General features: G+C 50.2%; 7 protein-coding genes across 11 annotated transcripts in view; 4 read left to right on the top strand and 3 right to left on the bottom strand.

Moving 5' to 3' along the window:
• Nucleotides 1-17,633, top strand: part of PBX4 (PBX homeobox 4) — a 28,759-nt gene extending 11,126 nt beyond the window's left edge. For both annotated transcript variants that reach the window (XM_044995071.1, XM_044995070.1), the window contains exons 3-9: nt 7,028-7,269; nt 7,636-7,826; nt 8,155-8,290; nt 8,593-8,749; nt 12,491-12,597; nt 14,557-14,643; nt 16,810-17,633. In XM_044995071.1, coding sequence (XP_044851006.1) covers nt 7,028-7,269; nt 7,636-7,826; nt 8,155-8,290; nt 8,593-8,749; nt 12,491-12,597; nt 14,557-14,643; nt 16,810-16,902 — 1,013 coding nt within the window. In that variant the 3' untranslated portion in view covers nt 16,903-17,633. The remainder of the gene's footprint in view (nt 1-7,027; nt 7,270-7,635; nt 7,827-8,154; nt 8,291-8,592; nt 8,750-12,490; nt 12,598-14,556; nt 14,644-16,809) is intronic.
• Nucleotides 17,634-20,482: 2,849 nt separating this feature from the next.
• On the top strand, nt 20,483-31,787 carry DSN1 (DSN1 component of MIS12 kinetochore complex). The gene is made up of 12 exons (XM_044994377.1): nt 20,483-20,619; nt 22,643-22,679; nt 23,264-23,324; nt 23,841-24,203; nt 25,456-25,529; nt 26,464-26,536; nt 27,024-27,111; nt 27,729-27,788; nt 28,432-28,503; nt 29,133-29,280; nt 29,736-29,823; nt 31,622-31,787. Exons 1-12 carry the CDS (start codon nt 20,585-20,587, stop codon nt 31,726-31,728), a joined length of 1,206 nt encoding a protein of 401 aa, XP_044850312.1. The 5' UTR covers nt 20,483-20,584; the 3' UTR covers nt 31,729-31,787.
• Nucleotides 31,788-32,054: 267 nt separating this feature from the next.
• Nucleotides 32,055-38,218, top strand: MVB12A (multivesicular body subunit 12A). The gene is made up of 9 exons (XM_044994639.1): nt 32,055-32,448; nt 33,266-33,364; nt 33,675-33,771; nt 34,331-34,457; nt 34,556-34,687; nt 36,187-36,293; nt 36,795-36,859; nt 37,102-37,158; nt 37,322-38,218. The coding sequence occupies exons 1-9, from the start codon at nt 32,365-32,367 to the stop codon at nt 37,382-37,384; spliced, it is 831 nt and encodes a 276-aa protein (XP_044850574.1). The 5' UTR covers nt 32,055-32,364; the 3' UTR covers nt 37,385-38,218.
• A 225-nt stretch (nt 38,219-38,443) lies between these two features.
• Nucleotides 38,444-63,504, bottom strand: ATP13A1 (ATPase 13A1). Of its 2 annotated transcripts, none has more exons than XM_044994637.1 (26): nt 63,195-63,504; nt 59,738-59,827; nt 59,184-59,374; nt 58,712-58,784; nt 55,549-55,704; nt 54,649-54,718; nt 53,851-53,957; nt 53,059-53,188; nt 52,714-52,769; nt 52,009-52,135; nt 51,617-51,754; nt 50,864-50,984; nt 49,080-49,237; nt 48,171-48,346; nt 47,578-47,688; nt 46,796-46,921; nt 46,240-46,348; nt 45,395-45,591; nt 44,800-44,896; nt 43,459-43,652; nt 42,698-42,812; nt 42,064-42,260; nt 41,411-41,553; nt 40,487-40,598; nt 39,898-40,041; nt 38,444-38,879 (listed from the first exon to the last, which is right to left on the bottom strand). In XM_044994637.1, exons 1-26 carry the CDS (start codon nt 63,474-63,476, stop codon nt 38,769-38,771), a joined length of 3,531 nt encoding a protein of 1,176 aa, XP_044850572.1. In that variant the 5' UTR covers nt 63,477-63,504; the 3' UTR covers nt 38,444-38,768. The 2 variants fall into 2 exon arrangements, with proteins under 2 accessions (XP_044850572.1, XP_044850573.1); XM_044994638.1 differs by having other exon boundaries at nt 43,471-43,652; nt 63,195-63,503.
• Nucleotides 63,505-63,579: 75 nt separating this feature from the next.
• CHCHD5 (coiled-coil-helix-coiled-coil-helix domain containing 5) lies at nt 63,580-65,477 on the top strand. The gene is made up of 3 exons (XM_044995254.1): nt 63,580-63,586; nt 63,709-63,928; nt 64,832-65,477. The coding sequence occupies exons 1-3, from the start codon at nt 63,580-63,582 to the stop codon at nt 64,989-64,991; spliced, it is 387 nt and encodes a 128-aa protein (XP_044851189.1). The 3' UTR covers nt 64,992-65,477.
• Nucleotides 65,478-71,817: 6,340 nt separating this feature from the next.
• Nucleotides 71,818-132,326, bottom strand: LOC123353831 (LIM homeobox transcription factor 1-alpha-like). 3 transcript variants are annotated; one of them, XM_044995245.1, is made up of 9 exons: nt 132,220-132,326; nt 130,266-130,346; nt 120,850-121,036; nt 82,530-82,762; nt 81,781-81,938; nt 80,752-80,829; nt 79,950-80,079; nt 78,615-78,773; nt 71,818-74,484 (listed from the first exon to the last, which is right to left on the bottom strand). In XM_044995245.1, exons 2-9 carry the CDS (start codon nt 130,321-130,323, stop codon nt 74,330-74,332), a joined length of 1,158 nt encoding a protein of 385 aa, XP_044851180.1. In that variant the 5' UTR covers nt 130,324-130,346; nt 132,220-132,326; the 3' UTR covers nt 71,818-74,329. The 3 variants fall into 3 exon arrangements, with proteins under 3 accessions (XP_044851180.1, XP_044851179.1, XP_044851181.1); XM_044995244.1 differs by lacking the exon at nt 132,220-132,326 and adding an exon at nt 131,441-131,839; XM_044995246.1 differs by lacking the exon at nt 132,220-132,326 and adding an exon at nt 131,170-131,199.
• Nucleotides 132,327-138,624: 6,298 nt separating this feature from the next.
• The window catches only part of LOC123353417 (hepatic lectin-like), an 11,275-nt gene continuing 9,760 nt past the window's right edge, over nt 138,625-140,139 (bottom strand). The window contains exon 7 of the mRNA XM_044994455.1: nt 138,625-140,139. This exon is cut by the window's right edge and continues 711 nt beyond it. The gene's annotated coding sequence lies outside the window, so the exon portion shown is untranslated.

The following is a 140,139-nucleotide window of genomic DNA, read 5'->3' as shown; positions in this document are numbered from 1 at the left end:
TTCTGCTCTGTTGCCACGTGGAAGAAAATCTGGAGAGGAAAACAAGCCTAAACAAATTGCATATCATTTTTATTTTGGCATCAGTGATCTCATACAGTTCATTACAGAACTGCAGATCTTTAATTAATGATATGTAAATATATTGTAATGATTTCATTTGCATATTGAGTGAGGTTTCAGTACCTTAGGTTGTGATGTATTTTAATTAAGGATTAATTAGAAATGATGGGAATTTCATTTGGCTTAGTATAATTATTTTACATTTTGATGAATATCTAGTGGGTGTTGTGCTGGGGAATGTATAATACTGTGTTAGTGTATATGACAGCACCAGTTTAAAAGGCTTTATGATCCTGAAGGGTGTTTGTTAAAAGCATTCATAAATATGATGAATGGATAGAGATAGATTTGGGCATAATACTAAGCCTGGACAAGTCTGAGTCATGCTTAAAACATTGAATATGTGATAGGTAACTACATAAGCAGAATGGCAGAACATTTACTTAGAATTGTCTATCTACTGGACAGATAAAAAAACAAAATGAATAAATGTCTTAATTTATGTTTGGTCCCAAGTTTGTACCAAAAACTAAAGTAGGAACCCATGAATTATATATTTTCTTTTTCTTCACTCATCCTCTGGTACTGTACATGGTAATTACTTTTGAAAGTACAGTGCAACTGCTAGAAAAAACCCAACTGCTCCCACTTTTGTTCAATAAAGTCTTGACACACAACCCCATAATATTAATGTTGTTTATTGTACATCTTAGTGTTTTAAAATGCAGTACACACTAGTGTAGCTGCAACTTAAAAATGTTGATCTTTTTGTCCAGTTTGATATGTTGATCACTTATTAAGGTATTGATACAGTGATGGACAAATTGATCTAATTAGCATTGTGGTCCACTGGGCTACCAAAAGGCTAAACATTGCTAGCCCACCTCTAAACTTAAGTGACCGAACCAATCCACACAGTAACATATGGGGGAAATGATGTGGGATACCCATGTTAGTTTAGAAGTTTGTGATCACATTAGTGATTTTTCTTTCTTTCTTTCTAATATTTGTGAGAGACTACCATGTTCTCTTTACTAGCTTTGGGAGATTGATCAGATTGGGGCAGCTCAAGCTAAACTTTTCGCTTTTGATTTGTCTATATCAGAGAAAATAGTGCATCATCAATTGTCATTGCTTTTAATTAATCATTGTTTAATGCCAATGAAAAAAGCTTTTTTTTAGGGGGCTTTAAAGGTTCATTTGTGCTACAAATGTCCCTGATTTTTTTGGGGGAGGGAGCAGAGGAAGGAGCATATTGACTGGTGGTTTTTGTTTTGTTTGTTTGTTTTTTAATGCTTCCACTTTACTTCTGTCAAGTCCTGAAGCTGGTGGTGTCTTGAGGAGACAAAGATTGTGTTGCGGGCAGACAGATGGGTGTGGCAAATGATGGTTGGTAGGGATGAGATTGGCCTGAATTTGAAAAAAATCAAAAGTATGAGGAGATTCACCTGTTTCTTAACAGACTCTAAAATCCTGGCATTGTTCTTGTGTCTCTGTCATAGGCTTGAATTTGTTTAAAGAATCCATAGCTTCTCACTTTTCTACTGCTCCAAACACTTTCTTTTTTTGGTAGAAGGCAAACCAGTACTAAATCCAGATGGTGTCAACTGAAATGACTTACAGGCAGCTTGTGGTATCTAAATACCCTTCCACAAGCTGGTTTTAATACCACCCTGTACAGTGGATGTCCTGGTTATGGTTTTGTTCATCCAATCATCCTCTTCCATGATTACTGGCTCTAGAGGTTTGTTACATAAATGAATACAGCTTTTGTTCTCACTGATTTGAACAGGCTGCTACGTGCTGCAAATTCTTGGTTATGAATTCTTCAAATAGATCGCTTTGAATGAATCAGACATTTTTTATTAATACCAAAAGTAACTCAAATGTTAAACTAGTTGAAGAGGGATGTTGAAAGTATTAGGCCTAAAAATTGACCACCTATGACAGCTGCCCCAGTGAAGGCCTGACTTTGAGGAGTTTAATTTTAATGGCTTTATTTAACTATTAAAATATCTGATCTTTGGGGCAATTATATGTATAATTTAAGTGAATTTCAGATAAACCAGGAGGAGTTTAAAATAAATATTGTGTAGTAGGTTTTTAAAAAGAGAGAGCTCAGTTGTAATGCTTAGGTTTAATCATCTTGACAGAGTTCCATTAAATAAACATTTGACTTACCAGGATAGAAGTGTAGCCTACAAAATGTTAATTTTATCTAACTCCTCTCTAGTTACTTGTGACTTACTCGAGTCAGCCAACTAAATTCTTCCCTTGAGACTTTACAAGCATTTCATACATGCATTTCAACAGTTGACTTGAGATGAGCCTATGTGTAATTGATAACTAATGTCTAATTACCATAATTAGACAAGTGACAGAAAATTAAGCTGCAGCTGGGAGCTTGACTCTAGCACTGAGGCAGATTCTGATATGCGGTATAGTACATATGGAAAAGGGTTTGGCAGAATTGTTTTCAAATAGCAAGCGAGACCCAAATATATCTGCTCCTCTTAATTGTATTTGTATGTACCAATCAAAATACTTTAATGTGAATTTTAGCCAAGATTAGTTAGCAAATGAACTCTGGCTCACTTGCCCCTGTGGTTGCAGTCCCAATGGCCAACCCATGGTTCAGAACTATTTGAAAATAGAGAACTGGCAGTTAAAAGAACAATGATTTTTTCCCTCTTGTTTCCACGTTACAAAAATATCTAGTAATGGTGCTGTTAGAGGAACGCTTTTGTGTATAGTCTGCAGTAAAAAAATATGCTTTCCTTTGTTTTACTTTCTGGTAAGAATTTGAATGGCTGCTGATTAAAACATATGCAACAGTTTCCCTTCCTTATCCTCCTTTAGCAGAATCTCCCACTCATGTTTTAATGGAGAGCATCTTTTCAGTTTGCTTTTCATTTTCTTCTTTCTGTGGACCTGGTTTTGTTCCATTTTCCGTGCCTGAATCTTGGAACGAGAGGCCATTTACACCAAGGACGGTGAATTATAGAAGTCGGAGGAACAGACTTACTAGGTTGAAAGTGAGAGAGTAAAACAAAGTTGAGGACCATGGAACTGCTAGCTATGGGTGGCAAGGCAGTGTTTGCTACATAAATGGTTTTTCACTATGCACATACGCATTTTAAACCCATTTAAAAGTGGAAAAAACTCTTTGCCCATTCTCTAGAGTTAATGCAGTCTGTGTTGCCCAAGATTGTGTGTCTGAAACCCTTCAATAAATACGGTACACTGTTTTAAGACTGAATATGTAGTAGGGGAAGTATTGTATCTAGAGGAAATGGTGTAATCCATATCAGTCTGTTACACACACTCTTGCTTAAGGGGGGAGGGATAGCTCAGTGGTTTGAGCATTGGCCTGCTAAACCCAGGGTTGTGAGTTCAATCCTTGAGGGGGCCATTTAGGGATCTGGGGCAAGAATTGGTCCTGCTAGTGAAGGCAGGGGGCTGGACTCGATGACCTTTCAAGGTCCCTTCCAGTTCTAGGAGATTGGTATATCTCCAATTATTACCTTTCTTGCAAAGAATATGCAAAAATTAAGAACTGTTTTCTGTAGGTGATCTGAAAGGAATTCAGGACTACTTCCTGCTGTTGGAAGATGGTTGATTTTTTTTCTTTTTCTTTTCATAGAATCAGAGAAGATTAGGGTTGGAAGAGACCTCAGGAGGTTATCTAGTCCAACCCCCTGCTCAAAGCAGGACCAACCCCAAGTAAATCATCTCAGCCAAGGCTTTGTCAAGCCAGACCTTAAAAACCTCTAAGGATGGAGATTCAACCACCTCCCTAGGAAAACCATTCCAGTGCTTCACCACTCTTCTAGTGGAATAGTTTTTCCTAATATCCAACCCAGACCTCCCACACTACAGTTTGAGACCATTACTCCTTGTTCTGTCTTCTGCCACCACTGAGAACAGCCTAGCTCCATCCTCTTTAGACCCGCCCTTCAGGTAGTTGAAGCCTGCTATCAAATCCCCCCTCACTTTTCTCTTCTGCAGACGAAAATAAGTCCAGTTCCCTCAGCCTATTCTCATGAGTCATGATAATAGTTATAATAATAATTTTTGTTGCCCTCTGCTGGACTCTCTCCAATTTGTCCACATCCTTTCTGTAGTAGGGGGCCCAAAACAGGATACAGTACTCCAGACGTGGCCTCACCAGTGCCGAATAGAGGAGAATAATCACTTCCCTCAATCTGCTGGCAATGCTCCTACTAATGCAGCCCAATATGCCATTAGCCTTCTTGGCAGCATGGGCACACTGTTGATTCATATCCAGCTTCTCGTCCATTGTAATCCCCAGGTCCTTTTCTGCAGAACTGCCACCTAACCAATCGGTCCCTCCCCAGCCTGTAGCGGTGCATGGGATTCTTCCGTCCTAAGTGCAGGACTCTGCACTTCTCCTTCTTGAACCTCATTAGATTTCTTTTGGCCCAATCCTCCAATTTGTCTAAGTCACTCTGGACCTTATCCCTACCCTCCAGCATATCTACCTCGTCCCCCCCCATCTTAGTGTCATCTGCGAACTTGCTGAGAGTGCAATCCATCCCATCATCCAGATCATTAATGAAGATGTTGAACAAAACCGACCCCAGTACCGACCCTTGGGGCACTCCGCTTGTTACCGGCTGCCAACTAGATATTGAGCTGTTGATCACTACCCATTGAGCCAACGATCTAGCCAGCTTTCTGTCCACCTTATAGTCCATTCATCCAATCCATACTTCTTTAACTTGCTGGCAAGAATACTGTGGGAGAATGTATCAAAAGCTTTACTAAAGTCAAGGTATATCATATGCACCGCTTTCCCCATATCCACAGCGCCAGTTATCTCATCATAGAAGGCAATCAGGTGATCAGGCATGACTTACCCTTGGTGAATTCATGTTGACTGTTCCTGATCACCTTCCTCAACCCAAGTGCTTCAAAATGGATTCCTTGAGGACCTGCTCCATGATTTTTCTAGGGACTGAGGTGAGGTTAACCGGTCTGTAGTTCCCCGAATTCTCCTTCTTCCCTTTTTAAAAGATGGGCACTATATTTGCCTATTTCCAATCGTCTGGTACCTCCCCTGAGCGCCACGAGTTTTCTAAGCTAATCGCCAATGGCTCTGCAATGATCAGCCAACTCCCACAGCACTCTCAGATGCATTGCATCTGGCCCCTTGGTCTTGTGCATGTTCAGCTTTTCTAAATAGTCCTTAACCTGTTCTTTCACCACTGAGGGCTGCTCACCTCCTCCCCATACTATGCTGCCCAGTGCAGCAGTCTGGGAACTGACCTTGTCTGTGAAGATCAAGGCAAAAAAAGCATTGAGTACTTCAGCTTTTTCCAACTTTTGCTGGAGTTGTGTAACTTTTTTAATGTTAAGCAACTGAGGTTTAGTTGACATCAGAGAACTATTTTTGATTAAAGCCAATGCTGTTATGTGGAGCAAGGCTTATGGAGCAAGGTTTTATGTTGACACCCTGGTCCTGTGTGCATGCCCTTGCTCTACTTTTTTTTTGCTGGCAAAGGTAGAAAGAATGGGTTCAGGGAGGTGCACTTTGGAGAAGAGTTTGACTACATTGGCAGTTTATAGTAAGATTGTATATTGTCTGTCTTTTCACTGTCTGCATGGCTTATAGTTTCTATATGGTTTGTAAAATATTGTGAGACTCAACAAAAGTTAAAGGTTAATTTTTATTGTAATATGTGCGTTTTCAGAATTGTGAATGTTTGCTTTTGAATTTCTAATTGTAAGGTAACCTTGATTTTTATTTATATTGTATTTTGTAATCTGTGTATATTAAGTGTCCGTGTACTTGTTAATCTAGATCCTGGCCTTGCCTACAGTGAAAGATGGTCCCTTTACCCAGTTGCTTCATAATTATGGCATCTCCTTCATCTTGAATCTTTGTATAAAAAAAGTGTCCTTGGTGTGTGAATATTATAGGATATCAAATCTGTGCAACCTTCAGTCACTTAACAAAAATTGTCTAGCACCTACTGTTCTCTTGAGACTAAAAATTGTAATTAACAAGCAAAGAATAGAATTTGAATTAGAAAGAATTGAAAAGTGTTTGCATATGTATATTGCTCAATTGAATTAGCTGTCCCGCAAGCGCTTATTTAGAATTGAGATTGCCCCCAATCAGCTGTTGAGACAAAACATAGTTGGGAGAAGAAAATCATTAGTAGCTTTTTTTTAAATAAACATGTTTAAACAATCTACATATGTAGAAGCATGTAAGTTCATAATCAGCTCTAAAACTTGGCTCTCTTGCAGTTAGTAGAGACTTATGAACAATTCAGACATAAGTATAGGACTGTTTTTGGTGGTTTTAGATTATTCACAAAGTAATACCTCTAGGTCTGATTTCTAATAGAAATTCAGAGGTGTCAGACTTGGTGACATAAAACAGACTAGGCAAAAATCATCCCTATTGTACAGACTTTCGTAGAAGTTTGTACTTTTGTGTCATTCTTTTCAGTTACATGTCTAGGAATAAAGCAATTGCCATGGTGGATCAGACCCAATCCAGTATCCTGTCTCCAACAGTAGCCAGCACCATATGCTTCTGAGGATGGTGAAACCCTGCAGGGGCAAATGGGGGGGTTATCTGTTCCATGAAGTTCTCAACCTAACCTCTAATGGTTAGAGATTAGCCTAAGACCTGAAGCATGAGGTTTTAAGTCCCTTCCAACATTGTTTTAATGTTAATTACTATAACTCTGTATATTCTTGTTATACATATAAATGTATAATCTTTCTTTGAATTTTGGTAAATTCTTGGTCTTAGCAGCATCTTGTGAATTTAGAATTTGTCATCTTTCAGCTTCATTAACTGTCCCCTTTTTCCTTGTACATGAAGACATGACTGTTAAAATCTGTGAAGAGAATATAAATCACCGGAGTTAAAGCTGACTTTTTTCCTACTTCAGAAATAACTTGTTGATCCCTGTTTATATTTATCTAGTGTTAAGTATTCGCGGTATTCAGGAGGAAGATCCCCCCGATGCTCAACTAATGAGACTAGATAACATGTTGCTGGCAGAGGGTGTCTCCGGGCCCGAGAAAAGAGGAAGAGGAGGACCTACGACTGTAGCAGCAACATCAGGTGGCTGTCCAAATGACAATAGCATTGAACACTCTGACTACAGGGCCAAGCTGTCACAGATCCGACAGATATACCACTCTGAGCTAGAGAAATATGAACAGGTGATCTTTCTGCATGGAAGAGTTTTTATCCTCTCAATTAAAAAAAATAACCATTTTTCCTTTGCTGTTGGTTGTAAGTGCAGAACAGGGAGTATAATCTATTCATATGAATGCAAGGATGGCAAATTCAATTAAAAATCTTTCAGCTCACTATGTTAGACTAAAATGAAAGGACTTTTGACATTCATTAATTTACCTAGTCTGATCTCTAAGCTAACTGAAAGATTATACTTGTTGCAATAATTTTAAGAGCAAATGGAGGAGTAAAACTAAACGTGAATTAAAATATTCTGGATTTATTCACTTGGGGAAATTAAACTGAACTTTAGGGGTACTTTATTGTGTTTTTGTTTAATTTATTTTCAGGCATGCAGTGAGTTCACCACCCATGTTATGAATCTTCTCAGAGAACAGAGTAGAACAAGGCCAATTTCGCCAAAAGAAATTGAGCGCATGGTGAACATAATCCATGGCAAATTCAGCACTATCCAGATGCAGCTGAAACAGAGCACATGTGAGGCAGTGATGATCTTGCGCTCACGATTTCTTGATGCAAGGTAATAAACAAGCACAGCCCAATGGCATCAGCTATTGGCTCTGACCACATTTTCTGATGTGTTTGTTGCTTGATGCCAGTAATTATAAGAGTTACAATGCTTGCATTTACAACCTTGATCTAGTATAAATATCTTTAAATACACACCACATGTCGTGGGTTATGAAGTATGCTTAGTTATCATTAATATTACAATCTTTAATAGCTATTAAGTCTGTCTTGCATATTTGCTGAAACAATATAGAGTAGATTTCAGAGGAGTTGAGACAAATCCCTGTGATATGTTCTTTAACTTTTTTTTTAAGCAAGAATAACTTATGTATTTTTAGGCGTAAACGGCGTAACTTCAGCAAACAGGCAACAGAAGTACTGAATGAATATTTTTATTCCCACCTGAGTAATCCTTACCCCAGTGAAGAAGCCAAAGAAGAGCTAGCGAAGAAGGGTGGCATCACAGTCTCGCAGGTAAACAGTGCTTTATTTGAAATTGCTCTCATTGTGAAGATGCATTTTTATTTTAATAATGTGTGTTTTTTGTAAAATATCAATACTTGTCTGTCACTAGGAGACTTGCAATTAAACTCTCATGGCTCATTGTTACCATCTATTATGGTGAAAGATGCTTTTATGCATCCTAGATTTTGTTAGAAGCTGTATGGCAAATTTTTCCCTCTAACCTTAGTTTAAAGTTACCTTTGGTGGTAGACTCAGTAACTACTAGGAGATAATGATAGTTTGGTCAAGTACTGACAAGGATGTTTTTCTAGGTCTCCAACTGGTTTGGTAACAAGAGAATCCGGTACAAAAAAAATATGGGGAAGTTCCAGGAAGAGGCTAACATTTATGCAGCAAAAACAGCAGTGGATGCAACAAATGTGGTGGCCCAGGGTAACCAGGCAAACTCTCCATCAACACCAAATTCTGGTAAGAAAGAACCCCAGTAGGGAAAAGCTGCCTCTAAAAAAGGTATTTCTTGTGTTCTTGCTTTGAGAAGCCTCTCTAGTCCAGAGCCAGAGGCTTCTCATTCTTGTTGCAAATGGCCCTCCTAGTCTCTCTAGCACAGTGTCAGAGCACCACAGAGGATGAGAGACTGTGTGTGTACTGATACTTCTGACTAATCATATGGACATTAAAAGATACAATTGAAATTTGTTAATTCTCACTTTCCTAATCTGTCCCACATAATTTGTGCATCCCTGACCACATCTATCTGTCTCAGAAAAAATTAATAGCGAGTTCTATAGGGAAGCCTCATATTATACTCCTGAGGGCATTATGCACCAAAAAATTAAATTCTGCACACTATTTTAAAATTCTGCAAATTTTATTTGTTAAATAAATGTGGAAGCTATAGCATGCCACTGGCTGCACAGAGATGGGAGAGCACTGTACACCACACCCCACCCCACCCCAGGGACACAGACTCAGCAGTGAGGTTGCACCCAGCCCTGACACAGAGCAAGGACTGGGCCTGCCCCAGAAACACCCCAGGGCCCTGCCCCTCCATGCCATGTGCATCAGGTGTGGGAAGGCAGGATCCAGGTGTGGGTTGAGAGGGGGTCTGTGTGGGACACTGGGTGCAAGCAGCTCAATGGGGGATCTGGGTGTTGGGGGGGGGGGGATCTGGATGCACAGGAGCTTGTTGCGGGGGAGTTCTGGGTGAAATGATGATGGGACTTTGCAGAGGGGTTCAGGTGAAGGTGGTTGGGGCTCAGTGGGGGGGATCCACGTGTGTGTGGGGGGACAGAGTTCAGCAGGGGAGGTCTGAGTGTGGAGAGCTTAGTGGGGGGGTCCAGATGCTGGGGGAGTGGGGCTCAGTGGGGTGGGGATCCAGGTGCAGCTGGTTGGGGCTTGGAAGGGTGGGGATCTGGGTGCGGGTGGCTCATTTGGGGTGGTCCACAGGCAGGGGGAGTGGGGCTCGGCGGGAGGGTCTGGATATGAGGGGCTCTGGATGCACAGGGGTTGGGCGGATGTGGGAGCAGCTCCCTGTACAGTAATCCCTCTGTCTCGCAGTCCCTGGGTGATGCTCTGGAACTGCTCCCTACAAAGCCAGTCAGGACTCTGGTGAAGTCTCCTCTCTGTGAGCAGACTGTCTCCAGGGCAAGAAGCTCACATGGCTTCACCTTCCTGGGTCTGAGCTTGGAGCATTCAGCATCCTCTGCCCCTCCATGCACTTCCCACAGTGAGTCCGCCCTGGCGGGGTCCTGGGGAAGCCAGAGGGTCCTGCACCCCTATTTCGCAGTCAGACAGGACTCTTAGCCAGCCAGTAAAACAGAGGTTTATTAGATGACAGGAACACGCTCTAAAACAGAGCTTGTAGGTACAGAGAACAGGACCCCTCGGCCGGGTCCATTCTGGGAGGCAGTGAGCCAGACACCCACGTCTGCCCTCACTCCTTGTCCCCAGTTAGCTCCAAACTGACCCCCCCTCCAGCCCCATCTCCTCTGGGCTTTGTCCTTTTCCGGGCCAGGAAGTCACCTGATTCCTTTGTTCTCCAACACCTTCAGCTATCACCTTGCAGGGGGGAAGGGCCCCGGCCATTAGTTGCCAGGAGACAGAGTGTCGGCCATTTATGCACACTGGCCTTTATCCCACCACCTAGAGACTTAAGAAATGCGTAGGGGAAACTGAGGCACCCCTACAATATTTAGAGGAAACATTAAGAACAGTCCCACTTCGTCACACCCTCCCCCTGCAGCTGGGTGCAGGAAGTGTGGTGGTGGGGGAGAGTTTGCAGAGCTTCCTACAGCTGAGGGAGAAATCTAGGGGTGGGTCTGATATGGCCCTGAATGCCGTGCAGGGGGAGGACTTCCTCTTCTCAGCCCAGCCGGGACTGGCAGCTGAGCCCAGCACAGAGTAGGAGCCACCAGCCGAGTCTTACCCAGTCCCACCCCTTGCCCAACAGTGAATTACCTCTCTGCCGGCTGCCCTGGGCACCTGAAACATACTGCTGGGAAGGGTCGCATGACCACTCTTGTGGCTTCCCTTTGCTTCCCCATCAGAAAGCATTTTTCTGTGGGGGACATTAATTCTGCGCATATGCAGTGGTGCAGAATCCCCCAGGAGTAATATTACCAACAGATATTAACCAAGAACTAAGTATTTATTACTTTAAAAGTTATACTTCAGAAGGCTTACTAAGATATTACAGTACAAAATATTTCATAAATCAAATCTAAGTTAAATGTGTGAGATGGTGATCCGTTATCCTTGGATATTCTGTTTGCTTACTTGGGTAATTTCAGTAGACCCGTGAGACTTCCCATCAGCAGTGCACATTAGTTTGGCTTTACTGAAGATTGTCAAAGGAAAAACCAGAAGAAGTGTTTTACATCAGGGAGTTACCACCACCTTTTAGACAGTGACTAGAGGAGTGGAAAAACTAGATCCATTTTGTAATGTTAGAGGTTTAATTTGGTGGTTTAAAAATAAAAAGACATTACCGCTTTCCTCTTTACATGGAAATATGCCCTTTGTAGGGCTGTCACACTATCATGTGACTTGAGAGGTTTGTTTTATGGAGGGTTATATGCAGAGCCTAATTTGTAGTGAAAGAGGTGCCAGGGCTCAAGTAAAAATTATTATTATTATTTTTTACATTCATAACTGATGCGGCAAGGCCATAAGTGCTAGAGCTATGAACTGCCAAGCCTTAAGATGCTGGGGCTCAGCCCTGGCACAAATTAAACACTGATTATATCTCATCGACCCAGGTGTGTGTATCATTCTTCCCATCCATGTGTTATATCTTTGGGACCAGATCCTTGGCGCGCTCTTCCCCCCCCCCCCCATTGGAAGCTGCCCATAGGGAATTCCCAGGGGGCATGAAGCCATGGGGGAGGGGACATGGTGGCTTGCATGCCAGCAATCCCTAGCTAGCAGAATGATTCTTAGGGGAATGCTGCTGTTGGCATGGCTGCTCTGCACTGGGGATGAGTGCAGAAAGCATTTGAGGCTCAGTCTCAGAAACATGCATAAAACCATCTTTCTACCTCTTACCTCCACGCTTGGGTCTTGTATGCTGCTTAGCCAGACCCAAGGATTGGCCTTTTAATCTCTGTTCATGTTAATTGGAGTTTTGTTTTGAATACCTATTAACTTAATTACTTAATTTGAGTTCTAGGTTGTAGACGGGGCCAGATTGTGAAAGGTATTTAGGTAACTAAAGATGCAGATAAGTGGCCTATTGGGATTTTCACAAGCATCCTGATGCTGAACTCCCATTGATTTCAGTGGCAAGTTTGGTACCTGGATGCGTCTGAAAATCCTACCAGGCACCTGTCTACATCTTTAGATGCCTAAATACCTCTGAAAATCTCAAATGCAGCCCATGTTTTAGTAATCGCTGTATCATGCCTTCTTTATAATGGTGTATCCTTACACACTCTCCTGTTTGGTAAGTATTATCATGGACCCAGATGGCTTGTCTTTTGCCAATAAAGACAGTACTTGTATCAGTTTGTTTCTCTTATTTAACCTTTAGTCACTTTCTGAAGGGTATACTTGCCCTGGGTATCTTTTGGCAGTGTTTGAAAGTTGCCTTTTTTGTATGTATCTATTTTTTGTAGTTTTTCTTCAAACTTGAGAACATAATATTTCTGCTTTTGAAGAAAGAGCCACACAGTTTCTCTGCATTTGGCTAAATTTTATTCTTGCTTTTTTCAGGTTCCTCTGGCTCTTTTAAGATGACAAATTCTGGAGATTCATTTATAAACTTGCAGTCACTGACTTCTTATCAGAGCTCCCCAGTGGGAGCCAATGTGCAGTCACAGGTAGGCGTGTGGGAGAATTGGCACATAGCTTCGTCAACAAGGCAAATGTCTTATTTGGTACTGTTCTTCCCTGGACCCAATGGATGCAAATAGATTCAAATTTGTAAAATTAAATAACTGGTTTTGCACATTCAGTATTCATACTTTAATGAGGATAGAGTAGTGATTCCCACCCCCCACTTTCTAGCTCTCCTGTATTAGAACAGTGCTCTATTGGTTAGATTTCAAGGAATGATTAAAGCTGAACAAAGTTGGGTTTTTCAATGTGGAATTTGGAGGTTGGGGGGAACCCTTCAAGGACCTATTTTTCTTGAACTTTGGCTTTATAAACTCTAAACTTGGGGCCTAAATTGTTTGAACAGTGATCCCATATATCATAGAATCACATATTAGAGTTGGAAGAGACCTCAGGAGGTCATCTAGTCCAACCCCCTGCTCAAAGCAGGACCAATACCAACTAAATCATCCCAAGCTGGACCTTAAAAATGTCTAAGGATGGAGATTCACCACCTCCCTAGGTAACCCATTCCAGTGCTTCATCACTCTTCTAGTGAAATAGTTTTTCCTAATATCCAACCTTGACCTCCCACACTGCAATTTGAGACCATTACTCCTTGTTTTGTCATCTGCCACCACTGAGAACAGCCTAGCTCCATCTTCTTTGGACCCCCCTTCAGGTAGTTGAAGGCTGCTATCAAATCCCCCCTCACTTTTCTGCAGACTAAAATAAGTCCAGTTCCCTCAGCCTCTCCTCGTAAGTCATCTGCCCCAGACCCCTAATTTTTGTTGCCCTCTGCTGGACTCTCTCCGATGTGTCCACATCCTTTCTGTAGTGGGGGGCCCAAAACTGGATGCAGTACTCCAGGCGTGGGCTCACCAGTGCCGAATAGAGGGGAATAATCACTTCCCTCAATCTGCTGGCAATGCTGCTACTAATGCAGCCCAATATGCCATTAGCCTTCTTGGCAACAAGGGCACACTGTTGATTCATATCCAGCTTCTCGTCCACTGTAATCCCAAGGTCCTTTGCTGCAGAACTGCCGCTTAGCCAGTCGGTCCCCAGCCTGTAGTGGTGCATGGGATTCTTCCGTCCTAAGTGCAGGACTCTGCACTTGTCCTTGTTGAACCTCATCAGATTTCTTTTGGCCCAATCATCCAATTTGTCTAGGTCACTCTGGACCTTATCCCTACCCTCCAGCATATCTACATCTCCCCCTATCTTAGTGTCATCTGCGAACTTGCTGAGGGTGCAATCCATCCCATCATCCAGATCATTAATGAAGATGTTGAACTAAACCGACCCCAGTACCGACCCTTGGGGCACTCTGCTTGATACCGGCTGCCAACTAGATATTGAGCTGTTGATCACTACCCGTTGAGCCCGACAATCTAGCCAGCTTTCTATCCACCTTGTAGTCCATTCATCCAATCCATACTTTAACTTGCTGGCAGTAATACTGTGGGGGACCGTATCTCAAGCTTTGCATCTTAATTTACATTGTAAATATCAACATTTTCTCTTTTTATAGTGAATCTTGTGTCATACTTTTAAGGAAAGTTTGACCTGTTAACAATATTTTAAAATTTGTTTTTTAATTTTTTTTTATTTAAATGAGCTACTCAGATAATCCAACTGATAATATGAACAGCAGTCAGGAAGTCTACCTTAAACCCCCATAGGTTTAGACTTTTCATTTAATTTTGTTAAGAAATATTTTTGCCTTTAAAAAAACACAAAAACCTGTTATCCCCACCTTTGTAGAGAGAAGAGAACCATGAAGGCAATTCCCTTCATACAAGAAAACCACTTGAGAGGTGCAAGTTAAAACTATTTGGCCCGCTACATCTTTCCTTGCCACATGCTCTAGGCATCAGAATGCTGTGTTACAACCACACTGCTTCATTTCTTATCAGACCATTTCCCTTGTTAATCCCATCCCATATGTGGTCTTGTTACAGATGGATTCCTTACATCATGTCATACACCAGACAGGAAGATATGACACCATTGTGGGGAATCCTTTGTATACGACGCAGCGCATTGATGTAAGGAGCTTGATTTCACTTTCAGTAGATAAGTGAATTTTTAGCATGAATTAGAGAATGCATTTCTTATGTTACACACAAATCTTGTGTCTTAACGTAGTTGTAAATTACTGTTCGTTTATAAAAAGGTGATTTCCAGAACCTAGTGGTCTTCTGCTATTCCGGCTCTATCCCCAGACACTAAGGGCTTGGCTATATTTGTGAGTTACAGTGCATTTAAAGCAGCCCCGGGCGCACTAGCTCACTACCCATCCACACTGGCAAGGCATGTAGAGCGCTCTAACTCCATGGCTACAGTGCTGCTGGTACTCCACCTTGGCAAGTGGAATAACATTTGCTGCGCCCCCACTGGAGCACCACGGTGCCAGTGTGGATGAGTGTTGCATTACTGCGCTCTGATCAGCCTCCGGAAACGTCCCATAATCCCTTTAAGTCAAGTGGCCACTCTTGCCATTGTTTTGAACTCGCTGTAGGAATGCGGATATGCTGTTTGAAAGCTCCGTTTCTGACAGCTGGCTGCTTATCTGTTCCAAGACAAAACAACCATTAGTGTGGAATGTTGTCTGTGTGAGAGAGAGAGAGAGAAGCGGGGATGGGGGGAGAGAGGGGGAGGTCTGCTGCTGTCTGAATTTACAAGACAGCATGCTGACATGCTCTCAGCGCCCCACAAACCTGCTCTCCCCCCCACATACACACAACACACTCCCTGTCACACTGCACCCCACGCCCCCCATTTGAAAAGCACGTTGCAGTCACTTGCATGCTGGGATAGCTGCCCATAATGCACCGCTCCCAATGCCGCTGCAAACGTGGCCACGCCAGTGCGCAAGCAGCTGTCATTGTGGATGGATTGCAGCACTTTCCCTACTGCGCTCTCCAGAGGCGGGTTTAACTCTCAGCATTCTACATCTACAAGTGTAGCCATGCCCAAAATGATTGCCTGTGTAGCTAGAGGGGCTAGCTAGCCTCTTTGAGTTACTCCAGTGGAAAGGCTATTGTCTCAGAGGTCTGCAAAGTGTGGGGCATGCCCCCCTATGGGAGTGTAGAGGGATGTCTGGGTGGGGTGTGGTAGGGCCCGGGCCAGTCTCCATGGGGGCAGGAAGGGAGTGCCACCCAGCTCCTCCCTGGCCCCAGCTCTGCTCTGGTCCTGTACCCAGCTGCATCCCTGCCCCCCAGTGCTGTGCCTGGCCCTGTCCCCAACCTCAGTGTGGCTCCAATCCTGGGCCTGCACCAGCCTGTGGCTCTGTTCCTGGCCTGGGGATGAGGCTGGGGGCAGAGCTAGGGATGGACCCATACCTGGCCGCAGGCCCAGACACCGGCCTCTGCCTCTACCCCTGTCTCTTCCACCACGCCACTCCCAATCCTGCTCCCAACCCTGGGTGTGGGTGACACTCAAAAGTTTGGGTACCGCTGGTCTATGCTTTAAAAAATACCCAGTGGGCTATAAATAGGCTGACCAGATGTCCCATTTTTAAAGGGACAGTCCTGTTTTGGGGACTTTTTCTTATATAGGCGTCTATTACCCCCCATCCCCTGTCCCGTTTTTTCACAGTTGCTATGTGGTCACTCTAGCTATAAAGGAAATGGCATGCTGATACCCCACTCAGCCTAGCACTAGCATTTTGCTTGGCTTATGAGAAATTCCTGTCTGAAACACACTTCTTTACAAGCACAACAAACTTCATATCAGTTTCAGGCTAGCTAATGACCTGTAAATGTGTTAGATCTTCCTGTTTTTGTTTTAAATTGTGCTTTGAATGTTCTTTAGTGGGGTGAGAGAAGGGGCCTGATGTGGCAAAGAGGTTAATGCACCCATCTTTCGCTTCTGGAGATGCAGTTAAAATCTAGGCATAGGTCACCAGTGAGATTTTGGTGCGTCATGTCCTAGTCTCAGATTCATGCATATTACAATCTGTATCTGGAATAGAAGAGCAGCTGGTGTGATGCGAGTGTACCTCAATCACTTGCACAGAAGAGGTGTATGTAGGAGGAGCTTTCGTAGCACATGTCTGCACTGAGCCCTGTTCTAATTGTTTAATTCCTCACTTTCATAAGCATAAAACTGTTCTATTGAAATGTGGAAATAAGATAACTAAAATGCTTTATCTTTTGGATGCAAATAACATCTTAAGGATTTAATGACAATAGATTTATTCCCCTGTTCAGGCTAATGGCAGCTGGCAGGACGCTACCACCCCTTCATCAATTACTTCACCTGCTGGAGACCCTGGAAGTGTTAATTCGGATGCGTCTAATTAAGTTTTTAGGACCTATTGATGAGAGGAAAGAGGTCATTAGTGTAACTTGTCAATGTTGCTCTCTTGCCAATACTATTGTTTATACAACTTGACACACAGCTAATTACCTCAGAAAAACCCTGGAACCAATAGAAGATTGTGATCACAGTGATACCTCTCTACCTCTCAGCATGACACGGTTGAGTTCTTTTTACTTCTGCCCATTGGGATGTGAAATTGTTTTAAAAGAACTTGCTTCATTTTCCTAGCCAAATTCATTTTTTAAATATCAATTTTATGGTAAGAATCTGAAAGTATCTCTTCTAAGACTTGGCATTTGTCTCAGATTTTCCAGTTAAAGTTGACTTATTTTAATTTCCATAAGATTTTTTTTACTATGAAATTTCTGTTCTAGTTGATAGTTACTAACAATTAAATCCCCTGTATTGTAATTGTACGCGTTCTCTGTATTGTAATTTTGTATAGGAAAACAAGCTTTTCTTTTATTTACTCAAATTCATTCTGAACTAATTAACCAGAACAGAACATTGCTTTACCAAAACTTTCATTGGACTTTGCTATTGAATAGGAACTTCCATCTTTTGTGTCATTTCATGTAGTTCTAATTTAATGTCTAGTGTAAACTCAGACTTCCCTGTGAATAGATTTTGTGCATTTATGAAAATGTTAATACAAAGTCCTCATTTTCAGTTGAAATTTTATCAAAGATAATAAACTTCCAAAGCCTTTTTCCTTCCTGCCTTTTCATGAGCCTCCCCGTATCCTTATGGACTTGCTGGTTAGTAGCAGCTTAGTGCAGCCATTTTGACAATGCAGAAATCTCACTATATATGAATGCAAAAACAACCCATGCACCATTACTCAAAACAGCATTTGCTAAAATGACCTGTTACATCTGCCAGGGTACGATCTGGATCGTAGGACAGTGGTGCCCCCTTAATTCTCCAGTCTGATGTACACTATGCCCTGCTTTGCTGTGTGAGCTGCCACTCTGCCCACTCACCCCAGCCTTTAGCATGCAAGTCACCCCCAGACCTATACCAGAGTGTTATGCCCAGCCACTCTTGAATTATATATGGGCAACACCCGCATATCCCTAGTCACAGCCTTGCACCCCAGAAATGTACTATCTTATACTATTTGGTTACTGAGCAATACAAGCTCAAAGTCTGTCATTTTAACCTGGAAAGAAATTTCCCACTCACTTCAATCAACCACACTGTTTTAGATAAAATATTAAAACAAATTTATTAACTATAAAAAGATAGATTTCAGTGATTATAGGTGATAGAGGCATAGAAAAACAGAATTGATTACAAAAGAAATAAGACAAAATTGCAAGCTAATTCCTATTCGTACACTTTTTCATGCTAAATACGTTTTGAAAGCAAAAGGATTTCTTACCCAAATCTCTCAGCCGTCCATGCTAACTGGACAGTCTTCCAGTCGGGACCATGCCCCTCCCTCACAGTTCACTGAGTCTTTTTGTCTTCCAGACAATCTTGCTTCCTTGAGTACAGAATGGGGAAGGAGAGCCCCTGTGGTGATGTCACTGTCCCTTATTTATACACTCTTTTGCGGTGCAGACAATGAATTCATAGTGTCTGTCAGGTGGATTGCAAATGTATTACCTGTTGTGCACCTGAGGCTTCACATGTATGGCTTTTGTTTACTGTTTTTGTTACTTCTGAGAGGCTAGTCTGTGGGTCTTTCCCAGACTCACAGGTTTCAGTAACAAGCATATGGCAAAATCAGAACTCCATATACAATGATACACACATTTTAACAAGACAGTAATGTTTAACAGGTTATGACTTTTCAAATGATACCTCACATGGCATACTTCATACAAAATATATAATAATCATATAACATTGGTGGATATAGAGGTTAGTGTGTGACACTAACAACATGCTGAGAGGAAGGGTCAGGGTACTGTCTAGCTTTTCTTAGTACCAAAACAATTGGTCCAGTTCTGCCATTACATACACACGAGTAAATGGAAGCCATGTTTGTCTCCCTCTGTTCTTTTGAATTGTATAGAATCCAAGTGATCCTACAACTGGTGCTGAGAGGATTCTTGCCTCTCTTACTGACTTCTAAAAGCTTAAACAGGTTTAACCACTGTGAATTTGGATAGTAGGTGATTGCATGATGTTTCAGAGAGTTGCTTCTGCTAACAAGGGGTGGTTTCTAATGAATATATATCATATAGTACGAATATTTAATTTTCTGTGAGCAATATTGCCCCAGATCTGTGGGCTTAAAAAGTGTGTATAAATAAGGCTGCCAATTTACAGATGGTTATATGAAAAATAGCAAAGAATGTGTAGGGGACTAATGAAGGCTTCTAAAAATCTGTTGGGAAAATCAAATTTCAGTGTTTCTTTTAGGAGATACATACATCTGGATAATGAACATATCTTATTATAGTACCTAGTTTTTTAATTTGGAAACTTATACATGGACAAATTGGATAAATCATGTGACACAGAGCCTGTCCTGTTAAGGAAAAAGCTAATATATTTTTCACTGCCAGTCTGCGCCCTATCTCCAGTTGTATTGGAGCGCTCTGCTGTTTTTGGGTTATATAACTTAAAGGGTTGCCAACTCTACAGGATTGTCCTAGAATCTGCAGGAATTCAAGACTGGCATGTGATGAAACTTCCAGGAATATGTCTAACCAAAATTGGCAACCGTATTTGTGTATACGCGTTAAATACCATTTAAAACATTTGACTTAGCCCTCCCAAAATGACTGCATTAGTGTCTTATATTGTGCTTAAACTTTACAAAATGTAAACTGCCTTTTTAAAGAGAGAGTATCATTATCTCCCTAGAGAGAAACTGAGGCCAAAACATGAAGTGACATCAAACTAAAATAGTAGGGACTTTTAGGATAGGATAATCAGTACAACTTCCCTCTAAATGGGATCTAAAAAGTTATCAAATCCTGCATGCCTGTCTTTGGGCCTACATGGTCATAAACAGTGTGTCTAGTCAGTCCATGTTTGGCTATTTTGTTATACATAGCATGATGAGAGAGCCGTAGGTCCTATGCTCATGTGTGCTGGACTCCAAAATACTGTAGGCACATTTAGAGGACTCTCTTTGCTGGTTAGAAGAGATGGAGGCTTGTACTGTGCAAAGCAAGAATCCCTTGATCTTTAGGAGGGGTGGCTCTGGTAACAGTATGCCTGCAGCCTGCTGAAGGGAGCTCTAGCCTGGCTGGCTCAGGTTCTGATCGACCTCCTCTCACAAGGATTTCTATGTAAATAATCATTACAGATTCGCCTTTGCAACCTCTCCTCTGTACCTCTCGCTGCTATAGCCCCAGAACCTTCCCTCCTCTTGCACGACGCTGCCCGCCCGCGCCCCCCCCCAGCAAAAAAAACCCTTACACTTCCCAGCACCCACCGCGACGCCAGCTCTAGGCCCTGCCTATTGTATCTCCCAGAAGCCCTTGCAGCGGGTGGACGTTGGCGGCGTCCTAGCCCCGCGCATAAATTATTCTATCCAGCGGTTCCGCGGTGCATACAGGAGGGTGCTGCGCATGCGCCTCCCCTTGGCCCGACTCCCGCCCAGAACTACAGGTCCCGACAGGCGCTGCGGTTGGCGGGGCGGTGCGGGGCGCCTGCGCGGTTGGGGCCGGGCTGTTTGAGTGAGCGCAGAAGGCGGCAGGGATGGAGGCGAAGCTGGAGGGATTCGGGCGGGGCCGGTGAGTGGGGTGCGGCGCCCCCCTGCCGTGTAACCCCCTGCGCGCTGGGTCCCCCGGGGGGTGGCGGGCGCGGTGTCCCCGTCTTCCCTTCCGCGGCTCCGGGGGGAGGGTGGCCCCCGCCCCCGCGACGTGCCCGCCCTGGGGTCACCCCCCTCCCCGGGGTGCAGCCCCCCGCCTGTTCCCCCCCCTAGAGCTGGGCGCCCTGGGGTCACCCCCCTCCCCGGGGTGCTGCCCCCCGCCTGTTCCCCCCCTAGAGCTGGGCGCCCTGGGGTCACCCCCCTCCCCGGGGTGCAGCCCCCCGCCTGTTCCCCCCGAGAGCTGGGCGCCCTGGGGTCACCCCCCTCCCCGGGGTGCTGCCCCCCGCCTGTTCCCCCCCCTAGAGCTGGGCGCCCTGGGGTCATCCCCCCTCCCCGGGGTGCTGCCCCCCGCCTGTTCCCCCCCCCGAGAGCTGGGCGCCCTGGGGTCATCCCCCCCTCCCCGGGGTGCTGTCCCCCGCCTGTTCCCCCCCGAGAGCTGGGCGCCCTGGGGTCATCCCCCCTCCCCGGGGTGCTGCCCCCCGCCTGTTCCCCCCGAGAGCTGGGCGCCCTGGGGTCACCCCCCCTCCCCGGGGTGCTGCCCCCCGCCTGTTCCCCCGAGAGCTGGGCGCCCTGGGGTCACCCCCCCTCCCCGGGGTGCTGCCCCCCGCCTGTTCCCCCCCAGAGCTGGGCGCCCTGGGGTGGGTCCTCCCTTCCTCCCGGGGTGCTGCCCCCCGCCCGTTCCCCCGAGAGCTGGGCGCCTGTGTCCATCCCCCCTAGAGCTGGGTGCCCTGGGGTGGGTCCTCCCTTCCTCCCCGGGGTGCTGCCCCCCGCCTGTTCCCCCCGAGAGCTGGGTGCCCTGGGGTGGGTCCTCCCTTCCTCCCCAGGGTGCTGCCCCCGCCCGTTCCCCCCCAGAGCTGGGTGCCTGCCCCTGTCCTGGGGTCACCCCTCCCTCCCTCCTGGGGTGCTGCACCCCGTCCATCCCCCCCAGAGCTGGGCGCCCTGGGGTGGGTCCTCCCTTCCTCCTGGGGTGCTGCCCCCCGTCCATCCCCCCCAGAGCTGGGCGCCTGTCCCTGCCCTGGGGTCACACCCTCCCTCCCGGGGTGCTGCCCCCCGTCCATCCCCCCCAGAGCTGGGTGCCCTGGGGTGGGTCCTCCCTTCCTCCCCGGGGTGCTGCCCCCTGCCTGTTCCCCCCGAGAGCTGGGCGCCTGTCTCTGCCCTGGGGTCACCTCTCCCGGGGTGTTGCCCCCCGCCCGTTCCCCCCCGAGAGCTGGGCGCTTGTCCTTGCCTTGGGGTCACCCTCCCTCCCCGGGGTGCTGCCCCCCGCCTGTTCCCCCCCAGAGCTGGGCGCCTATCCTTGCCCTGGGGTCAATCCTCCCTCTTAGGGTGCTGCCCCCTGTCCATCCCCCCCCAGAGCTGGGTGCCCTGGGGTGGGTCCTCCCTTCCTCCTGGGGTGCTGCCCCCATCCATCCCCCCCAGAGCTGGGCGCCTGTCCCTACCCTGGGGTCACACCCTCCCTCCCAGGGTGCTGCCCCTTGTCCATCCCCCCGAAAGCTGGGCGCCTATCCCTGCCCTGGGATCTCCCCTCCCGGGGGTGCTGCCCCTTGGCCTCGCCCATCCCCCCCGAAAGCTGGTCGCCTATCCCTGCCCTGGGATCACCCCTCCCTCCCCTCCCAGGGGTGCTGCCTCTTGGCCTCGCCCATTCCCCCCGAGAGCTGGCCGCCTTTCCCAGCCCTGGGGTAACTGCTCCCCAGGGTGCTGCCCCTCACCCTCCCTCCCTCCTTGCAGCTGCCCCTTGCCAGCCCGGGTCTAGCTGCGCCCTATAGGCGACAGGCCTCACGTCCCGGAGCTGCCCAGCGGGAGGGGGTGACTGTCCTCGTGCCTGGCCTCCCTGCCCTGTGAACCGTGTCCTGGAGTCAGGGCCCGGTGGGCTCAGAGATGCCTCGTGTGGCCGCAAGAAGTCAGCAGCTTTGGCCAGGTTATTACCCCATGTGTGTTTGGTGTTGCAGGACCCAAGAAGCTTGGCTACAGGAAATGCAGCTGCAGGTGAGGAGTCGGACTGTGCCCCTGCCCCAGCGTTAAAATAGATTTTCGTTATATATTTGTATAGCAGTAGTGCCTAGAAGCCCCTGTCTGGGATTAGGGCCCCTATGTGCTAGGTTCTGCACGGAAACATGTAATAAAAACAGTCCCTGTCCCAAAGAGCTTGCAGTTTAAGCCATGAGCTCTTGGTCTGGAAGTCACGACCCATAAAGGCGTTGCAAACAGGGTATGAAGGAGTCACAGTCTTCCTGTGCTTCATATATTGCTGGGTGGGAACGGTGGAGCATCACTGGTCTAAGCAAATGAGACGAGATGTCAACAGTTGGGGGATGTGGAAAAGGACAAGTTGGCACTGAACTGATCATGTTGCTCATAATAAGCAGCAGTTGCAGCATACCAGCTGCCTAGCCATTGTCAATGGGCTTTGAGATTGATCGTTGGGAAAAGAAAGAATTTGATTATGCGTTTTATTAAGCTTTAGAGGATTAGCCGCGCAGGCATCCTGCCTATTCTTCCCACTCCTTGTGTCCACATGGATTTCTGTTTTGTAGAACTAAAATATATCATGGAAAATGTTTATTTCTCAGAATCCCCCACAACAGAACCTCCCCGGTGTTGAAGATGGAAAGAACAGTGGTGGGACACAAGGTGAGGCATTATTTCAAAGAACTAATTATTAGTTCCCTGGGTAAATTATAGTGATGTAACACATTTTCAGCAGTCGAGTTAGTTTGGTTTCTAGAGCTGCTTCATACACAGGGATAATCACAGCATTCATATTCACTATGAGCAGTGTGTGAGGGGATTTGCAGTATTAGATTGTTTATGGAGCCAGATTGGGAAAGCACAATCTTCCTTCATCTCTACAGCCCTGTTCTTCCTCCCTTCCTAGACTCTGCAGAGGCTGGATCTAAAGATGAATTGAAGGAGCGGGTGGGAACAGGGGGCTCAAATGGTCCACACTTTTACTCTGTGGCAGTTCCATGAAAAAGGTAACACAGCCATCAGATTGTAATATCTTTCAGTCACTGCCACCCTGGGCTGGGTTTGAAACAGTGATGCATAGGTGAAACGCCCTATATTCCCATTCCAAATCCCATGAGAGGTCATTCCCTCCGCTTTAGCGTTTCAGTGGATTTTATCTGATATGTCTATTTCTTCTAGAATGTGACCCCAGTGAGGAGAAAGTGGAGCCTGAACACTTTTCAGAGCCAAACAAAGTTATTAGTCCTGGGCCTGGAAACAAAGCTAACGTGAGAGCAAGTCCCAATGACAAAGTCAGAGCGGCTACCAGGAAAAGGTCTTGTCCTAGTCCTAGCCCCAAGAAAGCTGCCCGAAGTCCCAGTCCCAAGAGGATATCTCCCTGGAGAGGTAGTCCCAGGAAAGGCCTCACTTCAAGTTCATTTAACTTGTCCCCAAGGGCACTTGCCATTAGCCCACAAATCACACGTCGCTCCTGGTCTCGCTCCAGTCTGAAGGGAACCAACCGCCGGAAGTCGCTGCCTCCTTTCCATCAGGACATCACTGGTAGGTGCCATGTACCTCCTTGTGATTAAACTATGCTGAGATCCTTGTGTGAGAATTCTGGACAAGTGGAACTCTGACTTCATGGGTGCAATGTGTAAGGCATCAATGCAGTGATTGGGCCCAGACTTTGCTGCATTTAGGGCTATGTTTGGCAACCTTCTCTGAGTACAGCACTAAATGAGACCTTTCAATTTTGACTTTAAATGGATGTTTAGCCCATGAGTGCCGCAATGGTCCAGTTTAAGCTAAAGGGCTATTTATAGCTCTGTCAGGTGTCCTTGCCCAAAAGAGGACATGAACAGCTCAGAAATGTGTGTGTGTGTGTGCCATACACTGAGTACAAAGGTTCTAAGGGTGAGGAGCAGCGTCTGGCTGAGTGCAAAGCACTACTTCTGCTTAATAAAAATCTGGAGTACCTCATCAGACCTTTCACTGTAGAAGTTGGAAGCTTCTATCCAGGAGCATGTTCCATGCAGGCAGTCCGAAGACTGAGTTATATGTTTGATTCTCCATAACCCTTTTCTTTTTCTTTTATTTTGCAAAGCAATTCCTTCTGTAGTGTGTGAGATTCATCCACTAGAGCAGGGGTCGGCAACCTTTCAGAATTGGTGTGCTGAGTCTTCATTTATTCACTCTAATTTAAGGTTTTGCATGCCGGTAAAACATTTTAACATTTTTAGAAGGTCTCTCTCTCTATAAGTCTATAATATATAACTAAACTATTGTTGTATGTAAAGTAAATAAGGTTTTTAAAATGTTTAAGACGCTTAATTTAAAAGTAAATTAAAATGCAGAGCCCCCCAGACCGGTGGCCAGGACCCGGGCAGTATGAGTGCCACTGAAAATCAGCTTGCGTGCTGCCTTTGGCATGCGTGCCATAGGTTGTCTACCCCTGCAGTAGAGCATGCATAGAAAGGAACCTCCCAGCCCCAGATTGATGGACCCTCCTCCAGTGCAGGAGTAAATGCTGGACTCAGCATTAGGGCTCTCTTAATGGCTGCTTGAATTAAAAAGGAACTTCTATGTTAAAGTTTTCATTACCCTTCTGAGATGCAACATGTAGCATCTGCTTTGTTACCTCCCCCTGTTTAGCACTTGAGATTGGCTCTTCTGGCAATGAAGTTGCTGGATAGACTGTCCCCGCTTTTGTGTGTATTTGCATCAGTATTTACAGTGTCCAGCTCAGGGACATTTCAACTGCTCACCTTTTGAGGCAAACGTCTTTTTAAATGTGTTTGTGTTTAACTTTTAGAGCTGAGCAAATCAATCAGCCTTGATTTGCCTGAGACTGACAGGCTTTCCATGCTCCTGCTGTCTAGTTTCCAGGTGAGGTTCTAGGTCCCTGAAAGAACCATTTTGCTAAAAACAAATTATTTGTGTATTACTCTGCTTCTTATACTTCATTTTTCTTGATGGGTTTTAATCTGTAAATAAGTAATGAAGTGTGGTGAGGTGAGGTGGTCTAGCAAGAGGCAGGACTCTTGAGTTCTAGTCCCAAATGAATCCCTCTGTGGGCAAGGAGAGGTCACGCCACTTCCCTATCCTTTGGGGGAAAATGGGGGAATAAACTCCATAAAAGTGTTGTGAATGTTAACTGACTGCAAACACTTTGAAAATGATACAAAAGCTAAACTTTACAGTTTATAAACTGATGTAACTGTGAAACAAGTGAGAGAGATTAAATAGTTTGTAGAATTTAGGGCTGTGGCGCATTTTACTTTGTCATACCAACTAAGAGGTATTAACTTTGAATTGATTTTTTATACATATTGGAGCCCTATGGAAAATAAAATGTTTCTATCAAAAGACAAATTGCCAGAAAATGTTCAGGTGCAGTAAACTTTGTGATTTTTGGTTTGTAGGATTTTATAATTTCACTCCTAGCAAGATACTGTTTCCTGCTGCATAATACCACAGGCATTTGGCTGACGCAATGCTGAAAGCTTTTCTCTAGTTTTGGCTGCACACTGACGTCAGTGCCCGGTGTTCAGTCTTTAAAACAGAGCGAGTGCAAAAAAGACACTTTTGTTATGCTTTCCGTTGTTAGTAATAAGCTTGAAAGAGAAAACCTGCTGAGATTCTATAATCATCGTCCTGTTGCACTTGGCAAAATTTTGATAACTGCTTTATGGAGTTTATTCCCCCCTTTTCCCCACTGGATGGTCTAATGAAAAGCAGCCCAGTGTCAGATGGGATATTTTGAATAGTCTAAAAAAGGAAAAACAAAACAAATACCTCACTCTCTTCTCTGTTCTCCCAGTTCTCTGCCCAGAAGCTTCAGCACTTCATGAAGCAGACTGATGGCTTCAGCCCTGAGGCTTTTAAAGCAAATGGTGGGTCTCCATGTGATATATTTAATGAAAGGGTAATGCTGTACATTGAGGAGAGTAATAATCTATCTCTAGCTCTCAACTTGCACAGGGGAAGGGTCACTCAATTTCCACTCCAGAGGGAACCAAATGTCTTGGGGAAGAAGGAGCTTGAGCAGACAAAAAAAAAATCCCTTGAAATTGGTGCTTCTAATAGCCTGTGCATCCTCAGTGGTGCCAAGAGAATGCCCAGAGTAAGCTTTCATCACGCATATTCTCTCTCTGCCAAAGCTAGCGTGACTGGTATCTGGAATGTCTTCTGTTAGGGAACTGAACTGGTTATGCTGTAAAAACAGGGTTTGTGGGTTAACGTAACATCTTGGCATGTGAGCCCTGAGTACTACTGTTCCATGTATTTTACTTCAGTGTGAGTTAGTTCTGCAGAGAGCAGGTACTGTCTGCTGTTTAACTACTTCACTTTGTTTTATTGTTGACTTGTCCCCACCTCCAGTGAATTCAGTTTCAGAAGAGCTGATGCGTTGTACAGAGAGACTGAAACTCGATGGAACGCTAAAGAAATGTACAGAAGAGCTGAAAGGGTAATGACTCCCTGTGGTCACACAGTGTTGTTGCAACATGTCATGGAGCTGGAGTTTGCTATTCCTGTCCCAGTGCCTGACTGATTATCTTACATTGCAATTCATGAAACTTGTCAAGATTCATATTGCAGACACTGGAGACAGCAATGACCTATTGCAGGCTCTTAGTGTCTGATATTAGGTACAACTTATAATGAGGGTCGGCAGGCTAAAATGCCACAATTCTTGCTTGCAAAACTTATATTGGAACTTGGCATTTGTGAGTGTTAAGAGTCCACATATTAGACAAATGGGCTATACAGGGCTGTGTCAGCTATAGCTGTGAAAAATTTGGAAAGTGTATTTAATGTCTTTAATGCTAATGACTCTAAAGGAGAATGTTTATCTTAATAGTCATGGCACCAAAGTGTCTACTTTAGTGCTTGGCACATCAGCAGGAGTTTTCATGTTTACATTTATATCCTAGAATAACCAAACATTTGAATGAAGTATAGTACGCTGCATTTACACAGAAGTGCTGCACAAACACTAAACAATCATAACAATCCTGCATGGTATAGATATTGCCCATAAACACCTCCTTAAAATCTCTCTGAACTTGTACTTCTCTGTTGTAGTATTTTATCAGACCCTGCACTAAATGCGTCATTGACCCAGATGAAGGACTATATAAACAGGTAAGAATAACTGAGCCTAGGCCTGGTTTCGTATGGCTGAATAGACAGAGTTGGGCCTTTTCTCATAGTTCTTGGTGTTATCAGCAATGATTCCAGCATCTGAAATGGGGACAGGACACTATGTGAAGAGAAGCCTAACACAGAAGCAACTCAGTTAGGTTCTATTAAACAGAGAAACTCACTCTGAGATTTTTCTGGACATTCTTCCACCCTCAATCTTCCTGGTGCTCTAGGTCACTGAGTTTATTGTTTTAGTTTTTCGAGACATTGGGCAACCTCTAAGCCTTCCTTTGTAAGTCCTAGAATTGGACCACGAGCAGTGCATGAATTACAAGCAACTTCTGCTCTGGAGGTAATCACTAGCATTCACATGAGACAGAAAACTGAGAGACTGGCTGTGCTGTGATGTAAGCAGCCCTAACTCCACTTAAGTCAGCACTGGTTTATTTTATGGCTGAATCTGTCCCCATGTGCATCTGTATATCTGTCTATTGTAAATCAGAAGGCAAAATTCTGGCCCAGAGTAAAAGCTAGGGTTCTGCTGTAATTTCTATAGGCCCCTTACATTAGTGAAGCCCAAGGGAGGTAATTCCTCTCCTACAGTATGTATTAACGATCTTTCATCTGTTCATTCATTCTAAAGGTTTACTACAGAGTCTCAAACTTGGGATCAGCTTTTACTGAGTTTCCAGAAAAGTGCAGAAGAAATGTCCAGGTTAGATTATTATCCTTTTTCTGTCTGTCCTTTTCAGCCAAAAATTAGATTCACTATTGAGAATCTAATAGTGCTAGTCACTGGTTAATGTGATCCTCTGTTGTATTTAATTCCAGTCCTCTAAAACCCAAATTGTTTATGTTAAAAGACTTCAGCATTTTGTGATCAATTGTCAATCAGTGTTTTTTCCTTGCATAGTTTAATTTAAATATCATCAGCCCACAGTTGCATTATGAACCAGCAGCAAAGGTCATACAAGAAATTCTGGTTGTTAATCATGCTGTCAGTCCTGAAGAACACATGGAAGAGAATATGTTAAAGGAATTAAGTCTTGTTTAAAAATACTCAGCAAAGGACTCTGAAATGAAAAGTACACTCAGGTCCTGTTATTGGAGATGTGGTAAATTATGGAAACTTGTTTAATTAGGATGTGTAGCCAGGAACTGATTTTCTGACAGTATTTGTGATAAGTTTTAAAATTTCTTTAAATGGGACACGTTGGAGATCGTGTGGCAGATGACAGAAATGCAAATAATCTGCTTCTAGCCACATCTATGTTGGACGCCGTTGAAAAGTGTATACTCCCCATGTGCAGTGGTTATATGTGTACCATGCTTTTTGTTTTCAAGACAACTGGAGCGGTGCAAGATGAATGACGTGCAAGTGGAGCCTGCTAGTTATCTCGGAGCATCACAGGCCAAAGTTCTCAGTAGCAAGCCTAACTATCAGAAAATACTAGATAGCCAGGGTGAGGTCTTTGACTGCATGGAGCTTGTGGTGAGTTATAGGATCTGAAATGCACTAAAGAGTTTAAAAATCTATAATGGTGCAAACACGGAAGTGTCAGCTGACCTGTTGTGTCTGAATCATTCATCTTTAGAAGATGTCAGACTATGCAAGACCCACTAATTAGCTTGTTTACCTTAGAGAACTCATTCTCTTCTCTACGCCAACGAGGAATTGACACAGTGAGGTCACTGAACATAGTACATTGTTTAATAAATGTTTTCCTGCAATGAACACAAGGAATCTGCTGTCGTATTTCAATATCATTCTACAGTCCAAACCTGCATTACAGGTTATGAAAGGGAAATAAGTGGAAATTTCTAATGAAATCATCACCAAATGCTTTGTTTTGGCATTTGCTATATTCACCCAGTTCACTAAATTTCCAGAGTTTTCTCTCTTATCTTCTGAGTTTCCCTGAAAACTTTTTTTGTTTTATTTTGCAGCTGGATGAACTGCAGCAGGCAGTGAAGTTGTTGCGGGCTTTCATAGAAGACAGTACACAGTACCTCCGGAATCTGTCAGAGCAACTTGGTAAGCAGATGTTCCAGCCATCAGACAGTAAATGCTTCCTATCTGAACCTTTGTTGTTAACCAATAAAACCCAGAAGGCTGTAGAGGGAGATGGATTAATTTTTGTTCTCTTCCTCTCACCCCTAAATTGCTTTGGCAGTACCTTGACAAGCTGTCATTAGAAGAGTTTTTTTGTTTTTGTTTTTTTAAAGTGATACTGTTCGCTTCACACACTACTTGTTAGACCATTTAAAAACCTATTGAGGGAAAAATGACATTGAGTGCAAGTTACCTTAAAAAGGGTTTATTGTTTATTTTATACTTTAAGCTCTTACTTCACCCTCCTTTATTGCTGACATTCTGCTTATGTATACAGTTCATTCTAGTGTATTACACAAGGAAATCCTGGATTCCTATAGCTGTTGAGGACATTTTACTGAATATTGTATTGTGAGAGACCATAGTATATAGTCATGTTAGTGAAAATAAAAAATGCACCTCTCACAATTGCCTATTTAAGGCTGTTCCCATATCAGGTGTCTTATGTACGTACATATATTGCCTCTATAAATCCATGGTACGCCCACATCTTGAATACTGCATGCAGATGTGGTTACCCCATCTCCAAAAAGAGATTTTGGAATCGGAAAAGGTTCAGAAAAGGGCAACAAAAATGATTAGGGGTATGGAACAGCTTCCATATGAGGAGATATTAAAAAAAACTGAGACTGTTCAGCTTGGAAAAGAGACGAGTAAGGGGAGATATGATTGAGGTCTACAAAATCATGACTGGTGTGGTAATAAAGGAGATATACCAATCTCCTAGAACTGGAAGGGACCTTGAAAGGTCATTGAGTCCAGCCCCCTGCCTTCACTAGCAGGACCAATTTTTGCCCCAGATCCCTAAGTGGCCTCCTCAAGGATTGAACTCACAACCCTGGGTTTAACAGGCTAATGCTCAAACCACTGAGCTCTCTCTCCCCCCATGGAGAAAGTAAATAGGGAAGCATTATTTACTCCTTCTCATAACACAAGAACTAGAGCTCACCAAATGAAATTAATAGACAGCAGGTTTAAAACAAACAAAAGGAAGTATTTCTTAACACAGTCAGCCTGTGGAACTCTTTGCCAGGATGTTGTGAAGGCCAAGACGATAACAGGGTTTAATAAATAAATAAATTCATGGAGGATAAGTCCATGAATAGCTATTAGCCAGGAGAGGCAAGGATGGTAGCCCTAGCCTCTTTGCCAGAAGCTGGGAATTGGGCAACAAGGGGTGGATCATTTGATGATTCCCTGTTCTGTTCATTTCCTGTGGGGCACCTGGCATTGGCCACTGTTGGAAGACAAAAAGAACAGGAGTACTTGTGGCACCTTAGAGACCAACAAATTTATTTCAGCATAAGCTTTTGTGGGCTTTTTGGAAGACAGGCTATTGGGCTAGATGGATCTTTGGTCTAACCCAGTAGGGCTGTTATGTTCTTCACCAGTCTGAGGATTCATAAAATCAGCCCTAAATCTGTGGATGCTGAACTCTGCCTTTAGGCGCAAGAGGAAATGTAAATGTTTAGACCTCTTTCCCTACGGTCTGACTCACAGTGATGGGTGTGTGGAGACATGTTTAGGTCACATCCTTAAAAGCAGACTCTACGCTCCAGGGGTGGGGAAACTGAGGCACAGAAAAGCCCGGGGACCTGTTCAAGACCTCGGCCAAGCCAGGGCACAACCAGAATTGGATCCTGGCAGCTGCTGCAGATCAGCCAGAGCCTTTCCCTAGGCAGGGTGGAGATAACGGGGGATTTTGTTTTTTCTCTTCCAGCATCAAGGACTTTTCAGCACCTGGAAAACTCACCGATTCGGAAACTACTCAAAGTTCCCCCAAAGAAGCCACCAGTCACCCAATGCCAGCAGCCCCCGGAGGGCTAAACACGGACTTGCAGGGGCCAGTCGTGGCCTCCTTTGCCTTTGTTCCCGTCCCTGCCTGGTCCGGGGAGGGGGGGGGGGTCCAGGAGGCCGGGGGGGGGAGGGGGCTTAGCCCCCCCCCCCCCCAGTGACTGCACGGGGGGGGAGGGTGGACTCGTGTTCCAGGGCCGGGGCTGGGGGCGCGGACCCCGCCCGCTGGCTGTCACGGGTGCCGGTGCTGAGAATAAAGCTGCGGGGCGTGGCCCCTGCGAGCCTCCGTCTGGGCTCTGCTGCTGCTGCTGCTGGGGGCGGGGCGGGAGCGAACCAACGGGAGGGGGGGAGGGAAGGGGGCGGACCAACAGGGGTGGGGCGGGGGAGCGAAGAGAACAGTGGCGCCTGCGCACTGTGCAAGTGGGTGACGCATGCGTACCAGCCCTACCCGAGTGATTTCCCGCTTCCGCGTTCAAATGACGCGTGCGCCCTGGCCGGAAGGGCGGCTCTGTGTGGTGTGGGAATGTGTCACTCAGCGGAGAGGCCAATCAGAGGAGCGTGTTCGCTGAGACAGCCAATAGGAGGAGACAGGTAGGAGGAGTCCCCGCCTGCCCCCGCGAGGCCAGGAGGGGCCCGGACTCGGGGAGCGAAGCCGCCGGGCGACGAGAGATGGCGGCGCAGCTGGACCAGGCGCCGCTCACCGGGGTGGCCTGGGCCTCCAGCCCCGGCGCGGCGCCCTTCGGCTGGACACCGGTGAGAGCGGGGGCGGGCGGACGGACGGAGATCCCCGCCCCTGGAACCCCCCCCGCCGGGAGCAGGCCCCGCCCCTTGCCGCCCCCCCGCCGCCGGGAGCAGGCCCCGCCCCTGGAACCCCCCCTGCGCCGGGAGCAGGCCCCGCCCCTTGCCACCGCCCCCCCGCCGGGAGCAGGCCCCGCCCCTTGCCACCGCCCCCCGCCGCGAGCAGGCCCCGCCCCTTGCCGCCCCCCCCGCGCCGGGAGCAGGCCCCGCCCTTTGCCGCCCCCCCCGCGCCGCTAACAGGCTTCGGCCCCGGCCCCGGGAAAAGGCAACGCCCTTTGCTCCCCCCCGCGCTGGGAACAGGCCCCATCGCCTGCTCTTTGCACCACTCCCCGGTCCATGACTAGTCCTGCCCCCCCCCCCCGCCCCGGCCTTTGCAACCCCCCTGCTTCCCCCCCAGGCCTTTGCAACCCCCCTGCTCCCCCCCCGGAACAGCCCCCCCCCCGGCCTTTGCAACCCCCCTGCTTCCCCCCCCAAGGAGCAGCCCCCCCCGGCCTTTGCAACCCCCCTGCTCCCCCCAGGAACAGCCCCCCCCAGGCCTTTGCAACCCCCCTGCTCCTCCCCCCCCAGGAACAGCCCACCCAGCCTTTGCAACCCCCCTGCTGCCCCTCCCCCACAGGAACAACCCCCACTTCCCCATCCCCTTTCCTCTGCCCCACTTCCAGCCCACTGCCCAGGAGGTAGCAGTGGCCATGGCCTGCCTCCCACCCCTCCATGCTCCCTTTGCATAGGCCCAGCCTCAAGGTCACAGCCTGTCTGTACTCTCCCCCCCCAGATCACCTCGACCCTGGAAGGAGCAACAGCCAACTTCGGGAAAGGATTTGGGCAGAAATCAGGCTACGTCTTGTGCATCACCTCTACTGCGGCCAGTGAAGTAGGAGGCACCCAGCGCTGCTGCATCTGCATCTTCCCCCAGCCCTGCCCCCACCAGGGCATGGCCCTGCCCCTACCCTGTGATTACCCACCCATGCGGTCATGGCCCTAATCCAGAGGGCCTTGACCCAATGCTACTCACTGATGTGTGTGGGCCAGACCTTCACCCTAACCATGACCCCCTATTTCAGTGCGTAGCACTAACCCTAACCTAGCCACACACCCTCTCCCCCCTGTACTGTAACCTGCACACACACGACCTCCCACTGGCCACCCAATGGGACAGACTGACCTGAGTGTCTTTCTTTCAGACCTCCCCAGGCGACGTGGTAGCCGATGTACAGATCCTGAGCGAGAAAACGCCTCTGCCTTCAGGATACGTTTACATTAGGGAGTTCTTAGAACCGAGTGAGTCCTGGTGCCCCCATGACAAATGCATGTGCGCTCTCCCCTTCCACTCCCCCATGCCCCACCTCAAACCACCCTCTTTAGCTCAGCTATAGCATTTTTCTATGGTATTACAAATGAGGCAACAGCGCACAATGTGCCATTGGCAGTAGAACGCAGGCATTCCTGGTCCTGGTGCCTGTTCCTCTAGCCATGTTCTATGTTCTGGAGTTGTATTCCTGTGTAATAGGGAGATTAGGTCGCAGACATGTCACAGCACCTGTCTTTGTACAGACAGAGCTGAACATGCATAGGCCCCATTTAGGCAACAGTGTTGCACAAGGTTTTCTGTTTCGGTGATGCTGGGCCTTTGTTATCTAAAGCTGGGTGATTAGGATTTTAGCCTAGTCCAGCTCTTCAGAACGTCTTGCCAACCGCAATGTTAACCCTGGCTTTTTCTGAGCCAGCATTCACTGTTCAGTTAAGACAAACAGCAGAGACTGATGTTAACAATAAACCTCATCATCTATAACAACTGCAGGAATTTCTTGTGATGTCATGATCTCTGCTTCCCCATTAGAAACATCCATTTCCAAGAAGAAACGAATTTGTGTGAAGCTTGTCCCATTAGGTGTGGCAGAACTAGTTGTTTTTGACATTATGCTGAGTGGCAAGAGTAAAGTGGTTCCATGCTATATGAAGATAGGGTAAGATTCTGCCATCCTTTCACTCTGGCTGCAGGTCCAGCTTTCTGGGGCTTTAGTTCTCAGTATAATCTGTTTTTCTCCTCCTCCCACTCCCCCAGGGAAATTAGCAGCTTTGCGGTTTGGTGTAAAAAGGGGCACCTTCTCAAACCTAAACCCCTTCCAAAACCGAGGAACATCAGTCCAGCAATGAAGGGGCTTTCACTGGAGACAACGGACCAGGATAACAAAAAGTAAGTAATCAGTCATCACCTTTGGTTTTATTGGTGCCGGTCTTGAATTAGGAGTAAGTCCCAGTTTGTTACTATGACACCATTTGGCTTCTGATGTTTTGTCACATGGCTCTCTCCTTGTGCTACCACCAAGGGTTGTGGAAAATACCTTAGCCCAGTGTTCTGCACTGCATGACCCGTGAGACAGTGGCAGCACCCATAGACCCTAAGTGTGGGTCCCTGTCGATCACACTCTCCGGTGGCAGTGGGGCTGCAGCAAAGGCAGGCTCCCTGCCTTCCCTGGCCCCATGCTGCTCCGCGCTGCAAGCACTGCCCACACAGCTCCCATTGGACAGGAACTGTGGCCAACAGGAGTTGCTGAAGTGATGCCTGCAGAGAGGGGCAGCGTGCAGAGCCACGTGCCCCCACCCCCAGGGGCTGCAGGGGTGCGTTGGCCCCTTCCAGGAGCAGCGTGGGGCTGAGACCACCCAAAGTGCCATCACCTTTAATGGGCAGGTTCTGAATAGGTCTTCCACCACCCAACCTGCAGCCTCCTGGAGCCAGCCTCCCAAACCCCCTCCTGCACCCCAAGCCCCTGTCCCAGGCCATAGTTCCCCCCTCAGCCTCCAATACCTCCTTCTGTATCCGAAGACACAGTACTGAGCCTTCTCCCAGAGCCAGCACTCCATGCTGCCTTCTGCACCCCAAGCCCCTGCTCCAAGAGCCAGCACCCCATAACCCCTCCTGCACCCCCAAGCCCCTGCCCCAGCTCTGAACCCCCTCCCAGAGCCCACACCGCAAGCAATATTACCAATAATGGTGCTATTACCATATCAACCAACAAAGAGCTTGGAGTGGTCAGCTGTCTGTCGGGTTGATGTGGCTCTCACATTGAAGGTTTTTTGCCAAAGTAGCCCCCACTTCAAAAATAGTGAAGAGCACTGCCCCGATCCCCTTTTCACACATAGGAAAGGCATCGTTCCTGGTGGGACTGGGATTGTCTGGAAGGAGGATACTGTGTGCCTCAGGTTTGCGTAGCTTTAAGGGTACAGCTCTGGTGTAAGGTACTCATAAATCTTAGAGTATTTTGCAGTATTGTTGCTCCCAGGGTATTAGAGAGACAAGGGGTGGGGGGAAGAGGGGTGTGTGGACATTTTTGGTGAGTGGGACAAGTTTTGAAGCTGCACAGCGCTCTTCCTGGTTGGGCTCAGCTGTCTGACTCCTGGTGTTGCGACTGGCCCCTTGAGTACAGGGATCACTGTGGCACTCAGGGTTGACCCGTCTGCTCCTCTGTCGTGATGGTGGAGACTAGGTCAGTTCTGAGCTGTTCTGCCACCCTGTGTGCCAGTGTCCTGGCTGGCAATGTCTGAAATGGGGAGCTCAGCCTAACGAGCCCCATGGGCAGGAGCTGCTGCTGCAGGGGGAGGTTTTTCATTTCAGAAAAAAATCTCTTTTTGGTGCTGTTTTTGCAAATGTAAAACTCCAGGGCCTCAATTTGTAAATTGTCTAATCCCTTGCAGGACAGAATTTTCATCAGAAAAGTCTTTGACTAGAATTGGATCAAAACATGTATCCCTCAAACGAGATGATTCCATTTATGATACATCTAACCTCTATGGCATTTCAGGTAAATGAATCCCTCCTTCTAAGTACAATGTCTGATAGCTAGCTTAGGAGAGACACTCCACATTAAGCAACTAATGTAATGTCGTATTGCTCTTTTTCTTCTATCTAGTTAAACAAAAAAAAAATCCAGTCAAAGCTACTATGTAGTCAGAAAGGTTGTGGGTTGGAATTTCTAACCTCTTCCACTTGGACAGGGTTATGCAGACAGTCTGGGTTTTGTATCGCATGTTCCTTCCCAGAGAGCTGGGTATTCTATCACATGTTCCTTCTCATAAGTGGAGTGGCATAACATGATGTTACAAGAACAGGATAAGGTAGTCCAGCTGGGCCATCCTCTCACTCACTCTTCAAGCCCTCTGGCAATTCACAGGTTAGCATTCACCAGTTGAGGGACTGCCCTAGGCACCAGGTTTTCCGTACAGGTCTGCCAGTGCACTGCCACACTATGCTTTCATAGTATTGTTCACCTGCAGCTCTCTGACGAGCATTTCTCTTTTTTCAGCCATGGACGGGGTACCTTTCGCACTACACCCCAAATTTGAAAGCAGCATCACTACTGGGACTAATGTGAGTATCACTATAAGTTACAGGGCCATTATACCAATTCCTTTCAATGAAATTGCTATTTCAGGGGTGAGTAAGAAGGTCATGTAGTCCCACGCGTTGATGATTCTGTATATGTTCATGTGGCAAAAGTCTTCAGTTTCCTGCGTGTTGTAAACAGTTCTACAGGATAAACAACCAGTGGGACAGGAAGCTGCTAGGACATCATGACTATGTTACCTATTGTAGTTACCTCTATTTTGTAGGCCTTTTCCATCTTCACGGACTTGAACATTAAGTCTCTTGCTGACATTGAGAAGGAGGTAAGTAATTCACTGCAGCCTGCCCTCTGTTCTCACTGGTAATACCAAGTTGGAGTACAAAAGGATGGAGGCTTTAGAGTGGCTGAACATGAGTTCTGTCTGTACTAACAGCTATGAGAGTGAAATAGCATTTTCTATCTATAACCCTTGTTTTTTGTTTCAGTATGACTATGCCTTTGTAGTTGAAAGGACTGCAGCTGCCAGGCTCCCACCCAGCATCTGTTAGCATCGAGCAGCATAGAGTGCTACTGAAGCACGAGGCACATGTCCCTTCTAGCAGATAGTTACAGTCTGCCTACTAAATCATTCCATTGAGGCTGTCTGTTGCCACAGGTGCATAAATGGCACAACCAGATGTGATGGACTCAATTCTCTAAAGGACTGAATGAACTCTGCTTCTAATTTTGTAATATTTAAATCTGTAATCCACTTGGTGCTATCAATTTTTGATTGCTTGTGAATATAATCTAAGTCAAATAAGTGCATTTATGCTTGCAGCCAAGGGTTATGTCTACACTGCAATAAAAGACCCAGGCATGGCCACAGCTGGCTTGGGTTGGTGGGCTGGACCCTGGGCTCTGAGACCTTCCACCCCCAAGTCATGAGGTTGCAGAGCCAGGGCTCCAGTCCAAACCCAAACATCAACACTACAATTTTTAAACCTGCAGCCAGTCAGCTGACCCCGGGTCCAAAAGTCGCTGCTGTGTCCAGTATTCTACTGTCACCTGCATTGAGCTCTCCATGGAAGCTAAGATTTATTTTTGGGTGGGGGGAGGAGAGAGACATGCTGATGTTATATGGTGAACATGTCTCTTAACCAATCATCTTGCACAAGTCTTTGGGGGTTTACCATAGGTTTTACTTTTGTGTAGCAGACAGCAAGACACTAATATTTTGTTCAGTCTGTTTAAAGATTTATGAACATTGGGTAGTGACCATTTCTTAACTCTGTTACTAACTCTGTATTCTGGATGTTGTCCCTGGTAAGGTAACTTTGTTTTTATTTTCAAGGACACAACTTTTTATACAGCAGAAATACTAAGCAAACTAAGGGCTTAAAGAGGCTGTTGCTGATAGTGTCATACTAATTAAAACCAGCCTTAGTCATAAATATGCAAGGAGGGCTTGAACAAAGTGAACCTAGCTACTATTCCTGCTGTTTCTTTCATAATTAAGGGACTCTAATTTAAGTGTCTGAACCTCAGAACTCATGTAGGGGGAACAGCTGATAGTTACTCAAAAGTTCAAGTGCTTACACTACTAGCCACCAAAAAGAAATGCCAAATGTGTTTTAAAATACATTGATTCCAATTTAATTACCAAATTCTGTAAACGCTTCCTCAAGCACAGGGCAATACAAACCCCCACTATGTCACAGGTCCTGGAAATGATATTTCAAAGTGTATTGCCCCATGCAGCCTTGATTGTTACACCAAATGGTCTCTAAGCGAGCACGTCAGGCGGCTTTCCCAGGCCTGCTCCAGAGCAGAGTTAAGTCACTGTCAAAAGAATAAAGGTTCTTCTTGCAATCTGGAAGTGTCCCCCCATGGTGTTGTCCTTCACACTCGTATACTCAGCACTGCTGGGATGTTGGAGGCTTGGAATCTGTTTCAGGAAGGCACTTTAAGTTTTGCACTCCCCAGCAGAAACTGAAGAATTCGGTCCACCACCAAGGCGAGGAAGAAGTCAGCCAGCAAGACCTGAGCAATCACAATCTTAAACTGAAAGGGAAGCAGCTCAGATTAGCCAAAAATAACTTAAGAACATTACAACAGGTTTTAACTGCTGGAAGTTTCAATAGAACAAACATTTTTAATGGGAGATTATTAAGGGCCAAGCGGGGCTTCAGCAAAATAAATGAACCAAGATGGTGAATGGTGGCAAGTAAGCACTTATACTGAACTGGACAGTCCAGTCCCTCTCAGCTCTGCACTGCCACAAAGGCAGCAGGGATGCAAAGTGAACTCTTGCCTCATGTGAGCAGACCCAGAAGAGGAACAGCTCAGTGGAGGGTTGCTCTGTGGGGCTAGGAGAGAAGAGCAGGGGTGACATGAAAAGCTCAGTAAGTGCAGTGCTGCACTGCTCAGGAATTGAAACCTGTCTAAAGCGAAGTCAATCTGTACAGAAAGTTGAGAGGCTGCTGCTGTGCCTCAGGGAGGATGCAGATCTTCAGAACCTCAATGTGAGACCCAGCCACAGAGGCAAGTAACCCAGGTGTTCTTAGGTTAAGAGTATTTAGAACAAGTAGCTGTATGAAAACAATTGCTTGTTGTTCTCAAACACTGACCACACAAGCCACATTATGGAAAATTTTCTGGAAGTCCATATGTAAGGAGTATTTTAAATCAAGTTTTATCTTTAAAAAGAAACACCCCTTAGAATCATAGAACCATAGGGTTAGAAGGGACCGCAAGAGTGATCCAGTCTAACCCCTTAGATGCCAGCTGAGTTTGGTTTGAAGACAGGGGAATTCAGAACGCAAACTGATTCCTGTCCAAGAGAATCCCTGAGGGTCTACTTTCCAATGAGCGTTGAGGAGCTGTAAGGGAAGCATGAAGTTGGGAATTTCACAGGTGCCTAAGCTGAGTTAGGTGTCTGACTCCCATTGAAATCAGTGGGCACCTAACTTCTTCAGGCCCCTTTGAAAGTCCTGGCTGTAGCAGTTTCATAAGCACTTTCTATCGTCGTTACTCCAGAAGAGTCTGCCAGTGTGGAACACTCCCTCCTGTCCCTGCTCACCTCCATGGGGATTTCCACCAGCCCAAACTTTTCACTGAACTCTGGTGAGGAGCCTGTCAAAAGGCCCACAATGGCCAGTCCTGAAAGGATAATACTCCACAGTAGAGGTTTGTTCTCCCGCAGACTCTCCATAAACGGGTGGCCCTGAAATGGCAAATGCAGCATTGAGACACCATCAGAGCAGAAGAGCTGCTGCAGCTCATCTTCACAAGGTTCAGTGGGAGGCAGTTTTCAACACCAAGTTCACAAGCTTGTTTGAAAACAGGACAGGAATTCAGAGCATCAGTTCCCTGCCTGGGACACCAGATGTACAATTTGGGTCTTGCCTTGATGCATTCAGAACAGCTCTTTGTATATAAGCACACTTTTTCCAAACTCTCAGCGGATGTCTCTACTGAAGGATTTACGTCTGAGACACTGCAGTTAATAATTTAGAACAAATCTTTGTATCTCTCAGCCACAGCCACAGCGCTAAGCCCACATGGGTTTAAAAAAAAGTTCAGATTTGCAAACAGCTCAGTTCCTACAAGTGCATTTGCTTTGCTGTAACATTACAATTTAAATACAATTTTGTTCCTTTCCATCTTACCTTGTAATTAATGGTGAAGGTGGCCATCTGCATTGCCATTGACATGATGTAAACCGTGCTATTCACCAGGCTGGGCTCAAACTCCTTGTACAAATCCACAAACTCTTCTTTCCTTAAAAAAAACAAAACCCCAGACAAAGCCCTTTCTGATCAATGAAGCCCAGTTCTGGGATTTCAGAATAACTGGGACTAGGGCCAATTCATCAGATGAAATTTTAAAAAGACTTGAAGGGAACCATTGTGATACTCTAGTCCAGTGGTCCCCAAACGTTTTCTGTTGCCTCCCCTCTTACCTGGCTGCGGCTAGGGGTCAGGTGCTGAAGCCGCAACCGGGATTGGAACCGTGGGCCAGAAGCCGAAGGCCAAGACCAGGGCTGCAGCTGGGAGCCAAGATGGGGGGCCGAAGCCACCGCCGGGGCCCAGGCAGGGCCGGAACAGAGCAGGGGGCAGAGGGGGACTGGGTGGCGGTCCTTTCCCACTCCCATGGGGGCTGGCCCAGGCCCCGCTGTGCCCCCCAAACATTCCTCCGTGCCCAACAGTTTGGAGACTCCTGATTTAATCTGACCTGCCTAACGTAGGGCCCTAGACTCACATTTAGTAATTTCTGCACCAAGCCCATAACTTCTGCCTGAGAGATGCTGTACTCAGGTAAATCCCCGGTCTTACTATAAAGAGTTCTGAACTCAACTCTGCTAAGTTGTCTGGGGACCTTCATTTGATTTGCAAATCAAATCCACCTTTTTGCATATTTCCCTCCTTCCTACCAAATTTCAGATTAAGCAGGCAGGGGCTTCTAAGGGAAAATAAGAAGGAAAAACACCATGAAGGCAGCAGATTTTCCCTACGCCTTCCTTCCTTTGGTGCTCAGCCGCAGCCTGAAGATAGGCGCTAACATTCTGTACTTCAGAAACAAGCAGCACTCACTTGGCAGAGCTGCGAGCCTGTGCACCATGGTACAGATACACCAGGCTAAGGAAATGGACGAGGAACTGCAGCAGCACCGTCAGAACAGTGTAGAGATTAAAGATATTGGGTAACGGACGCTCTCTGGAAAGTGTCTTCAGAGGCTGGAAACCAAAGGGGAAAGACACCAGGATTTAACAGATGGAAATATTGTATGAAGACGATGAAGCTGGCGCCACTGGTCAAGCTGCCAGCAAGATCCCACCTGTGTCAACTGTGCCCATGAAATGCCCAACTCTTATAAATTCCACTTCACACAGTGAGACCTTCAGCTGCATACTGCAGGCAACAGTGTATCCCAGGTGATTAATGCCTGCGTCTGACCATGTGCTCTGGCACACTGAACAGAAAGGCACCGTCTGTATGAGCTCATTTTTAGACATTCCCTAAAGTGCTATGTGTTGGCCTCAGAAAGGCCTCCCATAGCCAGGATCTGGGGAAGAACAAAGTGACTCACTGCACATTCGGGGCAGGCAGGGAACTGGCTGGACAGCACTCACTGTAAGAACAGAAGAGCTGCTTTTCCTACCACATTCCTCACAAGAGAACCACAACCCTTCCCATTCCCTCCTTCGGAAGCACTCCCAGGTCCAGCAGGCCACCATGCAACATACCTTTGACCTGGAGATGAAGAGGAAGCAGCCAGCCAATAACAAACCCTGAAGCGTTGCCTGGAAGTCACTGAACTTCACTCCTTCCAGGTAAAGGACGCTCTGGCTGTACGCGAGGATCAGGGCATTCAAAGCCAGGATCTTAAACATTTGGAGCGTGGTCACTAACGTGCAGCGACCTTGCTTGATCACGTGGCAGACTGAAGAGCAAGAGGAAACAGCGGCTTGTCCTCAGGATGCAAGCAAGTTCTGTGGCTCCATCGGCACAGCCCCCTCCACTCACTGGGACCCAGCACAGGGGAGCTGCTATGAGGGCACGCAGCTCACCTTTCCCTTGACCTCCGTGGGCCATGGTCACTCAGTTTCCATCTCCAAGCTGGGAAATCCACAGGGGGAAATGAAAGCTAGGAATATGGGAAGCCCCCTCTTGGCCTCATGTTTTAGGCATTTCCTCCCAGTAAGAGTCGGTGTTTGAATCACCCTTTTCCCCACCTCACCCAAAGCCCCCCTGCCTTTGCCGAGGGCCTGTTCTGATTCATCCTGGAGATGCGCCCACGCTGCTCTCCTCATCTGAGTAGGGTGGGTCACCAGCCGCGAAGCAATGCGACAGCGCAGACCTGCTCCCGTTGCTACTTACTGCACTGAATGGAGGAGAGCTTCGATGTAAAGGGAGCAGCGATGCTGGCGTCACCCAGTTTCACAACGGGCACGTGGTCCTCTTCCAAATCCTTCAGGACCTGGCTGATCCGCTCCTGGTTTGCAGTGAGAGAGGAGGAGACATTTCATTATCACAGACTGGGATAACAGGGAGACTTGCATCATCTCGACCCAGCCCTGATCCTTGCTCTGAGCAGCTCTCCACACTGCCAGGCCCTTAGACAGCCCCTCTGCATACACCCATGAGCCGGCTGCAGACATCTTGTGACTGAACCACCTCCAGGAGGCCTGTCAGCCGACACCCACCAGTGTCATTTTCGGGGCCGGGAGGAGAAAGGCTGGGCGTGTGGACTTCCCTGGGCAGAACTGGAAACGTGAAGGCTGGTTTATGGATCCATGAAAGGACAATATTGTCATGGGCAGCTGCTGCAAGTCTGACTAGAATGAGCCTGCACTGGTGGGGGCTCAGGAACAGGACAACTCCCTCTAGCTTTGACTTCCTTTCTGGCCCGAGAAGCCTTCCAGATGTACCGAATGGAGCGCGTGCAGGGCCTCGCTGCAATCAGAATTACATTCCTGGGGTGTCCTGCCACTTCTGATTCAAGAATTAAAAATAAAAGCCCCAGTGAGCTGGGTGGGGGAGAGGTGTGTGTCTGTCTGTGTGTGTGCGCGTACGCCAGGGATGTGGACAGATTGAGCCACTGAACCTGGAAGTGGGGAGGGGCTGGGATCCAGGCAGACCTGGTTACCAACCCGTTGGATGGCCAGTTGCTCTTCTCTTTGGGACATGACCCTGTGCTTGGCGGCGCGGGAGGTGGGCTTCAGGGCACTGCTCCCCATGGCAGGCAAGGCGGGTTTCCCATCGGCGGGTCCATCGCGGGGTCTCTTTTTCCGCTCAGGGAGTCTCTCGGGAGCATTTGCCAGCAGCGCCACCCCTGTAAGACCAAAATGTCAAGGTGAAAAAACCCCAACTGGCAAAATGACTTTGCCAAGCGGGAACCCTTAGCTCCCAGCGGCAGTCGCCTTTCACAGTCCACCTTAGAGCGGTGCAGAGCAAACGTACGAAGGGGAAGGCAGCACTTGTTACAGCAGGGGACTGGGACGTCTGGGCTCCAGTCCTATCTCTGTGCGACCTTAGACAAGGTGGGTGAGCTGACCTGAAGAACTTTGTGTCAGCACGAGAGCTCGTCCCTCTCTCACCAACAGAAGTTGGTCCAATAAAAGATATCCCCTCCCCCGCCTTGTGTGTCATATCCTGGGACCACCAGGGCTACCGTAACACTGCAGACATTTCCACATCTGTAAATGGGAATGCAGTAATACCCCCGGCCTCAGTAAAGCTCTCGTCACCTCTGAAGGAAGGTTTTCGGTATTATCTAGGAGTCAGTACTGAAGGCACTAAAGCCACAGCCTATATCCAAGGGACCGTAGCTGGCCACTATCCTAGGTAGAAATACACCACATTACTCAGCTCAGCCTTATTTTGCTAAGGGAGACAGAACAGAATAAAAAAAGGTGGAGGGGAGGGAGCAGCAATTGGAGCATTCTCACCAAATGATTTCACAGAAGGCATTTTCTGAACCAACTGAAACAAGAATCTGGAAAGTTTAGATTAATCCGGATTTAGGGATGTCTCCGATTCGGAATGCAGGATTGATACACAGTCTGGTTTCCCAGGGAGGTTCCAGACTGGGGTGCCCTTCAGGCATGTTACCCTCAGGGGCTGAAGCAGCAGCAGCAGCGGAGGGGGGAAGAAGTCGCTCTATAAAGCGCTCCCAGGGTAACTGCTTTGTAGCCAGTTTTTCCCCTCTAGGTTAGGCTCATGCCATGTAGAAGCAGAAGCTGTGTGTGTATTTCGCCAGCCTACTGCTCATTTCACCCCCTGGGGAGAGACGATGCAGCTCCAAACAGAGTCTGCCAGATTAATTACTGACCAATCCCAGCTGAGAAAATCCCCAGTAAATAAGTAAGTCCCTAGAGATGCCTGCGGCTGTGTCCAAATGCTGAATTCTGCACCCAGGGATACAAGCCAAACCCAGGAAGCCACACACACCTTCCTCTTCATTGCATGCTTAGACTCACCCACATCTGCATGCTTCAGGGCTCCAACGTCGTTAGTTCCATCCCCACACATCAGCGTGACAAAGCCGAGCCCCTTTAATGTTGTGATGACAAACTCCTGCAGTGAGACGTGCCCAGTCAGGAACAAACACCTGCCCAAGCTACTGGGACTGTGTGTGCCAGGTACCGAAATGGGCTGGGGCACACGCTGAAAAGCACCTTGTTAAATACCCTTTTTGAGCATCCCCAGTCTTATGCCTCACTGGATTTTTACTACTGGTGCTAAGGACTCAGATCAGAGGGCTCCTTTACAGTGAACAAGACAGGAAATCATGCAGCTGACTTGCCACCTAGAGCTCTCAATATTCACCCCCCTGCATCTGCTGAACTAAGTAATTCAGCAGAGACCAAGGGCTGAGCTCCAGTTAAAATGAATGCGAGTGGCAGGTGCTGAACCCCACAGACTCTTGGACTTCCCCAGTGTGCTGGAGTCATTCTGGATTTGGGAACACAGGTAAGGATTGTGCTGTTACTGTTAGTAGGTTGGACGCACCGAGATAGGGGAGACCCCAGTCCTACAGCACTGAGATTTTTACAAAGGACTGGAGCATCTCACCTTTTGTTTTGGTGCCACTCTGGCAAACACCTGAACATGGGGTATGAGCTTCAACAATTGCTGTCTGCTCGCAGTCTGCAGGTAACAGAGCCCTTCCCCCGTAACACACAGGTTGTGACGTGTCAGCTCTTGCAGGGAATGTGGAAAGATGGGGAGTGTGGTGGTACCGTCGATGGACTGCCACTGCCAGCAGGAGTCTGAAACAGAGTGCCGGCGGGGTTGGGAGTCAGCACGGACACTGCCGGGGGGGGGGGATGCAGATGCAGAGCCAGGTGTCTGCAGCACCTCATCACTATGGACTAGCCACCCTAGTGAAAGCTGGCACATTGCCAGAGAGCAGGGTCAGTCTGCACTGGGGGGCCGCCTGCTTTCCCCCATGCTATCAATGGGACTTATATGGCCCCTCTGTCAGACCGAACCTGAGTGCCTCAGTGTCCTTAGTGACTTTATCCTCACAGTCCCCAGGGAGGCAGGGCAGCGCTACAGACAGGGGAGGAGGTGCAAGAGGCTGACTTGTCCAAGGTCATGCAGGAGTCTGCAGCAGAGCTAGAAACCAAACCAAGTCCCTCACCACCATTGCACCCCAGCCTGCCAGCTGCTGTTACTTAGGTGCTCAGACCCCCTGGTGATGGGCTGGGTAGCCCATACGCACACTGCTCCTGCCAGCTGTTTGTGACCTGCTCTGAGATGTGCGGAGGAAGGCCCTGCAGAGGGGCAGTGGATTATCTGGGACTCTCGGCAGCAAAGTCATTATGCTTTCTGCCACCACAGGTCAGTGCTACACCCCAGTGACCTGTGCAGGGAGCCATCAGAGCAGGCCCATTGTCTGGCCTGGGATCCATCACCTTTGCTGTGGGGGGGCTGCAGGATGAGGGTGTGATCCTTCTGGATGAAATGGAGTTCTTGGGCCACATGGCAGGCAGTGAGCGGATTGTCCCCTGTGATCATCACTACCTGAGAGGAGGGAAACAGGTGGGGTCACACGAGGTTACCGAGGTCACGCACAAGGCACATGGCCCTAGTTACAGAGAACAGAGAGATGTTGCTGGATGCTGACCAGGTCCCATCTGAGACACTAATGATCACAGATGCTTTGTACAGCACCTTGTCCAGAAATCCAACCACCAGGGGCAAGGCAGAGCCCCGACCCATCATAATATTTAAATCAAGACTGGGTGTTTTGCTAAGACGGCTGCTCTGGGAATTACATTGGGGCAGGTCTCTGGCCTGTGCCCTGCAGGGGGTCAGACTAGATGATCACAGAGGTCCCTGCTGGCTTTGGACTCCACGAATGACCCACAGCTCAGGGCAGGGGCTGCCCCTCCCATGCCCCGCAATCCTGGGAGAGGCTTGTACCAGCCCAGTAGCTCAGGCGTCTGCACGGCCCCAGGAGACACTCACATGGTGCGATGCATTCTGGATCTCCTGGATGACGGGCTTGGAATCAGCTTTGAGAGGACAGGAGACCACGATGAAGCCGACAAATCTCAGGTCACATTCCAGAGCCTCGCGCTTGAACTCTCGCACCTTCCACGGAAAAGAACCACCCTGGAGAGTTACACGCCATCTCACGAGCAATGAGACCCCCATCCACTGGAGACCGTCCCGACTGGGAACGCCAGGGGCAGCTGGAGGTGCATGGAATGATTCTGGATTCTCCCTCTGCTGCCTAGAGACAGGTCCCCTTACAGTCACCTCCCCACTTTCTGAGCTTCCCAACTCTCCTCTCACAGGCATGTGATCTCTGTTTTACAAGTGGGGAAACTGAGGCACAGGCAGGCAGAGCAAGTTGCCTGAGGTTACACAAGAAGTCAGTGCCAGAACTGAAAACAGAAACCAGGAGACCTGAGCCATAGTCCCTTGGATCTAACAAGCAAATAAATAAATAAAATAAAATCAACAGGATTCAGGTATAAAAACCCAAAGCAGTTACAGGTTCATCTGTGACTTATGACAATCGTCTCCCCATGAGGTGTCTGTGCCACCCCCTCTCGTGGGCACCTTCCTTTGGTGGGTGCTCTGACTTTAGGGGGCCAGGCACAGAGCCAAGGGAGCTGGAACAATTTTTATAGTGGGGGTGCTGCTGATGGAAACCACGTATTTGGGTTATTACTAACACTTCAAGCCAGGGAGTGCGCGGCAGCACCCGTATTTCCAGCACCACTACATGGAGCCGAGCGTACCTGCTGATGAGTGAGGTGCCCCAGCTCTTTGTAGCCAAGCGCGAGCACCCTTGCCCCCTCACGTGAGATTTCTGTGTGCATGGTGCGGTAGCTGCTCGGGCACTGAGAGAACTGCAGAAAAGGAGGGTGGGGGAAACCAGCGTGTTAAACACTATACGCAGGTTACAATGCTTCATACCAAATACACTGTGAAGCAGAGGCGCCTCCATGCCTGAGCAGGGGTGAGGCAAATGGGGAGCTCAAAGCAGCAGCAAATATCCCCACCAAGGGCAGGAGTGACTTTATTGGATTTTCACCCTTCTGTTGCCATTCGTATTTGCAGGCCTGAGAACAAGCACAGCGTGGCCAGGAACATCACACACTGAGCCACCCTTGATTTAACGGGGATTAATGTTGAGCCTCTGCAGCGGAGACTGTTTTTACATGGGAAGGGGGGGGCGTCTGGGCCCATTTTCAGGACATAATTCAGGTTCTGGATTTGAGGATGGAGTCACACAAACCCAGGCAAGCTGGTGGAGGCCCCATGAACTGATTCCCATCTTAGGACACTCCTCGCTGGCTTAAAGCCCATTCCTTGTGTGTGCTGTGCTCACCATTGCATGCAGGGTCTCTGGGGCCCCTTTCACAGCTGCAATGTAACAGAGATCAGTCGAACCAATCTTCTCATATGAAGCCAAGACGGACATTCTTTTCAGGGCACTGGCAAAATGAAAGCGCTGGTGAATTTTCAGTCCCTGAGTTTTAATACTTCTGGGGAAAACTTTCTCATCTGGAAACAAACAGATCGGGAAATCCTGAAAGGTTTCTCAGCATTGCAAGCAGCATCACTTCCCTCAGCTCCCAGGAGCGAATCATTCACTAAGAACAAACAAGTCTCCCCACCCAAGCCTTGCAGCATGGTGATGATGGAAGTTCTGGCCCCAGTGACTGAGGGATGGAATTGCCGGGACGATTTCTGTGGATCAGAACAGAGAGCTGCTTCTGAGCATGCCACATCTGCAGCACGAGGTGGATTTCTAGATTTAGGCTACACCTACACTAGGAGCTGGGGTGTGATACCCAGCTTGCATACACATGCTGGCTCAGGTCTAGATAGGGGTAGCTGCTATAGCATGGGCAGCGGCAGCACATCTTAGCCATGCCAAGTGCAACCCGCCTGATCCCCACTGGTACATACTCGCTTGCTGCCAGTGCTTCTGCGGCTATCCTATTTCTTACTGAGCTAGTGGAAGTGTACTTTAACAGCCTGCATGCACGTATCGTCCCTGCGGAGATCCTGTACAGCGCTTCCACAGCAGTGCCAAAACACTCACCAGCGCTCATGTAGGGCAAAGCTCACCCCACGCAGAGGACTACAAAGCCCACATAAGCCTACAAAGAGGGGTGAATTTCCTGCACAGGAATGAAATTGGGAGGAGCAGCTTTATTATCACTAATATCCGCACACACACACTACCAGTTTGTGCAACTAGACACACACAGGAATTGGCCATTGTCTCTACCTTTGGTCAGAGTCCAATCCACAGCCATCAGCATTGCTTTCTCTAGTGGATCTCCCACCAACGTCCCGTCATCCAACTGGACCAACGAATGGCAAGTTGCGATCACTCGGTGGGTTTCTACAGGAATGTCAGACACTGGCGTCACTTCCTTCCCATCCCTACAGTGGGGAGAGACCACGTTAATAGGCTTGGACAGGCTGTCAAAGCCATACGTGTTCTACAATTTCTCCAAGCAAATAATTACTGTCCCAGTGTCCTAAACTGTTAGAGCTTCTCACGCCAACAGCAAAGCTGTGCGAAAGCTGGCCCAATGACTCAGCTTCTCGATGCTGCAACTACAGCCACTGCCCCTGAGCAATCCCAATTGAGCAGATTCCTCAAAGAAGAGGCCTTAATTGGAGCACCCAAGAAGTGCTGCTCAAGGCAACTGAATGCACGTGCAACACACAACCCTGTCTAGCTGGGTCCGCTCAGACAGACGTGCAACACACGACCCTGTCTAGCTGGGTCCGCTCAGACAGACGTGCAACACACCGGCCTGTCTAGCTGGGTCCGCTCAGACAGACGTGCAACACACTGGCCTGTCTAGCTGGGTCCGCTCAGACAGACGTGCAACACACTGGCCTGTCTAGCTGGGTCCGCTCAGACAGACGTGCAACACACCGGCCTGTCTAGCTGGGTCTGCACACCACCCTGTCTAGCTGGATCTGCTCACACAGATGTGTTTCGTACTTAGATTACATTCATGTGCAGCCTCCAAAGGGGTTTTTCTAATGCAAGAAGTCATTCTGAACTGCTCTCTCCACACAGCCCCCTGCGTGCGAGGCAACAGGCAGAACAGATGTGGGGAGAGTGAGGGATACACACATGCCAGGCTGGTTATGTCACCTGGGCAATGTCCCACCCTCACTGTAGCCAATTAACAGACTCCCAGGACAAGAGAGGCTTTAAACCATTTCTCAGAAGCCTGAGAACAAGTGGGCACGAAATCACAAGTGTTTGTGGTTTACAACAGCTGCACTGGCTCAACATTCATGGTGACCCTTTGACTAGAGTGCGTGGGTATCACTCAGCCTCACTCACCAGGGTCTTGTTCATTCTATAAGTAACTGCTCCGACCCCTGAAATATTTTGGTTACGGTGATTTTACACATTTATTTTCCATATGTTCCACAGTGTGAGGACTTCTGACTCCTCAGTGCACAAGTCACAACATTCCAATAATCTGAGGGGTAAGATTTAAAATGAAATAAACCAGAGGGGGTTCTCTATGAGGGACTCTGCCATTGAGGCAGGGCTGCATGGCGGGGGCTGCAGGTTGGTGCAGAAAGGCACAGAGGGTTTTAGCAATTAAGAACATATTTATGAAATCCCAGAACCACCACCAAATTCAAGGGCTTTGATGCAGCAAATTGCTGCACAAGTGCCATAGCCAGAGAACCTGCAGGATTCCCCCTTCCCCTAGCCTAGAACCCGCTTCTGGCTCATCTCCTTCACTCCCCCTAATTCATCCTCTCTTCTCCACTGGACTGGCACTTCGCTTCCAGATGAGGGAAGCTCTCACTGCGGCTGGAGCCTAGGCCTCCATTGTTCAAATTCACCACATTTGATTACTTGGCTACACAGGATTTGGTACTTTGGATCACTGGCCCACCCAGTCATGCATCCCTGCTCTGACAGGGCCCACTACCAGACGCTAAAAAGGCAGTGAACCCCCCATCACACTCTGAGACGACTGTACAATATGGTAAACATTACCCATGGGAACCCATCCCATGGCTTACCTGAGCCCAGCCACACCTCTTACCACCAGGTGGTCACTGGTGAGGGTGCCAGTTTTGTCAAAGCAGCAAACCTGAACTTTCCCAGCAAAGGGGATTCGGAAAGGTTCTGTACAGTACACATCTGAAAGAGAGGAGATGGGACCCTGCAATGTATCACAGAGACACAGCAGGGGCACGCTGGGGTCTCCAGCCACCTAGAATCTTTTCCACAACATACAAGCCAAAAACCCTAGTGCTCAGCCACAATTTATCTAACAACCTCAAACCTTCTGCTCTGTAGCTTGTGAAGTTACAGTCAGATTTAACCCCAAAGGGGTGCGGAAGAGCAGTGATAGGTTTGGAGACCGTTTACCCAGGTAGGTTCTTAGGTGGGCACCCATCGCTAAGGGTCGGAACACTTGTTGAAAAAGCAACCAAACCTGGATTTTTGAGTGGGAGCCTGTTTCCCCCATGCACTCTACTTAGGAGCTATTTCCAAGTTTCAAAACAGTGTGACCCACCTCCACCCGACCCTGAGAGTCACCTCCCTACTTTGAATGACACAGGAATCCTGCAGACACTCACACAGCACACACGGCGAACAGGCAGGCATGGGAGCCAACCCAGTTATTGCTATTTGAAGAGAGGAGGCTGCCATGGTGTATAAAAGCCAGCAATGTGTCACACTTTACGTGGCCACGTGCTGCAGTCCCGGGGATACTGGACACCAGAGCGCACAGTGTTTCTATTCCTGCTTTTGGGCTTAGTACTTACAGAGTTTGGCCAGGGCAATAAGGGAGGTGTTGACAGCCAGAGAAAGTTCAATGGGAAGTTCGGGTGGAACTACTGAAGTCAGTATTAAAGTGCATTCCAGAAAGAGTTTGTATCGATTCCTGCTGGGGTCCTTGGTGCCTACAAAATAAAACCAGAGAAATGCTGCCTCTCCACTCCAGACCAGGTGCCACACAACAAATGGACGCGTCAGGGGGCACAAACTGCTCAGGAATATGGGAGAAAAATGGAATGAGCCATGGCTCACGCCCACACATGGAAACAGCCCAGCTTCTTCAGCTACCATCCCCTCCCTTCCCTGCCAATTCACCAATAGCTATTCCTACACTCCTGGCAAAAGCTAGCTCCCAGGACGAGGTGCAAGGAGCGCTCACCTTCAATCCACACATACGCTGCAGCAGCAATGGCAAAGACCAGAAGGAACAGGATGAAAATAAAGGTCTCCAAGTTGTTGGCTGTCACTCTCTTCACCCCAAAGAGGATTGTTCGCAGCAGCTTCCCCTGAAAGGAGAACTGCCTTCAATGCAAGAAGCTAGTTCTGCAGCATGCAGTACAGTTTCTTGTAAAATACATGACAAATGTATAACTCAAGATAGCCTGCATTATGATTCTCTGCTGCACGTGATACATTCCGTTCACTGGGCCGCTGCCAGCGATTGCCAGTACAGCGCCACCCACGGGCAGGATTTTAGCATGCTAATCAGTTGTAGGTCAGTTAAGTGTGTTTCTCACTGCTTTTTATTTAAGCGGCCTTGACTTTCCATCCATCAGATTTGCACTTGTCTGGTGTTTACAGAACACACCTCAACACCCATGGCCAGTAACTGCTATTACACAGCAATTTGTTCAAAGTCCTAGTGACTCAGTGGCACTCAGGATTAAAGCCCTGGAATCCTGACTCGGAGCCCTGTGTTCTATCCTCTAGACCATTCCATCCGCCCACCCACAACAAAGGAATTCCAAGAACCAACCTAACTGTTCCGAACAGGTGAGTAATTGTGTCACCCTGATTTGAATTTCTCTCCAGCAATTATCAGAACTACCTCCCTTAAATGGGCGTTCTCTCATGCACTTCTTACCTGAGATGTGTTGAATCCAGTCCTCAGAACGTATGCCACACACCCGTTATCGACAGCTGGAACAGGATCAGTAACAGCAGCATTAAGCTCAGTAGAGATCTTTTTTATATACACATTATAGCTAGAACAAAATTGGGGCTCCATGTTTCTCTCACCCTCCAGGAGAACACGATGGCCTTCAGCAAAAGATTATTTCATTTTAACACTCAATTTAAGCTGCCATCTAAAAGGACAGGGCAGGGTGACAAACTCAGCACTATCGCCCAGAAGCTACATTGTTTGAAAGGAGTGGGCCAAGCCATGGCGTTCCATCTGACCAAAGCCGCCTGCTTGGCAAGTACATACGTTTCAGTCCCGTGCTGGCTTTCTGGGGTGGAATGTGCTGCACAACCTTTGTTCCCCCAAATATGATGTGCAGTCTGGCGTCTGTCTGCATGTCCAGGACATGCTCTGGATTGAGATCCTCAATAGGCTCCTGAATGAGAAAATTCGGAACTCATAGAGAAGCAGGACTTATTTCCAGTTAGCTGCCAACAACTGGACTCCTAACTTTCCTCTACGGTCCCATCTCCATGAGGCGCACTCAGCTCCACTGTGAGCAGTCTGCAGGAGCTGACTCTGGACTTGAGCAAGATACTTAGCTCCTGCCTTTGTCCTAGCTCAGATGCCTGGTACCCATGAGAATCCTGAGGTCAGAGGATTTACTCACACTCGGATCACCAGCCTCAACAGGGAGGCTATTCACAATGTGATTGTATCGTGTTTAAATCATGCACTGGCATAAAACCAAGGGAGATTCACTGGGTTTGAAGCTCTCTGTGCTCGTCCCTCCCCTGTCTGCCCAGTCAAAGCAGCCCAGACTGGGAATGTGGGGGAGTGGTGGCTGTGCCCACACACTGCAATCCAGCCCCAGAGGCCGCAGCCACAGCCAGACAAAACAGACAGTCTGTTTCTCATTTACTAGATCATCAGTCATGGATAACACTCAACAGACCCGGATTTTCTGGGCCAGAGTTTACACAAAGATTGATCTGCACCTATAAACCCTGCGCTGTTTAGATGCTGCGGTGGCTGGAATTAAACTTGGTGCATAAACAATGAAGACGTAACAAGCATTACTGAGGACCTGTCTCTCACCTTCATCTGAGGCACAGACTCTCCAGTCAGCATGGCTTCATCCACAATGCACTTTCCACGGAGCAAGAGCACATCACATGGCACTAGGTTCTCATGAGGAGATCGGCCTGAAATCAAGAGAGCAAAGCTTAGAAGTGGCCCATTGTGAGAACTGGCCATTGTTAGCCCGTTTGTCTGGCAAGATGCAATTCCCCTTTGCTTTGGCTGAGATGCAGAGGATTTCTAAGGGCAAGTCGCATTTGCAAGTTCCCAAATCTGTCCCATGACCTTCACCAAAACACTAGCTTTGATGTGAACCAGAAGTGTCATAAAACCTGAGATAGCCTGAAACTAGAGGGATTTAAAAGTAAAGGAGCACAGTTCTTACTGCCATTCAAGCTTTAGACTGGTGACAACAGCCCTGGGCAATGCAATCTAAAAAAGAGTCACAGTACAGGGGTGGGGACAGCATCCTGTTCCCCCTCATCCTCCATCCCCATCCTCAGCTTTTGGATGGAACTTTCCACTCTTAGAACCTCTGAACTGAAGCAGGGCAGCTGTGGCTGATTTTAGTCCTAATATTTAGACTCCAATCTTGGAGAATAAAGTTAGAGATCTGTGGGATTGGAACTTGAAGGACTCTCTCTCAGGCCTGTGAGTTTGGGCATTCATGGGCATTTAAAGATTCTTTGTTGGAATTTTTATGGACATTTTGACTGGGCTGAATTGTAAATTTAATTAATCTCAGTCAATAGATTCATGTAGAAGTGATTTGATTTTATAAGGGCTTTTGATTGTGTCAAGCATGCAGGCTGTTACCAATGGAAACAATATCCCCTGGGATGATCTCATCACTGGAAATGGGACGCCACTTCCGGTTTCTGTAAACCTGCAGAACAAAAGCAATGTGAGAAAGGGCACTTAGATACTATGAGGACAGGTACTAGAGAAATGTACGACGGGAGAGAGTGATAGATGACAAAACAACTACAACAAAAGCCCAGCTCTGCACATAAATAGGGAATCTGCATAAACGGTCTCCTCAACCCAGCTATCCACAAACCATCCCTGCGTTTGCAGTTTGGAATTCCCCATTACTACTCCTTGGAAGCGCAGAGTTGAAGTCTTTTTCCCTTCCTTGGGCACAGAGTGTTTTGTTGCTGTAGGTGCTCATTCTATGTGTGTTTCTGTCTGTATATTTATATATAAAATATCATTTTATATGTGTAACACACAAGAATCACATGCATTTTCCAAACAGATACAAGAAAAAGAAAGTACCAAAGGAGGAGGGGACCAAATTTTGGGGCCTCAAGCTGAGCTGGGCTCTTTTGGAATTGTTCCCAATCAATCGTCTTTCCCCCAGCTGAGCACCCACAGATGCATGACATAATCCTGCTGTTTTATAATAAATCTGAACTTAAAAAACAAAAGCTAAAACTATTCAAAGGAAAAGGCCAAAGACTCAGAATAACTAGGCAAGAGTTAAACAAGTGCATGCAAAGGCAACAGATGTCAAAAGGCAAACTGGACATAAGAAAAGAGGAAACACAGGAATGTCTTGTTGTTCCCTCAGCAAGGTGTGTCTATTTAGAGTGTAAACTCTGCTCTTTCTTACAGGCCATGTCTAAAGGGCCTTGCATGCTCTTGGGCTCTATATTAAATTCCCCAGTTTCTCAGTGCCGAATGTCTGATCATCATCCCTCTGCACTCACTTACCTGAATCATGTATGGCTTGTTACCCATTTTTCGAATCTCTGACATATTTCTCATTTGCTGTTGGACCAGAGAAGCTTCAAATGCCACCAACATGGAGAGAGTGAAGACACTGTAGTACCAATATTCATCCAGGCACCAGAGACCCACACAGAACACCTGGAGGAAACAGATGTGGAAGCCATTCCAGCACTCACCCATAAAGAAGCTAACGTGTCCCTGAGAACTCAGGTTCATCAGTAGATCAGCACATCCTGTACTGTTCACATGCTTGGACACTAGAATGTCACTGTAACAACCCAGCAAGAGGAAACAGACAATTTTTTTTTTTTTTTTAGAGCCAGTGAAGAGTGTTGGCTTGCTGGGGATTGAACTCCTTTGTTCTCGGCAGAATAGATACAGTCTATGCAGTGACAAGGCAAACACCACCTCTACGTGCTGCTTTGCTAATGCACTTCTGCCCTGACTTAGAGGGCCAGAAGGGCATTCTCTAGCCTTGGTCTTTGGCCTTTCTGCTGAGGCTACCAAAGGGGACGGTTCATGCCAGCTACAATGGGCTCTGGATCACACACTGGACGGTCAGTTATGACTGACCAAAGATATGTCAGCCCTTCTCCCCAGAATAATAAAGTCTCCCCCCAGTAGACACTGCAGTGTATGAACGGTGCATTTTTGGCTTTTGGAACATAAGAACATAAGAGAGGCCGTACCGGGTCAGACCAAAGGTCCATCTAGCCCAGTATCTGTCTACCGACAGTGGCCAATGCCAGGTGCCCCAGAGGGAGTGAATCTAACAGGCAATGATCAAGTGATCTCTCTCCTGCCATCCATCTCCATCCTCTGACGAACAGAGGCTAGGGACACCATTCTTACCCATCCTAGCTAATAGCCATTTATGGACTTAGCCACCATGAATTTATCCAGTCCCCTTTTAAACATTGTTATAGTCCTGGCCTTCACAACCTCCTCAGGTAAGGAGTTCCACAAGTTGACTGTGCGCTGCGTGAAGAAGAACTTCCTTTTATTTGTTTTAAACCTGCTGCCTATTAATTTCATTTGGTGACCCCTAGTTCTTGTACTATGGGAATAAGTAAATAACTTTTCCTTATCCACTTTCTCAACATCACTCATGATTTTATATACCTCTATCATGTCCCCCCTTAGTCTTCTCTTTTCCAAGCTGAAGAGTCCTAGCCTCTTTAATCTTTCCTCGTATGGGACTCTCTCTAAACCCCTAATCATTTTAGTTGCCCTTTTCTGAACCTTTTCTAGTCCTAGAATATCTTTTTTGAGGTGAGGAGACCACATCTGTACACAGTATTCGAGATGTGGGCGTACCATGGATTTATATAAGGGCAATAATATATTCTCAGTCTTATTCTCTATCCCCTTTTTAATGATTCCTAACATCCTATTTGCTTTTTTGACCACTTCTGCACACTGCGTGGACATCTTCAGAGAACTATCCACGATGACGTCAAGATCTTTTTCCTGACTCGTTGTAGCTAAGTTAGCCCCCATCATGTTGTATGTATAGTTGGGGTTATTTTTTCCAATGTGCATTACTTTACATTTATCCACATTAAATTTCATTTGCCATTTTGTTGCCCAATCACTTAGTTTTGTGAGATCTTTTTGAAGTTCTTCACAATCTGCTTTGGTCTTAACTATCTTGAGAAGTTTAGTATCATCTGCAAACTTGGCCACCTCACTGTTTACCCCTTTCTCCAGATCATTTATGAATAAATTGAATAGGATTGGTCCGAGGACTGACCCTTGGGGAACACCACTAGTTACACCTCTCCATTCTGAGAATTTACCATTAATTCCTACCCTTTGTTCCCTGTCCTTTAACCAGTTCTCAATCCATGAAAGGACCTTCCCTTTTATCCCATGACAGCTTAATTTACGTAAGAGCCTTTGGTGAGGGACCTTGTCAAAGGCTTTCTGGAAATCCAAGTACACTATGTCCACCGGATCCCCCTTGTCCACATGTTTGTTGACCCCTTCAAAGAATTCTAATAGATTAGTAAGACACGATTTCCCTTTACAGAAACCATGTTGACTATTGCTCAAGAGTTTATGTTTATCTATGTGTCTGACAATTTTATTCTTTACTATTGTTTCAACTAATTTGCCCGGTACCGACGTTAGACTTACCGGTCTGTAATTGCCAGGATCACCCCTAGAGCCCTTTTTAAATATTGGCGTTACATTAGCTAACTTCCAGTCATTGGGTACCGAAGCCGATTTAAAGGATAGGTTACAAACCTTAGTTAATAGTTCCGCAACTTCACATTTGAGTTCTTTCAGAACTCTTGGGTGAATGCCATCTGATCCCGGTGACTTGTTAATGTTGAGTTTATCAATTAATTCCAAAACCTCCTCTAGTGACACTTCAATCTGTGACAGTTCCTCAGATTTGTCACCTACAAAAGCCAGCTCAGGTTTGGGAATCTCCCTAACATCCTCAGCCATGAAGACTGAAGCAAAGAATCCATTTAGTTTCTCCGCAATGACTTTATCGTCTTTAAGCGCTCCTTTTGTATTTTGATCGTCAAGGGGCCCCACTGGTTGTTTAGCAGGCTTCCTGCTTCTGATGTACTTAAAAAACATTTTGTTATTACCTTTGGAGTTTTTGGCTAGCCGTTCTTCAAACTCCTCTTTGGCTTTTCTTATTACACTCTTGCATTTAAGTTGGCAGTGTTTGTGCTCCTTTCTATTTGCCTCACTAGGATTTGACTTCCACTTTTTAAAGGAAGTCTTTTTATCTCTCACTGCTTCTTTTACATGGTTGTTAAGCCACGGTGGCTCTTTTTTAGTTCTTTTACTGTTTTTCTTAATTTGGGGTATACATTGAAGTTGGGCCTCTATTATGGTGTCTTTAAAAAGGGCCCATGCAACTTGCAGGGATTTCACTTTAGTCACTGTACCTTTTAACTTTTGTCTAACTAACCCCCTCATTTTTGTATAGTTCCCCCTTTTGAAATTAAATGCCACAGTGTTGGGCAGTTGAGGTGTTCTTCTAACCACAGGGATGTTGAATGCTATTGTATTATGGTCACTATTTCCAAGCCAGCCATTTCAGATTCCTAAACTAAGATTGCAGATTGGAGGGAATTCCCTTCTTTGCACCTTGGGGACAACAGTTACAGCTTTTGTTTACCTGAAAGACGAAGAAAGGGGCCGTGGCTCTCTCTTTAAAGAGTTCCAAGAACTCTGGCACCACCATTTCTGCCCTGGGAAAGGATAAAATCTTGTTAATCTTGGTGTTCAGACCCCATGGCACCATCCCAACCCAAAAGCTATTGCAGCCTCTGGAGTATGAACGGGGGTTTTTGTTCCCCTTTGTATCAGAACATATTCCCCTTCTCTTCATTACTCTTAGCTGTAAGGGATTTGGATCTGTAACCAGGGCTCTTTCAGGGGTAAACCCCAGACTTGATGCTGCTGTAGGAAGTTGCTATCTCCTTCCTCTGGGGGATTTAGCTGCCAAAAACCTGATAATCTGGAGAAAGGACCTTCAAAACCCAGTGCCTGGAACCCCCAGTCCCTGAAATCCTTGTTACTGAACATTACCCAGGGACAGTTTGATGCCTACAGCTTCTGGTAGCCCAGCTACACCCCCACACACTCACTTGTTTGTGCCGTATTTCTTCTCAGCCACTCGGATCTCTCTGTCCTCCTGGTAGCCTCGGGCACTCTGGTAATTGGAGAGGGGGTGCTCCACAGGGAAAGCCACAGGGAGAAACTGTTTCTTGTCATCGACCTCGTAAGAGTACTTAATTTTCTGAAACTCAAAGGAAAGGGCTTCCTGTCCATCTTCCCCCTGCAGGGATTATGCAGAAGGGAAGAGCATTTAGACTTTCGCATCCAAGGACCCTTACAGTAGGGCCACAGCACTTCACATATACTACAGGGAACTGCACTGGCTGGATTAGATGGGACCAACTGGACACTTACAACTTTTGTTCCTAAACAACATTGTCTGTGAGACTACAGGTGTTAGTTACAAATGTTGCACTTTCTAAAACCTTAGTCCCTGCCTGTGAGGGATATCAGCTGGCTTTCAGCCAAGCTCTAAGGTTTTAATTTAAATTAGTGGCTTTGGAAAGGCATATACGTTTGCTAAGAAACAGCAGTTCCCAGGCAGCTGTCAGCTATTATAAAGAGCTGGAGTCTAAGTCTGTACCTGGTCTCGATGGAGTGGCACAAGCTCTGCAGATCCATTATTTGGGGTTGGCACAACTTTAGCTAATGTGGCTTTCCTAGGACTGGGTTCCTGAAAAACACAAAGCAAACATGCACTCTGTAAAGCAGGTCACAAGGTCAGTGGAAGCCAGGAGGGATCCATATACAGTCATTATGAGACACTGTGAGCAACACTCAAACACAGAGAACATTCCTCTATTTTTACTGGCTTACCTGGACTTTTCATTGATATTTTAAAACCATCCAGGAAAGACCAACACTTGCAATGAAAATTACTCTGTATCCTGACCCTCAAGGAAAGACTGAGTTCCTAGAGGGGAGTGGGGAGAGTGAGACAGAGGAATGAGATGAACTTAGTCCTGCCATGTCACATCTCAAACTCATGCTGGTCTAAGGTTACCAGATTAATACCCTGAATGGATGATTGTGACAGCCCACTCACATCACAATGAAACCATCAGAGCACACTCTACTTTTAGTTTCATTCTTGCAGCTCAACCCCAGCTAGCAGATTCTCTGTCAAAAGGGGATTTCCTTAATAAAAGGAATCAAGAGAAGCAACATTTTAACCCTTTTATTCTTCACATTTTCCTCTGGATCCAGCTGCATAGTTTGACCCAGACTTTTGTCTATTTAATCTGACATTATCCCAGCATCTAAAAACAACATCCAAAACAATACAAAAGGGAAAGCACAAAGGGCAGAGAAATCTTCAACCTCATTGAGGGGTACTGCTGCAGCATGGCTGGGTGGAGGACTTTAGTAACTAGTCAAAGGTGTATGCACCTTCGTTGGTCAAATCTTGTCCCTACCCTGGCGGTCACAGCAGGAATGTTCCCGACACTCTGTTCTCCAAGGCTTTGTCAGTTTAAGTTTTCCACACGATGTAACTTCCACCCCAGTCCTGAAGAAACTAATCCACAGTCTAACAGATCTCAGCGCATTTTGCCAAATAATCTGCCTAGTTTTTTCTTTGCTCATTTTCATGCAATTACCTGCATGTAGGACCCCTTCAGCCACCCTGTTTCCTTGCTATTTACATTGTTAATTCCTGTAGCTCACGGTTTGGATTTTTAACATTCGTGATAAAGACAACTATATTTGCAACATATACAGCTACCAAGGCCTTTGAATAACCACTGGGGATGCCAACTTTGGTAGGACAAATTCCTGGAGATTGCATCCCATGACATAATCTTTCATTAAAGATTGATCTTTAATTCCTGGAGACTCCAGGACAATCCTGGAGGGTTGGCAACAAAACCACTGCCTGCAATCCAAAGCAGTAACAAGTTGCCTAATCAGTAACACTACCAGAACACTGGGAAAACTCTAGGATACAGCCCACAGTGTTGGCAGCCAGCTCCAAGGGCTCATTTGCTTTGAGAGCTCCTTGATTGTCTGAATAAATGCCCAAGATACAACTGCAGACCTATGCCAACTACTCTGGAGACTAGCTAATGAAGCTGTACCAGATGTTTTTTGCCAAGATGATTTGCAGTTAGACATGCAACTACTCCTAAGAGGAAGCTATACAGACAGTTACAGGAATTGCCATGAAGTGAGGCCAACCAGCCAGCCCAGTTACCACAGTGCCTCTCACTTCCCAGCAGCAGGTGGAACAACAAATATGGGCAAAGAAAGCTAAGCTGCACCCAGAGCAGTTCAGCTTTATAAAGCAACTTTTTTGTGCTAAAATAGTTATTACACCTGCAAGCAGGGCCAACTCAGCCACACACACATCTCCCCTACACGTCCCAAGTAAAAGCAGACCAGTTTCAATGGAGAGATATTTCTGTACAAGAAAATGTTTAATAACCCCCACCCATAATCACCCTCCCATTCTGTTTCACTTTCTGTCTAAAAGTGCACAGTGTTGCTAGATAGCTATTAAACCACTGCCATGTCACAGCAAATGAGTCATCCCTGTATACTCAACTGCCACCTCCCACCTCAGACGTGGCTGCATTTCCACAGTATGGGAAGCAATCCTGCTGGATAGTTACTGATATCCATGGTGGCCCTTCAGAAGTGATATCACTCATTATTGTTACTTTACACCTCTACAGCCTCTTCCATCCAGAAATACTTCACACACAGCACCTGGAGGTTGGAAGTGGCAGACAGCTCATGGCCAGCAGGGGAAGAATCCAAGCTCAAGACATTAGAGCAGCCTCCCACTATTATGTAGAGAGCCCAATGAACATTCCAATGTCCACACGGGACAGACGAGACCAAGCGGGGCAGGGTCTCACTCAGAGCCCCCCAGACAATGGGCAGATCCATTCCAGAGTAAGAAAACTAAAGGCAAGCGAGGAGGGAGGTAACCCTATGTCAGAACATAAGTAGACATACTGGGTCAGGCCAATGATCCATCTAGCTCAGTATCCTCTTTTCCAACAGATACTTCAGAGGAAATGAACAGAACAGGGCAGTTATCAAGTGATCCATCCGCTGCCATCTAATCCCATCTTCTGGCTGTCAGAGGTTTAGGGACATGGTCAGCATGGGAGTGATCATCTTGGCTAACAGCGATTGATGGACCAACCCTTTCATTAAATTATCTAAGTCTTTTTTGAACTCAGTTATACTTTTGGCCTTCACGGCATCCCCTGGGTTACAGGTTCTCAACTTTTTTCTTTCTGAGGCCCCTGCAACATGCTATAAAAACTCTACAGCCCATCAGTGCCCCAACAACTGTTTTTCCTCTTTTAAAACAGGGACTGGATCACTTGATGATTATCTGTTCTGTTCATTCCCTCTGGGGCACCTGGCATTAGACTACATTAGGGTGACCAGACGTCCCGATAAAATTGGGACTGTAACGATTTTGAGGAGTTTGTCCTGCGCCCCGACCAAAGTATGGTCGGGATGCCATTTGTCCCGATATTTTGTTTCCTTCAGTCGCAGACGGTCCTTGACGGTATTTCGGTGGTGGGTGCTTCTGCCTTTGGCAGCAAGATTTATTACCCACTGCCAAAACAGCGCTGAAGACCATCCGCGACTGAAGAACTCTCCGCCGAATTGCCGCCGAACTCCCGGACGGGTGACTATATATAAAAAAAAAAGCCCCCCCCCGCTGCAGCGGTCCCGATATTTTCCCCTTAACATCTGGTGACCCTGGGCTACATCTGACCCAGTATGGCCATTCGTATGTTCTTAAAAGCCAGGGCCTGCAGTGGAGGGTAGCAAGCGTGGGAACTGCCCAGGGCCCCACGCCACAGCGGGCCCCCCAAAGCTAAGCTGCTCGGGCTTCGGCCCCAGGCGGCAGAGCTCAGAGCCCCGGGCTCCGCCCTGCACTGGCCCTGCTCGCGGCCCCAGGGGTCCCCAGGCCCTTGGCTGAGAACCGCTGCTGCCCTGGGTGCTGCCCCGGGCCTTCACCAATGGAGACCCTCGCCCGTGGCGACCTTTGACCCCTCGCGCCCCCCGTGACTCACCCTGACGCAGGTGAGCGCGCAGTGCGCGTGGACGGACCACAGCCCCGAGAGCGCGGTGAGCAGCTGCGCGACCCCGATGGCGGCGAGCGCCAGCAGCGCGGCCTCCTCCCCCTCCCCCCAGGCGGCCCAGACCCGGGGCCCCCACAGCCACAGCCAGGCCGGGTACAGCCCGGCCACGAACGGCAGGACGGTGCCGTGGAGGAGCCGGGGCCGCCGCCGGTACAGGGTGACCGCAGAGACCAGCTCGTCCGCGGGGCCCGGAGCCGGAGCGGCCACCGCCATCTTCCGGGAGCCCTCCTAGCAACGCGCCGCTTCCGCTTCCGGGGGCACGGCGCCCTGACGTCCAAACCGCGCGTGCGCAGCAACCGCGCCGGCGGGGACGCGCATGCGCGGCGACCGGCCCGAGCCCGATTGCCTCTAGAGTCATGGCCGCGGCTGGGTTTTCGCGCATGCGGACTGGGTCGGGCCGCGGGCGCGGCGTGTTCCGGGTGTGCTCTGCGCGGCAGCATGTGAGTGAGCGCGGGGCCGGGCGGGAGAGGGGGGGCGCGGTCCGGTCCGGTCCGGTCCGCGCTGACTGTCCGGTCTCTCCCCAGGGAGGCCGCCCTGGAGGTGACGGCGCGGCACTGCCGCAGCGAGCTGGACCAGTACGGGCGCTGCGTGGCCGCCAGCCCCGCCACCTGGCAGCAGGACTGTCACCAGCTGAAACTGCGCATGGCCCGCTGCGCCTCCTCCCAGTGAGTGCGGCCCCCCCCCGGCCGGCCCCCTGCTCCCCCCAATCTGAGCATGGCCCGCTGCGCCTCCTCCCAGTGAGTGCGGCCCCCCCCCGGCCCGGCCCCCCCCAACTGCGCATGGCCCGCGGCGCCCCCTCCCAGTGAGTCCGGACCCCCCCGGCCCGGCCCTGCTCTGCTCCCCCCCCCCCCAACAGTGAGTGCGGCATCCCCCGGCCGGCCCCCTACTCCCCCAAACTGCGCATGGCCCGCTGCGCCTCCCCCAGTGAGTGCGGCCCCCCCCCCGGCCCGGTCCGGTCCGCCCCCCCCCAACTGCGCATGGCCCGCTGCGCCTCCTCCCAGTGAGTGGGGCCCCCCCCCCGGCCGGCCCCCTGCTCCCCCCAATCTGAGCATGGCCCGCTGCGCCTCCTCCCAGTGAGTGCGGCCCCCCCCGCCACCCCGCCCAAACTGCGCATGGCCCGCTGCGCCTCCTCCCAGTGAGTGCGGGCCCCCCCAAACTGCGCATGGCCCGCTGCGCCTCCTCCCAGTGAGTGCGGCCGGCCTGGGTCCCCCCTGCCCGGCCCCCTGCTCCCATCCCCGCGGGGTCTGGGCAGCCCCCGGCTCACCCCATTGTACAGCTGCGGGGCAGGGACAGGACGTGACCCGCCCAGGCAGGGTCTTGAACCCCGTTCTCCGGAGGGTGACACCAGTGCTGTCACCGCAAGGCCAGCCGCCTCCACCCGTTGTGCATCTCATCACGGGGGGGTTCACATCCGCTACTGGGCACACTCCTGACTTCCCTACAGCTGCTTTGTCTAGAGAGTTTAAAATGTTATTTCTAGGCTTATTCTAGGGTCCGTTTAGTCCCCTGTGACCGTCAGCAAAGCTCGCCGTGAGGAGCTCAGTGTCTGCGTGTTTGCTTTGTTGCAGCCCGATTGTGCAGAAGATCCGCCACGACTGCGCTGAGCCCTTCACTGCATTTGAACAGTGCTTGAAACAGAACCAGGCCTCTGTGATGAACTGCAACGAACACCTCAACCAGTTCCTGCTGTGCGCTGAGCAGGTGAAGCTAATGACTTCAGGTGAATGAAGGCTCAGCTGGAAACTTGAAATCCCCTATTCATCTCCAGCGCAGGCAGTCTCCCTGTTAGCCTCCCCATCTGCCACCCTACCAAAAGTGCCTCCCCTGCCCTAGAGATTCCTTCCAGGAGTGAGATTGGAGATCAGTGTTCATTCTTCTCTTGGCCTCTCCCCTGAGACTGACAAGAAGTGCCACTTGTAATGGTGGATCTTGTGGTAGTGACACTTGACATGGCGGCAACCAAGATGGCTCAAGGGATTGGCAACAGTGTCAGGGTTTTTCATCACATGGCTGTCAGCTCAAAGTCATTACCTTCTGATAGCTCATTTCACATAGGTCTTCAAATGGGTAACCACAGTATTTCTGCGCCCTAATAAAATAATTCTTAAAGACTAAAGGGCTGGCTCTGGCTTCCTCCAGTTGATATGGGGAGCTGCTGTGAGGGTCTGGCTGACAGCCCTGAAATCCAGGTGATAACTGAAGAGAGAACATCAATCTGTTTAGGTCCCAAATTTGAACAGCCTCAAAACTATCTCTCACTCCCATTGCTGACAAATGTTCCGGAAGGGCTATAGACTAGTACAGGGGTTCTCAAACTGGGGGTCGGGACCCCTTGGGGTCGCAAGGTTATTACATGGGGGGTCGTGAGCTGTCAGCCTCCACCCCAAACCGCGCTTTGCATCCAGCATTTATAATGTTAAATATATAAAAAAGTGTTTTTAATTTATAAGGAGGGGTTCGCATTCAGAGGCTTGCTATTTGGAAAGGGGTCACCAGTACAGAACCACTGGACTAGCATGTCTTATGCTTTGCTTTAGAGCCAGCAGAGGGAGCCTTGTCAGCAGCAGAGCTGTAGGGATATCTAATAACTAGCACTGCACATGTTTGCAATGCTTTACAAAACCTGACCGTTGTAGAAACAAGACAACAAACAAATTCCTAAATGCTGGGGGAACATTGATGTTCACCATATGGAGGAGGGGAAACAGGTGACAGGGAAAGAGAGGTTATTTCAAGATTGCAGACCATCTAGGGGAATTAAAATGACACAAAACACAGTGGATTGTTCTTGTGAGAGGAGTGAATTAAGAACAGGAGATTTGGCCTTGTGACTCCTTTGAGTTCCTCACTCGGCAAAGAGAGGCATCCTGAGCATGCCTAAAGCAGAGGATGGATGTGCAAGAAACACCATGTCTGCTGGTTAGGGCAGAGTACGGGGTGTTAGGACTCCTGGATTCATTTCCCAGCGCTTCTGCTGTTTTGATTTCCGTCCTTGGATGAGTCTCTGGGGTGTTGTGTAATGTGCTGTGAGTGAAACGGGGTTAAGTCCTGCCTCCCACCGGAAGTGTAAAGCTTAATTTGGGCTCTAAAGTTCTTTGAGATACTCAGAGGCCCTAGAGAAGGACAGCACTGTTCCCTCTGATATGCTTATACAGATTCTGCACTCCAGCCATTTGGCTTCCTAACAACAGCTTCGTGGCTGTGAGCACTAGTAACGTGAGAACTTAGCTTGCCAGGCTGCTGGGGCCGGATAAGGGGCCAGGAACCCAGGCAGTGCAGCCCTGCTCAGGGAAGTGATCTCTGTGCCTTGTATAGAAACAAGGATGTCAGATCGCATATTACTTGAGTCCAATATTCTAAATCCCACTGTCATTCTGTAGCATGCTTTAATTTGAGGCAACCACTTTTCACATGGGCTCAGCAAGGACCAAGATAGGTTTATCTCTGACTTGGTTCCCAACTATTTAATTCTCCCTGGCCAGGACACGTTATTCCTTGTCCACCTTTCAGCTGAGGCAGGTGGCCAGGTTCCTGCCTTTGAGCATGTGGTGTTTGATGAACATAATTCGCCATCTTCTAATAGCCGATCTTTGGCAGAGATTCCCTTCTCCAGGGAGGTGGTGGCAGATTGAAGGTTGTCTGTTCCAGGTGGCTGACAATGCTGTTGTGCTGCTTGCTGTAACCCTGTTAGCTGCTGTCCTCTACCCCAGCGGTGGCTGCATTTCAGTAGTGATGTGATTTGTGTGTGTGGGATCATTTATAACTAAGGGTATTTTATAAATAAACTAGGCAGGGAGCATTTTTCTGCTTTCATCCCTTCAACACACTGTGAGCCGCTCAAAGGGAATCCAATTTGCTTAGTGGCAAAGTGGTTGGAAAGTTGGAAGAGGCGGTGAGGGCCACTCAGCTTTGGAGTGAATTTAGAGAGAGGCTGCAACTGCCTGCAGAGAGAGAAAAATCTATTTTTAGCAGCTCCCTTGGGATTATTTATAGCAGCCAGGATCCCTTTAGTCATAAATATCTGTAGTGGGAAGAGCTTTATTAAGGCTGCTGTTATGCAGGAACGAAGGTGCTTTACATGTTGTTGAAATTGTATTGAAATGTCAGGCTGTCAGCAGAAAAGCCATTTTTCATTATGCTTAGGGTGCACTGGGCCCCCTTTTAAGCCCAGCTACGTCTCCTGCTGCTCAGCAGTCTGAGCCACTCCATTATTACTTATTCAGAGTCTATTGCTTTAACCACCACGCTGCCAGGCATTTGTCCATGTCAGCATGCAGCTGATCAGCTGAACCCTGACAACTGGTCACAAAGTCAACCAGTTACTGAGGAACAGGGAGGATAAAATGCAGGGGTTGCTGCCCCTTGCGCCCTGTGTGTTCAGGCTCTGACAATCAAGGAGAACCATGTTTTCTGAGGACATCGTAACAAGGCGGTGGTAGGTTTTGTTCTGAATGCAGAATGTATGTCGTGCACCTTTGCGTAGACTAGGGTCATAAAGCCCTGTGCTGCAGGACTGGGGAAGGAACCTGCCCTCATGGGGCAGAATTGCATAGGAGGCCAGCTTTTAAAAGTGTTACCTTCCCCCAAGTTATCAAGAACTGCTGGAGGCAGATTCCTAACTAAATGAACCAATGGCCTTGTCGCATTTGGCAAATCCTCTGTGGAAAGGCAGGGGCAAATGGTCTTATAAATGAAGATCATCACCCACAGTCCGTCTCCTTTCAAGTTGCACATGCACAGGGACTGGTTGCAGGGAGCATGTGGCATTTTTTCACTCCTTTGCCCTGAAGGATTTTTTAGCTCTGTATAGTATTGCACAGCTGATCCGTTGTAATCTTCGTCATCTGGCTCTGCAGCAGTGGGGTCTCAAATCTTTTCATAGGGTGAAGTATAGTTTTATAGTGGTTTTGTTTTTTTTCATGGCCACCTCCTCTTCCCTTTGCAAACAGGTGGGCCATCTCCTCTTGCCTGTGATGGAATAAGATCATGGTGCCAGCTACAGCAATTGCTGGGATGGGGCTGTAACATTAGGGAAGTACCAGTGGGCATCTGATTTGCTTTAATGCAGTGTAGCAGTTGGAAATAAGAAGGAGCCAGCACCCTGGGACCAGCAAGTGCTCTGAAACATAAGGTATTGGCTCCTGCAAGAGTCAGGGTTCTGGGTTACACAGGCTAGTGGTCTGATCTGGCAATGCAGATTCTATACTCTTACATCCAACTGCTGTTTTGGGCTGTTCAGGTTGTTTAGCAATGCTTGATTCCCTTCCACAATGGTGAAAAGTGAAACTACTGAGAACCAGAAAATACATGCAACAAAACACAAACATTAGAAATCCAGGAAATGCCCATCCTCATTTCCTGTGTCTTAGGACATGGAGAATCTATTGCATAAGGATGCTTACAGCCAAAGACTGGCTGGACTCTGGTACAAACTGCATCCCAAGTCAAGAGAGAACAGACCCATACAAACAAATCCAGGAAGCTGTTAGAAGTTAGAGATGCACCAGCATTGGGCTGAGCAGTAGAAAAGTCGGTGGGCCGTCAATCAACCCCATACATTCTGCTCCATTGCCAAAGGCTGCTGAGAGGTTCAGCGAAATTAATCCCAAAGGGCCCAAGTCAATAAGTGAGTAAGTCTGTGTTTTCCATGGTGGGAGCCTCACAAAAATGGATTTAGAGCCATCTTCTAGTGAACTGGCAATCTTATTGTTCTCAGAAACTTAGAACAGACCAGAAATAAATACTCAAACCCTGCAGAATCCACAGATAGGAGCCTAAAATGCCCCAAGTTCTAAGTTACTTCAGAACCTCTAGAACATTTCTGGCTGTCACAGACATTTGACACATTCTCACTCCGGGGGTTAATTCTATAGGGGTGTGTTCCCTTTAATTCACACACAGCCCATCTGTGCCACTGCAATAACAGGCTGCATTGGAGGCCACACCACAGAGGGCAGAAATGGAAGTGGAAGCTTTATTTCAAATCATTTCACCTTCCAGCATGGACATTCCTTTCCTCTGCCCAATAACGAGCTCTCAGCTACCTTTCTGCACTTTGCTTTGCTCCCCTTTCACTTGTTCCGGATTCTTGTTTCCAGCCAAGAGGCTGTGTTGGCTGATAGGTATAGCAGTGGCCTGGGCATCAGGACTCCTGGGTTCTGTTTCCAGCTCAACCAATGATTTGCTGTGTGACCTTGGGGACTAGCCACTGCACCTTTCTTTGCCTCTGTTTCCTCATCTCTGGAACACGTAACACCTGTTTTGCCAGGGAGTAATGAGGGTTAGCTAATTAATGCATGTAAAGGGCTTTGAGGTCCACAGGAGAGACAAAGCCAAAGATCATTAGTTCAGTTAATTCTTCGCTGTTTTTCCTCTGTTTCCTTTTGATTTAGAACCCTCTGAATATGAAATTAAGTGTGCTGGGAGTCTTGCAGCCTGGTACTTTAACTTCTGTTGAAGTCAAGTTTCCTTTCAAGTGGAACTTTAAAACCAACAAGGTGAATTACACATGAGCCTAGAATGAGGAACTAACAAAAACATCCCTTTAATTTTTCATCCAGAAAATGCTCTAATTTTACACTCGGCTTCTCTTATTTAAAAGAGCCATAAATCAGCATGTTCCTTTGGTGTCGGCAGTCATAGGGGAAGATTAAGTACTGCTGGCAGGTCCAGGGCTGACATGGGCAGTGGCAGAGGGTAGGGAGCTATGCAGAACCACATTCCATTCACACACACGGTTGCTTTACTTGGCTCTCATCCAGCTGACATCAAGTCACTGGAAGGCATGAGAGAGGCTGCATGGGCAGAGGGGAGCACCTTCTGGTCAACCGACATCTTTAAAGTGTAGCTAGACACAGAAAATAAACACGTCTGAGCACAAGACTGGGAGTCGGGAACTCCCAGGTCTTACTCCCAGCAAAGAGATTGGTACGTTGGAGCCTTGGGCAAGGCTGACAGCCTCCCTCCCTGGAAAAAAAACAACATTTCTGTCTTCTGACATCTAGAAGTGAAGGGCCATCAGACTGAATGGTAGTTTCCAGCCTGCATCCCTTACAGAAAAGGGAAAGGGAGGCAGTGCAGGGTAATGGTTACTGCACATGGTGTTAGGATTCTCTGATTTCTCGTCCTAGCTCTGCAGTGGACTGTGCTGTGGCCTGAGGAATGCCTCTTAGCCTCTCTGTGGCCCTGTCTCCCCACATGTACGATGGGGTAACACTTCCCTACTTTCCCATGATTGTTCTGAGCCTTAATTCTTTAATGTCTGTGAAAGGCTTTGAGAAGCAAAGTGTTACTGCTTCATAGAGAAGCAGCATGGCATTGGGCACCTATCAGTGACACTCCATGCCACAAAACTAACCAACATCAACTTACTGGTACTCAGCAATGCCACACATGTGGAGCCACGCTAGCCGCCTGTGTCACAGATACCAGAGCAGACGGACAGGAAGGAACAGCCTAGGAAGATGACAGCAAACAAACCAAGAAAGCAGAGGCCTGGGGCATATCAATAAGAGAACCCAGCAGTTGTGATCCAGTCAGAAACTTTTGGACAACTCAGAAACACGCAGTCCGGAGGGACAGAACTGAAACTCAGCTAGCACTCGATTGTCCATTAGGTGGGAGTCATGCACCAGGAAACGCCACCGTTTACCAATCGGGGTGATTCAGGGCCAGCTCGGAGGGCACAAAGCGATCCGTGACATTGGTCAGCAGAGGGGCCGAGAGCTCACACTCGGGATATCCTGGGATCTTCTCGCATGCAATTACCGGCCCTCCTCCTGCCCCTTCACATTTACAACAGCTGCTTCCCACTGGCACTGATGTCAACTGGCCCTTTGTCTCTGCTCCAAGCCCCTTGTCATTCCTTGGGGGCAAGAGCTGAGAGTTGCTGCTGCAAAACACACTGGGACGAACTGCAGCCGTTGGGAGCTGCAGAAACTACCTGGCAATGCTGATGATACTAAAAGCATCTCTGGCCCTCAGAATGGTGCTGAGATCAGAGAAGCAACAGGACTTTGCTTGGCAAATGTGCTAGTTTTTCAGACTATAAAGACTTCAGCTGTTGGTTTGGTGCCTATGGGCTGACTAGCCACTTCTTGATTCAGCACAAGGCCAGGGTGAAGTCCTGCTAGTTCTCCTATCTGGGGTGGGTCAGTCTGGCCGTGATCTCCTCCTTCAGTTCTTGCAAGTGAATCTGAACATTGGTTCTGAAGCTCAGGTCACTGTCACTCCCTTGCACCAGCACCTAGGATGGTTCTTCACCTCATTTACCAGTGTCTTATTTGTTCATATGGGGAATTCAGTTTCTCTTGCAGCTAATTGTAATTGACTCTAGGTGTTGTATTTGCTGGTTGTTTATCAGAGTAAGAACAGCTGTTAGCACTTGTGCCTCACTTCTTGCTCCAGGATGTCTGACCCCAGGGAAAGATGAGGTTCTGATTTAAATGTCCCCCTAAAGACCACAGGCCAAATCCCCATGGGATTGCACAGCAAGTAGCTAGATGGACAGGCCTACTTAGATCTAATCTAAGCGGAGTGAAGGTACAGACAATTTTTCTGTGCTTAGGCAAACTTTAGACTTCAGCTTTAAGTTTGTTTTTATTTCCAAATGTACATGCAAAAACACTGGCACATTACAGCACTGGATCACAACGGGAGTAAGGGTAGGATTTCAGGGGTGAAGCTGCCTCCGGCACTTGGAGGAAACATATCAATTTGCACATGGTTCACTGAAACATTTTCTTAAAATTTAATCTAAACTGAGACCATTTCTAGTGCAAAAGCCACCGAAAGAAAGAAAGAAACAGCGCTGGGAGTTTTCAGTCTAATTTCTTATGGGCAGACAGACACTAACAGAGGTGGGAACGGACTGAGTGCAGCAACTCAGGCTGGAAGGAGCAGGGAAAATCTGCTTCCACAGAACTTGCCTGTGGGGATGGAGGTAACTCACAAATTGCCAGTTCCCCGGGAGAGGACACTTCCCTTAAACGAAACATCAAAATATCTGTAAACTATTTACACAACTGCCTGGAAGGCAAAAATCATCCAATACTGACGACCGTAGGAGAATCCAGATAAAAAGTATCGTTTTGTAAACAAAGAGGCAAGGGACTGCCCGTGGGTGAATGGCACATTTACACAACTGTATTAATGGGGGAAGCAATGATGCTATGAGCTTTATGAAGATTGTGGTTCAGTTATGCACCACAATCTGAGCTCCCTTGACTAGATGGGGAACTCCTGACAGATGGCAACGCATATTGGGAATGGGTCTCCTGTGCTCCTAAAGCTCATGATTATTAATGTTCACAAATGGCTCCCACAGAAATACAGCAATGATCACTATTAGCCTTTTCTTCCTCTCCATTTGAGAAGGGTTTGCATAACTTTGAAACCAGATTGATGAGGTGGGGGAGCTTAGAACCAAAATTAACACACTGTACAGAAACATCAGTGAGCCAGGTTCTCTGATAGCTGCAACACAAATCTAATTGCTGGATTTGCAACTCTAGGGATCAGCATCCTGCTCATGCCAAGTTATTATTTTCCATTGGAGATGTCCTCTCCTCAGTGAGTGTTTGAATAACTGAGGGAAGGCAAATTATGGAGACTCTTACTCCTTCCACCAGCCTGCGCAAAAGGGGGCTCACAGGGAACCATTTGCCATTTCTGGGGGTGCCAACTGTCCATACAGTATCTGAAACATAAAATACTGGGTGAGTGAGTAAAGAATTTTCTTCTTAAATATCTGATTTAAACTTCCACTCACGCTCTCCTGCTGCTGCCTGTTGCATCTTTTATAAACCTTCTGTGCCATCACCCCAAACCTGCCTGCTAATCTCTAATCCTAAACTGCCCCACACTGAGAGCTTGTAAGAGCTTCATGCTTGGAGAAGAAGTGTTGCTTCTCCCCATCCAAAGAAACAGTGCGGGGGTCTCAGCGGACGCTGGGCATCCTACCTGTTGCCTTCAAAGCCAAGAACAAACTCAGTCTGTTGGAGTGGAAGTGACTTGGCACAGGGCACATTCCAAGATAACACAATTCAACCCTTTCCTCTTCTCATGTATTTGAGGGAAGCAAAATGCTGTGACGGTCCCAGTGAACTGGGTAAATGGTTAGGGGGAGAAATCCCACTCGAGATGGAAACATGTAGGGAGGGGTTTCTGGTAAGAACATTTTAAAATAAGATCTGTTCACACCACTAGTTTTAAAAGAAACAAACAGCAGCCAGTGCAGACAGCATCTGCAGTGTTACAGCTGTGAGAATGAGGTCTTCATTCTACTTTGAATGGATGGAGTGAGCCTCCTTTTAAAGTGAGGGGCGCAGAGGCAGTCGGGAGAGGCTGATACGCCTCTCTAGATGTGTTACTCTTCAGGGACATGTCCCTTGGCTTCCTCGCATCATAACAGAGACCAAATAATCTGTTCCTGAAGGTGAATACTGTCCCCAAGCAAAGCCGTTTCCCTCAGGGCCCAACCTGTCTTACATTTCTCCATGGTGTCAGCCATTAAAAAGCCTAAATCACCCCCCTTGAAGGCAGCCTCCAAAATGGCAGTGGTATCAAAGTGGTATCAGTCAGTGGCCTTCCCCAAGGAAAATTAATGTCCCATGACGCAGGCTCAGGAGGGGGCAGGCTGGTGAAATCCCTCGCAGCGGGGCACAATGGCACTGCAAATGGATCAGCTGCACCAAGGTTTAAATAAATGCAGCCGACAGAGGAGATGCTGCTTCCAAGCCTGACTCTGGGTAACTTGGCCAGTCTCGTTTGAGGAATGTAATGCTTTCAAGCGTAAACACTGGACAAACCGCTACAGTTACAGCTAAACAACATCATGTCACCCATCTACTTGTGGCTAGAGAAAAGGAGGGGAAAGGCAACGCAGTTGAGTCCTCTGGGCTGTGGAAGGTCCTCATGAATTAGTGCTTATGTGCTTGGCAAACCCAGCTGCCTTTTCCATTGTGCAGGGTTCAAAGAGTTTCTCTGAAGGGTTGTTTCTCCTCCTCATTCTGAATTCAGAACGTCTGTCCAAGACACTCACAAAAGGGCCAGGACCCTTTCCACGGTCAGGAGGTGAAGTAGGAGCTCTGCATAGAGTAGAGTCGGTCAATGGGGTTACCCACTCGGGCTTGGAGGAGGTTGGCTTCAGCTGTTGACAGCAGGCAGTCTCCCAAGTGGCTGATGCTGTCGCTGTCCATGTCATGGAAAACGCCTTCAGAGTCTAGGGGAGGAAGAAAAGGAAAGTGAGAGAAAGACAATGGTGCAAGTAAACTGGTACGGTCAGGTACGTTGTACCTTTAAGACAGTTATTGCCGGTACACCGTACCAGAAAGACACATTTTCAAGAATGAATTGTAGAGCCCTGTGCGGATACAATAGCTATCCGCAGATGTGGCTATCCGTGGATAGAAATCGGTATCCGCTGAACCACAGGGGTCTCCTGGGAACCGCAGTGGCGAAAGGAGCAGAATGTGGGGCCGCCGCTGCCAGGAGCCAGTGGCCCATGATGGCAGCTCCTCCAGTGCAGCTGTATGGCCCCAGTCCTGTCCTCCGGCAGGGCTGTGCAGACCCCAGACAGCAGACATGGTTGCGTGGAAGGGCTGAGAGTGGGACTGGGGGTGGTACAGCTGGGCTGGAGGAGCTGCCAGCGTGGGGCGCTGGCTCCTGGGAGCGGCAGCCCCACGTTCTGTTCCTTTCGCCTCTGCAGTTCCCTGGTTCAGCGGATACCAATTTCTATCCACGAATAGCTGCATCCGCAGGTATAAATTTGTATCCACGCAGGGCTCTAGTTACGGAACATTTTTTGTGAAGGGGGGCAGGGGGGGAGGTTGGTACCGTACTGGTAAAAGTTAAAATCTACTTGCACCACTGGAGAAAGACATGAGCACGTCCCACCAGGGGCTCCTGTATCACCTCTGCCTGACTCAGCACAGGAAAAATGGGACGATAGAAACAGGGACATTCTTCACATTGGGTGAAATTTACCCCTGGGCAGAGTCCAACATGAAGTCTAGGCCTCCTGTGACTCCCCACCTCTGGGCAAGGCCTCGCCTGAGCCCCCACTACCCCCGCCCCTCACCCCTGGGCAGGCCCAGCACAGGTCCTAGCCGCCCCCCCCCCGCCCCTCACCCCTGGGCAGGCCCAGCACAATTCCTAGCCCCCCCCCGCAGCCCCTCACCCCTAGGCAGGGCCCAGCACAAGGCCCAGCCTCCCCCCCCGCAGCCCCTCACCCCCGGGCAGGCCCAGCACAGGTCCTAGCCCCCCCCCCGGCCCCTCACCCCCGGGCAGGCCCAGCACAGGTCCTAGCCCCCCCCCCCCCCGGCCAGCCCCTCACCCCGGGCCGGCCCCGCACCGGTCCCCGCCGCCCCCCCCGCCCCTCACCCCTGGGCCGGCCCAGCCCCGGTCCTAGCCGCCCCCCCGCAGCCCCTCACCCCGAGGCAGGGCCCAGCACAATTCCTAGCCCCCCCCCCCCCAGCCCCTCACCCCTGGGCAGGCCCAGCACAGGTCCTAGCCCCCCCCCCCGCAGCCCCTCACCCCTCACCCCTGGGCAGGCCCAGCACAGGTCCTAGCCACCCCCCCCCCGTCCCTCACCCGGGGGCAGGCCCAGCACATTGACTCCCCCCCCCCCCGCAGCCCCTCACCCCTTGGCCGGGCCCAGCACAAGGCCCAGCCCCCCCCCCCGCCCCTCACCCCTAGGCAGGCCCAGCACAGGTCCTAGCCGCCCCCCCCCCGCCCCTCACCCCTTGGCAGGCCCAGCACAAGTCCTAGCCCCTCCCCCGCAGCCCCTCACCCCTGGGCAGGGCCCAGCACAATTCCTAGCCCCCCCCCCCCAGCCCCTCACCCCTGGGCAGGGCCCAGCACAATTCCTAGCCGCCCCCCCCCCCGCAGCCCCTCACCCCTGGGCAGGGCCCAGCACAAGGCCCAGCCTCCCCCCCCCGCCCCTCACCCCTGGGCCGGTCCCAGCTCCGGTCCTCGCCGCCCCCCCCCCCCCGCAGCCCCTCACCCCTAGGCAGGGCCCAGCACAAGGCCCAGCCTCCCCCCCCCCAGCCCCTCACCCCTAGGCAGGGCCCAGCACAAGGCCCAGCCTCCCCCCCGCAGCCCCTCACCCCTGGGCAGGGCCTGGCCCCAGACCGACGGACTCTTTAAGTCCTGCTTAAATCTTCAGATTAGGACGTAAGTGGCACTTGAATGGTGTCTAGGCCTTGTGCTGTGCCCTGCCCACAGGGAGGGGTTGGCGGGCAGCGAGCTAGGACTCGTGCTGGCCCTGAAATTTCACCCTGTGTCCCAGGGTGGCCAAAATTACTGACCCTCCGAGCCACATATGACAGTTTTCAGAAGTTCAAGGGCCGGGGCACTGGGGTGGCCAACTTTCTAATCGCACAAAACCGAACACCTGTGCCCCACGCCTGCCCCACCCCTCCTCCGAAGCCCCGCCCCTTCTCTGAGGCCCCGCCCCCACCGTGACCTGTCCCTTCTCTGAGGCCTCGCCCCCCCGCTCACTCCATCCCCCCTCCCTCTGTCGCTCGCTCTCCCCCCACCCTCACTCACGCGCTCATTTTTACCGGGCTGGGGCAGGGGGCTGGGGTGCAGGAGGGGGTGAGGGTCCTGGCTGGGGTTGTGGGCTCCAGGGTGGGGCCAGAAATGAGGGGTTCAGGGTGAGGGAGGGGGGCTCTGGGTTGTGTGTGGGAGGGTGGGTTCTGGGAGGGAGTTTGGGTGTGGGAAGGGGACTGAGGCCTGGGGCAGGGGGTTGGGGTGTGGGAGGGGGTGCAGGCTCTGGGATGGAGTTTGGGTGTGGTAGGGGGCTCAGGGCTGGGGCAGGGGGTTGGGGTGTGGGAGGGGGTGCAGGCTCTGGGAGGGAGTTTGGGTGTGGGAGGGGGCTCAGGGCTGGGGCAAGGGGTTGGGGTGTGGGAGGAGGTGCGGGCTCTGGGATGGAGTTTGGGTGTGGTGGGGGGCTCAGGGCTGGGGTGCAGAAGGGGGCATGGGGTGCAGACTCCAGGAGGGAGTTTGGGTGTGGTAGGGGGCTCAGGGCTGGGGCAGGGGGTTGGGGTGTGGGAGAGGGTGCGGGCTCTGGGATGGAGTTTGGGTGTGGTAGGGGGCTCAGGGCTGGGGCAGGGGGTTGGGGTGTGGGAGGGGGTGTGGGCTCTGGGAGGGAATTTGGGTGTGGTGGGGGGCTCAGGGCTGGGGTGCAGAAGGGGGCGTGGGATGCAGACTCCAGGAGGGAGTTTGGGTGTGGGAGGGGGCTCAGGGCTGGGGGTTGGGATGCGGGAGAGGGTGTGGGGTGCGGGCAGTGCTTAGCTCAGGTGGCTCCCGGGATGCAGCCAGCATGTCCCTCAGCTCCTAGGCATAGGGGTGGCCAGGCGGCTCTGTGCTGCCTCCGTGTGCAGGCGCCGCCCCCCGCAGCTCCTATTGGAGGTGGTTCCCGGCCAATTGGAGCTGTGGAGCCGGTGCATGGGGCGGGGGCAGTGAGCGGAGCCTCCCTGGCTGGAGCCAAAGGGACATACTGGCTGCTTCCGGGAGCTGTGTGGACCCAGGTATGGAGCCTGCCAGCCCCACCAACTGGATTTTTAACAGCCCAGTCAGTGGTGCTGACCGGAGCCACCAGGGTCCCATTAAAGCTGACACCTGGCAATCCTACGGGGCATGTCTGCCGGGGGTCAGGGCTTCAACCCTGCAGGAGGTGCCGGACTGGGCTCAAGGCTTCCCCTCTGCGGGGATGGAGGGGTCGTGGGGTTTGAGCCCGTGGGAGGCTCCTGACTGGGCTTGCGGTTTCAAGCCCCACTGCTGCTGAAGCCCTGAGCCCTGGCACGTGTGCCCTGCAGGGCTGAAGGCCCAACAGATGCCTCCTGTGAGGCTGAAGCCCTGAGATGCCCCCTCCCCGCTGGGCAGAAGCCAGAGGTGACGCACGAGGGGGACATATGGGATCACTCCTTCCTTCCCCCTCTGATTTTTTCCAGGATTTGCGAAACTTTAAATTGTGCCCCCCTCTCTCCCCCAGCAGGCACCAGCCATCTCTGGCAGAAGGCCCTAGCCCCCCCACCCCGCCGCAGGGCAGAAGCCCTGAGCTCCCCAACATCTGGTAGGTGAAGAATGGAGTTGTGGGGGGTGGTTCCCTCCTTCATGGGCACCTTCTCAGGGTAGCTTTGAACCAAAGAGGCATGAGACACAAATTACCCCTTAAATACTCCGCCATCTGTACAGCTGCCACGTCCTGCCTGGTGTCTCTTTCTGCGCTGGCTATGGTGGGCATGTGTCAGACAGTAATAACAGTGGGACTGGGTCCGACCACTCCAGACTGCGGTTTGAGCTCAGCTCTGGTGCTGAGTCACACCAGCCTCCTCGCCACCCGCTTACCGTAGGGATGCAGATGGTCTCCTGGCAGCTGGGGCGGCGTGAGTCCTTGTCTGTACAAGTCTGTGCTGTAGCTGTTCTGATCCAGCGGCAGCAGCTGCTGCTGGGGAATCCTGGGATATGGGACCATGAGCCCATCTAATCCGTGAACACTTGCTCCATCTAATGTGGAATCAGTGGGACAGGTGGAAGCAGTGGGTACAGAGTATGAACAGAGTAAAATCCATCCTGATAATACGTTATGATGTATTATACTGCAATAGTGCCCACAGGCCTCCATCAGGATCAGGCTCCATTGTAATGGACCCTGCAGATTACATGGGGCTCTGCACAAACATGCAATAAAAGACTGTTACTTTGGGCCAGATTCTGTGTTCAGTTATTTTGGCGTAAATTGAGAGTGACTCCACTGAAATCCATGGATTTATACCTGTGGAACCAAAGCCAAAGATTTTCAGAAGTGACTAGTGAATTCTGGGTGCCCAACTTGAGACACGTGAAAGAGACCCAGAAAGGGCTGAGTTCCTGCTCTCTGGAAATTGGGTCCTTTTTAGGTATCTCAAGTTGAGCATCCAAAATCACAGGTCACTTCTGGAAATCTTGTCCTGACGTCAGACTGTGGCTAAACTGCTTGTGACAAGATTTTTATGACAGGTCCATATTGTCAAGTGACTGAGTCTACCTCTGTTGGATTCTTTTCACTGTCATTAAGGTGCTGTGAAGAGAAGGGGCTGTTAGTATGGGAACATGGAACCCTTAATCCTAGAGTAAAAGGTCAAATGGGCATGAATTAAAAATTGGTTTTGTCATGTAAAAGCTAAACTGAAGAGAATCCCAATTCACCAGTTGGTACAAGAACTGAGCTCCTGTTGCATAGTCAGAAACAACTGACATCAGATGTACTGAAGCATTCAAAAGTCACACTTAATAAAGATAAGTTTCACTCTCCTACAGCTCCTTCCTTACATCCGAGGACTAAAAGAGATTTATAAATTCTTGTGACACCCTATGAAGTAGGTTTATCATAATTGTACAGCTTATGAGGCCGAGAGAGGGGAAGTGACTTGCCCCAGGTCTCAAAGGGACTGAAACTTTGGAATTCCAAATCCCAGTCCTGTGCTTTATGCATTACATCAGTTTTCCCCCCAACAGTCTGCCAGGAGCTCATCTAGACTTTTCCCTTTACTTCCTCTCTCCTCAGCTGTGCCAGCACATCTCAGTCCTGCCTTGCAGTGCCCCTGCTCTTTCAGCACAGCTCTGCCGAGCCCCCTCCATCCCAGATTGCCTCCCCACTGTGCTGTTGCAGGGAGCTGATCCCAAGGCTGTGCCACGCCTCACCTTCACTGTCATCATTACTCTGTCTGCTGCTGCGGCCTGTCCCACGGCCGGTCCCTAAACGCGGGTTGCCCAGCTGCTCCTGCTCCTGCTGTTGCTGCTGCTGCTGCTGCCTGCGAGCAATCTTCTTCATCTGCCAGGAGAAGAAAGCAAGGCCCTAAGTTTGCATTAAGGGTCTGGCTGAGGAAATGTGCTGCAGTTAACGCAGTGCAGATTTAAAATTTTATTAGAAAATGTTTAAAAATAAACAATACAGAGCGTTGAAAATTCAGTTAACAGTCATCGGGGGTACCATACAGAGTATAGGGGGATGTTAGTATTTTGACATTGGATAGCACATAACACATATAGTCTGCAGTATCCCCAATGGGGGGGTTTAAGGTGGATGAATCAAGGTACAGTCAGCAAGCAGTGAGGGTACATCGCTCATACAGGAATTACAGGTAATCTCATAGGTATAAATAAGTGGGCCGAGTAATGAGGATAGGATGCATTACACAGACACTCGTCCTGAAGCAGAGAGAGTCTCACTGGGGTTTCATGTTGCCACAATAGGCCCTGGGAAGCACAGAATATCAGAGCAAAGTGCATACCAGCCATGGCCTCAATCCACCCCTATGTGCTGCAGTCTGGGAGCAGGGTCTTATCACCAGCTCCACACAGGTTGGGGAGGCCCCCTGTGTAGGTGGGATTCGCAGAGAGCTGTTTCTCCCCCATTACACTGCCAGAACGGTGCAAAGGGCCTCAGTGCAATTGAGAATCCAGGCCACCAAGCTTGGATCCGACGAGAGAAGCAATCACTCACCTTGGCTCTTTGATTCTGGAACCAGACCTGCACCACCCGGACCGTCAGGCCTGTCTCAGCTGCGAGGGTCTCTCTCACCTACCCGCAGAGGGGAGAGGAATTGGAAAAGGTGAGTTAGAGCTTTGTTATATTGGAAAATGATCAACCCAGCTGATGTTTAGAACAGTGTCCCTAAGCTTGTGCGCCCGACGGTCCCCTGCCCTTTCCAGAGCCTTCCTAGAAACTCACACTGGCTGCAAATCTACCCTGCTGCCTACAATGAGTCATGCTGACTTGTACATAAAGTGCCTACTCCTAACTTCCGTGTTTTTGTCTGTCCTAGGATTGTAAGTTCCTCCGAGAAACTGTCCCTTCTCAAGAGTTTAGAAAATGACTGGCACAGAAAAGTATCTAAAAGGCGGAATCTCTCACTCCCTGCAGGAAACCGTGCCCCCAAAGGGCAGGGTCTCCTAGCTCCTGTTTACCACTTCTCTCCTGTCATTACTCTGAATTTACACTGTGAACCCCGCAAGGTAGGCAACTTGTCTATGAAATGGCTCAGAGTGGGCCTCATTCACCTCGTGCCATCATTCACACCAGTGGAAAGTGGGTGTGAAATGCTCCCAGATCAGAAGGCACCTACTTCGCACTGGCGTAAATGACAGCACAAGATGCAGGGCAGTGGAACATCTGGCCCAGTGTGTGCATCTCCTCTCTAACCATCTGCACTGAAATGAAACCAAGCTGGCTGCCAAGCTGTGCTGAGACTTAAAGCTGCAGTGCACAGAAAAACAGTCAGCATATAGCCACGGGATGTGCGCCACGCTGCTGCTGGGCCGGACGCACTGTCAGAAGGGAACCTGGTCACTCCCTTCCGGAGTCAGGCTCCGCTGTGGTGTGTTCTGGAAGCGCTTGCTTTGCAGCCCAGCTGGGAGCCTGGAGGCAGGACTCTGGGCTCTGAGGCCATAGGACTACAGGGGGGTTTACGGGCATAAAAGCCGGGTGGGGACTCTGGCCCAGGCAGTGAGGAAGCTCCCTCCTGCACTCTACCTTTCTGCAGGGTTTGGAGGAAACCTCAAAGGAGGCCTTGAAAGCCCGTCGCTGCTGAGTGGTGAGGATGGTGCGTGGGCGCTTGGAGCGCTTGTGGTCCTTGCCTTCCTCGCTGCCTCTGCCGTGGGAGTGGCTGCCATCCTCATCCTCACTTTTCACTGGAAGGGGAACCGTTAGCTGTTACTGCCACTGGCAGGCCTGGGCCTCTCTGGCTCAGCTGCTGTAGCAGCAAAGCCAGGAAATTTCCTCCTCTTTCAGGGCTGTGGTCCCTTACGTCCTCGGCAAGGGCCAGGCCCACAAGGGCTCCTGTCCTGAGATACGGTGCCTAGGACCAGAGAGGCCCATCTAGCCCAGTATTGCTCCCCATTGGCTACCCCAGATCAGACCAATGGGCCTTTCTAGCCCAGTATCCCTCCACCCCGACCCTTCAGATCCGACCACTAGTGTCCCCGCCATTCACTCCCTCCCTGCCGCTCTGGATCAGACCAAGGGGCCATTGGCTCAGACAGTGGTTGGGGGACAGACGCTTCAGAGGACACAGACTGGCCCCCTCCATGGGCATCCCACACCTCCCAATCTCACAGCCCTGTCCCCTGGGGACCAGACAGTATCCCTGCAACACCCTGCGTTAGCCGTGCCATGAACCCCAGGGCTGAGCCCCTCATTCCCAGCCCCATGAGGGGGGTCCATTCGCCCCATCCCCTCCTTCCCCGTTGGCCCCAAGGATGTAGGTCCCCTGTGGGCCTCACCAGACTCAGTGGGCGCGGGGCTGATGGCACTCAGCATCTCCTTCTCCTTCTCATAGTCGCTGCGGCACAGTAGCTGCCCCTCCTTGAGCACAAACTCGTCCCCACGCTGCAGACGCCGCTCGCACTCGCAACAGAAGAAGCAGTGGACGTGGTAGACGTTCTCCAGCACCCGCATGATGAATTCAGACGGGGCGATCGCCTTCAGGCAGCTGCTGCACTTGGTCTGGAAAAGCCTGTGTGGCCAGAGAGGGAACGAAGCAGTCGGACAGGGCCTAGGGGTTAGGGCTAAGGGGGCAGTGGGACTAGGAAGGACTCAGGGGGGACTGGAGCTATGGGGAGTATTGGGTTGATAGGCCTAATATCTAGATACTGCAGTGGTTTAAGGGGGTCCCGGTTATGACTGGGGCTTCACTAGTCAGAGCAACGTCTCAGGGTGAGGGTTGTTCTCCGCTAGATACGGACAGGTGCTGCGACGCCATGGTGTAAATGCCTGCACTGATAACTGGAGCGGGTAGAGCAGGTGTACGAGGGGTCAGGAGTCCCACCCGTCAGGGGCTCCGCAGCAGCTGGGAAAGGCTCCAGTTCTCCCACGCGGTGGGGAGCAGCACCGGGTGCTCTGGGGGCTGACACAGGCCCAAGGCCACTGAGGCAGGGTCGGGCTGGGCCCGCCAGGCGCTCCCAAGCGAGTCCGGCTGTTCTGAACAGGATGACAGAGAGCAAGTGAGTTCGGGTCACCAGCGCAATGACCTGGTGAGGGGAGGGGTGGGGGTGAGGGTGGGGGCGTGGGAAAGGGCGCAGGGAAGCACCACAAAGTGGAATATGGAAACCAGGGGCCAGGTCCTCCGCCGGTATAAAAGGCCGTTGGTGGAGTCAAAGGAGCCACTGACCTTCGCTAAGGATCCGGCCCTACAGGTATCATAAATAACCCCTAGATGGGTACTGGTTTCTCTGGGCTAGGTCCATGCTGCCCCTGACTTCCCCAGCCAGCTCTGCAAGGAACACGGCCTGCCCGGCCTTTCAGCCCCTGTGGAGTCAGCGCCCGTGCTGCCCTCCTGGGCGTGGCTGTCCCAAGTGCCTCTTCTGCTCTTGAATGAACTTTGCTGGAGGCTTATTCAGGGCTGATACATCTCACTGCATTCAGGGCAGTGGAGTCAGTGAATGCAGCCTGAGAAGCCCCCAGGGACCATGCAGCCCGGCTCAGTCTGTTAGTGTGGTCTCAGCAGGTAGGGCTTCCTTCGAGACCCCTAAACTCATTTTAATAACGTAGTCCCCGGGGACTGTACGGATCCGGCACGGGGAGCCCTGGAGGAGGCTGTTTGTGCCCCTTGCGGCATCCTGAGAGAGAAATAAACAATCGCCGAGTGCCCGGCATTCAGAGCAGATGGTTCTGATGAAGTAATTTGGGATCTAAACAAATGTGAGCACGGTGGCTGCCGGCTGACAGCTTCTATTTAGCCACTTGACAAGAGAAAGTAATAAAATGGGGATTAATTAGGCTGTTGTTTAAACACACAGGATCTTCCCCACCAGCAGGGAACTCATAAACTGGGATTGAGAACAAGACTGGGTTAATCCTCCTGGCAAACTCTGCGGAGCGGGATGGAGAGGATTACAGGGGAGAGCTCATCCCTTCCAAATACCACCATGGAGCTGTGCTGCGCGATGGCCTTCGCCTGAAGTGGCTGGGACATTCCAACTGGAGCCACGTGGGATTTCTTGCTCTCTCCTTTATCTGTCTGTCTGTCTGTTCCTCTCCATCTCTCTCTGCATTCCCCCCTCCCCCCTGTCTTTTTGCAATTCATGTTTTACTTAAAAAAATTGAGTTTGAAATAGAAGTAGGGTGACCAGATGTCCCGATTTTATAGGGACAGTCCCGATATTTGGGCCTTTTTTTAATATGGGTTCCTATTACCCCCCACCCCCTGTCCCGATTTTTCACACTTGCTGTCTGGTCATCCTAAATAGAAGTTCAGTATAAAGAAAAAAGCTGCCACTAAGTCACGTACTAAAAACCAAACCCACACCCACACATTGCCTCAAAGGAGCAGGTGGGATGAGTGCTCCATGCACAGTCCCAGAGGTGGCCTGCATACAAATCTGTTCCTCTCTGACACCAGCGGAGGTGAAAAGACAAAGTAAACCCTTCCGTGTTAACTGTGATCTGTGATCAGTTACAAGCATGTGACTTATTACCAAGTAACAAGTTGTTTATGTTCCTAGAATTTAAGCCCAGAAGGGACCTTATTGTTGATGTTGTTGGACGTCCTGCATAGCACGGGCCAGACAATTTCACCCAGGGCGTCCTGCAATGGTCTGTGGTTAGGTTAGAGCACCTCTTGTAGAAAGACACTCAGCCTCCATTTATAGACTCCAAGTGATAGAGACTCCACCACATCCCCTTGGACACTGTTCCAATGGCTAATTACCAGCAAATTACTTATTTCCAGTTTGCGTTTGTCTAGCGGCAGAGCCCAGCCACTGGATCTTGTTATGCCTTTGTCTGCTGAAGAGCGCTCTAGTATTGGTTGTGGTAACTGTAAAAAGGCAGAGCATGCGTCATTGAACGTTCCCGCCCTCTCGTCTGGAATTAGATCTCAGTCCAAACTACCCTAACTACTAAATGCAAAGATTCTCCACTGTCTCCTTGGTTTGCAGAATTTCCCTCCTAGGCATGGGAACAAATCTCCATGACACGAAGATTCTTGGGTCTTTAGAGAGACTGGTCCCAGGGATCATGTTTAGTCTCAGCTAGTTCTTCCCAGGAGCAGCAGGTCCAGTCACACTCCTGTAATATACCCCAACCCTACCATTCTTGTGCATCCAGACAGGCAGGCTTTTAGAAGGTGAGGGGATGAGTCCAGCATGTGGTTAGAGCTACAGACATAACAGTTGAAATATAAGGAATTCAGGAATTATTAGGAATAAAGCCACTCTGCAGGATAACTCTCCCTCCTGACTCCCGTTAGTCCGAAGTGGGATCTTGCCCTGAAAGAGGGTTTAGTTCTTGTACAAATCCTTAAATACTTACCATGACAGCTATGGAAATTTCCATTATCCAGAGAAACATCTAAGCTGTTTTTTAATCCTTATTCCAACCACGCCTTTGACCTCAATGATATGCCATGGCAATGAGTTCTGCAGACTAACCGTTCAGTATTGGTTGGGAGGGGCAGGGAAAGAGAAACTTCCCGACATAAAACTCGCTTTGGGCTTGATCCTGCACAGGACAGGGTATGGTAGAGATACGCACAAGGTCAGGTGAATGTCCTGAGTGTGCAAATGCACGTGTTTGTGTGCATGCACTGGTTTTAAATGTGAAAGCTGTGAGAGATACTAGGTGGAGCAAAGATACTTGGAAACAGATGTCAGAGCTGGGAGAAGAGGCCTGCCCATCCCCAGATTCCCTATAGGTGCAAGATGACTAGCTCCTTTACCCTACTCCTATTAGAACGAGGCAGTTAGCGAGTCTTGTCTAAAGACCCTTCAGGTGCTGGCCATCTCACCTGGATTTCATAGGATGGGCTTCCCAGCTGTGATCAGTTGAGGGATGCACAGCTGCTGTAACATAACTCAATCTCACATAGGCACTATGAGCCCCACACCCTCCCTCTCCCAAGCTAAGCCCTGAAAACAAATCTGCTCTGCTTTGTACTAATTGAAGAAAACATTCAGCAAGCAGCTCATAAACACGGTGTCAGCTCGCATTACACAAAATTAAAATTCTCAGCCCCTCCAACACTAGGAATTCCTAAAGAGGCCAGTTTTAATATCGCCTGAATCCATTTAAGTCAAGGTAATATTGTTTGGGTTGTCATAGGAACAGAATACATCTCCGTTGCAGCCAGTATTCTGAGAGGAGGGAAGGGCGGCTGCGGTGGGAACATGGTTGCATGGTGTCTGAATGCAGCTGCCCCTGGAAGCCACATGGGGGGATGTTGCAGATACTAATTGGGCTTCCAGGTTCATTACTTGAAGTGGATTTAGCGCCAGCAAAGGTGCTGGATTGACAGCCCTGGGTGTGTCCACAGAGAGGGGACAGCCCAGGCAACTGCAGGGAGAGCTTCCCATCCACTATGAACATCTCTCACCTCCTTTGGAAGGACGCACCCAGTGCGAGGAGTGAGTTCAGACCCCGTGGTCCAGTCAGTCCTTGGGCTCTCTGCTGAGGCAGCCAACGAGGAAGCAGTGTGATGCTAATTGTGGTCGTGCCCATTTGTTCAACAACCAAATTGTTTCACATGCCCCAGGGCACAACCCGGCATTCAGATCATAATAGCTTTCATCCACTACTGATCTGCGAGCACATTTGGATTAGTCACCTACAGGCCAAAGGCTCAATGTCCCATTTCCAATCCTCTTAGCCATCCCGTCCCCCACATTTTCTGGCACTCACAAACTGCAGGGACAGGTGCATTACCCATTGAGGCTGTACTACTATCAAACTCCCGGAAAGAAGGCCGATGGGTTAGCTGGGTCCTACCAACCCCTGACAGATACCCGAGAAGTCGGTCTTTTTCTCACACTTTGGCAATGCTCATGCAGCTAGTCATACCAGAAAGTCTCATTGAAGAAGTATAACTGTGATGCCGGGTAGGTAGCTGGTGTGCAGAGATCACTGCCCATCATGCCAACCAATATTACCTCACTGTTTCTTTGTACTCCCTGCCTGTATTCACCTGTTGTTTCTTATCTTATATTGTAAGTTCCTTGGGGCAGGAACTGTCTTTTTGTTCTATGGTTGTACAGCCTCGGGGCACAATGGGGTCCTGTTCTGTGCGACAACAATACAAATAATAAATAACAATAATTAATTGAACTGACAATTGGCATGAGGTTGTGTGTTTGTATGAAACCCCCATGACAGGATCAAGCAGCTACGCAAACCTCACGCTTTGCTGCACTTGTTGAAAACGCAGAAAGGAATTAAACGTTGGATTATGTTTGCACGTTGCTTAGCAGACAAAAGCCTTGTTCCTGCTGCATTTGGTCACTAGCAGGGAACAGAAGTTTTTCAAGTCAAACATTTCACTGCAGCTTAGGTCTCCGCTGGAATCAGAGCCCAATAGTTTGGGAAGAAAAACATGGTGTCTTCAAATTTGTACCCAAACCTCAACTTTCCTCTCTAAACTGCATAATGACCCCTCTCCTTTGAGTGATGGGCCTGTGTGGGAGAGCATGAGACAGGGACAGAGGCAGTCACTGCTAACTGATTAGGTAGTTTGAGCAGGTGTATCCATTCACCAGCTGTCACAGTTCAAAGTGAGCTGTACCTTTGACCCCTCAGTCAGAGTACATCTCCACAGCAGTTATAAGTGCGACTGCAGCATGTTTCAACGTACTTACCTAGCTTTGATCTAGCTAGCTCGGGTATGTCTATACATGCTACAATCACATCTCCTGATTGCAGTGTAGACGTACCCTTCAGTCTCCTCACAGGCACCCTTTCCAGTGACAGGCCCAGTGCCTGCATTTCTCTCAGTGATTCACCCCACTTTTAGGCTGGGTCTCCAGGGCACAACACCCTTGTTTACCAACCATGTTTCCTTGGAAGGTCCCACTGAGTTCGACCCCTTCTATAGACTCCCGTTTGGGAGCTGTGTCCAGGAGGTAAATGCAATGACACCCACAACAAAGCATGATTGATTTTATCCATAGGAATATAGCAACCAGAGAGAAACGGATTAAAACAACAAACGCGCTACGGGCTGCGGTGGGCTCGAATTAGCTCTGATACCCTAGCTCTTCTGGGGACCGGGTTTAATATCTGCATCACCGCAGACCTTGCCTCTGTGCACCAGGGTTGTTGTCTTAACCGTTCCAAGTTCTGCATTTAAGGTTTCCTGCTTGAAGGGCCTGTCTCTTTCCCACCTGGAGAAGAAAGACCTTGACACCTGCCTTGTCCATTAAGCACCAGCAACTAGGCTATCTACAGTGTGCAAAAGCTACCTGGGACTGAATTAACTCTGCAGCCACGTAGCAGACAGAATGGTAGTAATCAAGTAGACAGAGGCACATAACATTTGTAAAGTTAATACAGATATCTATCACCTTTTTCACACCTGCTCAGCCTTCACCAAATTAATTCATTCTACAAATGGTGGAATTTGTGTTTCCTGCTGGAAAAGGAGCCGTGTTAAAGGGGCATGAAGGAGAGACTCGGCTCTGCGGAACAAGTGTCTGCGGATGATGGGCAGGGAAGCCGGCTCACACTTGGGAAAATCTGCTCTGAAGAGCTACATGGAACAAGCATCTGGGGCAGGCAGTGTCTGCTCCAAGTTTAGCAGGAAGAGAGGCAGACCTGGGATAGAAGGCCTGACCCTTCTCAGCCCTTTCTTCACACCTACTCTGCAACACTCTCCGGGGAGCAGCAGCACAGACAGGGGCCAGTGCTGCTGACAGAACAGGAGGCTGGTAAATTGCCTCTTAGAAGGTACACCTGTACCAAGGCATTTGCTCATAGGCAGCAGCTGTACCATCCAGACAAGGATAAAGACAGGTCAGGCCCACGCTGGAAGGCTGCTGTCCGACAGCTTGACCCTCCACTTTGCAGTCTGGGCAGACATCAGCGGCTGAGCGAGCTGTCACTGTGTAGCTGAGAGCTACCACTGAGAGAGCAGCCCCTGGGAAAGCATATGTGGCAGAGTCAGCTATTAACATACTACAATGCAGCACTGAGTCCCACTGCAGGACCATAGGAATTGCTAGATGGGATCAGACCCATCTAGCCCAGAGTCCTGTCTCCAGTAATGGCCGGCACCAGTTGCTTCAGAGGAAGGTGCAGGAAACCCTTCAGGAACTACAGTGTGGGTAATCTGCTCCCCATTAAGGTCTCATCCTGACCACTAATCATTAGAGATTGGCCTAAGATTTCATGCCTGAGGTTTTGTATCCCTATGAAAATACCTGTTAGCATTAATTATTGTAAGTCTGGATATTCTTGTTATCCTTAGAAATGCCCACTGCTCAGTTCTTGGCCTCAACTACATCTTGTGGCAATGAGTTCCGCAGCCTAACTACAAATGATTTCCTTTCATCAGTTGTGGATTGGCCAACCATGGTTCATGCTTCAGTTACCAAAGTGTGCAGTGTATATGATCACTGGGTGGAACTCCAAAGACCTCTTTGGAGGGGCATCATCTTCCCCACATGCAGTTATCTTTCTGCCTTTGTTCCCAAAGTAAAATCCTCCATGGAGCTATGTTGTGTGTCATTTACAAGAAATTAGAAGCCTGAGACCCAGCATCCCCTGCCTGCTGCTGTCACCTACCCTCACACTGGGTGCAGTACACTCCTTTACAGAGGGCCTATGCACTGGACTTAAGTGGCACTTCACTGGTGTACAGAGATGAATTTTGCTCACCATAAGGTGCAGATCTGGCTGCATTCTACATTCACATTTTCCTTCAAACAAACAATCAACATCCTCTTCTGCAGAGCAGAGCTGCTCCTATCCCCACCCTTTACAATTTGCTTTTGAATGACAGGCAAACTGCTCAGTCACTAAAACAGCTGAGAGACTTGGAGTTTAACTAATTTTCCCTAGGAAGTTTAGCAAAAATTTCTAACCATGCCATGGTAGGGGAGAGAGGTGACTGTTGCAAAAAAGCATGGAAGTTGGATGCTAGAGAGAGACCCCTCCCCCCCCACCGATGCAAAATTCAGAGCCAGATTTCACACACCCTAGAGTTCAGGGGTACTTTTGTTTGGGTATTTGGTCCGAGTTCCCTCTATTCATCTCTTTTGAACTGCGTAAGTCCCAGAAAAGTCTGATATCTTGTTTCTATTTCCTTCTACAGCAGGTCATTGATAGGGTTTGCCTCTTCAACAGAATATTTGGGAAGTGTTTACAGAGACCAACTGTTTTCAGATATTTAATAGACTCCATCATCTATCGGATTCAAATGCTAGTAAAATACCGCAACTCCCTAAGCAGCCATTAATCCCTACAGAGCCAGACCTGTCGCTCTTGGGGGTACCGTTCTCCTTGCAGACTGCTTTGTAGAAGGAATCACAGTCAGAGCGAGGGCTCTGCCCCTCAAAGCGACTCCAGATGGGGCTGAGCTGAGCAGCAAGTTATTGAGCAGTTCTCTGACCTGTTGTGTGGCAGCACGGAGGGCCCTGACCCAGGCCTGGGAAGGGTAATTTGGAGCGTATAAGATTGTACTAGTGGGATTAAAAGGTGTTAATGAAGCAAGGGCTAAGGCGGCCTTGAAAGCCACAGGGCCTGTGCTTCATGAAACCGGCTTATTTAGTTAGGGTTTAGTCAAAATGAAGCAGTCCTGGCTTAAGCAAGGTCTGTTTACTTAACGCTGAGCTGCAAAATCCATCGTAGCCGTCTGAAATATTGAAGTGGAACTTGTAAAGCCCCTTTCCAGATTTCACGCCGGGCTAGGAGCAGGGGGGTGGGACACACGGGGTGGAATAAGGCGGCGCTGGAAATACAATACGCTCTTTCATTCTAAGGAGTTTATTTCACTCACACCACAATAGCAGGGTCTTCCCTCAATGATATGGGGCGGTGGGGAGGGGTTAAGGGGCAAAATTCCCCTCTGCTTCATTTCCATGACACGTTAGCAACGCCTAGGCCAGAGTGAAGGAGCAGTTTGGGAGAGACTCTCACTTCCTCACGGATCTTTTCCCCCAGGGCATTTGTCAGCCTCTCTGGAAGGGACATGCAGGGGTTCTCCTCTAGAAAGGGGCCCTTGGGTCCTGTTCACACCCGAGCCACAGTTAATTAAGCCAATTCTCTCACTGGTGAGAATTTCAGCATAGCAGGCCCCATACAGCCCTTCCTCCTGCTGGGATCTGTGCAGCAAACACTCCCCGTTTCAGGGGTAACCCCTGGCAGCACAATCTCAGGAGCAGAGCATGTTCTGCCGTTCTCCATGCACAGTCACCAGCAGGATGGGAGATCTCTACTCTCTGGTGACGGGAAACTTTCTGCTTAAACAGCCAGTCCCTGGAGGCCCAAACCATCTGTCCTTCTCTCTGAAATGGATCGTTCCTTGGGGGGCAACTGAAGCCCAAAGCAGTGGACATCAGTGAGCTTCCAGGACTGCGTTTGGCCTACTTCAAGGAGGGGCCTGTGGGGAGACCACATGGGCTGGATGGGGAGGGAACGGGCTTTCCTGAAGGAGCTGCTCAGGGGCTGGACATGCTGCAGACTCTGCACAGGGGCTGGGGCAAGGGTGGATAAGTGTGATGGGCAGGATGGGGAAGCACAGGGGTCCCTGAGGCTGCTGAACGCCTGCCAGGTTAACCCTATCCCTGAGCATCATGAGGGTGCAAGGACTGGTGGGACTGAGGCGTGTGTGAGCGAGAGAATGCCGAGGTGTCGTTCTGCCTACTAAGTGCTGCTAGTTAAGCACTGACTCTGTGACACGAATCACATACTGGATTGATAGAGCACCATAAACCCACACAGCACTTGGTGACCATCGCCCTGTGCCCCGTCTCGAGCACCTTCCATCCAGGGCTCTCCAAGCACTTAGCAAGCAGCTGCGTTACGACAGAGAATCCTTTACAGCTTTGCTCAGAAAAGAACATCACGCAATATGCTTCCTGGACAGGGCCCCCACCTGGGCCCCTGCCAGCACGTCGTGCTTGTCCTCTGCTCTCTGCATTGGCTTCCCATAGAAAACCGAGTCAAGTTCAAAGGCCTTGGCACTTATCTTCATGGTACCCAATGCTGGGCCCAGGACCAAAAGGCCCTAAAGCTCTGGGATGAAGACTGTGGCTACAACTCTTCTCCTCAGGAGCATGGGACTTTCTACCAAGGCTCGTCTATGCAGGAGACAGAGCCTTGGTCAGAGAACAAACTAGCCCAGGGACTAAGGACGGTCACAAACCTCCCCACCTTCTGCTCCCAGGGCCAGACACACTTCTTCAGTCTTGCTTTCTCTAACATAAACACGAAGCACCATGTACACTAAAAAACAAACAATAAAATCCTCAAAAACAAAACCCTACCAAAACAACACAGACAATTCTCCCCTTGGGGAAGGATGACAGAAAGAACAAACCTCACGTGACAGGTGTTAGTTATGTTGCTTAAGGCACAGTTAAAAGGTGCCCAAGTTATTAAGATGATGATGGTGGTAAAAGAACCTGTATAGACTAGACTAGAGTAGGACCCCCTTAAAATTCTTCCAGCAAGGAACTTACAGTGACACAGAACTCATTCCGTTAGTGGAAAAAAATAACTGCAGGTTGATGATTCTTTTTACGCAATGTAAAAATTTTCATTATTAAAATGAAGGAGACTCCAAATTTGTGTTGAACAGAGGGAACTTTGGGCCTGGAATGGGGGATACTGGAGAGATTTGCAAAGACCCCTAAATTGATCGCTAGCAACATTTACTGTGATTGCCACTTGGTTATTAAAGCACCAAATTCTGAACCTCGCAAGAGCAGGTCTGACTGGCTGGGCCCTGCACTACCCTTGATATCAGTTCTGAAGAGAATAGTTGTTATAACCCTTATAGTTAGTGTCTGGGCTTGAGTCTGTTAATGCCGGGGATGAAAATTGGTCCTTAAATAAAAAAACGAACAACAAACAAAACACCCGACTAGTTCCCAAAGCCGTGGAGATTCATAAATATTAAAGTGACACGAGTGAAGCGCTACTGAAAGATTTAATACAGTGCTTCTGCTCCGTGCCTCAAGGGGTTAAGCCCCCTACTGTGAGGATATTACTGCCAGTTCTGTGGCACTGAGCCATCACCATATAATCTGATGAACTCTTTTATTAAATTTCACAGTCCTGTCTTCTTTATTAAAATCTCCCAGAATTCATAGGGCGCCTGTCATATCGCTGCAGAATGCTAACAAAAAAATTTGTTTTTCTCTAGGTACTGCCAGTGAGAGGCTGCATTTCAGTGAGTGTCTCTGTCAGGTGCAGGGGAGGGAGGGATGCTGCCAGAAAAGGTGCAGTGGGCAAAATGGGAAAGATGCCTTTCCCTGTGGATAAGCATCAACACCTCCTCTTCTCTCCCCATCCCAGAGGCAGGCATTCTGGACACAGACCAGGGATGGAGAAAAGAGGCTCAGAGGGACGAATCTTTCCAATCCCACTGGTGGCCCTGAGAGGTTTCACTGGAATTGTATGGGTAGAAAGAGGCCCACAATGGTAACATGATGGCTGAAGGATGCTGGTGCATGGGATGTGCAGATGTCATTGTGATGCAGATGGTAACAATGCCCTCACAGCATGCTCACGGCATCTTGTCTTCACTGTCACTTGTCTTCACTTGGATCTTCAGCCATAGGCACAGAGGCATTGCCAGGCGGGATCAGACAAGGGTCCCGTCTAGCCCAGTCTCCCATCTCCAAGAGTAGCCAGCACCTGTTGCTCCAAAGAAAACCCTACAGAAGGCAGAAATGGGATAACCAGGCCCCAGGGGAAGTTCCCTCCTGATCCTCATTAATTAGGGGTTAGAGTTCTTGCCCTGAAGCAGGCGGATTTATAGCCTTTTCCAAACGTTCATCTTGGTTGGAGATGAGCAGTCCACTGCTTCTTTCAAGCCAGCATCTCAGACAGCAAGGGGTGCTGGGCTCTACCAAAGGGAACTACTGGAATTTCTTACATATTTATTTTTAACTAGTACGAATTACCAGTGGCTGAAATACAGCCCCTTTCATACAAACTCTCCACTCAGGCAGGACAGAGGCCATCTGCCTGTCTGCTCCTGCCAGTCTTCCTGGTCTCCCCTGTGCTGCTGAATGCAACACCCCCTGATACAAGGAGACATATTTGTGGGTGCAGAGTTTAAACCATCAATATATTATAGGAAAAGCTATACTGGAAAACCAGCTTGTTCCCCTTCTCCCTCCCTGGTGGCCAGGAGACAGTGTTCTTGCTGCAGCTGAGTGGGTTCCATTCCCAGTCAGGGAGAAATCATTCTGATCTATACCGCAAGGTCTTCAGGGCAGGGACTCTCACCCCGTGCAACACGGAGCTAACCTCACTGTTGGTGCAGGAGAAAGAGAGAGGCCAGGGACCCTGCCTCGTGTGCAGTTATCTGATACCCACTTGGCACAGGTGCAAACACTGCCTCCAGCAGCACTTTGCTTCGGGGTGCATGGCTGCATGGCAACAGAACTTCAGGTCCCCATCGAGTGCTCTGAGCAAAGATGTAGGAACAAAGCAGGAACTGTTATGTTCTGGCACCGAGCCGCTCTAGGGCTCTGGGCAAGTCACGGTCCCTCCCTTTGCCTCAATCTCCCCCTCAGTGAATGGGGGATGCTGATAATAACCATTTGCCTCTTTCACATGGAGGTGACGAGACGATTCGATTAAAACTGCTCTGCGATGCTACGGCTGCAGCGCCGCAGAAATACGTAACGTCAGCAGAATGGACAGCTTATGTTCCAAGATGGTAAGCGCTCAGTAGGATTATTTTATTCCCCAAAATCAATGTTTTTGATAGAGAAGTGAAAATTACCCAGGAATCTCCCACTGACGTGTTTTCTTCCACGCTTGAGCTATGACTTTTGCCAAGTATTGTAAAGGCAGAAAATGGAACTATCACACATGCTGTTTACAGAGGACCCAGTGTAAAGACACAAGGGGGGTTTCATTCCATGCTCTGGAGGAGAACGGTCAAGGCGAGTGCTTGCTCTGACCCGTGTGGGCCTTGTAGCCCAAATGGGCATTTAATTCTTTGTTGCTAAGCGAGTCTAAGGCTGGTGAAATGCGCTGCCCTCCCTTCAGAGCAGTGCAGCATGGACAGGTGTCCCATACATCCCCCCCTGCAACACCTAAGAGAGACCCTCTCTGAGGCACAGGGAGGAAGTGAGTCTCCAAAGCTCATTCATCTCTTGGCCTCTTTGCTGAGGCTGCCAATAAGGAGGCCAGATTTTCAAACACGCTCAGCACTCAGAATCCAGTCAATGGCACCGGTGGTTTCATCTGTCCACTGAGAGTGACCAGAGAGGGTGCAAAATGCTGCAGCTCTGATTCAATACCGCTTTATGTCTGCTTTGCACTGGGGCACATGACTGCCCAGGGAGCATGGCGATGGGAGATTCAGGCCCTGCCTCTCTGCTGGCCTGGCCTGGATTCCCACCAGCATGCAGCTCAGTGTAAGTTCTTCGAGGTTTTTTAAAAAACTACTTTCCTGCAGGGGAAACTGTGAGAGGAGCGGAGCTCTGACGTGCCCTAGGACAGGGCAGTTGGGACCACGGCAGCAGCGTCACGGTTGGGACGCATTGTTCTCTCCACTTACAGATCTAGTTGTAGCTTAGGTGCACTTTGTTGGCCCTGCATTTGGTTCTCAAACAGGCCACTGGTGAGTGAGGCCAGCCAATAGAGCTGTAGGACTGAGGAGCAAGAAAGAGCAGAGCTCGCATTGGTCACCAGAGAATTGTGGAGGAGCAGAGATGAGACCTGTCTGTTCACACTAATCTTAGAAAAGCTCTTTGAAAAACGGATTTGTCCTTTTACAGGAAATCTCATCCACTTTGAAATTACTTTACATTCTGAATCAGAACAAAAAGTTGAAATACCGGAAATTTTCAGGAAGCAAAGAAATCCCAAAAAGTTTCTCATTGTAAATGTCAAAATGGAAAATTTCAGTATGTTCAATCTAAACAAAACAATTTAACACGTCAAAATGATATGATTTATAAAGGAAATAAATGTGGTTTCATTTCAAAATTTGGATTTGACGTTATATTTTCCCAATTGGAAAATGTAAACTGTTGTCAAAATAAACATTTTTCACCATGGGAAATGTCTATTTTGAAGAAACCACAATTTCTGTCAGGACATTTTTGCGAACATCTCTAGATCTCAGTTTGTGGGGAAGTTCCCAGGGAGATGGCATTGTCTGTAGAAACAACAGATTTGTGCACCCTGTCACCATGAGTAGAGATCTGGGCACCTTAGCTAGAGATTTTCCGTGACTAGTGATTTAGGGCGCCCAATGGGAGGCATGTTAAAGGGGCCTAGTTTCCAGAGGATGGGAGCTCAGCACTCTCTGAAAATCAAGCCACTTTATGGTATCAAGTTGGGCACCCAAAGTCCCCAGCTACTTTTCAGAATCTTGATGTTTGGGCTTTTTCTTGTTATGGCTCCTATTTACCCCATCCCAGTTCACCTAGAAAACTCCAGATTCTGATTAAAAACTGAGACGAGCACTTCTGATACAAGGAAGCCAATTCTCTCTGGAAAGGGCCTTGGGAGCATTGGTCCCAATCTTACATCCCAGATAGGATGCTCCTGCTGGCGTTCCCCTCTCTCATCCCTTGAGACGAATTCCCTGCCAGCATTCTGCTCTCCCTCCGCCCACCTGCTCACTTTCCAGTCCGCAAAGCACAAGCCAGCCAAGCCGCTTGCTCCAGGTATTTGAATTTCGAGCTGGAGTTATCAATTCATATTGATTTTGTGGTGCCTCGTTGGCCGCCTCTGTGGGTTAGATTAGTATTCTCAGTGTGGGGAAGCGTTCCTTCCCTCCCACAGTAGCTAGGGGTGATATTACCGATCCAGATAGTATCCAAACTCAATATCCTGTTTCTCCCTTTCTCATTTCCTGTTTGCAGGTCTGAATGCCAGCCCTGTCAGAGTGTGGGGGGAGCGCGAGCGCGTGAGCAGGACGGCGTATGTCAGAGCGGAGGGGAGACAGAAAGGGGGGACGCGAAGGGGGGTGGATACGAGGGGGAGAGAGGCAGAGGGGCTGCAGACTCTTTTTTATTACAGATTTAATAATGACAAAAGAACATCATTAAACATTCATTAGAATTATTTAATTAAATTTTACTTTGGAGAAAAAAGAGATTAGATATGATGCAAAAAGCAATATTGATTGAGAAAAGAACAAGCTTGGGAGACGTGATTTAAATTAAACTCTGGGCTCTCTCTCTCTTTCTCTTAAAGCAGTGAGGCGCTGGGAAGTGGGTAGAGCAGCCGCAAAGGAAGAGTCAGTAGTGACCAGTGATAGCAGGCACCGTCCCTTCCCACGTCTGACCGTCAGCTTGCCGGGGCTGGAGCCTTTTCCAGTCGCCTGTGAAACCATTTGGCTACATTTCATCCTAACATGATGACTGTAACTAGGGTGACCAGACAGCAAGTGTGAAAAATCAGGATGGGGGTCGGGGGTAATAGGAGCCTATATAAGAAAAAGACCCAAAAATTGGGACTGTCCCTATAAAATTGGGACATCTGGTCACCCTACCTCTAACCAATGAACCATCTTTCCTGGGGAAATGCCATAACAAGTTCTTGATGGTTTAAGGGCCGATACCTGGTACCCAGGATAAGCTAAGGGGATAAGCTAGAGAGGAAGGAAGGTGCAGTGGTTAGGGCTGCTAGCCTGGGACTTGGGAGACCTGATTCAATTCCCAGGTCTACCACAGACTCCCTGTGTGGTCTCGGCTTACCTCAAAGGGGTATCTAGACTCCTAACCCCCAGTGATTTCAGCCTAAATACCTTTGAGGATCTGGCCTTAGCCTCTCTGTGTCTCAGTTTCCATCGGCACAAGAGGAGTCATCGCACTGCTCTGCCTCACAGGCAGGCTGCCATCTGTCCAAGTTTTCCCAGGATTGTCTCATTTTTGAGGTAACTGCCCCAGGAAATCAGTAAGGGCGCTTGGTACACACTGCCAGCTGTCTCGTTTTGTCGGCCCAGGGCCACCCTTGATGTCTCCCCCTTTTTTGTTTTTACCTCAGAGGTGGTGATCCTACTTATGGGCGCGTGCAAGGCTGAATACATTGCAGCTTGTGAGTTGCGCAGACAGTATGGTAACTAGTGGCAGCCATATTAGCTAGATGAGGTTTTTAACTTAAAGCTGCTGTAAGGATGGGTCTACGCCAGAACTCATCTTGATTTAAACTCAAACAGTTTCTAAATCCCAGGTCTAAACTGAATTAAGAGTGTCCACACAGGAGTTTTCACTGGTTACATTAAATTAATTTTAAATCACACCAAATGGGTGCAGCTTTGTGTGTGGACCAGGCCCCTGTTTATTTGTACCTCCCTTCTCACGAGGCCAGAAGAGACCATTAGCATGACCTAGTCTGACCTCCTGTATAACGTAGGCCACAAAATTCCAGAGCAGACCTTTGAGCAAAACACCTCCTCTTGATTTACACATTTCCAGTGACGAAGAATCTATCACAACCCTTAGTCAATTGTTCCCATGGTTAAATGGCCGCACTGCTCAAAATTTGTGCCTTATTTCCAGGCTGAATTTCTCTGACTTCAACTTCTCTCTATTATCAAATTCACTCTATTATCAAAATTCTGTTCCCTGTGTAGGTAATTCTATAGTGTGCCCAAGTCACCCCTTAACCTTCTCTTTGATAAGCTAAACAGATCGAGCTCCTTAACTCTTTCACTATAAGGCATGTTTTCCAATCCTTTAATCGTTCTCGTGGCTCTTCTCTGAACCTTCTCCAATTATCAACATCCTTCTTGAATTGTGGACAACAGAACTGCACACAGGATTCCAGTAGTGGTTGCGCCAGTGCCAAATACAGAGGTAATACAACCTCTCACTCCTACTTGATATTCCCCCGTTTGTACACCCAAGGATCACATTAGCCCTTTGGCCACAGTGTTGCAGTGGGAGCTCATTTAACCAATTTTTAATCTATTTCATGTGTGTCGTGTTGATTCTGTATCATTCTACTTTCTTAATCAAGTTTCCATGCAATACCAAATAAAATGCCTCACAGAAGTTTAAGTGTATCAACACTGTTTCCTTTATAAACCAAACTTGTAACTGCATCAGAAGTGATATCAAGTTAGTTTGACAAGACCCTATTTTCCATAAACCCATGTTGATTGTCATTATGTTACCTTCCTTTATTAAACGTGTCCTGTATCAGCTGTTCCATTATTTTGCCCACACATGATCCTTACATTTTGTAAAGGTCCCAATGAAAACACCTGCCTGAAGTGACTTTCGAGACATTAACTCTATTCATTACACATAGGCATGGGTGGAAATTCACAGTAAGGCCAGAAGGGACCGTTATGCTCATCTAGTCTGATCTCCTGCATCGCACAGGCTGAAGAACATCACCCAGTAATTTCTGCATCAAGCCCATCACTCCTGAATGAGCTTGAGCAGTGGCTCTCAACCTTTCCAGACTACTGTGCCCCTTTCAGGAGTCTGATTTGTCTTGTCTACCCCCGAGTTTCACCTCACTTAAAAACTACTTGCTTACAAAATCAGACATAAAAATCCAAAAGTGTCACAGCACACTATTACTGAAAAATTGCCCCCTTCTCATTTTTACCATATAATTATAAAATAAATCAACTGGAATATAAATATTGTACTTACATTTCAGTGTATAGTACATAGAGCAGTATAAACAAGTCATTGTCTATATGAAATTCTAGCTTGTTAGTGCTTTTATGTAGCCTGTTGTAAAACTAGCCAAATATCTAGATGAGTTGATGTACCCCTGGAAGACCTCTGCATACCCCAAGGGGTACGGGTACCCCTGGTTGAGAACCACTGAGCTAGAGCATCTCTTTTAAAAAGATAGTCCCGTCTTGAATTAAAGACTGCATGTGAGGGAGAATCCACCCTCTCCCTAGGTGAGTGGTTCCTTGCTCTGGCTAGGGACTCAATGTGACCTAATGAAACTTTTATTTAAATTTTAGGATTTTTTAAAGCATGTATTATTGGTGGGGAAACAATTCCCAGACATAGAACCTGGATTTATTGATGGGTTTATGAGATAAGGGGATGCTTTATGGCATGAAGTTTAAGTCTCCTTCTAGCACAGAAATAGTGGGAGATGAAGAACTGTGCGCTTTGGAGCAACAAAATACTGAGTGTAGCATGTACATCCTGGAGTGTGACATGGGATTCTGGAGAAAGGGAGACACTCCCCAGAAGCAACAGGCTGGTGCACACAGAAGCAGGAGTGAGCTCTGTGCAGGCTAGGGAAGAAAGTGGTCATGCTAAAAGGGCGGAGGGAGGGGACATTATGGAGGAACTTGGGGAAAGAATTTTAGATGGAACCATTGGGAGTGGCCCTGGGTGACTGGGATGTTCTTCCAGCTGTATCCGAAACACCCTGATAAAGGGAAAGCTGTATAATAGCCAAAGACACATGACGCTGCCACCTAGCTAGGTAGGGAAAACTTTCATTAACCACACTTAGGGTTAATTACATTACAAGGGGGGAGTGAAAGCTGGAAGCGCTTTATGGATCTGGTTTATAATGCAATTTGTGCATCAGCTAGAAGGAAAGGCCCCTGTTCTGCCATCACCAAAGCATGTTAACAACCCAAAGGTTGTGGAGGCCCAAACGTTCGGGGAGCCCAGCAAAGAGAGAGACTGGGATGAAAGCCAGAGAGGAGAGGAGAAAGAAATGCACAGGAGAACGGCCATCAGGTGGATGCCATTTGGAGCCAGCAGAGTCGAGTATAACCCCCAATGAGTGTGTGCTATAGGTCCCCCTCTGTGCACCGTCTACACAGGACAAGACTCTGTTACAGCCCTAGCTAGGGAACTTTGGCTGAAGCTGTCCCCACTGGTGCTTTGAGCTCTGGAGGTCCCCGTTCAGTCTCTGGTGCAGTGGCACAGTTGAGGAGCTGGACAGCGAGGAGAAAGATGGCTGTGAACCTTGGGGAGAAGAGATTGGGGGTCTGATTTCCCCCCAAGATGCTTAGCATCCAGTGGGAGCTAATCAGCAGCCACCCAGGAAAGTGGGCAGTGGTTTGCTCCTGGTGAGTAACAGGAAAACTTGTTCAGTGCTGCCAACTCTCACCATTTTATCATGAGTCTCACAATAGTTTTCTTAAAGTCCCAGCTCCTGGACTCAAGTGATTACGTGACAATCTCAGCTTCCATTTTTTTAAAAAGCCATCAGTTTCTGGCCCCCTCCATTATGGAGAAAAGCTGGAGAATGAGCCGCCTAATGGCTGAGAAATCACACGGCAAATCCAAAGAGCCCCTAACGTACTGGTTTTTAAATCACAATGGGGGGCTGACTCATCATTTTCAAATGGCTAGGGTTGGCAATAGCGCCTCCTCCAGACTGATGCTTCGCCGTGCGGGACTCAGATCCGACAGGCTGCGGGGGAGAGGCCAGGATGAGAGGGGAGGAGCCTCAGCGACCAGCGCAAACAGGCATGTTGAGGCTGGATGTCTGCAACTAGGAATCTGTGCTTGAGAAAACGCCCCCTGAGACTCTGGGCACAGACCGCTCAGGCAGGAGGGATGCAGCCTCCTGCTTCCGCCTCAGCCAAACCTGAGCTGGCTGTTCCCAAAACATGTGTGAGAGGAGAGAGTCCGGGAGGCCACAGAAAGGCAGGCTGAAGGGTTGAGGAATGGGGCTGTGCCTCAGGAGACCTGCTTTCAGTTTCTGGCTCTTTCAGAGGTTCCCTGTGCAACCTTGACCCTGCGGGTTGTTCTGTGGGGGTCCGGGGTTCCAATCTGTAGGATGAGGCCCTTAATCTCTCTGGTCCTCAGATAATAATTTTGTCTTTGTCTGTTTAGATTGTAACCTCTTCAGGGCAGAGACTGCCTCTCACTGCTACCTGGGAGACTTAACTGCCCTGGCTGGTCCTCACCTTGCTGGCATGGGACCATTATTTCAGGCTTTATGGCATAATTCTCAGTGATCTGGCTGCACTCACACCTTTAGGGATTACTGGAGCCATGAACTGCTATCAGCTGTTTGGCTTCTGATGCTATGAATAAGCATTAAGCCCCGTAGGAAAAATTAAATCCAGGAAATGAAGATGAAACAAGGAAACCAAGCTGGGAGCTCTCCTCTTTGAAGGGTAATAAACACAGGGTTTAAGGTACCAGGGAAGGAGAGTGGCGCAAAGATAAAAATAGGCAAGGGAGCATAATGCATTTCTGAAGCAGCCTGGCCGAGCGAGCTCTAGTGACCCAGCAGGGAGGCTGGCATTAGGCCTGGCAGACTTTCCTTATGTGTTACATTCCCTGGTTTCATTTTCTTCCTGTTCCAATTTAACCGTAATGCGTGTTCCCAAAAGGGAACCACAGATTCTACTCCTGGAGCAAAACCCACCCAGAAAACAAGGACAGGCTGTTTCCTAGACAAAGAGGCTCATGTCCCAGGACACTTCAGTAAGGGGAATATTGATTATTATCCATCTCCCCTCCGAAAAATACATGAGGAAGCAGGTTTTGTTTTAAAATACTGAATTAATCGTTCGTATTTCTTAATAGCATTTGAGGCTTTAGACCGGTTTCTAAATGAAGGAAATACTTGATGACGAGGCCCCCGTACGTTTCAAGTGTTACACTTTGAGGTCTTTTGGTTTTGTTTCATTTTGTTTGTTTTCTGTAATTACAACCAAGTTTATGAACAGAAGGATTTTCAGAGAGTTATAATGCAACGATTGTCGCATCTCGACCTTTATAAACCTGCTTCCCTTGAGCTCTGCCACTCAGTCCCACCTCTAGCCCTCCTGCTATCCCAGCCTTGGGCTCCCCAGTGCTGCCAGTATCCCTAAATCCTGCTGCTATGCCAGTCCTGAGGTCCCCCCTCCAGCTGTGAGGATGCCCCTCAATCCTCACCTCCAGCCAGGGGCGGCTCTAGGAATTTGGCCGCCCCAAGCACGGCGGCATGCCGCAGGGGGCGCGCTGCAGGTCGCCGGTCCCGCGGTTCTGGGGGACCTCTTGCAGACATGCCTGCGGGAGGTCCACCCGAGCCACAGGACCAGCGGACCCTCCGCAGTCATGCCTGCGGAAGGTCCGCCGGAGCCGCCTGCCGCCCTCCTGGCAAAATGCCGCCCCAAGCACGCGCTTGGCACGCTGGGGTCTGGAGCTGGCCTTGCCTCCAGCCTCCTGCTATCCCAGCCATGGGCTCTGCACACACACTGATCTGCTGATGCCACTCAGTGCTGACCGGCAGCCTCCTGCTATCCCAGCCCTGGGCTCCCCCTACCCACTGCTCGGATGCCCCTCAATCCACATGCAGAACTGTGATTCTGTAACAGGCACAAAAGGAAACTGGTACAAGACTCACCAAAGTCACTTATAAACTAAGCCAGGATTTGCTCTTCTGAGGTGAAAGGTTAATGCAAAGCTGTCACAGTACCTCTGCTAACTATCTTCTGATGCAGAGGTTCTCAAACTGGGGGTCGTGACCCCTCGCAGGGTCATGAGATTATTACCTGGGGGGCTCACAAGCTGTCAGCCTCCACCCAAAACCCTGCTTCACCTCCAGCATTTATAATAGTGTTAAATACTTTTTAAAGTGCTTTTAATTTATAAGGGGGGTGGCCCTCCGAGGCTTGCTGTGTGAAAGGGGTCACCACCACAAAAGTTTGAGAACCACTGTTCTAATGGATCCTTTTCTATTCACCACTGACGCTAATAGAGCAGGACATGGTGCAACAGAGAACAGCAGGGACCAGGGACTGCGGTAGCCTCTCCTTGGTGAATTCAGCTGCAGCTGAGGCATTTTCAGGTCTCAGAGGAATCTGGTTTCTCAAAAAGAGGAAGCCAGTGCTTAATTTGTGCTGGGGCTTGTCAGAGCTGATCCCCGGCACCGCTGGGCTTGGCAGTTCATAGCCCCGGCATCGCTGGGCTTACCACGTCAGTTATGAAAGTAAAAAAACTGCTTCATCCCCAGCACCTCTTTCATTACAAACAAAGCACTGGCGGATGCGCTGTTAGCGCAGAATAACTCTTTGTACGTTGGGATGTGTGTGCGGATTTCACCCTGTTTGGAGCAGTTCCTGGCTGTGTGCACCATGGAATTTCTACAGCACCTTTCAGCTGCATCATTCTCCAAGCACCTGGACACCAGCTCTCACCCCAGGCACCTCGGACCTTTGTTTCTCCAGCACCTTTGCCCTCACTGGTGCCCTCTGGTGGTTGCTGATACGTGTCTGATTGAGAGAGTCAGCCCCTGGCAATGGGACGACACTGATGCCCCGCAACAGACTCCCATTGCCCTCCATTCGGCCTGGCCAGCAGCCTTGCGCAGCAGAGCTGGCAAGCAGCGTGTGGTTCTTGAGGAGCTGCCTTGGGAAGGGCTGAGGTAGCAATATGACACCTAGCAGCCCTCCCCGAGCGCCTGACTCCATGGTGCCGTTCACACACACTGTCTCCACAGTCCCAACAAGCTCACAGTCCGAACAGGCAATGCGGGGAAGCGGAGTCCGATGTCTTTTTCAAATATAGGATTTAAACCAGCTGCTGGAGAAATTCTGTGGCCTGTGTGTGCTGGGGGGTGGGGGCGGGGGGGAGCTCTCGCTCCTGATGCTCATAGTGGCCTCTTCTGGCCTTGAAATCTGTGAATCATCCTGTTCATCCCCTTCCCTTATGGGCCATGAGAAGAACAGGACGCTCTGCATTGCCCTCAGCAGCCAACAACCAACCATGATCAACTCCCAGGCTCCAGGGCTTCAGCTGGTCGTCCGCAGGGGCCAGGAACCACAGCGTGTCTGTCTGTGCACGGATTCCGTCTCGGACTCCTGTTTGGATTGATTACGCTGCACTACAAGCGGCCAGTGCCGGTAACGTACCATTCCATGGCACAGGGGCTCACACCTCTGGCAAGTCTGAAGCCCCCACTAATGCTAAGCAGCCTCCACACCAAATAGCAAAAACACAGCCTGAAAAGCAGAACCCTGCAAGGAAAGAACTGCCCAAGAGGGTGGAGCCCGTGAGAGATTCTGCTTCAGATCAGCACCGGGGTTCAAACTACGTTCCTAATCTGACTATCTACGAGGCAGGAGTGGCCCCTGCGGTCTCTGCAAAGGGAGGTGACTCAGCAGCCGGCATTGCCTTCTCATTGAACGTTATTATTATTTCATAGTATCTCTGAGTGCACGGGGCTGTGCTCAGAAAAGACCTCAGAGACGGGCCCCTGTGCCAAAGAGCTCATATTCCCTGCGATGGACTCAGCTGACGAGCAAGGAAGGGATGGAACAGGGAGGGCATGGACTATAATGGAGAGAGAGAGAGAGTGTGAGTGTGTGTGCGTGTGAGAGAGAGATCTAGGCCTCAGCATGGTGCCCAGGACAGGGGCTGTGCCCCGATCCTGCTGAGCCCTCCCTGCAAGCCCGGGTGGCAGGATCAGGCCTGTATAAAACCCTAAACCCGCTATTGTAGGGAAATGCTGCCAGTGGGGCTTTTCAAACACAGCTGGGCAAACCTGTGTATAAAGGGAAATCCTTCCCCCTGCAGCTCACGAAACGCTGTCCTGGGGACACTGACATAAAGCCCCTTGGAGCTGGGTGAACCCCCCCCCTGTGGAACATCTCCCTGGCCTCTCCTCTTGCACCAGCCCTGGAACTGGCTGTTGGGAGCTCGCCGCTAGAACCCGAGCCCAGCAGGAGTGGGACACAGAGCGGCCATCAGCAGGATGCAGCCTCAATAGCCCCCCGAGCTGCTAAGCTACTTCCCTGCTGGACCGCGGCAGTTCCCAAACACACAGCTGCCAAGTCCACCCGGAGCCTCCCTCCACGGGGAACAGATGCCTCGTCCATCCGAGCGGAGCAATTCCTACACCTTTGGAACTGCAGGGGAGAGCTCCTGGAGAGACTACGCCACCCGTGCTGAGCGCGTGAAGCAGAGCGTCCTGCTGGTCCGGACAGCCCCTCCCACCCATCTGCAGAAAAGCTCACTCTGTTGTTACTGGAGGGGAGCCACCAAACCAACCTGCTCACAGGACTGTGGGGCCTGATCCAAACCCACTGCAGTCAATGGGCTTTGGGTCAGGCTCTAAATAACCAGATCCCTCTTGCAGCTGTAAAGGGGTCTCCACCGATTTGGAACACAGGATTTATCGTCTGGCTCACACAAGTGGCCCATCTGGCCTGGCCTCCCACCTCTAACAGGCACTCAGCACCAGCTGCTCCAGAGGAAGGAGCCAGAAATCCTGCAGGAGGCAGCAATGGGATAACCTGCCCTAGGGCGAGTTCCCTCCTGACCCCTGGTAGTCAGAGCTCGGGGCTGGTGTGCTGAGGCAGGCAGGGTTCTAGCCATTCCAGAATGCCTGGTTTTAATCCTCACTATTCTAACGGGGATGTTCCTGTTATCCCAATTAGGGCTTGTCTACATGGGGGAAAGTTAGTCTGAATTAAGGCAGGATGTGAATGTAAAGCAATGTAGCTATTCTAGACTAGCTCCCTGTGTGGGCATTCTTATTCTAGAAGAGTTATGCCCATTAATTTCTCTGTGTAGACAAGCCCTCGGTGCCTTCTAGGACCCTGCAGAGCACTTGGCCACACTGAGATCTTGTGGTAGTGAGTTCCCCTGGCTAATCACGGGCTGTTTGGAAAAGCATTTCCTTTTACCAGTTTGGACTCTGACACCTTTCTGTTTCATTGATTGCCCCTTTCTTCGTTTTCTCAGAGGCAGGGTGAATAGAAGATCCTGAGCTACCTCCTCTCCTCTTCGTTAATCTGGATACCTTTTTCACATCGCTCTTACTTGTCTCTTCTCTGAGGCCTGCTCTGCATACGGTGTTTGTACCAGTACAATTATGTCAATTAAAGGTGTGCTTTTTTTTGTAATCAAAATATTTATTCCAATACAACCCAATCCAGTGTGGATGAAGTTAAACTGGTACAAAGGTGCCTTGCACTGGTATAGACTATTCCTCTTCCCAGAGAGGATTAGCTACACTGGTATAACTGAAGTATCAGAGGGGTCGCCGTGTTAGTCTGGATCTGTAAAAGCAGCAAAGAGTCCAGTGGCACCTTATAGACTAACAGACGTATTGGAGCATGAGCTTTCCGTATTGGAGCATGCATCCGACGAAGTGGGTATTCACCCACGAAAGCTCATGCTCCAATACGTCTGTTAGTCTATAAGGTGCCACAGGACTCTTTGTTGCATTTACTGGTATAACTGCATCCACACTGGGGAGGGGGAGGGGGACCTGTGGAATTACCAGCCACACCCAAAGTCAATCTTTAGCCCTTGTCTCCAGGCTCCATTTATGGTTCCAACAACCAACAAACTTGCAAAATGAAAACAAAATTTCCAGCTGGGTGTTTCTCCCACTGGGAATCCCCCTCCTCCAGGGACTCCTGCAGGAACCTGTCCCTTCTGGAAGCTCCTCTCTACAACCCCCCGCATGCACCAGCGTCCTGCAGTTCTTTATAAGGAACACTTGTCCTCTTCTCACCTGCATCTGATCAGAGAACAGGGCCGGCTGGCTCGGGGCCGGCCACCCTATTACGGGGGTCTGTGCCATTTTAACTATTCTGGAAAAAGGGTGTCACTTGTGTAGGTCAAGAAGGCCAAAGGTTATAGTCATCCCAGTCTCTCTCACTCCCTCTTTATAAGCTATTTAAATCACCTCGCAATGAAGAGCTCCTTACCACGGGGTGGATTCTCCCTCAGTGGAAGTCTCTGAGTCAGGCGTGGACGTCTTTCTAACCAATCTGCTGTAGCTCAAAGAGGAGTTAAGGCTCACTGCAGAAATTACTGGGTGAGGTTCTGTGCTACGCAGGAGGTCAGATGATAACCATCCTGGTCCCTTTCTGGCCTTAAAGCCTATTTGCCTACAAAGATACTGACTAGTGACTGAACTGAAAGCAGGCACCCGTTGGCTTTTTCTAAGGGAAGTGCAGAATGTGTGGGTGGGTGAAGATAGTTGAACAGAACTGAGCCATCCAGGGTGCAGATTCATAGATTCAAAGGCCAGAAGGCACCAGTGTGATGATCTCGTCTGATCTCCTGGATAACACAGGCCAGAGAAGTTCCCCCATTTATTCCTGGACAGGATATTTTAGAAAAACATCCAAGCTTGATTTAAAAATTGCCAGGGATGGAGAATCCACCATGACCCTTGGTGAACTGTTCCAATAAATTGCCCTGGGAGTAGATGAGCGTTTACAGGCACTCAGACAAGAAGCGCTACTCCAATCAGCAGGGACCCAATACTGTCTGAGACACAAGAGAGGACACAGTGAGATCTTCAAACAGGGCGAAAGTCACCCCCGTGCGGAGCCTCCGCACGAGACCTAGGCGCTGCTTCAGCCTGAGACCTAGGCCTCCAGGAGGTCTAAGGGGGGGATAGGGAGGAGTCAAAGCAGGGCCTGGGTCTTGTCCTGGTCCCTCTGCACAGGGCTGAATTTCGCCCACAGAGAATGCCAGCTGGCTATGGAAAACGTCCCTACCTGAGTGGGACAAATGCTTGTGTCTGGCACATACGGTGGTAGAACCCATCCTCTGCTAGGACTTACTTCACCTGCAGCATCTCATTATAATTACCCTCCCCGGCCCACTCCTCAGGACTTGCCAGAGGCCAGCATTGCTGAAGCACATGGAAAACCCAAAGGACTGGGTCCTGGCTTCCCTGGGATTCTCCCTTCATCACAGGACTCCATGGGGTCAGAGCTTTAAGAAGGATGCCAAATAATATTGTGAGAGTTGGCAACACTGGTTTCTCTCGGATTCCTCTTTGTCCATCTGGCCCCAGTCCCCACAGCGCAATCCCAACAAAGTAACTGGAAGGCTGGGGCCATTTGCAGAGACTTTGCTGTGATCTGACAGAGGAGACAAGCAGATGGACAGATGGAAAAGGCCATTGGCCCTAAATGGACACAACCTTATCCAGAAAATCTCAGACCAAGAGGACACAATGTGGGGTGGGAAAAAACAGCCCAAAAGAGGGAGAGAGCTATCAATTACATTTAATTAAACTAAGAAGATAATTTGCCATGACAAGCATGCCCCCTCCCATCCCTCTGTTAGAAGAAAACAATCCAACCGCAGTTGGGAATGGACAGCGTATGGTGGCGTGTTTCTTAATCACGTTCAAGGCACATCTGCATATTTCTTTCATTTTGCAGCGATTATGAAGTTACTGTTTAATTTCCTGGGCTCTGTGAATCCACCAGTGCAGGGAACAGTGTGAACGGGGCGAGGAATAGCTTTGTGTAATTAACATCATTAATCACAGTGCATACTTCACTCTCAGCGGGAGACAGGGCCCATCTTCCCCACCCTTACATCGCTGGGGAAAGCAAAATGCTCGGGACAAGTGGAGAATCCAGTCAGAGTTTGGGTCTCTACTATGGACAGAAACCTGAATGGGGGAATGCTCACTTGCCATGAGGAACTCAGCTCTTATTAACAGCAAAGGCAAAGACCGATGTAAAATATGATCACAGGATCATAAGCGCATAGTGCCATCCTGTGTTTTCGCATTGGACCTGGGAGCCAGGACTCCTGGGTTCAAGTCCTGGTTCTGGAAGGGGAGTGAGGTCTAGTGGGTTAGAGGAGGGGGAGCCAGGACTCCTGGGTTCGCTGCTGGCCATTGCCACTGACTTGCTGCGTGACCAAAGTCCCTTCTCTCGGTGGTGCAGTTTCCCCACCTGCTAAATGGAGACAGCAACCCTGGCCTCTGAGGGCATGGGGTGGGGAAGGGGAATAAGACTTAGAGTTTGGCAACTTCTTTTCAAGCCTCAGGTGCTCAGTAGATATAAATTATTACTATTATTATTACCGCAGATAGAGATCGCTCCCACTCCTTCTCCCAGATTTAACTGGCAGGGTCGGGAGGTGCAGGGCACTTCCTTATCTTCTCCCTGCTTCCCCAGCCACCTGGCTCTGCCTTTGGGCTTGGTGCAGCACCCGCAGGGGCTTTGAGAGGCAGGGGATGGGGCTCCATTCATCACTGCCTCATCCAGGCCGCTCATTATGTCATTTGTCTGCTTGCTCCTCAGCACACAGTCACTTCTCACCACCTCCTTCCAGCCCCGAAGGGGTGGGGAGAAGGGACCCTCCTGTGCTGCAGAACAACAATCAGCACTTGGCGGCGAAGGCTGCCAGGGCAGCGGGGTGGGGACGCAGCTCCATGGGGCAGGGACCATGCCTCCTGCTGTGCCTGTGCAGCCTGCAGGGAGTAATAAACCATGAATAACCATACGAGCAGCCGCAGCGTGGGACACGCATGTGAGCAGCGGTGACCCTAGTCACGAAGCAAGGCTGGGTAAGCAACAGGTAGCACGTCGTGGGTGAACCAAGTTAATCCTGACCCGCAGCTATCTCCCTCCAGTACCCCACCCCCAACACACAGCTCTGCTGATGCTCCTCAGTCCTGATCCGCAGCCCTCAGCTTCCAGCCCCGCCTCCAGGTCTGCTGGTGCCCTGCAGACCTCCAGCTATCCCCTGCCCCTCCAGTCCCTGTCAATCCAAAGACGACCCAAGGAAAAGCTCTGTGTAAACTTGAATGCTTGTGTCTCTCACCAACAGGTGCTGGCCCCATAAAAGATATTACCTCACCCACCGTGTTCCCCCTCAATCCTGACCTGTAGCCCCCTCTGTTCCTCCAGCTCTGGGCTCCACCCTCCATCACAGATCTCAGAGCCCCTCAGGCTGCAGCCTCCCCGGCTCTCCCAGCCCTGCTCTTCTTGAGGCAGAGGATGCTTATTGTATCAAACGAGGATTGTTTTTAATGCTTATGTCACAAACTTATCTTGAAGTGTCAGTCTCAGAGCTCTGCCTGTCTCCTCACTGCATGCGAATAAAGAACCTCTCATCTCTCTCCGCTGGATTTTATGTCACTCAACTGGGTGGCATTTTGCATCCGCTGTGCACTGGCCTAAACAGTGACACAGGATGCAGGGCAATAGACTCTGACCCTATGCCTACCGCCCCCTGGGTAGGGCACAGAGGTAGGAATCAGGAGACCTGGGTTCTATTCCTGGCTCTGCCACAGACTCCCTGTGCTGACCTTGGGAAAGTTACTTCCTTTTGCTGTGCCTTTGTTCTTTATAGGGACTGTCTCGCACAGTGTGTGTTTGCAGGGCCTGGCGTAACCAGGCCTGGACCTTGGTCATGGGATATTGTGACAAATAATCTGTTATTAAAACAATCTTTGGTCTCCTTTAGCAGGTTAACTGCTGAATCTCCATCCTCCCAATCCCAGAGCCAGTGGCATCTCCTACCCTGGCGATCTTCTCTCCTCTGCTCCAAGGGGTGCACATGGTCTTTAAACCTTTAAACCAAGCCTTCCCACACGGTCTTTAAACATTAACTTGCCCTCATGGAGTGGTTGCCAAGGCGTGTGAACCCGGATCAGTCACCTAGAGCCGAGTGGGGAGGGTCATTGTGTTGCTCGGAGCCTGTTCTGCAGGGAGGAGTGGTTGGAAGGGTGTGTGCTGCTGGCTCACCCCTCGCCTACGCGGCCCTGGCTCCCAGGCCCATGCATGCCAGCACCCTCCCAAGTGCAGGAGACTGAAGATGCCAGTGACCCGGTTAGCCTGCCTGACGAATGGGGATCGGCTCACTTGCACTTTCATTCCCTGTTCACACACATCACAGCCTCCAGTTCCCTTTTCCCCAGCTGGCATCTGGGCCTCCTGGTTCCCCCCCACCCCCATTAAAACTATTGCACAATGGTACAGCACAGACCCACATGGCTGCAGCACGAATGCAGCATGGGGCATTACTGCAGAGCCCCGGAGTGTCCCTCCTCCTCCTGCTAGTCTCTCCACCTCACTGCACTGTACTGGAGTATGAGAAGTTCCCGTCCAGGGGTGCTGAAAGCCACTGAACCAAACTGTACACGCTGCAGATGATGAACGCCAGGCATCTGGGTGCTATTCCTGCATCTCCCCGAGGCTCCTGGGGATTCTCAGTATTTTTCAGCCAGGGTTCAACAAGAAAAATAAGTTTGCTGCTCCCTTTCTTTCCAAGCTTAGAAAGATCCCTGTTAGTCTCTGTGTTAGGTTGTTCCCACCCACCCCCTTTACAGGTGCTGGGCCAGCTCGGCACAAAGTGTCCCTGTGCAAGAGCTAACCAAGCCCTGGGACCTCCCCAGGGAGGGGGAGGTGCAGGCCCAAAGAATCCATCATGAGGAAAGGCAAAGGAAGCTGGGCTCCCCACCCCAGCTCTGCCAATGCCTCCCCAATCCCGACCCGCAGGCCCCCTGCTATCCCAGCCCCAGCTCTGCCTACACAGCCCGCTAGGAAATGAGAGGAACTCTATGGTGACCTTCAGGAGGTTTGTAAAGTGACCACATGAAGGATTCACTGCCCTCCTTGAAGAGTCCGCTGGCCCATCAAGCCCAGCGTCCTGCCTCTGGCTGGGGCTTGGCCCTGGATGCCTCAGAGGTGGGTAACCTCGGCCCCAAGAACTGTCCCAGGCCAGTCATGTGATACTCTGCAACTCCAAGAAAATGCAAAGGGAGGAATCTAGGCACCAAGAGGGGACTTGGACAAAGGCACCCGCTGGGACGTGCTGGCTGGTCGGCTGTCCCTGGCTCTCTGCCTTCAGAGCCGACATCAGAGAAACTCCAAATAGACTTCTCTGGACCCAGAGGCCAGAGCCAAGACCAGGGGCCAAGGCGGCGTTTCAGGGGTTCTGTCTCTGTGCTCAGCTGCACCGGTCACGTGCGAGCAGCCCGGCGATGGAGTGCCTGGCAAAGCAGGTTCGAGCCGAGTTCAGCCGGTATCTCTGAAGAGGACAAGCAAATCATCTCCACATGGGCAGCGGGAGAGCGCGGAGGAGAGAAGGATGCCTGCCAGAGTGAGGCTGCGGTTCAGATCCCTCCTGACAGCTCCCCAGCAGCCCCCGCATCGCCTGTCATCCCACAAAACAAACTTCAAAGTAAACAAGGCGCCCGGGACCAGGCCGTTGCAGCCACTTTATCATCAGTGGAGAGTATTTTCCTCCCCCTTGAACTGTTGCTGTTTGATACCATTTACACGAGCTGCACAGAGCGGGATTTACAGGGCAGGTGCCCAAATGAAGCACCGGGATAGCTGGCAGGGCCCCAAGCAAAAGGGGAAGAGAGAGTTTTACAAAAGCCTTCAGATTGTGGTTTTATATGATAGGGACCGGAGAGCAACATCCATCTTCGGGCTTAACATTTCATCTCTAGATCAACAGCCCGTTCCTTCCCCCACATTCAGCTGCAGCTGTTGGCTTATCTTTCCATTAAAGCATTTTCCTCTTATTGCACAGTTCACATGAGGAGGGATACGTGCCAGACGGGTCTCCCCTCTGGGTCAACACGCTACAGCCATGGTCTAAACCGCTGCCCATGGTGACGTTGGAGTCTGCAAACCCAGATCAGTCCCTGGCCAAAACACTGGGGTTGGGGTTGTGCGTACATTTAAGAAGGCTGAGAATGCAAACACGGGAGGACAAGATTTAAAAAAAATGAGGGTTGGAAGTTATAGACTCCTTTGAAAATAGCAGCTTCAGAGCCTAGGGGTATTAGGGTAAAATCTTCAAAAACACTTAGTGACTAAGAAGCCTAAGTCTCATTTTCAGAAGTGACTTGGGGCACCAAACTCCCAGATGCCTTTGAAAATCCCATATGTGACCCATTATTTAGGCACCAAAATAAGCCTCTAAGGGTGATTTTTTTCAAAAGCACCTAAGTCCCATTTTCAAAAAGTCTGTGTTTCCTTGAAAGCCAATGCTCCTAAGTGCCTAAATCTCTCGAAAAGGAACTTGGGAGCTTTTTTTCACCCTTAGAGGCTTATTTCACTGCCTAAATAACGATTTCCAAATGGGATTTTCAGAGGCATCTATGACTTTGGTGCCCCAAACACGCATTTGAAAACACCCCGGATTTAGGCACCTAACTCAGGCTCTGTCTAGAGGATGAAAAAAGATGTATTAACACCTTGAAAGTGCTGGCCCTGGTGTAGCCTAATGATAAAGGTGCCTCACACCTGTATAACTTACGTCCTTTCTGGTATAAGAATAAGCTACACCAGTAGAAGCAACTTTACCAGTATAATGGCATCCACACTGGGTGAGCGGGTCGTTCCAGTGTAACTGTACCACTACAGTTAAAAATGCACAACTTGTGCGTGCAGATAAGCCCTGAGCTAACGTGGTTTAAGCAAGCACCATTTTTCTTAATTTACACAGGGCCCCTGTCACCTGGTTTCAAAAGCCCTAAACACAACAACTGCGCTCAGCAACTTCCAAGGAGCTCAGCCCTTTGGAAAGTCAGCCTCTGTGAGCCTATCTTGGCCTCCAGGTGAACATCACACCAGCACAGAGGGGCAACATCAGGCCTAAATACCTCTGAAGTCCCTCCCTGGATTCCAGTGCAAGTTCAGGGTCACAGACTGCAAGCTCTTTCGAGCCGGGACCAGCCTGTGAAGCATCCAGCAGAGCTGGGGAACTGTGAAATAAAGCAGAGGAGGTGATGTTAACTGAGTCCCCTTACATTGAGGAGTGGCCAGCTGCAGCAGTTTCTGGCTCGTGTCTGACGACTAACCAACCCTGGGAAGTGGGCAAGCCCTGGTATTTTTATTACTGTCCCTGCTTGCTGCCAAGTGTCTGCGTCACCGGCAGGGAGGCGGCTGTGTTCTCTCTTCTGAAGCGCGGAGGAGATAAGATTGGACCGTTAAGAAAAATCTTTAAAGGCGGCTGCCAAACTCCAGGAAACTTTACAAAGCATGATGTCTCCTTCCCAGCAGCCTCCCCAAACCCTCATGTGCCGTCTCTGTATTTCTTTTCCCGGCAACGCCAGCTGCCAGAGACCTATCTGTGCAGAGACAGACGCTCTCATCTTTCACAACAGCACCATGCTCCCCCCGGCTGTGGATCGCAAATGCCCCAAGACTAAGTGCACCCTGCCGCTGTGCAGGAGGGGACTGTTCTTATCCCCAGAGCACAGCCAGGAAACCAGTCAGAGAGAGGGGATGTGATTTGCACAAAGCCACACAGGAGGCCTATGTTTGGAAAGAGAAACCCAGGAGTCCTGACTCTCAGCCCACCCTCTACCCTAACCACCAGCACCCACTCCGTGCCCAGAGCCAGGAAGAGAACCCAGGAGTCCTGACTCCCAGCTCTGTCCCTGCTCCAACCACCAGACCCCACTGCTTCTCCACCTTGCATTTGGCCTGTTTCTCCTGCTGATTCATTCAGTGGTGTTGCAGGCCTGTCTTTGTGACATCACTAGCTGCCATGGTGACTCTAGCTGATGGGTAGCTCAGTGGTTTGAGCATTGGCCTGCTAAACCCAGGGTTGTGAGCTCAATCCTTGAGGGGGCCATTGAGGGATCTGGGGTGAAAATCTGTCTGGGGATTGGTCCTGCTTTGAGCAGGGGGTTGGACTAGATACCTCCTGAGGTCCCTCCCAACCCTGATATTCTATGGCTGAGCTGCGAGGTAGCTGACATCACAGATCCCTGGTTCAGCTGGTACGTTCAGGCTAATTCCAAAGGAGAAGCTGCGGTTTACACAGATACCCCAAGTCTTGACAGTGTGGCCGAGGAAAGAGGGGGAGTTCAAAGGCATTTTGGTCACTGGTTGGGTTCTTAAAGTTTGCCCGAATGGCACCATGGTTATTTCAACTCTGGCCTCAGGAAATAAGGAACCCATGTAAGCTCTGAATCATCCCCCATGCTGCAAGGGAGGGGAGAGCCGAGTGTCCGCCCAAAGCAGCTGCGATGCTTATGGCCGTGATCAAAGTGCTCCGTGCAGGGAGATAACCTCCTGCAGGATCTCCCCTGACCCGCTCCATGGAGCTTTGCCACTTGGCCAGCGTGGGGAGTCATAAGGCTGCAGCTTTGGTTAATCATTCAAAGCCCCGTTCGGGATGAGCAGCCCCTCTCCTCCCATCAGGCTCTTCCAGCTTATCGCTGTTCCAGACGTGTTGAAGGAGGACTTCAAGGGCAGCCGGACTGGGATCATCCCATGCACCAGCTCCCCAAAGTCATCCTCCTTCAAGAGCCAGAGCCAGGACCTAACAGAACCAATGGCCTTCACTCCCCCTTCCCCAAAAGAAGAATACATTTTGCAAGTTGCATGCACGGTGCCTGCCGGGTGGTGGGTAATGGACTGGCCTCGACTAGCAGCATCAGGGTTAGAACTACCTGTACCCCGTATCCTCTAGGATTTAACTTGGAGCTTGCTAAAGTAATGCAACAGCACACCTCGTTGTAGGCCCAGAGTAACCCCTGTGCCCTTAGTGCAATTTCACAGGGACCCCATCTTGGGGAAGGCCCCGACCTCTAGGGGAAAAAACCAGCCATGCAGCAGTGCAACCCCATGCGCCAGGTCGCAACAGCCACTCACTCAGATTTGGGCCGGCTGCCTCCCCTGCCCCCGTCACGAGAGAGGGCAGCCTGGCCTGAGTGGCGTGGAGCCATGCAATTGCAGGGGCAGGCGATGGGACCGCGCTGTGCTGGGCAGCCTGGGTCCGGGGGAGCTGGCCTAGGCTGGGACAGGAGAGGAGCGTGCTGATGAGTGGCCAGGAATGTCCCAGAAGTGATGGGTGGGGGGGAGGTGTAGGGGGGTTATGGGATGAGTGACAAGTGTTGGGGGGCTGCGGGGTTAAGGGATTGGGAGCAAGTGGGGGATGTTGGGTTCGGGGGATGAGGTGAGTGGGATGTACGTCAGTGCCGCGGGGATGTGTGTGTGGGGGGGCTGTCAGGCTAGGTGGGGGCTGGTGGAGGGTTGTTGGGGTATATGTGAGGGTGGAGAGCCATTTGGGGGCCCATGTGGGGATGGGGAGAGAGGGGCATTCTGGGGTGGGATTGGTATGTATGGGGGGGCACTCCCTGCACAGGAGCTCAGCACACCATTCGTACCGTGCAGGGCTGGCAGCCCCTGGAGCAGAGCCCTAGTTTGAGGAAGGTGGGGGCCCTACCAATGTCCACAGGGCCCAAAACCTCAGGGCTTGTCTTTTTGCAGAGTGGACATGGCTACAGATGGCTGCGTCCCAGCAGGACCGGTGTGTGAGGGCAAGGAGCAGAGTCCCCTGCATCCCCTTCCTACCTCTGTGCTGCTCTTGGTTGGCAATTCAGGAATAACCCCGCGCTGTGCCCCCACATGCTCACACACCCTATTCCTTTCCAGCCAGCTCCCAACACCTCAGCCTGCCCAGCCCCAAAGTTCTTCCACACTTCAAGAAATTTAAATGCACAAATTGCTAATAATCTGGAGCTCAGCCTGAAACCATCACATCAGAGACCACCAGGGATCCAGGGGTCTCCCTGGGGGAAGAGAGAGCAGGTGCCACCTTGCTTTCCAACCACTCCTGCTATAGAGGAATTCGGTTCATCTGAATGGAGCCAGGCAAGACATCAGGATCCTCCTTTCCATTCTACAAATGGGTAAACTGAGGCACACAGCAAGTCAGTGGCAGAGCTAAGAATTGGACCCAGAGTCCTCACTCCCAGTCCTGTGCTTACACCACAACACTATCTTTCTTCTCTGTTAGGAAAGTCACCAGAAGCCTCTGGATGGCTTCAATGTATTATTGAGTTACTATTTTTAAAAGACAAGGAAGAAGAGCTTTGCCATTCAGGTATTGGTAATGTTCATTTATATAGTGGTAGCTTCTAGTAGCCCCATCCACGGACCACGACCCCACTGTGCTAGGGGCTGTACATTATTTATTAGGTGTATTACGGTAGTGCCTAGGCGCTCCTGCCATGGACCACGACCCCACTGTGCTAGGGGCTGTACATTATTTATTAGGTGTATTACGGTAGTGCCTAGGCGCTCCTGCCATGGACCATGACCCCACTGTGCTAGGGGCTGTACATTATTTATTAGGTGTATTACGGTAGTGCCTAGGCGCTCCTGCCATGGACCATGACCCCACTGTGCTAGGGGCTGTACATTATTTATTAGGTGTATTATGGTAGTGCCTAGGTGCTCCAGCCACAGACCATGACATCACTGTGGTAGGCACTGTACAAATACAGGACAAACGTATCTCTAGAGCAGTGGTTCTTAACCTGGGATGCACGTACCCCCTGGGGGTGCGAGATGCCCTTTCTGGGGGTGCAAGACATGGTAGATTTTTTTAGAAGGTAAATCACTGAAAACCACAAATTAAGCACAGGCCCGTAAGTACCACTACTTTGTTTCACCAAACTAATGTATTTATTAACATTACACATTTTTAACGATTACTGTAATATACAAACAAAATATATATCTAGGTTTAAAGAACCGACCTACTTCAACGATTTTTGATATGGGGGGAGGGGGGGGAGAACATATTTTGAGAACCAAAGGGGTGCAGGCTGCAGTAAAGGTTAAGAATCACTGCTCTAGAGGCTGTCAACAACTCTAGAGTTTGGGTCTTGATGACAAAGGTGCATCGGAGGTAAATACTCCCCTACAGACATTTCTGAGCCATCTAATTGCTGGATTCCTCTTGGTGCCAATTGCCAAATTTATTCACTTTTTTGTCTCCATTTTCCTCTTTTCGGTTTCCAGGTTTAGTTAATATTAGGAGAGTAAAATATTTCAACGTCTCTATTCAATGGAGCTCAGGTTCTACCCCTAGTGTCTCTGGGCTGAATGGTGGGAGCAGGAGCTCTGGGGGAAGGAGCTACAAAAAATATGGGAGTTCGCAGATGGGCCAAAGTGCAAATCCCTTATTGCCATGTTTGGGCTTCTGCCTCCATTACAAATGTACAAATTCAATTTCAAAAACACACAGTCTCTCTCACCCCAGATTTGTTTGGGGATGTAACATGCAGAAGTGGCTATTTGGGACTGCAACACACAGCATGAGCAGTAACCCGCAGATAGACGGGAAGGCTGTTCCACCAGCTACCCGTGTTTCCTTGAGGGAACCTGTAACATTTTAACTCCACATTTGTAACAACAACAAATGCGCTTTCGTTTGGCAGAAACACCATCTCTGCTTCCAGCTACACACAATACTGCTCCTGCCCGAATTGGTACTTTAATCCACAAAATTAAAAAAAAACGTAACCAACCTAGCAGAGAAGCCCCATTCTGTGCTCCCGGAGCCCTTGTCAGCCACTCAAAATAGGGTCTATGAGTAACCGTCCAGCTGGCTCTACCCCCTCGCCCCCATAGCGGGGAGACAAACCAACTACCACCAGCCAAGCGGAGCACAAACACAGCTCAGTGATCAGGAGCCTGTGCAGACAGACAGATTTAGTAGCCCACCTGACATGTCAATAGAACTGTGCCATTTTGCACCACAAACCAGAACATGCTCTCCCCCAGGGCAGCTCCCTCCCTTTTAAACCGAGGGAACTCCATACATTTCAGCTCCAGCAGGATGGCACAGCTGCATGCACCCCGGTCCCTGCTGGCTCTTTGAAAGGCCTAACTTTCCCCTTAGCTGCAGAACGTTCCAGGTCTTTGTTAGTAGCTGTCTCTGCTCAGGTAGGCAGGGCCTGGGTCTCTGTTGCTCTGGAACCTCATGCTATCACTTCTATGCAAACTGCTCCTGTTCCAATCTGGAACCAGGCAGACAGCCATGGAGAGCCAGCTGCTCACTGTGCAGGATATTCTCTAGTACGCAGTCGCATCTCTCTCTCTGCATTTGCAACTCAGCAATGGGCCTACAGCAGAGCTGCTCTGGCCAAGTTCTGCCTTCATTTGCACCGGTGCATGGCCACCGATTGCAGGGCATTGCACCAGTGTAAGCCCAGGCATATCAGTCCAGTTCGTAGGGAGTTGGGACTCCTGGGATCTAGTCCCAGCTCCATGATCCTGGTCAAATCATGACCTGCCTCTGTTGCCCTCCTACCTTGTCTATCTTAGGGCTGGTCAAAACTCAGAAGTTCCATTCCTCAGGAAATTCTGACATTTTAAAATTGCCTTTCATCCTAAATTGGAACAAAACATCAAGATTTCAAAATTTACTGAGAAAAATTTCCATTTTGGAAACGTTTTAGAAAGATCCAAATGACCTTATCAAAGTGCTTCATTTCAGCCATTCTATTTTAGAAACAATCAAATCAAAATAAAGTGCTCTGATAGTTTTTCTATAAACATTTTGACAAAGTTGATACTGTATGTTGCCGTGGAGTGTTTCAATTTTGTTGAATTTGCATTTTCCAATGGAAAATTGTCCCACTGGAAAATTTTTTGACAAGTTCTACTCTATTTAGGGAAGGGACGGTCTCTCACTACAACAGAACCTCGATTTCATGCACCCCAATCTTACAAACAGTAAGTTACACCAACCATTCTTCCCTTGTGGAAAACAAATAAATGACAAAGTGAAAGTCATGGTGAAAAGTCGACATCCCTCACAGTCTGATATCTTCAGTGCATTGGAAAATGCTTTGCAGTGGTTTGATGGGAAGCAGAAAGTGATGCAGTGCTCCTTTCTGCAGCTCATGCACTGAACCTGCTGTAATGATACATTCGATTTTATTATCTCCAATTACTTGGTAAAACAGGGCTTCTGTTGTTTGGATCTGTGCAGCACCCGAACAATGGGCCTCTAGATATGACTGCAATATACATAACCTGACCCTATACTTCCTATCCCCTGCTGCATATCATTCCAGTCATCTCTTCTTCACAGTCCATCTCCAGGAATCCATCTCACACCTGTTCTCTCTGCTTGCCTTCCCCCTTAATGGCAGCCTCAATCACAATAGCCAGCGCTTGCGACGTGAGGGGAACCAAAACTCAAAGCCAGAGGCACTTACTTTTCGTAGTCGTGCTTGCAGTATAGCTGCCGGTTGCGACAGTAGCAGGTGCCCGACAGCGGCTGCAGGCAGGCAGCACACTTCACGCAACCTTCGTGCCAAGAGCGCTCATTGACTCGCAGGAGGAACCGGTCAGAGATGGGCGTGTCGCAGCCGGCACAAACCTCCCGCATTTTGGAGTCCGACCCTGGCAACAGAGAAAAAGGCAAATGAGACTCACGAAGGAGGACTGGTTTCCAACTGGGGATGTGTGCTGCTAAGGTGGAATTCACCCCGGGGGAGGAGACCCGGCCCAAGGCCTAGGCCTCATGTTTGTGCTAAATTGGTTTTTAAAGCCATGTGTTACTAGCGTTAATTGTTGTACATGCACCCAGAGAAAGAGAGAAACATTGTATTGGCCACATATTTTTACAATCTTATAAATAAATAAAAATGTTTTCCCCACAAAAATATATGGCATCTTCAGGATTGGTTTCTAATTTTCAAGTAGTACATTTTAAAAAATCCTCTCCCCCCAACCCCCTCCAAATCCATCACTAAAGAAAACTACAGAATGCAGGAGACCATCCCCTCTGGACTCTAATAGCTAGATCTTGTAGAGTGCCCAGCACCTACACTCAGGACTTGATATTCACATGATATCAGCACACTGGGGGCTGAAAACATGCCCCAAGTGTCACTTGCACCATCAGCAAGGTTTTCCAAGGTGATCTGCTCCCAGCAGCTCCCACTGTTTTCAGTAGCGATGGATGTGTGTGTGTGTGTGTATATATCTCTGTTCTTCACAGTTCTCAATGGTGCAGGACATGCACTCTCTGTTGTTCTCAGGGATGCGTGTGTGGATGCGCTCTGCTGCTCTCAAGAGGAGCTGTTGGATGCTGAGTACTTTTGACAATCTACAATAAGAGTTTGGAAGGAGGTCAGATTTGGGTCTGAATGGCCAGCCTGTGCCTCCCGGGTGTAAGCCAGATCCTGGTGCTAAACCAGTTAAAATAGCGAGAGCTCCAGAGACTTGGGATTTTTTCCCTGGACGTTATCATCACATAAATCTATGGCTACCCTTCAAAGGCTTCCCTGCAATAACTCCAAGATAGAGGCGTGCACGTGGGTAATAAATACGCTATCTGGAGCATTGGATCTGGGCACTAGGCCGAGCCAGGCAGGTACTAGGTACCTTAGCCGAGTGCACTATCTCCGCACCCATCATGCTGAGCTGCTCAGGTTTCTTAAACCCTTCATTTGTCCTATCCCTTCACCAGCCCCTTGTTCTTTCATCTTCCTTTGGGCAGAGCTCACCCAGAGCCCCCTGCGGGGGTGCGAGAGGTGCCAGCTAGTCACATAGGGGGCTTAAGTGGGGCCTAGGCCTCATGCTGAGCCCTGCCCAGGGGTAGGGGTGGGGTTAGGGCCTTGTGCTGGGGCCTGCCGGGGTGAGACAGGCCTGAGGGTGGGCCCTGTCCAAGGGCAAGGGGTCTGTTGGGGCCTGCGTGGCGTGGGGGGGGGGGGCAAGCAGGTCTCTAGGCTTCCCGCTGGGCCTGGTCAGGGTGAGTTTTACCCCATGCGAGCACTAGGGATGGCGCAGTCATGAGAGAACTGGAGTGTCCAACAAAGAAAGGCCATAAAATTCCCTCCTCAGAGATGCTCTGTGCCCCTCTCATCTGGGGACACAAAGCAGCCCTGCTTTGGAAAGGGGCACTGTGGGCACAGCGTTGGGGGAAGTGGGCTGTGTGATTTCTAGGCAGTCTGCAAAGATAGAAGGGAAGCGTTGATTTTCCAGCCTTGCAAAACTCACTACCTAGGGGATCTGAGAGGCAAGCGGGGACAGTAGGCAGCCCTGGTCACGCACCCTCCAATAATAAAGCTTCTGTGAGCCAAATCAGCCCCTCGGCAACACCTGTGCAGGTGCCTCGCACTCAGCAGAGTGTCACAATTCAGTTATCTGCAACAGGTGTGACAGAGGACAGAGCCTGCCCAAGCAACGGACTAACCAACAATTCTGATGACGTATGAGCCAGGCTAGAATCCAGAGGCCTGATGCCTTGGCCCCTCGCACCTCATGCATTCACTTTCTGCAGTGTAGAGTGAGTGTAAAAAGTTACTCTCCCAGTATGGTAGCTGTCTACATTCATGTCCTTGCACAGGGGTAAATCACAGTACCCGGCGCAGGGTAAAGGAGAATCAGGCTCTGTGCTTTTCAGATTTTACATCATATCTTAGACTGGGAAGTCTCTGGAGCCCAGCCTGGTCTGTGTTATTTGTTTGTACAATGGGGCCCTTAGGTGTTACTGCAAACCGTAGTCGTGATTCGAATGCAGGTGCCAGGAGAGCCCTAACCCTGCATGGCCTGACTCTGCCTTGGCTCTGTCCCAGCCTCTGCCATTAGACAATCATTTCCTGCTGCATCTCGCTACTTAAGCAGCAATAACCTCTGCCAACAGGAGCTGCCTCCCCACCAGGCTCTCACCAAACCACATACTTGCCAATAGGGAAGAAGATCAGCAGATATTCTTGTGGCCTGGGAGAGGGAAGCAAGAGCAGAGGAAGCCGCTGAATTTGGTGGAGGAATATTAGTGCTGGGATGGTTTGGGAAAGTGGCAGCTCACAGAAACGCAGCCCTGGCCTCCTGAGCTCTTTTACTGCCAGTATGTTGGAGTCCAGCAGTTTGGGAACTGCTGCAATCAGTGCCTAAAGTAGTGTGGGAAAAGGGTGCGTGGGAAGTCTAACCATAGCCTGGGAGCAGCAGCTTGGACGAGGGCTTGTCTACACAGACATCCAGGGAATTAATCTAAATTAACGAATGGTGTTAATTTGAAGTGGCTTAGTTAAACCACAGTGAATCCCTGTGTGGATGCTGTTATGCAGAATTAAACTGGCCTTAATTTGGGTTAGTGTAGTGAATTGTGTTTAGATCGCTTTAACTCTGAATACCAGCATCCACACAGGGATTTAATTGTATTTTTTACTTCATACATCTGATGAAATGGGTTCTAGCCCATGAAAGCTTATGCCCAAATACATTTGTTAGTCTCTAAAGTGCCACAAGGACTCCTCATTTTTTTCGCTAATCCACTTCAGTTTAACACCTTTAGTTAATTTGCAACAATTTCCCATTAAGTGACCTGGCTTGATTTATTTGTATGTATTTATTTTTGCCAAGTCTGTGCCCCCTGGAGAATTCCTCCCACATACACTTTAAACACTGCCCCAATGCTGCTGCCGCTGCTGGGGGCATGAATCAGGGTTCTAGGAAGCAATACCTCCTCCCTCAGGTTTCTCCTGAAGTGTTACTCACTCAGGCTTGCTCTGCTTGGGTTTTGTCTCTGTTCTCTCGCCCACTTTAATCCTTATGTTTTCTCTTACGTTTCTCTCTCTTCTGCCTCCAGCTCTTCTTACCCCAACTTCTTGCCCCTCCCACTGCCTCTGCTTTTTCCTTCATCCTTCCCCCCATTTCCTTTCACCAAACTCTCCATGAGGGGAGTCTAGAAGTGATTATAGATAAGCATTCATTGCATTTCAGCAGCACAACCCTACAGAGCTCTGTGCACGTGTGGAGAGTCCAGGGCTGGAATAGCAGGAGAGCTGTGGGTCAGGAGTGAGGGGCATCTGAAGAGTTGGGGGAGGAGCCCAAGGCTGGAATAACAGGGACTGTAGGTCACGATTCAGGGGCAGTGGAACAGCTGTGGGTGGGAAGTGCAGGACTGGAGTAGTGGAGCCATTTGGAATCTGTGGAGGGGCAATTTGCGAAGTGCCTGCCTTCTCTAGGTCTAGTTGTAGCAGGAGCTAGTCTTTCATGAGTCCCAAACCCACATACAACAGCAAAATGGTCAGAGGCACTTGTCTGGGCTCAGCCCAACCCCGTTCTGAGCCAGCTCAGAAAAGGCAGCTGCTAGGATCCTCTTTAGCGCTAAGCTACTGGCCCATCACTAGCCAGTAAGGGCACCTTATCGTTGGTGCATAAAAGCAGGAGAAATCATTCGCAGTAAGTAACATTAATTGGGTTCATCGGGGCTTGTTACCATAGTCGGCACCTTGGGAGACTGAGCATCATGAGTGAAGGTGGCTACTCCCTGCACTTTCCTGCCCCTGCTAGATTTTCCATTCAGCCTCACTAGGACCTGAGCCAGCTTCCCCCAGCTGAACTGCTGCCTCTGCTCCTGCAAACAAGCTGCCTGTATGATCCATTCCTGAGCAGGGCTGCCTGAGTGCTGCTCTGCCAGCAGCCATGGACATTCAGAACTATGCCAAGCCCTAGACAGCTTTCAGATTCAAACATATTCTGAACTAAACACTCGGGGGGGGGGGGGGCCCGTGCAAGTCAGAGGATGGGGCCAGCTGGAGGGAACAAAGCCTATTACCCCTCCCCCCAGCATCTAAAGGGAAACATCTTGCCCCCAGAGTAATGAGGCAGTGTGGCTTAGTAAGGTGAGCACTAGACTAGGACTCATGAGATCTAGGTTCTATTCCCTGTGGTGAACAGTGGCAAGATATTTCCCCTCCCCCCTGGTTTTGGTTTTGTCTATTCAGCCCATAGGCGCTTTGGAGATGGGACTCTTTCTTACCAAGGTCTGCTCCACACACGCTATTTGTGCCAGTTAGGGGTGTGACGTCTTGCTGATAGAGTTATACCAATGCAACTCCTTGTCTGAACACAGTTGTACCAGGATAGCTTCCTCCCCTCCCCTTAGAGGAACAGTGCGAGGCGGTTGTCTAATAAACACACAGCAATACAGGTGCATGTGGGGTGTAAACACACCCTCCCGAGCAGGGGGGGCTGGAACAATTTTTATAGTGGGGGTGCTGAGAGCCATTGAACCAAACTGTAAACTTGTATATAATGGAAACCACTTCAAGTGAGGGGGTACTGCAGCACCCCCCCACACCCCTAGTTCCAGCACCTATGCTCCCAAAATAATATGTGTCAGTGTGCTCATTTTGCCAGGGAAGAGGATAAAAGACCAAAGAAGTGACAGTTGTTAGTCGCATTGCTTAACCCACTATGGGAAAGCGATCAGATACCACAGTGATGAGACAGGTGTAAGAACCGATACCCGGCTACACCTGTGTACGCACATTTATATTGTTATAACTGCATCCAGTAGGGTGGTTGTGCTGCTTCAGCTAATCCAGGATAGATAAAGCAGCACTTCTGTGTATAGATGGGGCTTACCTGCCTGTGCCGCCCCCAGCACATGGAGTCTCAATCTCAGCTGGGACCTTTCACCACTACCGTAATACCCATCATGAAAATGATTCTCTATAAAAGTCACCCAGTTCTACCGTAAAGCCTGTAAGAACTTAGCCACTTAATAATGGCTCTAGCACAGGGCAGTGCAGAATGGTTGCGTGGTTTGTCCCATGACCTTTGTTGCCTGAACTCACTGTCTCTGATGCTGCACTAAGCACTATGCGAGCAGACCCCTGCAGTGCATAATTTGTAATGAAAGATGTGCTGGGGCTCAAACAACGTTTTACATTCATAACAGACACAGCAAACCCAGAAGTGCTGGGGCTATGAACTGCTAAGCCTAGAGGTGCCGGGGCTCAGCCCTGGCGCAGATTAAGCACTGGCACCCTGGCATTACATGACTGGGACGTGAGAGTATAAACTCTCAGAGCCAGGGCCCATGCTGTATGGAAGGAGTCTAGAACACAGTGGGGGATGCTGCTGTAATCCAGTTAATTAATAATGGTCCCTCCCCCTCCAACTCATTGTTGCTAGCACTCCCCTGAACTGCACGGGGCCTGCCAGCACTGTCATCACAAGTGAGTAAATGCAGTCAGGACACATTCACTCCAGGTTGCAATGGCTGAGCCCGAGCAGCTGGAAAGAACGTGGGGCGGGGGCTATGATTTGGGGAGAGGAGCTCATTTTTTGAATGATCAAATCAGTGTTTTTTAAATCTTTAAAATTGTTTGCTTTGTGTTTGTCTAACTTGAAGACACCTTTTTCTTATTCAAAACACTCCACTGACTCAGAAGAGAGGACCTGATGCCCCTTTAGAAGAAAAACAAATGAAATGCAGCCACAAAGCTCTCTCTTCAGCTACCCTTTCCTGTGAGCTGCTGGATCTGCTACTGCCAGTCATGTAGGATGGAGCTGCAGCACTTCAATACCAGACCAATTGCAAGAGCGCAGTGAAACTGCACTATGCACACCGAGAAGCATTAAGGCCTCAATTCAGCAGAGCTCTAAAGCGCCTGCTTAATGTAGGCATATGCTCAAGTTCCATTTGACTTCCGTGAGACCTGAGCATGTGCCAAAAAGTTAAGCATGTGCATAACTATATTGCTGAATAGGGATGGATTCATGCATGTGTCTAAAATTAAGTACATGCTTTCATGCTTTGTTGAATCAGGGCCCAATGCTGCTTATCCCTAAATATTCAAAAGAGACACCTAAGGGAATGGGAATAGCATAGACAACACTCTGCAGGAGTGGGTCAGGCTCAGGTCTAAACCCACACAAACAAGGAAGGTCCATTTAAAGCAGAAAGGGTGAGGCTGTGGTGCTAGTTTTGGTGCTTGCGCAGCAGGAGTCAGGATGGGGTGTCAGGAGAGATTCCCTCTTGTTTTGTGCAGGGGCATGTGCCAGGCTGTTAGCGACACTCACCTGTCACTAGGGCTGGGGGATCTTGTTTTGCCTAACTTGGAACTGACAGACACTGTGGATTTAAAAGCTTGACTCAGACACAGGGGACAGTAGGGGCTTGTCTTCACTGCAGAATTAGCTCAAGAGTTGCCCCTCGCTTGAGTCCTGTCCACACACAAAACCCCCTTAACTCGTGTGTGGCAGGACTTGTAACTCAAATTGGCTGGCCTGTCAGCTCCTCACCCGCTAACAATCACACTGTTCCAGTGTCAGGTTGCTGTGTGACCGCTCTCACTCATGCTACGCTAGGAGCAGAATTAACTCAGGTTTAGAGAAGTTTAAAGTGTTTAAAGTTTAAAGGGTTCATGCCCCAGTTAGGGGGGAGAAAGAAAAGTTTTCATTTAAAAAAAAAACTGCCAGGGTTAGATTCCCAAGGGCTCAGTACTCACAGCTGGGGACAGATTTTCAAGAGAGTTCATTTCCCACCAAAGCACCTAAATAAAGATCAGATTTTCTAGAGTGCCCTGCTCCAGAAGTTCCCAGGCTGGGTTCCTCGGAAAGTGTGGCCCATGGTCTTTGTCTGGAGCTGATTTTTTTGATCCCATGGAAATATTTGACTTTTCATCAAAACTCCAAAAACTGTTGGTGTTTTTGTTTGACCAAAAGTTTTCTGTGGAAAGGAAAATGTATGGGGACAGCATCTCATTTAGTAAAAAACCCAGTTTTCTGTCCAATAACAGTTTCAATGAAAGATTTCAAACCAGCTCTGTTTTCATCCCATTGGCTGTACGGTGTGTAACAGGGGTTCTCAAGCTGGGGGTCAGGACCCCTCAGGGGGTCACAAGATTATTATTATATGGGGGGGTCACGAGCTGTCAGCCTCCACCCCAAACCCACTTTGCATCCAGCATTTAAAATGTTAAATACATTAAAAAAGTGTTTTTAATGTATAAGGGGGGGGCACACTCAGAGGCTTGCTGTGTGAAAGGGGTCATCAGTACAGAAGTTTGAGAACCCCTGGTGTGTAACTTTCTGTGGTTGGGTTTTGCAGTGACTGCAACCCCTTACAAAAAGCATAAGCTTCCCCGTTAGGGGTTTCGGGGGGATTCTTTAATACTTAAGTAGCTTTTGGGAGAGGGAGTAGGAACAGATATTAAAATGGAGAACAAAGGTATGTGAACTTGAGCTAGCTCTGAGTTACAAAACTTCAGATGCTGCGAGGTTCCCCCTCCTTGTTCAAAACACACTTTACGTTATATTATTAAATGACCAAGTGAGCCTGTTGCCAAGGATTACGCCATGTGGAATGCCACAGAGCCCTGCCCAGGGCCAGCCTGTATTGTGATTCACTGACACCGGCCGTGTGAGCAGGAGGGCTGAAGGCATGGTCAGTAATTCACACCTGGAGTTTTGTTAGGCACAAGGCCAAGCACCCAGCAATAACTTATAAAGAGAACAATCCAACGATGCGAAGGGTGTAAGTGGGAATGCTGCTTGTCTGTATAATATCCAATCCCTGGTAGAGTCACAACCTCCTCAGAAGGGGCTGGACTTGAAACTGGAAGTAAACAAGCCTCTGACATTTTGGATCCTACGGACTGCAAGGCTTTAAACTTAATGGGTAGAAAATGCAGCAGTTTGAGTTTAAAAACATGAGTTTAAAAATCTTGTTCCTGTTCCGAGGGGGGCACTGGCGAGATGACGAATGAGTCCCAGTCAGAAAAATGTGCAGCATTAATTTAAAGGGCAAACTGCTTTCAAGAGTCCCATTGCAATGGAAGTTTGCTGATTCCTTACCAAATTCATTCATAGATTCTAAGGCCAGAAGGGATGTGGTCATCTGGTCTCACCCTCTGTGTAACAGGCCACAGGAGTTTCCTGTATTATTTCCTGCTTAAGGTCCGGTGACTGGGCTTGACAGAGTCGATCTTATAGAAAAATCCCACCTCAATTCAGAGATGGCCGTGCCGGAAAGTCCCCCACAACCCTTGGCAAGTTGCTCCAATGGTTAATTAGCCTCACTGTGCACCTGGTTTCATCTGCATTTGTCTAGCCCCAACTTCCAGCCATTAGATCTGGTTAGCACCAGAGTGAAGAGCTTCCTATGAGCCAATTTCTGCCCTTCAATACACACTCGTGGACTCGGCTCAAGTCACCCCTTAACCTTCTCTTTGTTAGCTACACAGAGGAGTCTATCCAGAGGCAGAATTAGCTCCTTTGGGGCCCGCAGCAGGAATATTTTGGGGCGCCCCTTACCCCTCCCCCACACCGTGGCATGATTTCCTCAAACCACAAAATCCAGCAGCACAAGACACGGACATTTGTAAAACACTCCCCGTAAATAACGGGCTGTATTCGGGGTAATACTCAATCGGGGCCGGAGACCGCTCAGGTTAGTCAGCCCCATGCTGCTGCCATCCCAGATCTGTCACGGCAGGTTTTCCAACCCTTAACTCATTCTCCTGCCCCGAGCCCTCTCCCATTTAGCAGCAGCCTCCCTCAATTCATGCTCAGGCCCCGCACCCAGACTCACACCAAACGACCCGGCTGTGTGAACTCAAAGCCACGTCGTTCTCTCAGCCCCAATCTGGGTGTGGACAAGCAGCGGCGCTGGAACGAGGGGGCTGCCGCAGCCCCTGGCTTGGAGCAGTAACAAACCCCGAATCCATCAGCAGCCCCCGTGTAGACAAGCCCCGGCTCTGTTCTCCAGCTCTGGCTGAGAGGGGGGCTCCGGACAGTCAGCAGTGATGGGGTGTGACCCTGCCAGCCCACTCCCTACCGGGGGAGGAGGGTCTGTCTCTCGGCTGCCCCAGGACAGACAGACACTCACCGAAGCCCAGCACCGGGGTGGCCTGCTGCAGGCAGGATGGCGCCTCCTCTGTCTTCATGCTCCAGCCGGGCTGGGGGGAACCTGGTGCGGGAGGGAATGGATTAGTACCGGCAGGGGATGGGGACCGGGAGGGGTTGCCCTGGGCCTGGGGAGGGGTTAGGAAACCCGGGGTGGGGGCAGGGAAGGAAGATCCTCTGAGCTGGAGGGGAGGCGGTTTCTCAGCTGAGCTGGAGGGGGAGACACCCCCAGGAGAGGAGACCGCGGAGCCTAGCCCCGGAGTCCTGGGCCACCCCGACCTTTGCAACAGAGCCACTCTTCCCACTCCAGCCTGTGCAGGTCTGTGTCCCCCCCCCCCCCCACGGCCCCCATCCCCACAGCTCCTCCTGTCCCCCGTCTGTCCGGCCACTAAGCTTCCTGTCTGTCCCCCACAGCTCCGCGTGTCCCCCCGTCCGTCCGCCCCGTCTGCGCCGCACAAATTAACCCACCGGGCTCTCTACCTCGGTCGGGGCAATGAAGAACCTCCGCCGCCACCATTATCGGCCTCCAGGCTTCCCGAGCCGTGTGGGGGCAGAGCCCCCAGCGGTTACCCCGGCTCAGCCCCCGCCCCCCGGGTGAGCTACGGCTCCTAACTGGGGTGGGTGATGGGGCCGGGATGGGGCAGGCTGGGGTGGCAGGTTACAGGGGCAAGTTATGGGGCAGGATGGGTTCGTTATGGGGCGGATAATGGGGGAGCAGATGGGATAATCGTGCGGGTGGGTAATGGGGCGGATACCGGCTCGGACGTGGGGCGGATAACGGGCTCGGACGTGGGGTTCGCGGCCCCCAGCCCCGGGGCGGGGAGAATCCCACCCCCCGTTTCCGCCTGTTGCTTTAATCCCCGGAGCCGAGGTGGGTTTTTACCCACCCCGCTCCCGGGCGGGCAGCGCCCCGCAGGCGCCTCCTTCCCCCGCCGGGTCTCGCTGGGTTCGGCTCCAGGCTCGCGGTTCTGGTTCGCGACCCGCCCGGCGCCGCTGGGTCCAGCGAGCCCCGCGGAGCCGCTTTGATGGAACCACAACGAATTCTCCGCCCCTGCGCCCCGGAGCCCGCTCGCCCCGGCCGGCCCCGGCCGGGTAAAGTCCCTGCAGCCCCCCGGCCGCCCCCCGGCCCCCAGCCCCGCTCCCGCGACCCGCATTCACCTGCGGCGCGTCCTTCCCTTCGGTGCCGCAGCCGCCGCTCGCCTGACAACGGGGCCGGGCCGGCGCCGCGGAATCGGAACCAACGAAATCTCGTTAGTTCCTCGGGTTCGTTGCCCCAGTCCCCGGCGCTTTGGTGTCCTTCGTGCGGAGCTTTCCCGGGCCCGCGGGGTTCGCGGTAATTTCGGGGCGAGCGCCGGGCTCCCCGCGCTAACGAGCCTGCCCGGTTTCAGCCGCCGAACCCCCGGGCTCGGTCCCGGCTCGGCTGCGTTCGTTTCTCTGGGACTTGCCCGCAGACGGGGGCGGGTCGCTGCCTGCTGGCGGGGGCTGTGGCTGCGCGGCGGGTCCGGGTCCGGGTCCCGAACCGGGAGTTCGGGGCTGCTCCGCCCGCGCGTGCAGATTTACACGCGGTTCTCCCGCAGGGCAGCACCCCCGCCCCCTCCAGCAGAGACCCCCCCCCCCGGCTCCGCAAAGAGCCCAGAACCTGGACGGGCAGAGCACGGAGCTGGCGCGCCCCTCACCGCTGGGGCGGGGCGGGGGCTGCAGCCTTGGGGGATTTTCAATCCCCATGAAGTGCCAGGGACGCCCACGCAGCGCCCGGGAAATTGGGGGGGGATGAGCCCGGCCAGGAGGGCAGCTGGGTCCCAGGGTCTCCATACACCAGGGATAAGTTGGTACCTCTGAGCTGAGACCCCCGCCCCATGGGTGCCCCCGGCCCGTGCACCCCCCCCCCCCAGCGCAGCGACGCGGGGAGGAGAACAGACAAAAATCTCGACACCTACCAGGCTGGGAGGCTGGGCCAGCGCCGGCTGCGATGCCGGAGCCAGAGACTTCCCCGGCCGCTCCCGCTGCGAACGGGGGGCGGGGGGGTCCTATTGTCTGAGGCCGGGAGGATCCGGGGGAGAAAGTAGCGCTGCTGCTCCCAGACACAACGAGTCCGTGCCCGGCTACCGGGGCGCCCCCGGCCCCCGTCCGCCTCGCCCCCACCCCCAGAGCGAGCGAGCTTCAGAGGCCAGCGCCTGGGTCCCCGGCGAGCCTCGCCCACCCGCCTCTGCAGCCCCCGGGGCCCGGGCTCCGCAGGGGGCAATAGGGAGACCCGAATTCGAGGAGTTTTTAAAGGGCTGTTCCGGGGCGGGGCGTTTCCTATCGGCCCGAGGGGGTCGATCACACGCATCAATTCGAAGTGAAGCCAGCCCCGGTGTCTCCGAGCCGGAGCCAGCGGGGTTCCCGGCTGCAGACCCGAGCGCAGATCCGCTCCGGGGCGGGCAGGAGGGTGAAGGGTCGGCGGTGGAAGTGGGGCACTGGCCAGGCCCAGCGGGAGAAGCCTGGGGTCGGGTTATACGGACCGGCAGTCAGTCTATAGAGACCCGGGCAGGCCCGGCGGGAGAAGCCTGGGGTCGGGTTATACGGACCGGCAGTCAGTCTATAGAGACCTGGCCAGGCCTGGCGGGAGAAGCCTGGGGTCGGGTTATACAGACCGGCAGTCAGTCTATAGAGACCTGGCCAGGCCCGGCGGGAGAAGCCTGGGGTCGGGTTATACAGACCGGCAGTCAGTCTATAGAGACCTGGCCAGGCCCGGCGGGAGAAGCCTGGGGTCGGGTTATACAGACCGGCAGTCAGTCTATAGAGACCTGGCCAGGCCCGGCGGGAGAAGCCTGGGGTCGGGTTATACGGACTGGCAGTCAGTCTATAGAGACCCGGCCAGGCCCGGCGGGAGAAGCCTGGGGTCGGGTTATACGGACCGGCAGTCAGTCTATAGAGACCTGGCCAGGCCCGGCGGGAGAAGCCTGGGGTCGGGTTATACGGACCGGCAGTCAGTCTATAGAGACCCGGGCAGGCCCGGCGGGAGAAGCCTGGGGTCGGGTTATACGGACCGGCAGTCAGTCTATAGAGACCGGGGCAGGCCCAGACCAGGCGTTTGGTTGTGAGTACCGGGGGAAAGGTGCGGGGAGTCCCGGGCCAGGGGCCGCGCTGCGGTCCCCGTCGGATTGTGGGGTCACTGCGATGCCACTGCACCAGCTCCTGCCAGGCGTTATAATGCGACAGGGCCATATCCCGGCCTGGGGAGTCACCCGCAGCGAGCAGGCAGTGGAGCGGGCCGGGGCCTGGGGCTGAGCCCACCGGCACCTGTGGAGAGACAGGCCAGCCTGGGCGAGGGGTCTGAGTGGCTGTGACAGACCCCACGCGTGACCGCGCCCCGGGGGCTGCTCGGAGCGGGGCGGTGACCGGTCAGCTCAGGGCACAGACGGCCCTGCTCCGTGACTGGCTCTCACCGCACCTGCTGGCGGGGCAAAGGGCAGGATCCCCCCCCCCAGGAATGGATAGGGCCCGGGCACAGCGGCCGGGCGATTTGCGACGGTCGTTACAGGCCGGATCCGCTGGGCTCGGGTTAATCCGATTTGTGTAACAAACCGAAGCTGGGTAAAGCGTGTAAAAAGTGCCCCAAACCGAACCTACACTCCCCCTCCCCCCGCATTTACTGCCCCACACCGGATCTACACTCCCCCTCCCCCCGCATTTACTGCCCCACACGGGATCTAAACTCACCCCCCGCATTACCTGCCCCAAACCGGATCCCGAACCGACCCCGCAGCGGGTCCAGGGTCCCCTCTCCTGTGGGGGAGGGGGAGGGGGAGGGTCAGGGCGGGGGGACCGGGGCAGCCCCGCACGGGGAGTCAGGGGCGCCCAGGGACGCGTCCCCCAGTCTTGGCTTCGGGGTGTTTAAGGCGCAGCCACATTAATCCCCACGGTCCGTTCATGGCAATTAGCAGCCGCAGGCCCGGCTGGGCTCAGACCCGAACTGGAGAAGAGCGGCGGGCTGCGGACCCTTTGGGGCTGTAGGGGGCACCGCCCCTCCCGGGTGCCTGGGCTGGGGGGCTGAGCAATGAAGGCGGGGGCGATGGGGTGTAGGGGTGTAGGGGATGAACGGGGTGAGGGCTGGGCACGGGGTGGGGGATGAAAGGCGAGTGGGGGGATAAGAGGGTGGGGGTGGGGCTGGGCATGGGGGCTGCAGGGGGATGGAGGAGGGTGGGGAGTTCGGGGGGTGGGGGGATGAAGGCGGGGGTGGGGGCTGGGCATGGGGGCTGCGGGGGGATGAAGGCGGGTGGGGGGCTGGGCATGGGGGCTGCAGGGGAGGGGGTGGACGGAGGGCTGCAGGGGGATGGAGGAGGGTTGGGAGTTCGGGGGGATGAAGTGGGGCGGGGGCTGGGCGTGGGGGATGAAGGGGTGGGGGGCTGGGAAGAGGTGGTACAGGAGATGGATGAAGTGGGGCGGGGGCAGGGCATGGGGGCTGCGGGGGGATGAAGGGGGGTGGGGGCTGGGCGTGGGGGGCTGGGAAGAGGTGGTACAGGGGATGGATGAAGTGGGGCGGGGGCAGGGCATGGGGGCTGCGGGGGGGTGAAGGGGGTGGGGGCTGGGCGTGGGGGGCTGGGAAGAGGTGGTACAGGGGATGGATGAAGTGGGGCGGGGGCTGGGCATGGGGGCTGCAGGGGGCTGCAGGGGGTGGAGGGAATAAAAGCGGGTGGAGGTGGTGGGGAGGATCGGGGGGCAGGGGCTGGGCATGGGGGCTGCAGGGGTGGGGGCTGGGAAGAGGTGGTACAGGGGATGAAGTGGGGCAGGGGCTGGGCATGGGGGCTGCAGGGGGATGGAGGAGGGTGGGGAGTTCGGGGGGATGAAGGGGGGTGGGGGCTGGGCGTGGGGGGCTGGGAAGAGGTGGTACAGGGGATGGATGAAGTGGGGTGGGGGCTGGGCATGGGGGCTGCGGGGGGATGGAGGAGGGTGGGGAGTTCGGGGGGATGAAAGGGGTGGGGTGGGGGGATGAAGTGGGGCGGGGGCTGGGCATGGGGGATGAAGGGGTGGGGAGTTCGGGGGGTGGGGGGATGAAGGCGGGGGTGGGGGCTGGGCATGGGGGCTGCGTGGGGATGGAGGGGGGTGGGGGGCTGGGCATGGGGGCTGCAGGGGGCTGCAGGGGGTGGAGGGAATAAAAGCGGGTGGAGGTAGTGGGGAGGATCGGGGGGCGGGGGCAGGGCGTGGGGGCTGCAGGGTGATGGAGGAGGGTGGGGAGTTCGGGGGGATGAAAGGGGTGGGGTGGGGGATGAAGGCGGGTGGGGGGCTGGGAAGAGGTGGTACAGGGGATGAAGTGGGGCAGGGGCTGGGCATGGGGGATGAAGGGGTATTAAGGGGGGTGGGGAGTTCGGGGGGGTGGGGGGATGTAGGTGGGTGTGGGGATGGGCATGGGGGCTGCAGGGGGATGGAGGAGGGTTGGGAGTTCGGGGGGATGAAGGTGGGTGGGGTGGGGTGGGGGGATGAAGTGGGGCGGGGGCTGGGCATGGGGGCTGTGGGGGGATGAAGGGGGGGGAGGGAATAAAAGCGGGTGGGGGGGATGAAGGGGTGGGGGGCTGGGCATGGGGGCTGCGGGGGGATGAAGGGGGGTGGGGAGTTCGGGGGGATGAAGGGGGGTGGGGTGGGGGATGAAGGCGGGCGGGGGCTGGGCGTGGGGGGCTGGGAAGAGGTGGTACAGGGGATGGATAAAGTGGGGCAGGGGCTGGGCATGGGGGCTGCGGGGGGATGAAGGGGTGGAGGGAATAAAAGCGGGTGGGGGGGGGTGAAGGGGGTGCCAAGAAGTGGCTGGGCGGTTCCAGGGTTTTTCTTGCCAACATTTTCACGCACAAAAAAACTGAAGAAAATTCTCAACAGCGAGAAAGCCCAGAACCCCCCTCCCGCTCCCTGGGACCCCTCGTTATGCCCCCCGGACCTTGCCCCATCATGGCCCCTCAGATTCCCCCCCCCCACACACACACACTCCCCAGAGACCCTTTTCTCTGTTTCATGGATTGGGGTTTTACCTGGGATATAATTGGGGGCCCTGGGACCCTCTCAGGGGAGCAGGTAGGAGGGGGCGGGGGCTGAAACTGGCCTGAGGGGTGTCAGATGCCCCAGGGTGCACAAGGCCCCCTTACTGGAGCCCTTATTTCTGGTAGAGAAGTAACCAGCAGCCCTGGGTCCCTGCCCCAGCCTGCTGCCCAGGCGGGGCGGGGCGGGGCTGGGCGAGGGCCTGCACCTGGCCAGCAGGGGGCCCCGGGGGTCCTGACCTGCCCACACGCCACAGGTGTGTGACTCTCGCTAGGACCAAGGCCCTGAAATGTCCCTTAGGCCGCGCAGCCTGGGCAGCATTGTCCAGGGTGCAGCAGCGACCCCAGCGTGTGCGTGTGTGTGTTTGTGTGTTTGTTTTCATTCCCTCCCTCCTGTTTTGAAGGGGGAAGAAGGGAGGCAGGGTGGAGGAGGACCCAAAACCCCAAACCAGAATTGTTTGGAGTTTTGTTCTGTTGAAAATTTTCCCAAAAGGTTTGGGTGAAATTTGCAGTTTCTTTTTTAACTTGTCACAGCTGATCCTGCCCATTCTCTGACCCGCTCTAGCCCCCCTGGCTAGAGCTCTCCCTTCCAGCCATGGCCTTTTCTAGTACGCGTCCCCTGGCAGTTGCAATGCATGCTGGTGCCAGGCCTTGGAGTGCAGCAGCTTCTTGGCAAAATCTCTCCCCAGGCAGCCGCTACAGAGGAAGGCGCTGAGGTTTCTAACATGTGATCCGTCTCATGTAATGGCGGCACCGTGGAAGGCCCTGCTGCCGGAGGAGATTCTGGGGAAGCGCAGCCCACTCCCCCTGGCTGAGCAGGACCCTCTCCGCCCCGTGAGTGATGAAGTGTGGGGGGAAACCTCAGCATTCGCCATCCAGTCCCACCTACTCATGCCAGAGTAACAATGGGCCCCAGCTTTCCAGACGGCCTCACTCCACCTTGAAGCGACAGAGGCAGATTGACCCTCTGAAGGCCGCAGCACGTTAGGGGGTCCCACCTGTGCACAGGCAGGGCGATGGACTGTGCTGCTTGGTGACTCCGACAATGGCACCTGCCAACCACTCCCAATCCCCAGCCTTCTGGGGACTCGCCCGTATAAACTCTCTGGCGAACACTGTCCACCAATGAAATGCGGAGGAAGAGCGTATCGGCCCCCTGGGCTACAGCAGCTGCCTGGCTATTTAACAGGTGCACAGAGCCGCCCAACTGTGCATCCTCCCCACCCCAACCAAGCTAAGGGATGTAGAAAGTGGCTGTCACCTTCATATCCATCCCAGCTATTGCGTATGCTAAACACCGTCCCTTTGACGAGGTGGCTCTCCGTGCTCTCAGGGTCGGGGCATGGCAAGGCACAGCCCACTGGTCGCTTTTACCCTCAAACTCCAATGGGAACAAAGGTGACAGACTTGTCTGCAAGATATTCTTGCTCCAGGAGAAGGATCCGACTCAAATCCTTCATGCTGGCACTTGAGCCTTGACAACTGCTGCCCATGCCCCAGCCAGAATTAGAACCTAGCTCCACTCCAGGGGCCTCTCAGAGGGAGCCTGTGTTTAATGGCTTGGCACTGGGCAGAGCCAGGACACCTGGGTTCAATTCCCAGCTCTGCCTCTGACCTCCTGCGTGACGTTGCAGCCTCTCTCTGGGCCTTGGTTTCTGTCTTGCCTCTTTAGACTTCAAGCTCTGCAGAGCAGGGACTGTGTCAGGCGCAGTGCGATGGGGCCCTGCTACCATGGTACACAGAAGAGCAGGACACCACCCCAGCCTGCCTCTGGAGCTCTCTCTCACTCTGTGCTTGTCCCGCGCCTAGCGCAATGGGTCTCTAGGGGCTGCTGCAAGGGGCAGGCCCTGCCTTAGCAGCTCAGATTTATGCCAGGGCACATGACTGGAGAATCCAGCCCCAGGCCTTCACCAGGAATACAGGCTTGGGCCCTAGGTGTCTGTTCATCAGAGGTTATTAATCTGTTTTGTATACAAGAATCTTTTGTATAGCCCCCAGCACACGGGAGTCCTGCTCCATGCGTGGCGTTCCAAGGCACTCCCGTAACACACCTAATAAACTGTGTTAGCACCACTCCTACCTCATGTGCGTCCTCCTAATCCAGACAGGGGATGTCTGATTTGCTAGGTCAATGGGACTGGTGGGTGCTCAGAGCGCCAGGGGCTCCGAATTCAACATCACCCATTTCACTTCCAACTTGGCTGTTTTTATTAGGAATGTAATAACCCCATGTAAGCTGCTGTGAGTGCTGAGAACTAAGGGGATGTACAATGCAGGTCTGTAAAATGGGAATAATGAGTCACCTCCTTTGTAGACTGATTGACGAGAAGAGCTAGGTAGTATTAATTATTTATTATCACCACAGTGCTCAGGGGTGGCAGGGCAGCAACAGCCCCCCAGCCAAATAGTTTTACTGTCAGGCCTGCAATTTGCAGCCTGTTCAATTTCTTTTTCTAGTGTACAATGAAGAAAGGAGAGAAAGTGCAGGAGATAGCAAAGGAAGCTGTTCTTTATGCTGAGTACAACTTTCCATGTAGAGGGCTCTGCTGTGGGCTGAAGGGCACCATCTGCTGCACACAGATTATAACTACAGCTAGTTGCAAATTTTCCATCAAGAGTTGACAAAATGGACATTATCTTCCAAGTTATCTTTTTCAATATTTTTTGGGGAGGAGGGATGTGCAGGTGAAATCGTTTGGTTATAAATGGAAAGTGTTTGGTTTTTGTTGGCTGAAAAACAATGATTGGGGTGGGGGGTGGTTTCAATAATTTCCCCCATATTTTTCAAAGTCACATGTTGACAAAAATGAAGTTTTTCACAGGGAACTAATTTCCAGACCAGCTGCAGCTGAACCAAACCATGTCTGATGCAGAGAGATGCATCTGTCACTATCCCTCGCTGAAGACTTTTCCGGCCACCAGAATTATCTGACTCCAGAGCTTTCCCTGTGTAGGGAATATGAGAGTCACATGCCACAGAGAGAGAATTCCTGGAGGAAACAGCACCAGGGTTTGTAGGGTGGGGGAAGAGACCTCAGAGTTGTGCAGAGGGGCTGGAACAATGTGTATGGTGGGGTGCTTAGAGCCATTGAACCAAACTGCAAACCCTGCATATAATGGAAACCGCTGCAAGCCAGGGCGGGTGGGAGCACCCCTAGTCCCAGCACCTATGGAGTTGTGGAGTAAACAAATCCACAGAAGCTAACAGAGCTGCAGATGCGGCCGTTAACTCTGAATTTACATAGGAGCATTAGAGGATTCACATCCGAGAGGGCCACTGCCTGAGCTAGTCTGGGATCACCCCCATCTCATACCAAGGGTCCATCTATTCCATTAGTGGCCGCTGCTCATTGCTTCAGAGGAAAAACAGACCCTCCCCTCTGGCAATATAACTAGCACTACAGAGGGAAAGAATTTCTTCCTAATCCCCACTACGATTCCTCTAACCTCACGATCAGAGCTTGCAGAGATGGCTATAAATGCTATTAACGGCACACCCTGTACCTAGGCACTGTGCCTGAGGGCAGGGAATCGCACACGGGATAAATCTGTGTTTGCTCTTATCGATCCTAAATTGGCTACTTTCCCCGATTGCATCAAACTTTGCCCTGTGCTCTCATTATGCCACCTGCTAAAAAGAGGGAGGGCACAGATCCCACTGCGGCCTCTTGTGGTTTTCAGCAGACTCTGCATATTGTTTTCCTGTAACTTTCCAAGTGCATCCACGCGTGACCCACAAGTCTGCGGATGTTACCGAGGTGCCCAACCCACCAAGGACGCGAGTCTGTTACAGCCAGAGTTGATTGAAAAATGAAAACAGATGCCATTGGGGGGTGTGGGGATGGGATGGAT

This window comes from Mauremys mutica, chromosome 20 (genome assembly GCF_020497125.1).
Source record: "Mauremys mutica isolate MM-2020 ecotype Southern chromosome 20, ASM2049712v1, whole genome shotgun sequence".
Classification (NCBI taxonomy): Eukaryota; Metazoa; Chordata; order Testudines; family Geoemydidae; genus Mauremys; species Mauremys mutica.
The sequence above is the reverse complement of the archived record's forward strand: the minus strand, read 5'-3'. Positions and strand labels throughout refer to the sequence as shown.

Bases quoted from the DNA above. Each gene is read 5' to 3' on its own strand.
- LOC123353831 (XM_044995245.1), bottom strand. From the start codon at position 130,323: ATGAAGACAGAGGAGGCGCCATCCTGCCTGCAGCAGGCCACCCCGGTG. The intron at 121,037-130,265 runs GTGAGTGTCTGT...CTCTGTTGCCAG, and splicing joins CACCCCGGTGCTGGGCTTCG to GGTCGGACTCCAAAATGCGG. The intron at 82,763-120,849 runs GTAAGTGCCTCT...CTGGCCACACAG, and splicing joins TGCAAGCACGACTACGAAAA to GCTTTTCCAGACCAAGTGCA.
- DSN1 (XM_044994377.1), top strand. From the start codon at position 20,585: ATGGAGGCGAAGCTGGAGGGATTCGGGCGGGGCCG. The intron at 23,325-23,840 runs GTGAGGCATTAT...TATTTCTTCTAG, and splicing joins GAACAGTGGTGGGACACAAG to AATGTGACCCCAGTGAGGAG. The intron at 29,281-29,735 runs GTGAGTTATAGG...TTTATTTTGCAG, and splicing joins TTGACTGCATGGAGCTTGTG to CTGGATGAACTGCAGCAGGC.
- ATP13A1 (XM_044994637.1), bottom strand. From the start codon at position 63,476: ATGGCGGTGGCCGCTCCGGCTCCGGGCCCCGCGGACGAGCTGGTCTCT. The intron at 53,958-54,648 runs GTAACAGCCTGC...TCTTGATTTCAG, and splicing joins AGGGGATATTGTTTCCATTG to GCCGATCTCCTCATGAGAAC. The intron at 43,653-44,799 runs GTGAGTCTAAGC...TTGGTCTTACAG, and splicing joins CCTGAAGCATGCAGATGTGG to GGGTGGCGCTGCTGGCAAAT.
- MVB12A (XM_044994639.1), top strand. From the start codon at position 32,365: ATGGCGGCGCAGCTGGACCAGGCGCCGCTCACCGGGGTGGCCTGGGCC. The intron at 34,458-34,555 runs GTAAGATTCTGC...CCACTCCCCCAG, and splicing joins CCATGCTATATGAAGATAGG to GGAAATTAGCAGCTTTGCGG. The intron at 34,688-36,186 runs GTAAGTAATCAG...AATCCCTTGCAG, and splicing joins ACGGACCAGGATAACAAAAA to GACAGAATTTTCATCAGAAA.
- CHCHD5 (XM_044995254.1), top strand. The intron at 63,929-64,831 runs GTGAGTGCGGCC...GCTTTGTTGCAG, and splicing joins GCCCGCTGCGCCTCCTCCCA to CCCGATTGTGCAGAAGATCC.